This window comes from Terrapene carolina, unplaced genomic scaffold, assembly GCF_002925995.2.
Source record: "Terrapene carolina triunguis isolate 2854851 unplaced genomic scaffold, T_m_triunguis-2.0 Scaffold95, whole genome shotgun sequence".
Lineage (NCBI taxonomy): Eukaryota > Metazoa > Chordata > Testudines > Emydidae > Terrapene > Terrapene triunguis.
Window position 1 is genome coordinate 10,249,080 of NW_020664446.1, and position 144,179 is coordinate 10,393,258.

The following is a 144,179-nucleotide window of genomic DNA, read 5'->3' on the forward strand; positions in this document are numbered from 1 at the left end:
GAACCACGGGGCAGAGGGAATTAGGGCTGGGTCTACACTACAGCGGGGGTCCGACCTAAGATACGCAACTTCAGCTACGTGAATACCGTAGCTGAAGTTGCGTATTTTAGGTCGGCTTACCTGGCGGTGAGGACGCGGGAAAGTCGACCGCTGCCGCGCTGCCGCCGACTCCGCTGCCGCCTCTTGCTGAGGTGGATTTCCGGAGTCGACGGCAGAGCGATCAGGGATCGATTTTACCGCGTCTTCACTAGACGCGGTAAGTCGATCCCCGATAGACCGATTGCTACCCGCCGGATCGGCGGGTAGTGAAGACATGCCCTAGGTCTTTTATGTCTGCAAGTGGCCTTGTTAAAATAGCCTCCAGAAACCCTGGCCCAATCTATAAGCAAACATGGGATTTTACCCTTTAGCTCACTTCACTAATCTGTCTGCATGAGCCTCAAATTCACATTGTTTACCTTTCATAGCCAATCATTTTGGACTTTTTAAAAAAACAATTACATTTGTATCCTCACACTTAAAATGCACAGCCCCTGCACAACAGAACAGAGCCTGAATTATTTATTGCAAGTTTAGGGCCCAAACCAGTGCCAGCTGAAGTCAATAGAAGTTCATTGACCATTGGATCAGTCCCCATGTGATCTCAACTCAACTTCATACAAAGCCATTTCTTGTTTGCATTGGTGTTGTACAAACATATACTGGAGAAAGACAGTCCCTGCCCACAAGACCATACAGTCTAAAGGAGAAGGAAGGAATACAGCATACAAGCAAAGCAAAAGCTATTTATATTTCTAATGACCACCGTAAAGTATGATGCATGATCTCAAAAGAAAGAGCACCAGCACTCAAAAGCCACTTAATAACTCTTCATCATGCATTTATCAGGCCCTGGACAATAAGAGACTGTCTCCATTTGGGATGTTATCAACCTGCTGGAAATCACAAACATTTAAAAATTAGGACGACAGGCGGCTAATGGTTACAGTGTATTAAGAAAAGTAGGTTCTAGAATGAACTAGTGGGATTATGTGGCTTGGAAAACAAGAACACTGATTCTAATCAGCAACGGCTATTGATGAAAGTGCAAAGGTTCGCGTTTACATTTTATACGGGCCGTGATTTGAGAGGACAGCACTATAGATACTGATGGAAGATTGTTTGATAACAGTGAGTAACTGGATTTTAACTGGAGGTATTAAAGAGAGCAGACTAAGGTCTGAGTGTAATACGGAGACTTTACACTTCTATAGCCCAGCATGGGCAAACCCAAACTTTCAAAAAATCATGATTTTTGGAGCCTAACTTATGAGTGGCTTAAAAATCATGAGATTTTTAAAAGAATGCATTTGGAGTCCTGTTTATTTGCCTTCCAGCTTTTGAACCTTTAGGGTTCTTGTTTTCATGCGCAAGGGCTAGAAACTTTTTTTTTAAAGACAAAAATAAAAGCTGAGATTCTGTTGTAGTTACAGGATGCTGAGGCCTACAGGCTACAAGGAAAAACATCAAATTTTGCAAAACTCACAGTAAATTGGTGAGAGTTTGCAACACTGGCTAATAGAGACTTTCACCAAATCATCTCAGAGCATTGCGCATTAACTGGATTAGGCCTTGAGTTACCCCTTCAGCAGCAAGGCCCAATTATTGAAGGACAACTTTGTTTAATCTTGGAATTCAGACCGTTTTGTGAGAGTCTCCTTCAGCACCCAGTGACCAATCCAAGTCCTCAAACAGCAGCACATACTGGTCAGAGGCTCCTGTGAAGGCCCAGTCCAAGCGCCCCCCACACTACTTTGAAACAGGGAGCTCCCAGCTTACATTGTTTACATAGCTAATCACTCACACACACACACACACACACAGAGCAATAAAATATTCAAACAAATTCAGAACTAAGTATCAGCAATATGAACCCACTTCTAAGACTCTCCTCCAGGGGCCTCAGGCGCTCAAAGGTGACATTTTCATACTTGGGTGGCAAAAGTTTGGCATCTAAATCTAGATAGAGGCACTGAAATACATGTGCCCTGGCTGTCAGAGGTGCTAAATAGGCATAGCTCCCACTCAAGTCACCAAGTCTATATCACCATATCCAAGATCGGAGGCTAGCCACCACTGGATAACATATGGGAGTGGGGAAGGTGGCTGTCTCCAGAGTGCCCCCCTTGCAGCAGGGGTGGCCTGCCAGCATCTCTGCATCAGTTTCCCTTTAGTCAGTCTTCAGCCTATTCTTGTTTTAGTAGCAACTTGCTGCCATAGACATGACTTGGCCTTCCTGCCAAGCTGCTAACAAAAGGCCACCCATTCCAGGGTGTCCAAGTCCAAACCAAACCCAGTGCAAAGTCTTCACCCCACTCTCCAACTGGGCCTAACCCCACCTTCCCAAGGGGTCGGTCTTTTCTGTCCTTGGGGCTCAGCTTTCACCCTTCTCAGGCTCCTTTCACCTCTCCCCTCAGTCCTGCCTGGGCTCCTTTGGGTTGCCCCCTGCGCTTTTCTGAACAGCCACTCCTCAGCCTTCCTGCCTGGAATCTTCTACAGGCCTCTGTCTGCCTTGTACTATCCTCTGGCTCCCCAGAGTCTTCTGCACTCCTCTCCAGCCAGCTCCCCCCTACTGGGCTTCCTTCCCCTGAAGTCCGACCCTGTCCAGGCATAGCCAGCAGGGCTAATGGAATAGAGCTGACTGGCCCCAAGGCCTCCTGGCCTTAATGGCGCAGGCTACCCTGTTACAGTGTCCAATGGAACAACGTGCACTGTGGTTTTCTCCTCCCTGCCCACTCAGATCAAAGCAGCACTGTTGTGTGCCCATATTCCCACCAGCAATAGTCCTGCTGCCTGCCTAGATTATACCTGCTAGGAGAACAAAATCTTCAGGAGAGAAAGCATAATTCTCCACCAGGTCCTGGTGTACATCCCCAAAAGCACAGACCAAGCCCAGCTATATTCCACCCCAGAATGTTCCTCCCTCTATTCCCTCATGGGGTTTTCTGGGAGCCTGAATCAGAGCAGACATATCTGTGCCTTGCCCCCCTTTCACATGATCAGCGGCTACAGTAACTCCCTCCTTTTCTATTTCTTATTCTATAGCATGGGTATTTTGGTGGATTAGGATAATGCACAGATTGCATAATGAACTGGGATGTTGTCTTCAACAGCTCTTAAAAATAAATTCAGCTCATAAACTGGGAATATGTGAAAGAGTTCTTGTTTAGACTTGCTGGAAGGTGTATGTTCACATGCGTTAGCCCATGCCCTGTGAAAGGGCTGGGAGCTTAAGTTCCACGTGAGTACTGGTGGTTTTGGCACGAAGCCCTGCGTGTTTGGAAAACCTGACTCTTCAGACACTAAAGAGTAAAGAATATAGGCCAAGACTTTTGAGAGAGAATAGATATTTTGACCAGTTCAATTTTTTGGGTGACCAACTTGAGACATTAAAAAGGGGCTTGAATTTCAGTAAGTGCCGAGCATCTGTGCTCTGAAAGTCAGGTTCCTTTTCACACATCTCAGGTTAGGCACTCACAATCAGTAGTTCCATTTTTGGATCGATACTTTTTTTGCACGTGTAAAACACGTTTCTGAAATAGCTAAGTATATGCTGGTTTCTTTTTTGAAGACCTGGAGCTCTGAATGTTCATTGTCTTCAGCCTTATATCAGATCAAATGCCATGTTTTAAGTCAGTTGGAATGATCAGACACTACAGTAAGGCCAACCTCTGTACTTAAGTACCTTTCCAAAAGAACTAAGCAGCATCAACCACAAAGTTACACTAGTTGGTACATTCGGTTTTTCCATTGGTGTAAACAGGAAAGAACTGTAGATTGGATGCTTTTGCAGTCCCATCTCCCCCACCCCCCAGATGATTCTCATAGTGCTAATTTAGGCCACCAAATACGAGACAAACTATAGGGGCTGTGTTCAGTGGAAAATGTGTCTGTCTAGTGTTTCTATCCTCCACAACTAGTCAAGGATGTGGCCACTTTAAGAAGCGTCCTCTTCCACTAGACTGAAAATTCCCCAGCCCATACACCTGTCTCTGAGCCACTCTGAGTTTTTATTGTGTACCCAGTCTCTGTATTAGAATGGTGGATTTGGCATACAGGCATTTTAAGCAATGGTGACAGCACTTTCATGCACACCACTCTGTAAGCCTTTTAGTTTCTGTTATCGCTACCACAGGTCTTGACCTTTTCGCAGTGTAGAAGAATTTTTAGTGCAAGGGGAGGAAGGAGGGAGAATGGGTCATTTGTGTCGTTCATTACTTTAACTGATTTTCTCAGGTTGGCAGCCAGCACTGGCACCAAACCTATTGCTCCAGTAAGTGCCGAGGGACACTGTCTTTTTTTGGACAGTGTCCCAGTAGCACTGGAATGTTGCCGCAGATATGGCAACATCACTATGTTATGCCATGCGATAGTATGAGACAATCCATCAAGCCTTTCAGAGGGAAATCTGTAGCTGCTGTCTTAGCCCATCTCTGTTCATTATGTTTCAGAAGAGAATGAGGCTGCATTCCCCAACTTCATGCTCTGCAGCAAAAGAGCTGGAGAACAGTGAGATGGCAGTACAGCGCATAAAAGAAAACATTAAAAGCCAGCTCCTTCCCTGGTGTAAATCAATAGTAGCTTCCCTGGCATCTGAGGATCTGGCCCTAAATGTGCCTTTTAAAAAAAATTAATGGCAAACTTACATTGAAACCTTATAGTTTAATGAAATGAAATCACTACCCAATGTGACAAGTTAGTTGAGCTGAGCAAATAATGGATTTTTCAGTTCAGGGACCAAATAAACAAAAAATCCAGTTCCGTTTGAACCAAAACCAAATTTTTCCAATATTTTTCATTGCTTCAAAAAAATTTTTTGAATCAACCAAAATAGTTTCAGTCAACTCAAAATGAGGAGTTGGGGTTTTTTTTTAGTTTTTCATTTCAATTTAGTCCTTTGGGGTGTTTTTCTCCTTTTTTGTGGTTTTTTTTTTTAAGTGCCCAAATTTGGAAATGAAATGTCATTTCAAAATGAAGAGTCAAAATGAAGGATTTCAAAACAAAAAACTCAAAACAAAACATTTCCAAATGGTCCAAACAAAACATTTTGTCTATTTTGAGAAAATATTTTTAGGGTTTTTTTTTTCTTTTTGGCCAAACTTATTTGCAAATATGGGTTGGATTTGACCAATATTTTGGAGTCCCCCAAAATGCATATTTTGACAAAAATTCTATTCGCTGAAAAAAAATATCTCCCAGCTCTACTAGTTAGAACTGAAAGGGTATGTCTACACTGCAACTAAAAACCCATGACTGGCCTGTACCAGCTGACTCGGGCTCGCAGGACTCGGGCTGAGGGACTTTTAATTGTGGTGCAGCCCGGGCCCAACAACCCTGCGAGATGGGAGAATCCCAGAGCTTAGGCTGCAGCCCAAGCCTGAATATCTACACTGCAATTAAACAGCCCCATATCCCAAGCCCGCAAGCCTGAGTCAGCTGGCACGGGTTAGCTGCGGGTGTCCAATTGCAATGTAGACATACCCGGAGAGTCCCAGTGGAAACAAATTCCCAGGCGAAAACTTTGTACGAGAAATTTTAAAAGAATATTCATTTAAATTAGATGATAAAACTGGGTATATACTACAAAAATCACATTCGTGAGCAGTCATTCCAGTTACCAACAGATGTTTACTTCTAGCATGTTCACACCACTTTTAATGGGCCATCATGAACATTCAGGCGAATGACTGGTTGATATAAATGTCTGGGTAATGGTTATTCTTCTCCTGTATTCACACACACCACACATCAGGGAATACCTGCATGAATTAGAGTAAATGCTTTCCATTATCCACCTGTTTAATTAGCTCAGCCATCCAGTCAGGAAACAGAAAGACCATCATGTGCTCAGGGGATCGACCAATCACACACCATGACTAACATTATGAAGAGCTGAAGCACTCAATTCCCAAATACTCCATGGACTGAAATTTATTTACGCTACCTGTTAACTGAACAATCACTGAAAACAAATACATTCAGACAAATCAGGGTTTGTTGCTGGATAATTCACAAGAAAAGAAAAGGTCTAACTTTCTGGGTAAACTAATCGATAATTGTATCAGAGGGGTAGCCATGTTAGTCTGGATCTGTAAAAAGCGACAAAGAGTCCTGTGGCACCTTATAGACTAACAGCGAAGTGGGTATTCACCCACGAAAGCTTGTGCTCCAATATGTCTGTTAGTCTATAAGGTGTCACAGGACTCTTTGTTGCTTTTTAATGGATAATTGGATCATTGCTTTTAGAGGTTAATATACTTTGTACTTATGTAGATCTCCTTTCATTCAAGATCTCAAAGCAACATACAAGTATGAAAATAAGCCTCACAACATCCGTCCAGACTAACTACTCTCCTAAATAAGGACCACTAGGGTGAATAAGGATGGCATGATCAGGCTGCCAGGCCCAGAACCTGCAAGGTATTGGCTCCTACCTCCTGTTGAAATCAATGGAAGTTAGGAGCTTAGATACCTTTGAGAATCTGGGCCTCAGTTTTTAATCAGTCATCTATCTCTTAGGCAAAACTCCATGGAAGTGAATAAGTACTTCAGTATTTGGCCCAATTTTTCTATAATGTGCTTTGAAACACAGTGCTCAAAACAACATCAATATGAAGTGGAGTCTAGAGTTCAGGGTTATAGGCCAGATCTAATTCCCACTGAAATCAGCTAGACCCTTTCCATTGACCCCAGTTAGAGTTAGATTAGGCCCCACAAGATCATTACTTATAGATATGAGCATCCATCAGCTTTATTCTCTTATCCCGTGTAATAAAAATCAGATGTCATAATATTCATCCCATCATAGACTAATTTCCATCATATAACACCCAGACAGTAAATGTTTGCTCAGCTCTCAGTCAAAGGAGGGGACCAAAGCAAAAGAGACAAGCTGCCGTTTTAGGTTAGGTTCACAACAAAGCTTTCCATTTACTCTTTGTTGAGATTTTTACTGATACGTACACTGTTAAAATGTTGCTTAAATTAAGGGGAGAGGCTGGGCAATGAGTCTCAGTGGTGTACTTTGCTATTTAATGAGCTTTCATTTTATTTTTTTAAATTACTCCGAGAAATACAAACCTCCCGCAGGTCTTAACCTTTTATCAGCCCAGGTATCAAATACCGGTTGGCCCAAGTACATTTTGTGCAGTCCTTGTTTCTTATGCAAATACAAACATCTATAGACCAGTCTGCACTGTAGTCGAATTTGTTTCATGGACTTCATTCTGTTTTGTACTTTTCACCTAAAAGGAGTATCAGGTAGCTGGAGGCTTCCCCCTCCCCCATGAGGAGATTGTGGGAGATTTATTTTCTTCCTAAAATTATTGAGATAAATCCATCTGGGTGTAATTCCATTGAAGTCAGTTGGGCTACCTGAGGGGTGAATATTTTTCATCACCCTGCTTCAAAGAAAAAGCACTACTATGTAGGTAATCTTCATGTATTTTAAGTGTTTCTACTAATGCTATAGGATGATCAACCAAAAATATAGGTGCTTCTGTCTTTGTCAGTCAGGGTGTTTGTATTATGCCCATACCTACATAGCTCTTGATCAAATCTCAGTTAAACCCCTTGAGCCAAAATCAGCCCAAATCCAACTCCACTGAAGTCAATGGAGTTGCACTTTGTCTACCACAGGGCTGAATTTGGTTCCTTGAGTCTGAAGTGGGAGGGGCAAACTTGCGAGGACAGGCTTTCTCATGAGTTCCTTCCTCTTGTGTTTGGGCTGCACTTATCCTGTCTCATGATGTTTTGACAGTTATGTTTCCAGTTCCAGGCAAAACTAGGAAGTAAAGAATCACAAAAGCAATGACAACAATAAGCTAACCACTCTCTATCTCAATCTCTCTTTTTTGTTTTGTTTTGTTAAAACACACACACACACACACACACACACACACACAACAAACGTTCCATTTAATTTTGGATCAAGAAATGAGTAGACGTTTGGATTTGGGCTTTATAAAGTGACATATAGATCTGGATTTTCAATATCACTAATTCCAGGATTTCTGGTCTGGGCCCAGGCTCTTGTATAATGGACTATTCTTTAACTCAGTTGCAATGACAGTGGACTAGGGTCGAGTGGCCTGATCTTGCATGTCAATACATGTGTAAGTAATTTCATTTAAATCAATCGATAATGATTTACAGAATTGGGCCCATGAGAGCCAAAGGAACAGCCTATTTAATATACTCTGGTCTAGTCTTGCAATTTTTATGTGACTAAAGGTTGCAGAGTCAGGCTTGTGGCTTATTGTTTGAAATATGGAACAGGGAATCATTAGGTCCAGTATTCCACTATTTTTACTTTAAATATCATGGGCTATATTGTACCTTCACATTGTAATGAAATCATTGGGGAGTTCTGCTTAAAAATTCATAGCCTAAGATGGCCGCAACATTTTTACTATTAAGAAAATAGTGTTTATATTACTATAATTCCACATTAGAGAGACAAGGTGGGTGAAGTAGTATCTTTTATTGGACCAATTTCTGTTGGTGAGAGAGACAATGTTTCGAGGTTACACAGAACTGAAAATTAGGACTCAAACTTGTCTCTCTCACCAACAGAGGTTGAACCAATAAAAGATATTACCTCATCCAACTTGTTCCTCTAATATCCTGGAACCAACACAGCTACAACGCTGCATACTAGAATTCCACGTAACTTATTGCTTATTTTTAGACCCAGTTCCCCTCCAGGACACCCCAAGGACAAACTGTTTGTGATATTTGGGACTAACTCATCTCCTTAGGAATAATAAGGAGAAAAAAATGGCGGGAGTAAAAAGTATTTATCAAAAAGAGAAGAGGGAGTTGCACATCGCATTAGAAATGCTAATACACATTAAAAACTTGCCTAATACTAACTCACCATGTAAGGAATCACTTTAGTTGTATACATCTTATTGGGAAAAATCTAGGCTGTTTTTCTGGGGGCAGTTTTATGAAAAAATTCAAAATGTGGAAGTTGTTTACATTTTGCAGAATTCAAAATAGAGCAATTTTTTTCCATTTTTGCAAAATTGTGAATTGATGTTTTTATTGATACCATTATCAAAACATGTAGCTTTCTGAAAATAAAGTTTTCAGACAGCTTAAATATTTCAATCAATGTTTTGATAGCAGTTTCGCGGTTTCTGATACAAATCTTTGACAAAAATTTGTAATTAAAAAAAGTCAGCAAGAGTTTTGCAAACAAATAAAAGGGATGGGGGGATTTTTTGCATAATTTTCATTTTGAATGAAAGGCTATTTTTTTTTTTAATTTAGCTATTTTGCTTTTGAAAAATTTCAACCAGCTCTAGGAAAATCCTCACTGGACATCTGCACCCTCTGAAGTCCCCAAACACAGTGAAAATGCCAACTTCCTGCTGTGTAGCAGGCTAAGTTCCCTGTAAGCTGCGCGGCCACAGGCTATCAAGAGCCGCACAGGCAGGGAGAGGTGCCACTCCCCCAGCCCAGCCCAGCCCCACTGGAGCTGCTGGGGAGAGGAGCCCCTCCCCCTGGCCCAGCCCAGCCCCACCGGAACTGCCACAGCCCAGGAGAGGCGCCTCTTCACCGAAAGTGTCGCGGCCCAGCCCTGCCCAGCCCCGCCCCGTCGGAGCTGCTGTGTTTGGGGAGAGGCGCCTCTCACCTTGCCCCGAGCTGCTGCAGCGAGAGAAGGCCGGAGGGAGTCCTCTCTCCCTGCCGCAGCCCTGGAGCAGCCTGCACCCCAAACTCCTCATCCCCCCCCCCCCCCCGAGCCCCGCCCCCCCCCCCCCCCCCCACCCATGCCCCAGCCCTGAGCACCCTCCCACACCCCGAACTCTTCATCCCTGGCCCCACCCCAGAGCCTTTGCCCCTAGCTGGAGCCCTCATCCCACCGCATCCCAACCCACTGCCCCAGCCCTGAGCCCCCTCCCACACTCCGAACCCCTCGGCCCCACCCCTACCACACATCACCTCCATATTGGTGCACATAACAAAATTCTTTCCACAGATGGACGTAAGAAATTAGAGGGAACACTGGTAGCAGGGCTAGAGGGCAGGCTCAGCACCTCCTAGTATACAGCCTGGTAAAGGACAGAATGTGGATGAGCTACAGTCATGATCACTGGGTTTCCATATGATCTACTGTCTCAAAACACCGTGTCGTGGGGAAGCCACAGGTTACATGTGTCGCTACCCACATACATTTGCAGCCACAGCTGGCCACAATGTGGGGTGTATATAGGCCTTTTGATCTGGCTCTCCGCACAAGGGTGACTTTTACCCATTATGGACACTTTTCTGGGATTAGATGCAAAAGGCAAGTCCCACCTAAGGGAATATATTCCAGCTTGGATTCATGCTAGCCTCTGTTAAAGGATAATAAAATCTACTGACATATGAAAGAGCCCCAACGCTGGCAGATAATTTATTGAATATTCACTCCTGTGTCTGAGTGACATTAGAGGGTGGGATTTTCAAAAACACCCAAGTGAGCTAGGCCCTAACTCCCATAGATATTCGATAAGAGTTGGGCATGTAGCATCCGTGACCAGGATGTGGGCAGTCAGGCCTAGTGGTCAGAGCAGAGAGGTGCCCAAGCCAAGGATCATGGACAGAGGCAAAGCCCAAACTGAATTTAGCAGCCAGATGCCAGAGCCAAGGGTTAGACCCAAATTTAGAGGTCAGGAATCAGAGCCAAGGGTTAGACCAGGTAACTTGGAGTGAGTTAAGGCAAGAGCAGGGCTGGACCAAGAAGGCACAGGACCTATCATAACTGTGGGCAAATGCTTTGAGCAGCCAGTGATGCTGGTCTGAAGAGCCAGACTGCTGCTCCGTCCAACCAGTCAGGTGATGGAGCGAATCAGGCAGCCTGCTAAAGGTTAACTGCACTTCTTAGATTGCCTGGAGAGTGGGTCTGCTGCAGGCCCTGCTTCCTGACACATTGTTCCCTTGTGCTTGTTTGAAATTCTCACCCAATGGGCATTCAGTGTCTTTTAAGCAAGCAGCTTTCAGCCAGCAGGCAACTGGCTTTCTGCCAATAAATAAAAATCCACAATCTTCCAAGTTAAGATGTAAAACAAATTTGGTGCAACTTTCATACTGGCAGCAGAATTCTGTTTGAAGACCATAATAAATATGTTTAAACCTCATTCAGATAGTGTTAATAATGTCTAATCTAGAGCAGGGGAACTGAACTTTCCATTCAGTTACTTTGTACAATTCTTTTTGACCATCCTACCCTATTGGATACTACTGGTTGATTGAGCTTTAACCAAAGATGGGTCCCTTTCACAAGATGGCCTATATAAAGTGACGATAACGCCAGCTGGATTCATTTGAAAGAAGGACATCTTGGGAAGAGCAGATACACAGCTAACCGAATAAAACAGGGAGAATGAACACCTGAATCCTTTGCCTGTTCTTGTCTTGTAGGTATTATATTCCTTAAACTTCTTATAGGTGCATGTGATTTTGTTAAAGGAATCGTCACTTGGATATCCAGTATAAACATTTTATATATTATTAGAAAAACAGGCTGATTGATTGAAAATGTTTTTGTGTTGAAAATACTAATTCCAAGGAAAAAAGCGTTTCTCTATCTGGACACATTATTGGCTAAATGCTACTTGTTATTTCTGTCTGCGGAGTGATCTGTAAGCTAGAGGAATTACCTAAAAAGTATCTAGTAGGGAAAAATACAAGTATTTGATCCTGCAAGCTGTTCTGTGCTGGGACATGCCTGCATTGGTGCAGAGGAGCTTGCAGGTTTGAGGTCTGTGACTGAACTCTTAATACTATGAATTCATATTGCTATTTTGCAAACCCAGAGGCTAATATTAAAGGAGAAATCACATCATTCACTCAACTGCTTTGCATGAGAGAGTGAGATATATATTGCAGGATAACAACCAGCCGGACTGAATATGGGAATAGTTTCTCTGGTTGGCTAATAAGTAAAGTATGTATTTTTACTCACCTCTACACTTCTTCCTCCTTCCAATTAGCTCTTCTCTCTTTTCTTATTTTCTTGCTTGATTTTGTTTTTCCTGCTTGTCTTTTTTCCTTCATATTCATGGTCTAATTTCGATTCATTCATGTTTGTAGCTCTTTTGTTCTGTGACTTTTATAGGAACAAAAAAAACCACAACAAAACCCTAGCAGTGGTACAGATCCATTACTAGACTCAGATGCTAAAATTCTCAATAATGACGCCAAAGAGGCAGAAGTGCTCAGTAAATATTTCTGAGCGGCAATTGCAATCAAGCTGGATGATGTATCAATATCACAGAATGATTTTTCCAGCAGTGACTAAGGAGTATGTTCAACCACATCTACAATTCTATGATTGCAATTAATGGAAAATGTCAGACATTTTCTCTTTTTTAAAAAAAATCAACATTTAAAAAAAATGTGTTAAGACCCAACAGCATTCTAAAAGGCAAACTCTGCTTTTGTTACCAGTGTATTCTCGGCCCCTTGGAAGAAATGGTGATTGTTGCTCTTTATCTGCTGGACATCTTGGTTCAAGCCTTCGCAGCCCCTTGCAATCCAAATAAAGCAGGTAAAATAACTTCAATTTATTTTTCTAAATAAGATCTTCTCTCACAGGTAAAAGAAGCCAAAGGCTTTCTGGTTAGGTAGCAATGAAATATCTATCTTGAGGGATTTAAATTATAGGCTCTAAAGTTTTTAATTCTGGCACCGTTTTTATTGTTCTGACTTTAGTCTCAGCTAGCACAGAAAACAAACTAAGACCAAACTAAGGAGCAGTCACAGTGTATAAAGTTAAGCATGTGTGCATCTCTGCAGGATCAGGGCCTAAAACTGCCCTGAAAATAGAAATGAGCATAAAGCATTCTAACATATCAAGGGCTACATCCTGCAGCTTGCCACATAAGCAGGCGTTACTTATGTGAGTAGTTCCATTGACTCCAGTTGGACTACTGGTGTGCCTAAGGGTTTGTAGGGCTGGAAACCTAACATATATAACCAGGGTACTGTATTGTGGGGGGGGAGTAACTTTCTGATCCTCCACTGAATTCTGCCTGGGAACCCAATTGATTAAGTGCAGGACTGGGACCTTGGCTTGCAACTTTCAAAAATTAGAGAACATGTATTAGAAATTTATCCAGGAGTCCTTAGAATATGAAGTATCACTTTATCTGCATGTCCACTGCGTGTGTGTCAACAAAATGGATCAGCAGGAATCATTTCCATGAGCTATGGATGAATTTTAACAGATGCTCATGAGTAAGGAGCTTTACTCATGTGAGTAGTCTGACTGAATTCAGTAGGCCTACTAATGTGTGCAAGGTTACTTGTGTGGGTGGGTGCAGGATCAGAACGCAGTTACAGGGAGGATGAGGCTGGGAGTTTTGAAAGTTCATTGATTTAAAAAAAAGTGGAAATTATTAATGTCTCCACAACTACATTCTCAAGTGAGGTTCTTACCCACGAAAGCTTATGCTCCCAATACTTCTGTTAGTCTTAAAGGTGCCAGAGGACCCTCTGTTGGTATTCTCAATCCTGTCTTCCTTGAGCACTCACAACTCAAAGCAAAGCCTGTGGATATGCAGTGAATTCAGGATCAAGCCCTATGTATCCCATAAGCAGCTGTGTTCTTTGGTTTCAATTTTCAGCCCACTAGTGTTTAGGCTTTTACTTTTTATATATGCAAATTCATGCAACCTGATTCCATGTAAATAAGACGCACTATCCCCGCAAGACCAAGTAAGCAACCCTATAGCTGTGATGTGTAATATCTGTACTTCATCTTCATGTTCAAGTTCATGTCTCTGTACTGATCATTATTAAAAAGGTTGGTCTGTTTCATCTTTTGCACACTGCATTTTGGCTTGAAAATTGTGACAATTATGTTTACATTGGCACTGTATCTACAGCGATGGGTATTAATATATGAACTTTTAGTAATAGTATGGCCTGGATCTAAAGCTGCTATGGATAGGTGTAGGTCTACTGAAGACAACAAACACACTTGCCCAGGTTATTTTCAGTGAAGTCAATGGTGATATGCTAATTGACACCAGCTAAGGATCTGGGCCCATAACATTAATATACTCTAATCTGACAAATTTCATTGTAGTACGATTTCACTTCATTTTTCTTTGTTCTTTGATTAGCTGTTCTAATTTCAATAAAATTGACACAAAGGGTGAAATTCTGGCCCCTCTGAAGTCAAAGGCAAAACTCCCCCAGACTCCAATGGGACAGAATTTCACCCAAAGAATTTAGATTATTATGGTTTGCTCTATAGATTTAGGCTAGTGGATTGGATTTTCAAAGAGACTTAAAGGGATTTAGCCAGGCAAATCCCAATAGATATAAATCCAATGGGATTCAAATGCCAAACTCCCATAGGCCTCAAACAGGCTTCCTTTAAAGTTAGTAGATAAACTTCCATTGACATCAGTGGTCCTGGATCAGATCCTTAATCCAGTTTGAGGTAAAGGCAGGTCCAAATGTAAACTCCAGATGTAAACACTACCCACAAAGTTCAGATCTAGATCAGTCTCAGCAGGAAAATGAAACTTAGAATACCTGTATTTTTTCCTTTTAGACATCATTTTGGTGTATTGCTATCCTAAAACCATCATTACAAAAATTCCCGAATGTCCCTATGGATGGGAGGTTAATCAATTGGCTCTTGGAGGCATTTGCTACAATGGGGTTCATGATTCGGGATACTACCAATTCACGATTCCAGATTTATCGCCCAAAAACAAGTCCTACTGTGGAACTCAATCAGAGGTAAGTACATCATGGGCAAAAATTCACTTCCCAAGAGTTGGCAGATACTTTGTACAGCATGGGCCCATTCCAAAGCCCACTGAAGTCAGTGGAAAGATTCCCATGACCATTAATGTTCTTTGGGTCAGGCTATATGTGCTGTAACTGAGGCAGAAAGGATGTAATCTCTGACGATTTGTCAAAGGCTCTAGTGCTTTTCAATATCATGGATCACTGACACTTATGTGAGAAGTCAGATGGTCCTGCATTCCTGGCGCAGCCAAAATGCATATGGGGTTAGGTCCACGTGCAATTCATCTATGTGTGCATGTACTAACATTACAGTTTTCATTACTTGTGTGCCCAGCTCTCGACAAATGGGGCCTCAAGGCTCTACTGTAACACAAATGCATAAAGAATCAGAACAGACTGTTTGCTGATCATTTATGACAAGAGAACTGCCTTTTCCTGTTTCAAACGTCAGGCAGAGGTCCCTGTCTGCATCCAATTTTCACTGCCGGCATTTCTCTCTTTGTCCCCCCGACTACAGTTTAAAAACCCTATCTATCACTTCTACAACTCCATCATCTCCAACGACAGCTCGGTCATTGTGAAGAGCCAGCCTGTGAATTACTCATTCACCTGCACGTACCATGCAAACTACTTGGTCAACCAGGCTGCCTTCGACCAAAGGTAACTCCACCAGGAGGAACGGACTCCCCCGTTTTCAGCATGGGGCTGGCTCCATTATTAATAGCATATGTTTCAGTCATACGACATTTTCTCAATTTTCTAGAGTGGCGACAGTCCATGTGAAGAATGGGAGCTCCGGTTCATTTGAAAGTGAATTATCCCTCAACTTCTACTCTGTAAGTGCTCCTTGTCATCCGGTATTTAGTCTGTCAGAGCCTGCACACTGGGGTGAGTCCACTCACTTCATGGGAGCCGTTCCATATTTCCACCAGCGTCCATGAGAAGGGAATCCAGCCATAAGAGCCATGGGAAAAGGAGCACATATCCTCTGTTTTGTACGGTACTGAGCACACGGTCACTATGTAGCAGATAATTAACATGGGAATTATAGGGGGTCCTTATTTCTAATACATTAATAAGGATCAATCTAGATGGTAGCTCATATACCATTTTTAAAACACGTAATGTCCCTTTGTGGCACAGATTTCGCTGACTAGAGGCGTGTTTCTCTCTTGCATGGTTACAGATTTGATTGGTGTCAGAAGAAACAGCCAAACTTTGCTTCTAGCCTAAACAAAGAACAGTGTGAATCCACAGACACTGCTGCGATCCTCCAGTCTCACTAAATATAGAAGCCCCTTTCATTCCTCCTGAAATTTGCTTAGCTGTTCTCTGATGAGCTGGCTGTTTAGTGTTCCCCTGAGGTCTTTAGTTCACACTGGATTTGATTTCCAATGTTTGCCCCATGCCAGCAAGATTTTCTTTTAAAGTTCTACCACCTTTTCAGGGGTCGGGGGGTGGGGGGGGAGGGCTGTCTGTATTGGCAGAGCAGCAACCAATCCCTGAATCTATTTCCATCAAATCACAGGGTAAGTGGAGGGTAGCCCAGTAGCCTAGATTTTACATGAATAAAACGCAACACTAATGACTAGTAATGATATGGAGCCAGATCCTGGGGCCAGGCTATGGGGAAGCTTTGCATATGAATCTTCTGCAGGGCTTGGATAGATGGAATCTTCCCCTATACGTACTGGATTTAGGGTACCAGTGGAATCTTCCCCATCCCCTCTGGTTTTAGGGAACCAACAACCAAAGGCATTGGTCCCTGCTTATGTTTGTTATTTGTGCTGTGTGACTGATCTGTTAAGTACCACAGAACCACAGTGTTGCTAGTTCCTTGCTGAATGATGGGAGAATGACAAATGATGGAGAATGAACAAGATATTTCCAGTCTGTTCTTTAGCCAAGTTAATTATTTGAACTAAAATTCTCGAGGCTCCAAGGAGGAGTCACAAACAGCCAATAGTCCTCCTTGAGTACTCACAGACCACAAATAATGACCACTATGAATAAGTGTGGAGCTAACTCATGACATGTATTGGCAAAATATAAGTGAATCACTACTTTGTTTGGGCTGCTCAAAATATTCTGAACAAAACATTTTCTCTTTAGAAAATGGGAAAAAGCTCAGTTTTGGTGGAATTTTCCATCAGCCCCAAAATAGCTGCCATGGTGCCTCATGGGAGTTGTAGTTCCGAGTCACTCATGCCCTCATTTGCCCAAGTGGGCCCAGCTTCCAAGCCAGACTCACTCTCTCATGAGACAGTGCCGTTTCTTTTCTCCTCATTGCTGAGCTACTGTCACAACCAGAGTGGTCAGACTTAGTGGTCAGAGCGGGAGTCAGGCCCGGTCGGGTCCCAGAAAGCCAGAGTCCAAGACAGGCCAGAAGGCAAAGCAAGAGACAGGTGTCAGGAGACAGGCAGAGTCAGAAGCCGGAGTCTCAGGTCTCTTACACACAGGGTCTGAAGCAGAGGCAGGCAGGCAGTCTATGTTGTTTCTTAGACAGCTCCCTGTAATGGCTTCCTGGCGTAAGTACTGGTGCCAGTCCAGACAGTCAGTGGGCTGCGAGGAGCTGCCACTCAAGTCCTGCTGGGCGTTACCTCCTACTGAGCCCAGCATCTAGGGTGACCAGACAGCAAATGTGAAAAATTGGGACAGGGAGTGAGGGGTAATAGGAGCCTATATAAGAAAAAGACCCAAAAATCGGGACTGTCCCTATAAAATCGGGACATCTGGTCACTCTACCAGCATCACAGGGTCCTCCTAAGCCTCCTGTGGTGATGCGATAGCATCAGTGACCCAGAACCCCCAGGTTCTAGCATGGCAGGTGCTTACAGCTATTAGAGTGCATCATAGAGCAGGGTTAGACCAGATTGTAGTTTGGGGGGACATACTCTGTATGGCGCATGAGGGCCTATAGGGAAGAATAATGGAATGAGGGACCCAGAGCTACAATCCCCAGGGGGGCACTGCAGCAGTTCATAGATTAACATTGAGCAGAAAGGAAATGGAACATTATGTTTGGATTGAAACAGAAAATTTCAAAAAAAAAATTTTTTTGGAACTTTTCATTCAGTGAAAAGCTTTGATACTTCATTCTCACGCCAAATCAAGATGAAAAGAAAAGGTCAAAATATCAAAATGTCCTGCAGGATGGAAATTGTTTTGCAATCAGCTCCATTCTTTGTACTATTCAAACAGCTCCAGTTTGGGGCAGAATATTGCTTTATCACTAAATGGATCCTCCCACCTCTGCTAATCGTTCTCATGGTGACGCCAAATGACTCGGAATGAAACTAAAAAGCATAAGGGGCTTGAGTTTCAGAACCATTTGCATGCAACTACTTTGATGGCCCTTTGTGCACACAGACTCAGTAACAACAAGCCCACACAAGCATTTTCACCTGCACAATTTGGTACGGGCACCTATGAAAGTCATAGTGAAATAAACAAACCGGGGGAAGAAACTAATAGAAAAATCAATGTCAAGTGGTACAGGTCAGGAAAACCAGCTCCACGAGTTCAGCTCATTGCAGGGTTAGGATTAATGATGCTCAAACCCATTTGTAGCTTCAGCATTACTTAGGCCTGGTCCACACTAACCCCCACTTCGAACTAAGATACACAACTTCAGCTACGTGAATAACGTAGCTGAAGTCGAAGTACCTTAGTTCAAACTTACCGCGGGTCCAGACGCGGCAGGCAGGCTCCCCCGTCGACTCCGCGTACTCCTCTTGCAGAGCAGGAGTACCGGCGTCGACAGCGAGCACTTCTGGGATTGATCCGGGATCGATTTATCGCGTCTTGTCTAGATAAATCGATCCCAGAAGATCGATTGCTTACCGCCGGACCCGGAGGTAAATATAGACGTACCCTTAGAGGTTCCTTCTGTTTCTTGGCAGAGCATGTCATAGTATCTATGCTGGCAACTTAAAACAACATGTTGAGTTAGGTTTGTGGCTGTCTCGGGCCTTCGAATATGTTAATCACCTCAGGCCAAAGATAACAAATACCTTCCCCAGTGTCTTCAGGATGGTTAACATTACCTTGTGTTGTAAAAAAGGCTGTAGAAAATTCTGCTTTCTCCCAGCAGAGGGCAGCATGGAGCCCTACATTTTCCCTTCCAAGTCTTAAACCCCGAGGAATGTGCCAGGGCCCTCCAAATAGAAAGCACCTGCTGTTTTACAAAAAAAAACCAAAAAACCATGTCAGTAGGTTGCTACTGGGACGAGGCCAATGCAGCAGATGTGGTGGAGTGAGTGTACTTGACACGAGGGGCAGGGGTACGCACTTCAGCGGTTCACTGCAGGAGGGATTTTGCCTGACTCAGAATTCTTCCGGCCGCTCCTGGGCAGCTCACACTGGAGTAGGAGTTCCCTCGTCCTTCAAACGGACACTTCTGCCTCCATCTCCTACCAGCACTTTCAAGGGACTAGGTAGCAGCAGGAACTTTGTACCATGATGCGTTTCCTCGGCCACAGAGTCAGGCAGGCAGGATTAATTCCATCCCAGCCATAAGTACGGTGTTCTTATCCTTCGTCCTTCACCTCCTTCTCTTTGCCATCTTTGTGGGTAGTGAGTGTCGTGGCGCCTGTGAGGATTGACACATCCAGTTTCTGCATTCCCCGTCATCCATGCTTCCTTCTGCAACAAGGCTAAGCAATTATAAACCAGTGTAGAGTTCTTAACGTCACGGACCATCCCATGGTTGTTAGCCTAGGAACAGTCTTAGGGTTAAGTTCAATACAGACAGCCTATTGGATAGTTCAAAGCTATAGCTACAAGAGATGGCTGTAATGTCTCTAGGCTTTTTTTGTCCAGAGGAATGTGAGAAAAAAAGTGCTAGAGAATGAGAAAGTTAGGAAACAAAGCGAGGGAAGAAACAGATGAAAGATGGCTCTGTGGAGCTTTGGGGCTGTGTATCTATCTCTCTAACCAGACAGATGGCGCTTTGAACTGTACACCACACTTTTGTTTACACAGTTTCAGTCTCTTACTAGCTTTGTTTTGCTACAGTGCAAGGAGAAGCTGTTAGGCTCAGGGTCCCATGGACGCCAGCATGCAAACCTTGTCAGTTCAGCAAAACACACTCAGACTGTCTTTTGCAGAAGCCTCTTCTTTCTTGCTGGACATAAACATAAGGTAGCCGGCCAGCCCCTTTCCTGACAAAAGGAAGATGGTTTCCTGAGCCCCCCTGCAACTCGACTTGGCAATTTAAGCCTTAATCATGTTAGTGACTGTTGTGATCTGACATTATGGGGGAAATGCTGTTAGCAAAAATGGATGGATATAGTGATATGTAAAGCTAATCGTGTCTGATCCCATATCAGAGCACCCCCGAGCAGGGGTGAAAGTCCAGTGACTTACCGGTACGCTGGGGCCAGCTCTGGCCCCCGGAAGGGGCAGGGCTTAGGGCGGAAGGGGCGTGGCTGAGGGAGTCAGAGCCAGCCCCAGCCTAGCCTGTAAGGTAAGTGCCCCCACCACCACCACCGGGGTAGCAGCAGCAGCCCAGGGCTCTGGGGGCTATTTAAAGGGCCTGCGGCTCCCCTGCTTCTACAACCCCAGCCCTTTAAATAGCTGCGGGAGCCCTGGGGAAGTAGCAGGGCTCCCGCGGCTATTTAAAGGACCAGTGCGGCAGAGACAGCTGGAGCCCTGGCCTTTTAAATAGTCCTTGGAGTCCCCCGCTACCCCTGGGCTCCGGGGGCTATTTAAAGGGCCCGGGGCTCCCCTGCTTCTACCGCCCCGGCCCTGTAAATAGCCGCCGGAGCCCTGGGGAAGTAGCTGGGCTCTGGCAGCTATTTAAGGGACCGGGGCGGTAGAAGCAGCGGGAGCCCCGGATTTTTTAAATAGCCCCCAGAGCCCTGCAGCCCCAGGGCTCCAGCAGCAGGGCTCTGGTGGCAATTTAAAGGGCCTGGGGTGCCAGCCCTTGCTGGGAGCCCCAGGCCCTTTAAATTGCCCCCTGGGGAAGCCGGGCTGCCCCGGTACGGCAAACCAGCTCTTGCCGGTACACCGTACCGGGGCGTACCGGCTTGTTTTCACCTCTGCCCCCGAGCAAGGGAATCCAGACTTCTGAACTCCATTTTTCTGTGCTTGGCTTTATTACATAATCACGTCTTTGCTTTGGCGGTGTTATTAATGCACGCTGCCTCTTTCTCTCAAAGAATGCCAAGTTTTCAAGTAAAAAAGAAGCTCCCTTTGTCGTTGAAACCTCAGAAATTGGTTCAGATGTATTTGCTGGAGTGGAAGCCAAGGGGTTAAGTAACAGGTATGAAACGTATTGATTTACAACGAGGAACTGTCGCTGACAGATAGTTTGTTGCTGATGTCGGCGTATTGGTTGGTTTCCTCTCAGGTTTAAAGTAGTTCTGAACAACTGCTGGGCAACACCTTCATCCGAGTATTTCTACCAAATCCAGTGGCCACTGATCACAAAAGGGTAGGTAGTTGTATGAGTGAGGCCAAACGATGTGTTACTTGGCTGGGTTACGTGAATATGAAGTTGGGTGTTTTTAGGTCATGTTTGTTCTGGTTGGCAAAGCTTGATATTAGGGTCTACAGTCATACAAAGAGTGCACAAGAGGGATTGGTCTTGCGCTTTGAGTAGCAGCCTAGGAGTTATGGTACTGAGGCACATAGTCCAGGACAGATTAGGTAACAAGCTATTACCTATTAGAGGACTGTGTTGTCCCTCCAGTGTTTGTAAAATCATCCAAGGATGCCAAAAGTAAGAAGGTTGCATGAAGAAGCTGTATCACATTCTGCTTTCACTGACACCCAAGCAACCCATGTATTCCCCTACATGTCATAATGGTGCAGCTAAGAGCAGAATGGCTATCAAGATGGGCTCAAGCAGAGCATTATGAATGCCTGTCTCACTCCAGTCTCAGTCAAAGGGAGGATCCTGACACTGCTAATCGGAGAAGGCTAAAGAAAGCAGAGCATCAGAAATCTAGGGCCGATAGGCCTTGCAGCTGTTTCTGTTCTCATGATGCTTTTCAACGTGCAATCTAGGTGCGCGACGGACAACTCTATCTTAGTGCATGAAAATGGGAAAAACAGCCGGGCCACCTTCCAGTTCAATGCTTTCCGGTTCCAAAACATCCCCAAACTGTCCAAAGTCTGGCTGCACTGTGAGACACACGTATGTGACAGTGAAAAGTTTTCCTGCCCTGTGGTAAGTCCTTCTGCTAAGAATTAGAGATGGGCCCAAGCTACAAAATTCAGATCCAGGGTCCTCAGCCCTCAGTCAAGTGTTTGGAATCTGGGGGTCTGGTCTGTTTCTTTGCTCTCAAGAGAAGTTTCTTCATGGTTATGTTCCGTCCACTAGAGGGAGCCAAAGCAATGCACTTGTAAGAGTAGCCGCTGGAGTCAGCACATAACTGTCCCTATATTGAGTAGGCTGATGTCTGCATTTCAAGTTTGATTAAAGGTTTTGGTGCAAATTCAGTTGGGGTTTTTTTTATGGAAAAAGTTCAGTGAAAGATTTTATAGAATTTTTTTCAGGATTTTCCACCATCAGTAGAGCTGAGTGAAAAAAAAACTATCACAATTTTGAAAGAAACAGTAAAAGAAAACAAAAATCACACGTCTTTTTCAAAAAATGTTCACTGTTTTTTCCAACCAGCTCTATGAAACTTTTGTAGCCCTGACCCATGACATGTAACTAAGGCCAGGAAACAGTCTCCTACCAGTCCTGCTGGATGTCCCACTTATCACATGGAGCCAGAAGTGAACAAAATCATTTATGAAAATAAAGCAAACAAAGCTCCCTGAATGGATTCACCAAGGGCAAGTCATGCCTGACTAACTTAATTGCCTTCTATGATGAGATAACTGGCTCTGTGGATGAGGGGAAAGCAGTGGACGTGTTATTCCTTGATTTTAGCAAAGCTTTTGATATGGTCTCCCACAGTATTCTTGCCGGCAAGTTAAAGAAGTATGGGCTGGATGAATGGACTATAAGGTGGATAGAAAGCTGGCTAGATCGTCGGGCTCAACGGGTAGTGATCAATGGCTCCATGTCTAGCTGGCAGCCGGTATCAAGCGGAGTGCCCCAAGGGTCAGTCCTGGGGCTGATTTTGTTCAATATCTTCATTAAATGATCTGGAGGATGGCGTGGATTGCACCCTCAGCAAGTTTGCTGATGACACTAAACTGGGAGGAGTGGTAGATACGCTGGAGGATAGGGGTAGGATACAGAGGGGCCTAGACAAATTAGAGGATTGGGCCAAAAGAAGTCTGATGAGGTTCAAGTGCAGAGTCCTGCACTTAGGATGGAAGAATCCCATGCACTGCTATAGACTAGGGACAGAGTGGCTAGGCAGTTCTGCAGAAAAGGACCTAGTTACAGTGGACAAGAAGCTGGATATGAGTCAACAGTGTACCCTTGTTGCCAAGAAGGCTAATGGCATTTTGGGCTGTATAAGTAAGAGCATTGCCAGCAGATCGAGGGACATGATCATTCCCCTCTATTCGGCATTGGTCAGGCCTCATCTGGAGAACTGTGTCCAGTTTTGGGCCCCACACTACAAGAAGGATGTGGAAAAAATTGGAAAGAGTCCAGCAGAGGGCAACAAAAATAATTAGGGGACTGGAGCACATGAGTTATGAGGAGAGGCTGAGGGAACAGGGGTTGTTTAGTCTGCAGAAGAGAAGAATGGGGGGGGGGGGATTTGATAGCTGCTTTAAACTACCTGAAAGGCGGTTCCAAAGAGGATGGATCTAGACTGTTCTCAGAGGTACCAGATGACAGAACAAGGAGTAATGGTCTCAAGTTGCAGTGGGGGAGGTTTAGGTTGGATATTAGGAAAAACTTTTTCACTAAGAGGGTGGTGAAGCACTGGAATGGGTTACCTAGAGAGGTGGTGGAATCTCCTTCCTTAGAGGTTTTTAAGGTCAGGCTTGACAAAGCCCTGGCTGGGATGATTTAGTTGGGGATTGGTCCTGCTTTGAGCAGGGGGTTGGACTAGATGACCTCCTGAGGTCCCTTCCAACCCTGATATTCTATGATTCTATGAATCCCTGGGCCTGGAATGGAACCTGACAGAGAGCCAAGCTGGTGGTTTCAGTACTTCCAAGTATTCCCATTATCAAGGTTCAGCTGCCACAAATCTTCTGCAGCCGACCTGAGGGTGTAGGATGGGGATTGTTTCATTGGCAGACACACGGAGCTCCAGGAGTCTAACGGCTGGTGAAGCCCATTCTGACCAGGAAGCCCAGCAGCGTGTCTGCTGCAGATAAGCTTGAACCAAGGTGGTGGCTCTGGGGTTACAAGCAATGTATTTTTCTGGAAACCAAAGTTACCATGTGCAGCTTGTGTAAAAATAAACAAGTTATGCGATCTGGAAGGGGCAGGGAACAGGCAAGATGACTCAGGCTGTAGTGCACTGCTTCCAAGACCAATAGTGACAGAAGGCATTATGCTACATATCTGGCAGTCTATGAGGAATGAATTTGGCGGTCCCAAGCCACTCCCCAGTGGACAGGAATCTCAGCTGGCAATAATCATAGCAGTATCCTCAATGATCACCTTATAGAGCAGCCAAGGCTTGAACACATGGGGATCAACCCTGCTTTCCCCCTCTAGAGGGGGTTTCTCTAAGCTATTGTGGAGAGGGCAGGTTGGCCAAGTCTGTGGTTAGATACAAGACATGGGTCTTGATGGCAGCTGTCATTTCAGCACCTTAAAAGTAGCAGCAAATGAATTTGAAGATCATTTTTTAAGGACTGCTGCCTATGGCCCATTTGAATCCACTCCGGGATTCTCAGAAAATATGGAACAGGGATTCTCTTTGAAAAGTGAGTGTTGGTCCTGCTCTGCCCCTCTCAGGAGCGATGCAAGGAGCTAGTAATTGGAGTCCAGGGCAGTCCCTACCCATACGCAAATTACGCAGCTGCATAGGGCACCGGGAAATTTGGGCATAGGGCACCCCTTCCCCAAAACCCCAGCTCCACCCCACCTCTTCCCCAAAGCCCCTGCTCCTGCTCCGCCCCAGCCTCGCCCCCACTCCACCTCTTCCCCAAAGCCCCAACCCCCACTCTGTCCCGCCTCTTCCCACCCCTGCTCCGCCCCAGCCTGCCCCCACTCCACCCCTTCCTCTGAGCTACATCCCGGGGGACTGCAGCAGAGGTCAGGGGGACTGCATGGGGGGGCTGCGTAGGGGGGCACCAAAATGTCTAGGGATGGCCCTGTTGGAGTCTGTCAGGTTTCCTTTTAAAATGCAAAATACAGGGACTGGCCAAGATTTCATTTTCTAACAAAGGAAAACTGCAGGGTTTCTTTTTTAAAATAAATAACTGTCTGTTCTTTTGAGCCATGTGAAAAACGAAAACGACGCACCGAACAAACCGGAGGAGTTCTAGCGGCGGAATTTGCAGTGCACAGTAAGTGTGGATGTTTTCTATTTGGAAAAGAGTTTCTCTCTCTTACAAAGTGTCACATATGGGACCAGTCAGTCATTCTCCGGGCAGGGATGACAGTAAGAGGGAGAGGTACTGCTCTCATATAAATGTGTCCCTAGACAGAGAATGGAGAAGATTAGCAGCAGTTAAATATCAATCTTTAGACTTTGGTGGTTACTTGGATGGGTTGAATTTTGCTACAATTGCTGTAGAAGGACCAATTCCGAAGTCCCTCCATAGATAAAGCAACCATAGATAAAGCAACTATAATCCTGAAATACACGTGCAGCCTGGGTTAAGGGGCTGCATACAGAGATGGTCCACTGTGGTGGTGGTGGAGGGGGGGGGAATTCTCCCCTAAGTTTGCTGTGTGCCAGTGAAGCTGTGCTGTAAGTGTTTCTATGGATAAGCCGCTTTGGCTGGTGGATCTGCACAACTGTGGATCCCAGCAATATCCCCCCTCCCCAACACACACACACGAATGTAGCTCAAACCCATTACGTCTGTCCACCTGTTCCTACTTCTCCATAGAGGAGGGCCCAGAAGTTAGCACTCTTAGGACTGTAGGAGCCAGCCCTCACATGCAAGTCTTTTGGTGTGGATGCTTTGGCCTAATTCTCATTTAAACTAGTGTCCCTTTACCCCAAGGTGGCAATTAAATCAACACCGACTTTACAGCCCCTTTATGCTACCTGAGTGGTATAAAGAAGCCTTTAGTGTAAATGAAAATTCTCCTCTCACTTACCCTGGTGTAACTTCACCGACTTCGGTGCTCTTGTTCCTATATGCACACTTGTATCAATATAAGCAAGAGGAGAATTAGCCCTGGAGACGGGAGGAGGATTAGTCCTGTTCAGCCTGAAGCTCACAGCGGAGATGTTAAAGCCATGAGAGAAAATACTTAGCCACATGTGACATACTTACTGCATGTTAGCTGTTCTGTTCCCCCTCATCACACTGCTGGACTTTGCCTTCCTTTCAACAATGCCATCCAATTGTTCTCTTTTCTAATATTATACAGGCGGAGGTTTATCTGGTCACTACAACTTCTCAGGTAAAGAGCAAAATAAGACACCAAAAATGCAACCATCCATATCGATCCCGTATGCTTTTTTAAAAACTTGTAAATCTACTCAGAGCAAACAGAGTTCCTACAGAAGAAAAAGAGTTTTCAACATCAATTTTTATTTTGCAACATTTATGTGGTTTGTTTCCTTTTTTGGCACTTGAGGTACCTTGGACAGTGAAACTAGACCTGTCAGTTGCCCTTTCTGTCTAGTGTCAGTTTCACTCTTCTTTTCATGCACTAGCTCAGTGGTCGCCAAACTTTTTTGATCGCGCACCCCTATCAGTAACAAATTTTTGAGCACACACCCCCTGCCGCGCCGCAGGGCTGGCTCTACCATTTTTGCCACCCCAAGCAAAAAAAAAAAAAAAAAGACGCCCGAACTGCGGCGCTCCTCCTGCTGCGCACCCTGAAGGATCCTCTTGCGCACACCCTGGGGTGCGCACACCCCGCTTTGGAGACCACTGCACTAGTCCTATGCTGCTGCATTTGGGGATTTCCATCACTGCAGAAGAACGTTCAGATGCAGAAACAAACCCACGTTTCCACTAACTTACAAAAAATGCCACGAAAACATTTCTATTCCTGGTTGGATTTGTAACACACATTTCAAAATCTAAATATTAAGCCTAACACATGGACCGCGTCACTTTAGGGAGCTCAGATGCCAAGGTGATGGGCACAGGATAAGAACCTAAACAGAATTTAATGTGAGACATCTGAAGGTTTCAGCTGAGAACTTACCTTACTCTTTGTGATTTCCTTGCAGCTATTCTCAGTCATCTAATCTTCATGCTTGGAATCTGTGCTGTTTTACTGTGAGACACAGCCCAGCTGCAGTTCTTAACAAATCCCTCCCTCCTCCCCCCAAACACACTTTGTAACTGTACTTTACTACTTAAAACAATGTTTATTTTACTCACGGGGGGCAGGGAAACTGTATTGTTTTACAGGAAAAATAAATAAAACATGGCTTGATTTTTGTTTCTATAATAATGGGAAATAATGACGCTGATCTTTCTTTCCCCAGTCTCTGCAGTTATGTTATAAAAGTGAACGGCAAGGGCTTACACATGCTGTTCACGTCTCCCCTTTGAACTGGTGTGGTGTGAAACGGTGCTTGTTTCTATTATGTAAGAAACACAGGGGCATGGCTAACTCAGCACTTCCCAAAGCGGAGCCCCCTTCAGAAACAAACGAACAAACAAAAAGCCCACCAGTTGTAGCCCCCTTCCAATGGGTTTTGTTAAAGATTTCCCCAGCTCAGTTTAGGACTCCATCCTGCAAGGGGCTGAGCACTCAGCCATGATCCAGTGGAGCACATGAGCTGTCCCACTGAAGTCAATAGGATTATTCATGTGCATAAGTATCAGGATAAGGCCCAAATGCTCAGCACCATACAAACCTCGCACATCTCCTGCACCTCCCCTCCTCTACCTACCCTTTGTGTCCACCAGGGGTCTGAGCACCACACAACGGGAAATGTTGCATTAACTTGCACCTAGAACTATGTTAGCCATAAAAACTGACTCTGTGGAGAAGCAGAACAACATAATCTAGCATGGCTCCATATGTACAGACACCACTGTTGTCGGCAAGGGTCACGTGCATGATCAGCAGCACAAAAGGCACAAATCCTCACCCCTTGAACTAGAGAAGTATTTAAAGTGCAAGCTCCTTGGGGCGGGGACTCTCTCTCACTATGGATAGCCAATCAGAAGGTGTGATGGCAGCACATGTAGGCATACCCAAGTTAGACGTGATCAAGCTAGTTCACTAAAAATAGCAGTGGAGTGGCAGCCTGGGGGCAGCATGGGGCTAGCCACTCCTACATATGGAGGGTTCCAGGCAGACTTGTAACTGGGGGGGCTATACTGCTACGTTGCTTTTGTTGAGCGAGCTAGCGCAAGCAAATCTACCTCCGGTTTGTTCTACGGCTGCCACAAAAGCGCCTCCTGACTGCAGTGTTCAAACAGCACCTCGTACAATGGGGCCCTGATCTCCATTGGGGCCCCAAGATACTATCACAATACAAATTATAATAGTAGCAACAATTCTTAGCTGTCAGTAGGTGGCAGGTATTTATCACCTCTGGGACCTCCCACTAGAGGGAGACATGACCATTTCCCGGGAGTGAGATGTGTTGGGCTGTAGAATAGTGTCTTATGGGAAGTGATGGAAGGTCCATTGGTTGACACATTTGAAACCAGATTGGACAAAACACTTGAAAATGTCCAGAAAGGAACATTCTTCTAGTGGGCCAGGAGATGGATGGATAGGTCTTTCCATCAAACTTTTATGTATCTATGATAAAAGAGACTAAAATGAATACAGTAGGTACAATCAGTGTTTATTTGCCCCCATTAATCCCAGGGCCAGCAGTACACATATCTATACATACAGTACCGAAAATACATAACTAAAACAAGAACTTAAATACCGGACTGGATCAGACTGAGATCCACCTAGTCCAGTATCCTCTCTCCAGCAGTGGCTAGCACCAGATGCTTCACACAAAAGTGCAAAAAGCCCTGTGGTAGAGAGATGGGGTAATCTGCCTCACATGCCAGTTTTATCCTAATCCCTAATCAAGTTTGGTTTAAAGCCTGAGGCATCAGGTTCTATCTCCTTTCCAATGCACATTGTTTGCATTCACTATCCTAATTCTGTCTGTTCTTTGTTAGCTATGTAACAATGCTGTCCCTCTTTGAACCCTGCTAAATTCCTGTAAGAGCTGCATCCTTTTCAAGCTACCATTTTAATGTGCTTGCCTTTTCTCTGATTCATTTACTGGGATCATTGCTACTGATGCTATAATATCCTGTTATGGTTCCTCCATTCTTCCTTCCCACTCCCTCCCAGCTGCACCTGTTTGATACACTTTGTCTGACTCTAGGCTCTTTGGGGAGGGATAGCTCAGTGGTTTGAGCATTGGCCTGCTAAACCCAGGGTTGTGAGTTCAATCCTTGAAGGGGCCACTTAGGGATCTGGGGCAAAATCAGTATGTGGTCCTGCTAGTGAAGGCAGGGGGCTGGACTCGATGACCTTTCAGGGTCCCTTCCAGTTCTATGAGTTAGATACATCTCCATAAAAAAAAAAACAACTTTGTAATCATACACAGCACTACCACAATGAGGCCCATGCCCTGGTTGAGGCCTCTAGGTGCTACCAGAATTATATAATTAATAATAACAATAGTTAATAATTCATTTGACATTGCACATATAGTACTTAACCACTGTAAAAAAAATAACATACAATTTCAGTGTTCACCTATTACATAAACTATGGCAGCACATGAAAGTCAACAACGCTAATGGGGAAGCCCTGAAGTAATTCTAATAAAATACGTTTCAAACTTATTGTCCTCCTTATTCCTTGCTAGAGTATTCAGAGATGATACTGTATGTCCACTATTCTCAAATTCTGCACAGGTTCTCTCTCACTCTGGGCACCATTTGCCTAAATAGGTGGAAGGCATCTAATATAGGTAGTTTAATTTATAAGTAGCTTAAAGCAAGGATTCCTATTAGCTGAAATAAGTGACAAACAGAATCCACCATGATGACCTCTGACATAATAGTATCAGATCAGACTGTATTTAGCCTTTTGAGCCTATCGTGCACACTCTCCAGACAAATTGTTCTAGCTAGGTTGGGTTTCCATTAGGTGGATGGATTTCCTCACTTAGGCCTGTTCATATCATTAAAACTGCCCATGGGAAGACATTTCAATGAGATGTTCCTGCTTTGAGATATTTCCTAGGCCACAGCAGATCCTGTTGAACGTTTTAGAGATTCACAGAGCATCTTGACTCAAAAAAAAGTTTCACGTGGCTTTTTTCCTTCTTTATTTGCTCACCTGCCCTAACACTAGGTTTCAGCAACTCCTCCCAGCTGCTTTCTTGCTTAAAGCTTTCCGCCTGTCCATGCCAGAAGGGATTAATGTGCTCATGTCATGAAATGTGAAGGTTAGACAGTATTGGCTCTGGGTCTACCCTGCGCCTTCACCAAAGGGAGGTTCTTTGGTCTACGTTGGTTATCTATCCCTGTATCGGAGGTCTGGTATCACAACCCTTGCGTAGGATGTCTGAACTGAGCTCCCTTGATAGGTTTATTAATGCTGCTACTGACTACACATTTTGTACCAAGGTGAGTCTCACACCCATGTGTTCCCAGGAGCTGAGTGCATCACAGAATTCCCACAGTCCCTGCCAGTTGCGGAACCAAGCGTCTAAGTGCCAGACCGCCCAGCTGATATTAACCGCTGCCGATCTAGCCCACGCAACCAGCTGCATGTCGTCATAACACAAGCTACGAAGTTTGGATCCTGATCCCAATTTGGATCCCCAACGTTCAGAAGTGATTTGGCTTTGGGCTTGTGACTGGGTACACAGATCCTTAGGAGGTTTCAGCCAAGGCAGTCCCTATCCCAAAGGGGCAACTCAACCAGTCCGGAACAGTGTGTACAGGCTGCAGTGGTGACCCAGCTGCTATTCCCAGGGAATCCAGGAGTGTTCTAACCTACAAGGGAAAGACCTGTAACATTATTTAATGGGGCCTGTAATGCAGAGAAGTGAAAGTGCACTTAACTTTCATTTTGCTCATCTCCATACTGCACATGGTTAATTTCCCCATTTAATTGCTGTTTACGTTACTAGTATCTGAGGGTTCATTCTGGAATGTGGCTGGTGGTGAGAGATTTTTAGCCCATGTTGTTCACAACAATCTATTTCGCTTTTACGAGAGATCACCTTCCAAGACGAGAGAAGACTGGGGTCTGCTGTGGTTGGTGAGGCAGGAAGACATTTGTCTTGAACTCTAGTTCTGAAGGTCTCTGCATTCATCAGTGCAATGTTTGAACTACGATATTAGGCTTCCATTCATTCCATGTTCCAGTCAAATGGCCTCAGTTTATATTGTGTTCAATATCCCCAGCAACGAGTTCCTCCTACTGCAACGAGAAGGTGATGGTCATCCAAAGTGTCAAGAACCACGGGGAGAAGTAGCACAATACGATTCAATTTTCAGTGCAGAGGAGATGAGGACTTCTTTTATATGGGTGACTAACGGTCAGGCCTGATCCAGCATGGAACCCTGCTGCTGACTCAGTTTCCCCTTCTTGGGTTTCTCAAAAACTGCGCCCAGTGAGTCTATTAATACCCCTTCTTGGGGTCTGGGTTTATTAAGACATCACCACAATTATAAAAAAGCAACATGTATAATAGCAGCTAAAACAAGTCTTTCTCCTGTCTCCCCACTCCAGTTCCTTAAGCCCCTCGCTGGGCTTCTTTCCAAAAACCCAGCTCTCCCTGCCTAGTGTTTCCTCAAGCCTCTTCCTTTGACAGCTGTTACATCTCTCGAGGTTTCTGCTCCTGCCGCTAACTGCAGGTTGATCCAGCCAGGCCTTTTCCTCTCGCTGATGAGGGAACAGGGCCGGCTCTAGGATTTTTGCCGCCCCAAGCAAAAACAATTTTGCCCCCCCCCCATTTTTTTAATTACCCCACCCCCGGCCCCACCTCAACTCCTCCCCTTCCCCAAATCCCCAGCCCTGCCTCCTCCCCCCAGGCTCTCAAACCTAGGAGGGAGGGAGGGGGAGAAGCGGCGCCCGTGCCGTGGCCACTCGGAGTCTCCCCCTCCCTCCCAGGTTTGAGAACCTGGGAGGGAGGGGGAGACCCCGGGCTTCCACGGCGCGGGCGCCGCTTCTCCCCCTCCCTCCCAGACTCTCAAGCCTGGGAGGGAGGGGGAGCAGCGGCACGCGAAACGGCCGCTCGGGATCTCCCCCGCCCTCCCAGGTTTGAGAGCCTGGGAGGGAGGGGGAGACCCCAAGCCGCCGCGGCGCGCGAATCAGCTGTTTCGCGCACCGTGGCAGCAGCAGCGGAGGTGAGCTAGGGCGGCCGGGGCACATTTTTAGGGGCGGCATTCTGGCGCCAGCCATGCTGCCCCTAAAAATGTGCCGCCCCAAGCACCAGCTTGTTTTGCTGGTGCCTAGAGCCGGCCCTGTGAGGGAAGCCCTTTTCCTTGGTCTCTCTCCCCAGATCCCTGCAGCCCTCTCCCCAGATTCCCTTATATCAGAGGTTCGGACCTCAGCTCGCTCGCTCTCAGCTCCCCGCATCCCTTTGAGCAGGGCACCTCTGCTAGGTCCCCTCTGGGTTTGTCTGGAGAGCTTTCTCCCAGGTCTGTCCTAGCTCCTGACCTCCCTCTCTCTGAGGGAACAGGCTTTCTCTTATAGGAAGCCCTGCCAACGGGCTACCATCACATGATGCCTGGTCACCTGACCCAACCATTGGCTGAAGCCCAAACTCATCACCAGGGTCCTGATGACAAGGCACAGGTGGGGCTGAGTCCAAATCCCTTAAAGGGCCAGCCCATCTTGTGACAGTGATTTTCTTCCAGAAGGATCCCAAAATGTTTTACAAATGGATTCAAAAACTGTAGCTCCAATTCTGCAGTCCGGGTGTGGGAGTTTTGCTCATTGAAGTTAAGAAAGGTTTGGCCACTTCAGGACTGGGCTCTTAACACGTTGTAAGAATTATTTCACCTCAGTCTGCCCTTGGTTGGAATGTGGCATAACACTGCATAGCCCCCTAGCCTAGGAATTTAGGGTGGTCCTAATTCTTCATTCCCTGAGCTGTCCTCAGCCATCATGGAGATTAACAGCTGCAATGGCTCCCTCATTTCCAGGCTGCCTGTGCTTGGTATAATGGGCCTTACACCAGAAGAGGATTGGGTGTAGCAGGGCTCTGCTTTGCTATGCCTCTTCCTCGCCCCATCTCACCCACATTCTCTCATTCCCCTTACTCTGGATGGGAGGGGAAGGCTGGTGTACACCAGTAGAGAATTATCCTGAACAGGGTGGATTCTCCACTGGCATTCTCTAGTTTTGTGGTCACTTGCAGCCATCGGTGCCACACAAAAAGGCCTTTGCAGACCAGAAAATCTGGCCTTTTGGGTTTTACTTCTCAACCGAAAGGCAAAAATATCTTGGGGGGAAAAAAATGCCAATCTCCAAATTCTTGATGTGCCACAGCACAGCGGTGCAAATGTTTCCTGATCTTTTTGCTTCCTAATTATATAAAGCTTTCGAAATGCATAATATGCTTTTTGTTTCCAGGATGTTTTTGGTGGGCTATGCATATTAATGCATTATCAACTTACAAGTGGTGAAGATGTTTCTCTCACCTCTTAAAGATTACACTGCGTAGCATTGCAACTTACTCTCTGTCTTGTCTTCTAATCAACTAGTAAGGGAACATAAATAGGAAGAGATAGAACTGCATCTGCTTTGAAAGGGCATCTCCTGGGGGTAGATATAGGATTTGCCAAGGTTTTAATGCAACAAGCCAAATAATCCTCATAGGGGAAAGACTGTAGGCCAAATGAATTGCTCATATACACCTTGCTTATGTCATCAGTTTATGACAGAATTGAAATTTACCCAGTGAATACGCTATAACGTGGTGCAAAGACCGGTTTAATTCCCTCTATTTCTTATGTACCAAAGGTCATATCCTACCATTGATTTTTAAGGAGAACTTCCCATTGGCTTTAATGGAGATTTCTTCATGTGCATCTGTGACAACTGCCATTTTGGTCATGACCAGGGATTGAGCCAGGGAGCTCCAAAACCTTTACATCTTGAGTTTAAGTACTGGCTTATAATTGGGAGCTTTAAGAGACTCAGATGCTGTGTGGATTGGCCACACTAATACACTAATACACACTAAACACTTGGTTACACTTCTATGCCAGCATAGATCCCAGGTGGATTGAGTTTCAAGTGAGTATAAGAGTTAATGGGCAAGGAATAACTGGCTGTTTTCAGATTTAACAACCAAAATAGTGTGGCTTGAAAATGTTATTGTAAGTGATAATCCCATCTCATAGCCCAGGAATTGTTATTCACAGTCCTCATGAACCACGACGCCATTACACCGCTGTGCCTCTGTTGAACTCAGACTGTCATGCCGGAACGAGAATATTTGGATAACACACAATAGGGTCAGATCCTGAACAGCGTAATTCCACTGCAGTCAATGGAGCAACACTGATATAAACCACCCGAGGAGTCAAGTTAATGACTCCCAAATCTCCTATATTTCATTAAGGATACGTCTACACTGCATGTTTCCCAGCACAAGCAGACAGGCAAACACTTGCTTTGCTCAAGGTAGCATGCTAAAACTAGCATGTGTGGACAGTATAGCACGGGCTAGCCACCCTAGTATGGACCTAGGGGATCAGGTGGGCTTGTACTCTGGTGTCTAGCCCATGATGTGCTGGTATTCTTAGCTTGCTAGCTCAAGCAGAACTAGTGCATGCCTGTCTACCTGGACTGGGAGGCACGCTCCCAGCTGCAGCACAAACATACCTCCTAAGAGGCAATGCCACGTGGAGTAGCTTCAATAGACCCACATGTTAGATCACTCCTCCAGTCCTTGAACTGTATAACTGCATTATCAGCATACGGATTTAACAACCTTCCCTACAGAAACCTTATCACTGTCTTACCTGCAAAGTTTCCTTCAAACGGCCTCACCATTTGTCACTGAACTCTGGGAGAGCCAAGTGAAGGTCAGCTTTTCCTTTTAACCAAAACGTTCTTTGCTCTCCTTTTCCCTGATAACAGAAAGAAGTGAAAGTGGAGTTGTACAAAGAAATCGGGGAGGGGAGGGGGACCCACATTGATTTTAAGTAGAGTTGGCCCAAACTAGGAATATCTGGATTGTGGGATAATTTGGTATTTCAGAATTTGGTTTTGTTCCAAATTGTTCAAAGTTTCCCCCAAACTGGAAATCTTGGGGAAAGGAGACATCGTCATGTGGCGTTTTCAAAATGAAATGGGCTCCCTGGAACCAGAGCCACCCCTAGATGTGCTGTCACCCAGGACGGAAGACATTTTCGGTGTCTCCCATACTCAAAAGGTGCAATAAAAAAAAAACCCCAAAAACAAAACAAAAATCAAACTAACTCCCTCCCTGCCTCCAGGGATTTGGCACCTCCAAGTGCAATGATCCAGTGCCCCTCAATGTCAGTGCTCAGGGCAGACATCCTGACTTCCCACCTCTAAGACCAGCCCTGCCTGAAACCATGGCTGATATTGACTGAAATTCCTACTGTGCTCATGAAATTGACATGAATGTTGATTTCAGTCAGCAGCTGCCTGGACTCCCAGTGTCTGTAGCTGCGGGGCAAGCCCACCACAGGAACTGCTTTGGGGCAGGAGACCCCAGGCCTTCCAGACTCCCTGACCAGCTGGGTCCTAGGGTTGCCCACTTGGAAGCCCAGGGTCCCTGGCCCCAGCCAGGGACCCTGGAACTCAAACCATTTTTGTCAAACATTTCAGGTTTGAGAAATGGGTATTTTCCAATGAAACTGTTCCATTGGAAAACTTCTGGCAAGCTCTAGCTGTAAGGTCTTTGGAGCAGGAAGCATCTCTTGGTTATACCTTGGTACAGTGGCTAGCATGATGGGGCCATGGTCCCTTACTGGGGCCTCAAGGCACTCCAGCAACATAAGCAATAAAGAATAGTAATATCAACAGAGCATGACAAGGTAGAAACCATGCACAGGATCCAAGGATGTGAGACATGGAAAGGGCTGTGAAAGCACAAAGACTTCACATCATTGAGTCCTGTTTTTCTGGAATGCTTCATTCTAGTTTGCAAAGTACTGTCCTATATTAGGCAGATGGTTATCATATACAAAATGATGGCAGTGTCTGATTTAAGTCACACCATAGTACTGAACACCTCTACATGTTTGTTGTTTTGTTTTTACACTGATGCATTAACATCAGTTCATATCCAGGAAAGCATATGTTCTGCATACATTGTACGTCCTTGAAAATTCCTTCATATGCTGTCGAATATATTAGATCTACCTATTTGGCATGATAGGCTCCCATTCTGCATTCTCAATGTTCATACCTTTACTGTTATGGTCCCTCTTTCTTGCAAGTCATACCCGCCGATGGATTGCAAGGCATTAGCAGTGGTTGTGGAGACATGGATTCGGAGAGCTACAGCAAAATAAATCTATTTATTTATTTTATAAATGTATATGACTGGCTGGCTGGGGAGGATTAACTCGTTAAAGGGGCAGGATCAATCTCTTTAGAACCTAACGTTTAGCTTCCTAAAGGTTGTGTTTCATTTTTGGCCTGAATCTTTCCTCCTGTTCAGAAGGATTTGTAATTAAGATTTAGGCTTTAGTCTGACTCCATTTAAAATGAAGTCACTTGTCAGAAACGGTCTCCAGGGCAAAAGCACGGTGCTTATTATATAAACCTCAAACTTTCTCTTTTCATATTTGGTATTGTAACATCCATGGCTATCTAGGTCTTCGCAATTGTCCCTATGCTGCACAATACGGTCATTCAGAGCTTCATGGCATCAGCGGGAAAGAAATGAGCAAGCAAAGACCTCTCCATGTAACAGCATAGGGTCTATGAGGCACAGTCATGTGTGTCTGAGGGCAGTAACAAACATACAAAACACCATGTTCATTTTTGTTCTTCAAAGACTGAACATCCCAGCTGGTTGTGAAATACGAAACATTGTCACTGTGGATAGCAGTGGACAGAGCAATGAACTGGGACTCAGGAGACCTGGGTTCTAGTCCTGGCTCTGGCACGGGCCAGTTGGGTGACCTTGGGCAAGTCACTTCACCTCTCCATCCCTCACTTTCCCTCACAGTAAAATAAGGATCATGATCCTGACCTCCTTTGTAAAGCGCTCTGAGATCTGCTGATGAAAAGCACCATGTAAGAACTAGTTGTTATTATCTGACAACCAGGGCCGGCGCAACGCATTAGGAGACCTAGGCAGTCACCTAGGGCGCTACAATTTGGGGGGCAGCGACCGCAGCGGTATTTCGGCGGCGGGACCTTCCGCCGCCTCTGTGGGGGGCGGCATTTCGGGGCGGGACCTTCCACCACCTAGGGCGGCAGAAAAGCTGGCGGTGCTCCTGCTGACAACAATGATTTCAGATGTAAGAAACCCTCAGGGTTCATCAAACTGGGTTATCAGAGCACTGCATGGCAAAGGTTTGACACAAAAAATGTCAATTAACAACGGGTTAAGTGTAACACTGCCTCTATTTGTGGTTAAAAAAAATTCCATGCAGGATGACTGCAAACTCGTCGTAAATGGTACCTACGCAAACTGGTACTTTCCATCCTTGAGGCTGTATTGACAGTGTCTCCAAACAGGCAGTACCGTGGCATTGTGATTCCCACCACTCCTGCAACAACAGGTCCTAAAGTACAAAACAAAGCACAAACCATGAAGCTATCAAGACAGAAAGTGTTATGCAAAGCAATTTTGCCCCGCACTGGGACTCCTAACTAGGCACTGGAGAAGCAGTTTAAATGAAAGAGTGTCATAGTCTCCTATCTGGAGCCCAAGCATGGGTATGTGCAACTCCTAAATTTTAATCCCAGCTTTGATGCCAACTTCCATTCTTGATTTGCACAACTCATGGCTTATTGTCTCAGTTTCCGCAACTGCGACCATGGCAACAATCCCTAGCTAATCTGACTGTTGCTGTAAAAACTAATATGTGTACAATCTCTAGCTCTGCCAGGGGCCTGCTGGGTAACCTTGGACAAATCACAATCTCACTACGCATCTGTAAAATGGGGATAATAATACTGACCTCTTTTGTAAGGCTCTTTATGATCAATGGAGGAAAAAGAGCTAGGGATTATTAAAACAGCATAGAAATGCTTAGTTGTGTCATTAGAACCGAGACATGTATGAAGATCAAAATATTTAGACAATTATTTCCCCAACATTTGCAGTTGTCACTGAAACACCCTGAGAAAGGAAATTGTCATAAGAATGGCCCTGCTGGGTCAGACCAAAGGTCCATCTAGCCCAGTATCCTGCCTTCTGTCAGTGGCTAGTGCCAAGTGCCCCAGAGTGAATGAACAGAACAGGTAATCATCAAGTGATCCATCCCCTGTCACTCATTCCCAGCTTCTAGCAAACAGAGGCTAAGGACACCATTCCTGCCCATCCTGGCTAATAGCCATTGATGGACCTATCCTCCATGAATTTATCTAGTTCTTTTTTGAACCCTGTTATGGCCTTGGCCTTCACAACATCCTCTGGCAAGGAGTTCCACAGGTTGACTGTGCGTTGTGTGAAGAAATACTTCCTTTTATTTGTTTTAAACCTGATCCCTATTAATTTCATTTGGTGACCCCTAGTTCTTGTGTTATGAGAAGGAGTAAACAACATTTCCTTATCTACTTTCTGTACACCAGTCATGATTTTATAGACCTCAATCATATCTCCCCTTAGCTATCTCTTTTCCAAGCTGAAAAGTCCCAGTCTTATTAATCTCTCCTCATACGAAAGCCGTTCCATACCCCTAATCATTTTTGTTGCCCTTTTCTGAACCTTTTCTAATTCCAAGATATCTTTTTTGAGATGGGGCGACCACATCTGCATGCAGTATTCAAGATGTGGGCGCACCATGGATTTATATAGCGGCAACATGATATTTTCTGTCTTATTATCTATCCCTTTCTTAATGATTCCCAACATTCTGTTCGCTTTTTTGACTGCCGCTGCACATTGAGTGGATGTTTTCAGAGAACCATCCACAATGACTCCAAGATCTCTTTCTTGAGTGGTAACAGCTAATTTAGACCCCATCATTTTATATGTATAGTTGAGATTATGCTTTCCTGTCATACTAAAGGAGACAAGCGGTCCATCTACAACAACATCCTGACTCCAACAGTACCAGATGCTTCAGAGTAAGTTTCAAAACATTCTATAGCAGCAGGCAGTTGTGTAATAACCTGCCCATAAGGAAGATTTCTTCCTGACCTCTGTCAATTTGAGAACCTAGGCCTCCAACATCCCAGCCCTACATACACTGGGCCAAAAAGTTATAGGGGACGTGGCCTTCTCTTCCATTTTTGCAGATGAAACTATTCGGCAAATTTGTGTCAAATTTTTCGAATAAGTTTCATGTTGTCTGAAACTGCATATTTCGGCAAATAAACTATTCATCTGAAAATTTTTGCCCAGCTGTAGAAATTACAGCTCCAATGGTAGGTAATGTTATAGTTCTAGGCCAGTATTTGTGAGATGACCTTGGATACATGCATTATCTTTTCAGGAAGAGTCCTACCACTGAAATGTACATCTAAATGATCTTGCTGGTATATGCTGCATTGAGTTTCCCCACAAACTCTTCTGTCAGCATAGACTCCAAGCTGTGCCAGCATTGCTTGGATAGGAAATGGAAAGCACCAATTAAGAATGGAGGTGTCATTCTTTAGATGAGTACTAAAGCAGAAGCCCAACGTTACTATAATCATTGTAAAATGTTTGCATAGCACTGTACATTTACACAGTGATTTACAAACACAGGAAAGAGCACTCACTGTTAGTGCTTCTGAATGTCTTATATTAATGTTCTACACCTCGATAGAACCTTTCAACCGTGGATCTCAGAGCACTTAAAAATAGGAACTAATTAATCTCCCCAGCAATCTGTAAGGACACTGAATGTTAATATTGCCAGCCTCCTAATGGGGAGACTGAGGTACAGAGCAGTTATGTAAGTAGTCAACGTCAGACAGCAAGTCATGGCTGAGGTATGAAGAGAATCCAGAATTCCTATCTCTCTGTCTCATGCTGTAACTGCTCAATATGTGCTACAATGAATTAAGGATGAACCCCATACCCAAGGTTAAAACAAACATTTGGCCACCAGTTCTTTACTCAGGCAAAACTCCAAATTAAGGTTGAGGGGAATTTTGGCTGAATTAGGACTGGAGGATGAGCCCCCTTAAAAAATGCTCTCTGGTCTCATCTTAACCTGATGCTTGATTCATCCTGAGGTGAATTACGAATTGATGCAAACATGTGAATTATGTATTTGTGGCTCAACTTATATGGACCGAGAACAAATCTCAGTATCGGAAGCAGGTGAGACTCAGGCTACTTACCTGTGTTAATGCCAATCCGCAGCTTCAGCTTCTCTTCGGGCATGTGCTCTATCTTGAAAGGGATCATTGCACTGAGGAAGTGCAAAGACATTGTAGCAATTTCCTCAACGTGCTTCATTCCATTGCGGATGGGAAGGCCACTGGCAACCATGTAGGCATCTCCGATGGTTTCAACCTGTAGCAAGGAAAACCAAGCACTTAGGCAGCACGTTACGTGTCTGGGGCACAGGGCAAATAGCAGCCCATATTAGAGTTCAGAGGGGCAGCCGTGTTAGTCTGTATCCGCAAAAACAACAAGGAGTCCTTGTGGCACCTTAGAGACTAACACATTTATTTGAGCATAAGCTTTCGTGGGCCTAAAACCCACTTCATCGGATGCATGCAGTGGAAAATACAGTAGGAAGATATATACACACACAGAGGACATGAAAAAATGGGTGTTGCCATACCAACTATAACGAGAGTCATCAATTAAGGTGGGCTATTATCAGCAGGAGAAAAAAAAACTTTTGTAGTGATAATCAGGATGGCCCATTTCCAACAGTTGACAAGAAGCTGTGAGTAACAGTAGGGAAAAAAATTAGCATGGGGAAATAAGTTTTACTTTGTGTAATGACCCATCCACTCCCAGTCTTTATTCAAGCCTAATTTGATGGTTGTCCAGTTTGCAAATTAATTCCAGTTCTGCAGTTTCTCGTTGGAGTCTGGTTTTGAAGTTTTGTTGTTGGAGTATTGCGACTTTGAGGTCTGTAATTGAGTGACCAGGGAGGTTGAAGTGTTCTCCGACTGGTTTTTGAATGTTATAATTCTTGACGTTTGATTTGTGTCCATTTATTCTTTTGCATAGAGACTATCCGGTTTGGCCAATGTACATGGCAGAGGGGCATTGCTGGCACATGATGGCATATATCATATTGGTAGATATGCAGGTGAACGAGCCTCTGATAGTGTGGCTGATGTGATTAGGTGCTATGATGGTGTCCCTGAATAGATATGTGAGACAGTGCAAACTAGTGGACTAAGCTTAAAACCAGGAGTTAAGAACTTCTACATTCTAGTCATGGTTCTGCCACTGACTGCACTCAACCACCAACAATTGGAACTATATCAGGTCAGTGATATTAATGGGTTTTGGATGCAAGTGACTACAGATTGGGGAGCCTGACTGAGTGCTCTCTCGCTCTCCAGGAAACTTTCCTTGACTTTGATAGAAGTTCTGCAAACACACTGCTTGCAGGACTGGGCCCAGCAATTGTGCTGCCTGAGAACCCGGGGAGCAGCGTATCTCACCTTGTATACGTCATATGTTTTAATGATGTTATCGAACAGGCTGTACAGGTCATTCAGGAGATTAACCACTTGCAGGGGATTGCTGAGAGAACACAAATTGGTGAACCCAACAATATCTGAGAAGAAGATGGTCACAGAATCAAAACTCTCAGGCTCCACGGATTTCCCAGCGATGAGCTGCTCTCGGATGAAGCTGGGACAGGAGGAGAAAGTGATCATTTCCTTCATGTCTCTCTCTCTCTCTCTCCCTCCACCTCAGAATAAATCCATTTGGCCTTAACGTCCTGCGTGTTTGGGAAATACACCAAGTGGCCTGTTTAAAGCACTTTTAAGCCTGCCTTAAAAATCCCCAAACCAGATTCAATCTGGATTTACACCAGCTTCCACTTTGGCAAAAGGTCCCCAAATTAAAGCATCTACTGGAGGGAAAGAGGGTGCAACAGAGAAAAGTGGCCACTTGCCAGAGAGGTGTGTGAGGGTGAAGGTCAGTGGAGCACAAGAAGTTGATGGCATTAAATGCATTTTAAAATGATGCTGGCTAGCCTGAATCCAGGCTATACCTACAAAATATTTGACAAGGAGTAAGGGAGCTTAGACCACAATTTATGTTGAACAGTTCAGTCTGATTGTTTCCTACTGCTCCTCATGTCTGGTGTACCCGGCTGTAGTCCTTTGTCTTAGACTGTCAGCTCTTCGGGGGAACAGTCTTTTTGTTCCAGGTTTGTACAGCATCTAGCACAATGGGCCCCTGGTCCCTGACTGGAGCTTCTAGGCACTATCACAATATAATGAATAATAATAATTCATTGCTTAATTACCATTCATTAGTTAGAGCCCGAGGCTGTACTAGCAGTGTTTAAGTGACAATAGTACTTTGCAAAGCATTCTGAGATACACTGAGTATGAAAGGCTCTGTCTTGCCCCAAATTCTATTGTCGACAAACTTATGAACGTACAAAAGTTGTTTGATTACCTGGGCAACATTGCTGACAAAAGTTTATCTGTCTTTTTCTTCTCTGCCACCAACTGGGCTGTCCTTTCTTCCACCACATCCTCCAAGTGATTGGCATACTTTTCCAGTTTGTTTACCATGTTATCCAAGATGCTGATGTGGCTAATGGAATTGCTCAAACAAATATTGTTTTTAATTTACATAATAGCACTAAGTACACCTCTACCCAGATATAACGCTGTCCTCGGGAGCCAAAAAGTCTTACCGCGTTATAGGTGAAACCGTGTTATATTGAACTTGCTTTGATCCGTCCCCCCTCTCCTCCCCAGAGCGCTGCTTTACCGCGTTATATCCGAATTCGTGTTATATCGGGTCGCGTTATATCAGGGTAGAGGTGTAATACAAAATTTTGATGGGAATTGTATTCCACTTCTATTTCCATCAAAGATCCCCTCTAGCATCTAGAGTTCATGGGGGAGAAATGACTTCTGATACTTGGCTACTCCCCACTATGGGCCTGTCATCAGATCTCATAATTTAACTTGGATAAGAAATATCCATGGAGACTATCCATGCTGCAGTTAATGTGAGTACTGACCCAATGCCCCCGCATAGTCTTTGGGAGCACTGTGCTGCCAGAAGTGACAATTTTCAGATGAAACATCAAATCAAAGTCCCTTACAAGACTCAAAGTGGTATCCTGGCATCCCGGCCAAATTCCGTTGTGGATAATTATATGCTAACTACTTAAAGATACCATCAATTTAAATATATTTTTGTCTGATTGGTTTTTTACATATTTATTACTGGTAACACTTAAGATACTGTATGTGAAAAAGATTAGAGCATAAAATGCCTGTTTTTTTTCAGTCTACTTTGACAGTACTCCGCATATCATTAGTTTAATGATTCCTTCTGTATAGCCCACAGTTTCCACCATGTGAGTCTTTCACTCAAGAGAGGAAAGAAAAGCATTTCACCACTAGGAAAAATGTGATTGCAAAAATGCAACCATTGACAGGGAGGAGCTACAGTTCTGGGAAAGAACTTTAAACTCTTTTAAAACCTGACTAGATTTCAAGTTAACTACATCCATTTAACCCCCACCCCACCCCTCAACTGTGGTTTCAGCTGGACATTATTCATACAATGACAGAAATGTAGGACTGGAAGGGCCTTGAGAGGTCATCTAGTCCAGCTCTTTGTGATGAGACACAACCAAGTAATCTAGACCGTTCCTGACAGGTGTTTGTCCAACCTCCAGTGATGGGATTCCACAACCTCTCTTGGAAGTCTAGTCCAGAACTTTACTATCTTTATAGTCAGAAAGGTGAGATATTGGGAAAATCTAACTCTTTATCTTCCTGTTCTAAACTATCCTGCAGTGGTGCTGTGGGCTGTTAAACAGCTGCTACATCCCATCTCTGATGCAGCTGCATTTCAGCGATGTGTGAGTAATCCCTATGTAATGGATGCCATCTATAAAACACTTTGGGAGCCTGCTGGATGAAAAGCACAATGTATATCTGGTATCATTCTCAGACAGATAAGAAAGACTCACCCTTCGGGGCTTGCATCTCTTAACCCTCTCTTCACAGAGGAGAACGTTGGCCTTCTCCCTGGATCTTCATCCCAACACGTTCTAAGCATTGCAATGATCCTTTCACTGCATTTCTCTGTTGACAGGGATGGCCGCAGTGGGACGAGTACAGTTGGGTCCCTGAGTCGGTTTATTATCTCTGTATTTAGCAAATGTGATCAATCAGGATTTGAGTCTATTAATTATTTTAGTGTCCCTAACTTTGGAGCAAATTGTCCTGGTCCTTAATGCAGGCATCTGAGAGGAGGAAAAACAGAGACTGCATGGAGATTCCCTTTCTCTTATGCACCTCACATAAGGGTCAGAGCAAATCACAGTCTTTCACCTGGATGAGTTTAGGGTCTGCTTCTTCTATGCGACCCATACAGCTGGCTAGATTAGAAGAAGGAAGCTGTTCGTACCATCCCACAGGCAGTGTTCACACACCCTGGAGTGCTGAGGAAAATTGTGCCTCCAAATCTGTCTCTATAGATTAATGCTCTCTCCTCTTAGGGTATGTCTACACTACCCACTGATCGGCGGGCAGCAATCGATCCAGCGGGGGTTGATTTATCGCGTCTAATCTAGACGCGATAAATCGACCCCCGAGCACTCTCCCCTCGACTTCTGTATTCCACCACCGCGAGAGGCGCAGGCAAAGTCCACGGGGGGAGCGGCAGCAGTCGACTCTCACTGCGGTGAGTAGGTCTAAGTACGTCGACTTCAGCTACGTTATTTACGTAGCTGAAGTTGCGTAACTTAGATCAATCCCCCCCCCCCCCCCGTAGTGTAGACCAGGCCTCAGATACAGGGATTTCAGAGTGTAGTTGTAGTAACTTGGCACATGCCATAATACTGCAGGCTGTTGAGTAGCTCCAAAGTGTGAATGGTGTGGTGTTTTCATTGGTACTATGTTCAGCTGAGCAATTACTACACTTCACTTTGCTGTGATGCATTTAATTTGCACATAAAGTCAGATAAAAAGGTATATAGAGCCCTATTATCTGAACAGAATAGACAACATGGAATTTATTCAGATCGATAGAAGGTCAAACAAGAGAGATGGGTTTTCCTATGAGTAATGCACCTCAAGGAGATACTATATGTGGACTATAGGAGTTTGTGGGAGAAGACAGCTGCTGCTGTATTTGAATCAAAGCTAAACAAAGCAACTGTGATTTTTTTTCTTATAATGTGGGAAGCAATGAGAAATAGTGACAGGAAATCAATACAAGGTTAGGAAACCAGTATGGAACTCTTGCTCAGATTAAGTTCTAAATTCTTATGCTTTATTAGGCAAAGGTGCAAAATCACTTAAAACATATATACAGTTAAGCCTGTGTGACTCTCCAAAGACCAAAGGTGTCTATCCTTAGCAAGCAGATAGTTACGCAATACAATTATCTGCCTATACTCATTCATAATATTCAGCGTACAAAAAGTCTCTTGCATCCCAAGGGTGCATCTACTCTGCAAATTAAAGGTGTGTTCCTAACTCAGAATAGCTAACCCGCTCTGGCTAATCTGGGTTAAAATAACATTAAAGAGATGGCAGCGCAGGTTAAAACCTATACGGGAGTCTGAGGTTGAATGCTACCTGCTAACCTGAGTTAGCTGTGTCTTCACTGCTATTTTAACCACAGTTAGCTAACACGGGTCACAGCTAATCTGAATTTTAAAACATATTTTATTTGCAGTGAAGACCTACTACATTTAGGGTAACTCCAGGATACAAAAATGTGCTCACAGAGGGAAGACCATCTGGAAATGGAGTACAAAGAGAGGAACAAAGTTCTACCTTCTGCTTCCTTGTTCAGGTCTTGGAACGGGCCATCCTCATTGTTATAAATCAGCTCCCTCATAATTATAGCAAAGCTGTAGACATCCCCCTTTTGGGTCCCATGGAACGGAAATTCCCCCATCCTGAGCAGTTCTGGGGCTGTCCAATAGAGATCTACAAGGCAAAATAGGAAACAGCAAGGAAGTCTGTGCTTCAGCTGGGTCAAACTCATCATCGGCAAAGAACAGGCTAGACAGCCTTTTAAAATTCTGAACACTATTTGGGATAGTTTGTGCTTTTATAGTGTCATCCAACTGAGAATTTCTCTGCCGCTTGCAGGCACTCATTCATCCACACAACACCACTGCCTGGTAGCTAGCTAGAGAGGTGCAGGCAGCAGCAAGGCCACTCCTTCTCTCTCTCCCCCCGCCCCCAGAAATGGCAGCAAGACCCCCTTTGGGAGAATAGGGGTAAAAGCAAAGAATGGGCTCCCAGTAGCTGGGAGGGGAAGGCCCACATGTGGAGTCCTCTGTCAGGGTCAGGGCCAGCTCTAACTTTTTTGCCGCCCCAAACAAACAAAAAAAAGGGCCACCCTGGGCGCTGCACCGCCGAAACACACATACATACACACACACACACACACACACACACCCCGGGTGCTGCGCTGCTGAAACAAAAACAAACAAAAAAACCCCCCAACCCCCCCCCCCCCGAACCAAAAAAAAAAAAAAAGAACCCCGACCGCCCTCCGCCACCCCAAGATTGGCCGCCCCTTACAAGGTGCCGCCCCAAGCATGTGCTTGGTTGGCTGGTGCCTGGAGCTGGCCCTGGTCAGGGTCACAGGGTGGCATAAATGAAGCAGACCTAGCTCCCCTGTGCTAGAACAGGGTCTCCCAGTTCAGCCAATTAGGAGGGGAGAGCAGCACCTGCAGCCATAAAGAGCCAGGCTGTCTGGAAGCGCGGGGGCAGGAGCAGCAGGAAGTTCCCTGGGAAAGGCTGCCAGAGCCCCCCAGGAGGCGGGGCAGTGGGAACCGGCAGGGGAGGGGGGAAGAGCCTCCTGGGTGGTGCTCTGTTAAAAGAGCACAGAAGGATCTTGCAACAGGCCCTGAAGCGGGAGGAGGTGGGTCTGAGTAAGGCAAAGGTGGAAATCCCCTGGGCGTTGTAGCCGAGAGTGGGCTGAGGAACTATTTTGGGATTTGTTTGCCTACATCTGGGAAATAAAACTGTGCCTGGAAAGATACTCTGAGTGTGGTAGTGAGGCCTTTGTGGACTGGGGAGAAGCCAGCACCTTACAGGGTAGTATCGGTATGACTCCTCACAGCTGTGGCCCTTGGAGTAAGCACCCTGTTCAGATGCATGAGGCTGTTAACACGTCTCAGAGCTATTGTTTCAGCCACCTGCAGACTCAGGCAGACTTCACTACATCAGTTGCACTTGAGTCACATTTTCAAGCTTTTCTTTGCAACTATGAATGCTAGAATTGGGGTTTTTTCCCCCCTCTTTTCTTTCTTTGCCTTTATTTATATATAAAAAAAGTGATTCTCCTGTAATCAAATGATTCCAGAACCTGGGGCTTTAGGCACAGGTCTATAAGAACATAAGAATAGCCATACTGGGTCAGACCAAAGATCTATCTAGCCCAGTATCCTGTCGTCTGTCAGTGGTCAATGCCAGTTGCCCCAGAGGGAATGAACAGAACAGGTAATCATCAAGTGATCCATCCCCTGTTGCCCATTCCCAGTTTCAGGCAAACAGAGGCCAGGGACACAATTCCTGCCCATCCTGGCTAATAGCCATCGATGGACCGATTCTCCACGAATTTATCTAGTTCTTTTGTGAACCCTGTTATAGTCTTCGCCTTCACAACATCCTCTGGCAAATAGTTCCACAGGTTGGCTGTGCATTGTGTGAAGAAATACTTCCTTTTATTTGTTTTAAACCTGCTGCCTATTAATTTCATTAATTACCCCTAGTTCTTGTGTTATGAGAAGGAGTAAATAACACTTCCTTATTTACTTTCTCCACACCAGTCATGATTATATAGACCTCAATCATATCCCACCTTAGTCGTCTTTTTTCCCCCCAAGCTGAAAAGTCCCAGTTTTATTAATCTCTCCTTCTAACGGAAGCCGTTCCACACCCCTAATCATTTTTGTTGCCCTTTTCTTAACCTTTTCCAATTCCAATATATCTTTTTTTGAGATGGGGTAACCACATCTGCACGCAGTATTCAAGATGTGGGAATACCATGGATTTATATAGAGGCAATATGATATTTTCTGTCTTATCTATCCCTTTCTTAATGATTCCCAACATTCTGTTAGCTTTTTTGACTGCCGCTGCACATTGAGTGGATGTTTTCAGAGAACTATCCACAGTGTCTCCAAAATCTCTTTCTTGAATCGTAACAGCTAATTTAGACCCCATCATTTGATATGTATAGTTGGGATTATGTTTTCCAGTGTGCATTACTTTGCATTTATCAATATTGATAAATGTCTATAGCATTTATGCCTTAATTCATCCACAGCTACAGACCAAAAATTATTCACCAAAATTATTCAGCAAACATTTTTTAACAACAAATTGTAGAAAATCATAAGCTGCTCAAAGACAATTATTGAGCAAAATAGAGACAAAAACTGATCATATGCATTATTTGCTGCTATTTGCTCATCTATATGCAGCATTACTGGAATTAAAAAAAAAAAACCTCTGTAATTTCCAAAAGCTGTGTTCCAATCACCAATATTCAAAGAGGTGTTGTAGATAAAATGTGTGTGAAGACCAGTATGAAGGAAAGCATCCGCTAGAGGAATCCATCAATCGTTGTTTTGGTGCATCCCTTGTGCTTGTAATTCTTGTATAATCCACTTACCTGCATAGTTGGTGTTTTTCTCAGTAATTACTCGGTATTTCTTTCCATACTTAAACTCCCATAGCCCAAATCCACACAGTTTCACTTGCATGCGACTATCCACCAAACAGTTAGTAGGTTTCAGATTTCCATGGGAGTTCAATGGGCTTCTGTGAAGAAACAACATCCCCTACAAAAACAGGGACAGTGTGACTTTAGAGTGGTGGCTATAGAAGCACCAGCCAGAATAAAATACCCCCAATGAATGGCGGGATGTAGTTTTGGCTGTCAATGCAACAAGCAAGTGTAACCAGCTCTTGGCTCAGCTGGTTCTGGACAGAAACACCAGGGCTTTCGTCCCTAAATCTCATCGTATCTATGCTAGTCTTTTTTCCATTACGTTGTCCAGGCTATTTGTAGCAATGGTCTGCTTTGGTCAAACCCATCCAGAAACCTACTAGTTATGCCCACATTTTGTCTGGATAGCCACATTCTTCTATCACTGCTACTGTTGTCCTCATTCCCTCCACTCACCCAGGGTATCTGGCCTTACGTTAGGCCCCGATCCTGGACATTGTTTTCACAAATCCCTTTGCCCACATGGAATCTCTGACCTCTCTACCTAGATGTCTTGGGTATTTAATATCGTCCCCGTGACAGACTGACAATATCATTCAATACCCTGGATAAACCTGATGGACTGAAGATAAACTTTCCTGAATTAAGCAACAAAGAGTCCTGTGGCACCTTATAGACTCTCAGATGTATTGGAGCATAAGCTTTTGTGGGTGAATACCCATTTCGTCAGACGCATGTAATTCACCCACGAAAGCTTATGCTCCAATACATCTGAGAGTCTATAAGGTGCCTCAGGACTCTTTGTTGCTTAATTCAGATCCAGACTAGCATTGCTACCCCCTGATACTTTCCTGAATTAAGTTAAAACTTATGGAGTTTGGTTTGATATTTTGGGGGCTCATTGTATTAAAAATGCAACTGTGTTATTGTAGAATTGTATGTAACTCTTCTAGGAATACGGGGATGGTAATGTATTTCCTCTGGTTATTGAAACCATCTGGTGGGGTCCACATATATTAGTTCAAACTGAATCCTCCAGGGACCAACAGACAAAGGCCTTGGCTACACTTGGGAATTCACAGCGCTGCCGCGGTGAGTGTAGTCTGCACTCACTGCGCTGGGGGGGAGGCGTTGTCACACCCCTGAGCGCAACAAGTTGCAGCGCTGTACAGCGCCAGTGTAGCCAAGGCCAAAGAAAAGATTTTTGGTTAAATAGCCTGTTTTCAGACAGGCTCGGGGCACTATTTCTGCTCTAAGAAGAGCCCCAATTCTTAGGGAAGGTTTGGAGAAACTTGGCTTGCTGAGGGCCCAGCCCCAAAAGACTGTGTGCTTGTTCTGAGCTGAAGCGGTGATGAACTTGGTACCACAAGGAAACCCCTTGGGCGCATAGGTGCTGGAACTAGGGGTGCTGCCGCACCCCCCGGCAGGAAGTGGTTTCCATCACATACAGGGTTTACAGTTTGGTTCAATGGCTCTCAGCACTTCCCCTATACAAATTGTTCCAGCCCCCCTGCTTGGACAGAGTAGTGAAGGACTGTTCCTACCAGAGCCCATGCTGGGGTAGGGGTGATCTCTGGTAAGCTTGTTAGCATGCGTGTAGGTTCTTCTAATGATTTTAATAGGTTTTCTCTGTAATGCTTTTACCTTGAGACTCAAACAGGCTTGCTTAGAAAGAGCTGTGTAGTAACATAACTGAAGGCAGTCGTACTACTAACCGTCTCTGAAGACAAAGCAAGCAGGCCTGCTTGGGCAGTCTGTCTCTGCTGGGAATAACAGTACAGTCATGGGACTGTGCAGCCTGGAAATACCCCAGTCAGCCGAGAGTGAGACTCACCAAGGGAGGTGACGGGCAAGGGAGCTGGAAACCTGACAGTGCGTACCCTTGCTGGACCACTGCAGAGAAATACAGGCATGGTTGCTCTGAAATGTGACACTCCCCACCATAATAGTATGTGAGCACCTCACATTCTTTATCGTATTTATCCTGACAACACCCTTGTGAGGTAAGGAAGTACTATTATCCCTATATGGATGGGGCACTGAGAAACAGTCTTAGGCCCAGATTTTTACAGGTATTTAGGCATTGTGGCACTCAGCATTGCAATGCCCAGCTGATTTAGGAGCCGGTCTTGTTTTCAAAAGTGATTTAGGAGTTTAGAGCCTAAATACCATTGTAAGACTCTTAAGTGCCTAAATCACTTTTGAAAACAAGAGAGACTCCTAATCAGTTAGATATTGTGACACTGAGCCCCACAACGCCTTTAAAAATCTAGGCCTAGGTGACTTGCCCAAGATCATATAGGAGAGTCTGTGGCAGAGATGGGAAATGAACCTGTCTCTCCTACATCCTAGACTTATGCCCTAATCATTGGACCAAAACTTTAGATTACAAACTCTTCAGGGCAGACACGTATTCCTACTGTGTGTTTGTACAGCACCTAACACAATGGAGCCCCAATCCAGAGAGGCCTTTTTACACTGCTGTCACACAAACAAATCATTTTACTTAGCACTTTTCATTCATTCCTTACTGAAGAATGAAATTCATGACTAGAAAGGTGTGGCCTATTCCTTTGGATGTGGCAGGATGGCCATACTCCTTCCTGCCCGCCTTGGGAGCATGAGCACCTCAGCAAGGGGACAGTCCCTTCACTTCCACAAACCAGACAAAGGAATGTAGCAAAATATTTGCCAGGGCCAGGTGAATAAAGCCAGGTTACAAAAGTGGCTACGGGCCACGCACTACGGGTCTTCAAGTAAATGACCAACAAGTATCAGAAACAGAAGCAACCTCTTGTATCATTTGGTAATCTTTCCCCCTTTCTCCTCACTCCCATCTTGTGTCTTAACAACACACACAAACCAGAATCGGACTTTAACAAGAAAATCGGAATGGAATTCCTTCCCTCCCCCCTATTTAGTAGCATCTATAAATTTTCAAGCAAAAATTTTTGCTTTTGGAAAACAACTCTGTACAAATGAAAAGAGAAACATGTTAAAATAATGGTTTTGTGTATTATTTATTACTGTTGTTCATATTGCAGTACTGTCTAGAAGCCTCAACCAGGTTAGGCTTCCTTTGTGCTCAGTGTTGTATGTAGTAAATACATAAGAACAGCCGTACTGGGTCAGACCAAAGGTCCATTGAGCCCAGTATCCTGTCTTCCGACAGTGGCCAGTGCCAGGTAGGGTGACCAGATCACAACACTAAAATATCGGGACACATTGGGGTGCCGTCAGCCCTGCCCACAGTCCACCCCTGCTCCTCCCAGGCTCTGCCCCCACTCTGCCCCAGGTCCCGCCCCCCCCCCCCTCAGGGCCCCCCCCCCCCACCGCCCCTTCCTCATCCCGTGGCCCCCTGCTGGCTTGCTGCGTCCCTCCTCACCCCCTCCCCGCCTGCCCGCCGATCACTCGCCTCTTCAGCTCCCCTCCCACCACTCACCCCTATGGCGCTGACTTCCTTTCTGCCGGGTGGGTGCTCGCCCACCTCCCGCATCTTCCCACCCAAGCATCCACCTTCGCTCCACCCCCAAGTCCCCACCCCTGCCCTGCCTCTTCTCCACCTCCTCCCCTGAGCGTGCCACGTCCCCGCTCCTCCCTCCTGGAAAGCGCTAAGCGCCACCAAACAGCTGTTAGGCGGTGGGAAGCGCTGGGAGTGGGGGAGGAGCGGGGACATGGCGCACTGGGGGGAGGGGGGAAGAAGGAGGTGAGGAGGGGGGAGCTTGGCTGCAATTTTTCCCCGTGGGTGCTCCAACCCTGGACCACCCACGAAGTCGGCACCTCCCTCCCGCTCGCCTCCTTACCTGAATATCGGGACAAATGACGTCCCAATTGTACATTGATCGGGACGCGGGACAAAGGGTTAAATATTGAGACATCTGGTAAGCCTAATGCCAGGTGCCCCAGAGGGAATGAACACAACAGGTAATCATCAAGTGATCCATTCCATCGCCCATTCCCAGTTGCTGGCAAACAGAGGCTAGGGACACCATCCCTGTCCATCCTAGCCAATAGCCATTGATGAACCTATCCTCCATGAACTTATCTAGTTCTTTTTTGAATGGCCGGTCCAGTCCTGAAGAGCTTACAATGTCAAACAATTGTCTCAAGACTTTAGAACTTTTTACATTTTATTTTTAACTGTCCACCCCCTTTTTTTCCTATGTGTAACAAATGTTTAATTTGGGGTTTGTTTAATGGTGTAAGCATAGGTCACTGCAACAGAACTCCCAAATTAATGAAATAAATACATGCAATAAAATAAGGATAATTTGCAATAACAACTTCCTCAACCCTCTATCAAATGCAAACCCGACACTTCCATCTGGCTCCAACGGGATAGTGTATTACTCTCATTTTTGTCTCTGACATGTTCAAAGTCCAGAGCAATAAGCGTTTCTAGGCTCCATAACTTTTTAAAGAAGGTTTTCTATCAGAAAACAATTCAATGTCATACTCACATTGACTATATCGTAGGCGAGAGAGAGTTTGAATATCCAATCCAATTCAATATCAGAGTTCCTCAAAATGTCCTGAAAAACAAAAATGTTCAGAATGACATTGGACTGAATCTCATCAGACTGAGTTGCAGTGAGCACATGGAACTGAACTCAGCCTATTTGCTCTGTGAACGTTTATTGGAAACGGAAAACTTATTTCCTAATACATGTGTATGGGTCTCCAAATCAGCAGTTGCTGAGAATAGTCTGTATGTATCGCTATTGGGCAAGTGGCAATTACAAACTTGATTCCATATTTACATACAAATTCTGTAGAGCTTTATTACACAATAAGTTACAGAAGCTGGGAATGAGTGACAGGGGATGGATCACTTGATGATTGCCTGTTCTGTTCATTCCCTCTGGGACACCAGGCACTGGCCACTGTCGGAAGACAGGATACTGGGCTAGATGGACCCTTGGTCTGACCCAGTAGGGCCATTCTTATGTTTTATGTAATAAGCTGAGTAAATAAGATGTTTCTTGATAAATAAGATGTCCTAATACTCACTGCCTCTGTGGTGTAATGTCTGTTTTTTTATTGTTGTCCAGGGTACTATTCTGCTTCTCATATCTGGTATTCACAAAATGGTTGCACATAAGAAAGAACTGAACACGAAAGCAATGAAGATGCATAGGAGTAGGAAGGGACATGTGCACTTGAAGTCCTAGCTATTAGAAGCTAGGAAAGTCCTGATATCAACAGAGCAAGAGTAAGCAGCAAAAACAGCTAACAAACAAAAGGGGGGTGAGGAATATCAGTCCTGGCTGACCTGGCTAGAGCTCAGAACAGCTCTTTTGCAAGCTCTCTTACAAGTCAACCCTAAGTTTATTGTTGTAAATGATGCTGGTGTTCTCACCTTTAGGCTTCCTTTCTTGCAGTACTCTGTAATAATACAGATATTGGGAATTTCAGTGCACATACCAAAGAAGGCCACCAGATTCTCATGCCTCAACTCGCGCATCTGAAAGCAAAGAGGCCTCGTTAAACACATTTGTTTACATTACAGCACCCTGAGTTGTTCCTTAGTCATCATTTACTACAAGAATCCTACAAGGTAAAAATGAAAAGGTCATTAGCTCATCCTTGTCCAAACCTGGCTAGTTCAGGAATGCCTCTACAATATAGTTTCTATTCCTGACACTAGTCTTGCTTCAGATGATTCAAGCATTGGAGCTTCCACCATTTCCAGGAGTCTATTCCAGCCCCCAGGAGTCTATTCTAGCCTGATAGATCACCACTATTAGTACAATCCCCATTATTTCAGCTTAATATCTTCTTCACAGCCCCTGAAAATACCCCTTTGGACCATCCTAGACAATTCCTCTCCCTTCTTAATGCTTCTACCTTGAAGATGGAGAAGGCAGTTATTTCCCTGGTTTACCTTCACAGTATAAATATTTAGTCCTTTGGGGCCAGATTCTGACACTCTTACTCACATGGAATAGAACCGTGAACCATGATTAGACCCATTGAAATCAATAGGATTACTTCAGGAGTAAGATTAACACTCAACATGAGAAAAGGTATCACAATCTGGCCCAGGAGCTCTTCTAAAATGTCAGTCCCTCCTGTCACTCAGTTAAGTCCTATTTGTTATTGGTCTTCTCCTCCAGCTTGTCAATACCTTTTTAATATAGAGGTGCCCAAAACCAAAATGCATGACACTGATGAAGCCTAAGTAGAATCTAATCTTCTCCCAAATTCAACACCAACAAAATATTGCAGGCTCTGGATGTCAATTTCAGCTTGCTAAAGATAGATGGGCCAGTTGCCCGATTCGGCAGTACCTACAGTATGTTTGTGACATAATTTGCATTTCATTTCAGTCGGGCATAGGAGGAAGACGTTGAGATTGAACCTTACCATCTGAACTTCATGAAGGACTGACTGTTTCCGACTCCAGGCATCTGTTTGGTTATCTATGTACCTGATTGCAACAAGAGTTCCCTGAAACAAATATTCAGAAAGGTGGAATCCAACAGACAGTACTTTAACACAGAAACTGTTTGGAAGAGATCTGCACAAAAAGGTTATGAAGGCACCTATGAGAAAACATAGCATGTGCTTAGAAGTTTAGAACCACCATATGTTAAAATGGCTAAAAGTATCTTTCCCTGTACAGACACGCAGCCATAAGAGATGACCAATATGAGCTTCACTGTACAAGGTATTGGATTACTAACTTGCCCAGTGACAAAGTTGAAATTGCCTTTTAAATCAATTTTTAAGGGTTCTGAGGGAAAGATGCCAAAATTATATTGGGAAACCAGCTGACTGTAACAAAGCAAGGTAGTCAAATGAAGATCCTACGCTAACAGTCAAATTACCAATGGTTGTCACAGACGATACAGCCCGGAAGTGGTTTTAATTTAGGTTCTCTTGTATAACATTCTGCCCAATGATGTTAATCGATACAGCATATATTTTCAGAACAACTTTCTGCAGATGAAATAATGTACTCCTAGAGGAATTACCAAGAACTGTAATGCTGTCATAGTATATATACTATATTATATAGCCAGTAAGTTAAGACTCATAAGATATGTCATGCTTTTGGAAGGCCAATTATGCTACCCAAAAACTCTGACTCCATCTCTGCGAGAATTTCATATAGGACATTTCTGCAATCTGCCATTTTTGGCAAAGCAGAGCTGGACATTTATCAGCAACCTTAGTAAATTAGTGCCATCAGTTTCACAGTCCTACCTGTGAATCCTGAGAACTACTGTGACTTTTATTCTTTTGGCCATCTTGTGCCCTATTCACCTGTACAGAGCACCCAAAGCCGCACAAAGGAAACCAAAAAGGACACAGTTAACATAACAGAGCAGAAAGTACACCTACTGAAGCTCACCTAATCTCCCTTTGTAGTCGTACCTGGTAAAGACCTATTGCAGTATAAAATACATCTTTCCCCTGCTTGTCCTTCAACCCAGACCGCCAATTGCTTGAAAATATCAAACTGGACCCAACACTTTCTTGTCCTTTAGACACTGGTGTGCTTGTTTGTGATAGCTCAAAATGATCCTTTAGGAGAAAACACAAGAGATGTGATACTGTTAAAACTTCATAAATAACCTAGTTAAATTTTGACAAACCTAAGACTTGCCCATATTGACAAAGACAAACTGATGAGGAAGAAACCCAGTAATGGGTTTTCCTGCAGTGCTTACCATAAATAATAAAGACAAAACATAGGTAATGAAAAGCAAGATGCCATCCAAACCTGATGTAGAAGGAAATCACATACGCTTGGGCTTCACTCCTATACAGAGGACCAGCACAAAGTACATGACCCACAAATAGAAATTGGCAAAAAAAAAATTCATGAGAAATGGTTGGTTTTTTCCCCCCCACACAAAAATACAGATTTGGGTTGACCAAAACAATTCACAAATTCAGATCAATTTTGGCTAATTGTTCCAGTCAAAAAAAAAATTCAGAAACGTCAATGTTTTGACTTTTCGTTTTGGAAAAATATTTTATTTTGGTATTTCCCCTAATTTTACTTTTAATAAAACCATGAAAACATTTTTTTAAATGAATTTTTTTTTGACTTTTTCAGTTCTCTGAAAAAGATGGAGAACAATAATTTCCGACTAACCTGAAATATATTTTTTTAATTTTTCTGTTCAGCCAGTGAACTGAATACATCGGTATTCACAAAGCTCTATATTTAAGTTCTGAGGGTTATGTCCAGAGTTGACATAGGACTAATATGAGCCCTCTCCAAACAATTTTCAACTAAGGTGTAAGTAGAACTGTTGTGCTGAATATGCCTTGTGCTGCTCCTCTGGATAGCAGTGAATTTCACCCATTAGTGAGTAATATGCTGAGAAAATGTTTTAGAAATCATTGGGGAAAAGTGTACCTGACATAACACTACCAGGCAACGCAGATCAGATCGCCACAGTATAAGGACCCAGTCCCATACTGAGCATCTACTGCTGCAAAGTAATCACTCCAGATTCCATCAGTGTAACCCAGGTCATGGTTTGTCCCATTAACTCCTTAGGCCCTGATACTGCAAAGTACTCAAGTGCATGCCTAACTTCGAGCATAAGAGTAGGCCTATTGATTTAAATAAGACTATTTAAGTGCTTAAAGTAAGGACATGCTTATGTACTTTGCTGTAAGTAAATTTATCCAACTTCATAACAAAAGCCTCTGTCAGAGGATGGAGATGGATGGCAGGAGAGAGATCACTTGATCATTGCCTGTTAGGTCCACTCCCTCTGGGGCACCTGGCATTGGCCACTGTCAGTAGACAGGATACTGGGCTAGATGGACCTTTGGTCTGACCCGGTACGGCCTTTCTTATGTTCTTATGTTCTTATTAATTGCTAAAATGATGACAAACTTATGGATCCCTTCTCTCAGAGAATCATTTATAAATAAATAAATTAATGGAGATCTCCTAGAACTGGAAGGGACCTTGAAAGGTCATCAAGTCCAGCCTGCTGCCTTCACTAGTAGGACCAAGTACTAATTTTGCCCCAGATTCCTAAGTGGCCCCCTCAAGGATTGAACTCAGAACCCTGGGTTTAGCAGGCCAATGCTCAAACCACTGAGCTATCCCTGCCCCCTACTATAACTAGTGTGATTCCTGGTATTTCAAGGTCTTGCTTTACCTTATGATCTTTAAGCATAATAATATCATTGTAGTTTATTTTCCACCAGATGTCATCCATTTGCTTTTGCAGCTTCCTTTCCTGGATCTTTAAAAACACCATTATGCTGGCAGCTCCTGAGGCGGTTACCAACAGGACGACAATCAGAACGGTCACTGGCGTACCTGTTAAAGACATGATACAGATCATCCCCAGCTATACGGAGGCAGAGAAAAATCTTGATGGCACAACCAAACAGGTGATTTTTTTCAGGAGTGAGTTGTCACCTTGCTTCATATTGATATCATATGCTTGGTTGATCCCTGGTTCCAATCCAGGGGCTTCGCACCACTCAGGCAGCATAAAACAGCTGGAACACCAATTTAATTGGCTCCTTGTGGAGAATCCAGCGGAATAATGCCCTCCTAACATTTCCTACATAGCTACCCCCCTCCTGACTTTCAGAGACGCGGATTACTCACGGCTCATACTGGCTTCAACTGGAGATGTCAGTGCTCACCACTTGTGAAAATCAGCCCTAAGTGTCACTAGTTGTGAACCCAAAAAATGGGTATCACCAAAGATTAGCTGACACCTTTTCAAATATTAGCCTACATTTTCAAAAAAAAAATCTAAATATGGATGTAGTACTGACACCTAAATAATAGCCTAATTTTCAGAAGTCTGAGCACACAATAGCTCTACTTATTTAAGTGCATAAATATGGATTTAGGTATGTAAATTTAAGTATCCATTTTTTTAAATCTTGGTCCTAAGTCTCAGCCGCTCTTTGCCTCAGTTTCCCTATAAAATGAGGATAGTATACTGTAGACACACTCACAAAGTTTCTCCTTTTCTGAAGTATTGTGAGATTTCATTAATTAATGTTTATAAAAAGCTTCTTTGATCTTTGGATGAAAGATGCTAAATAGCAGCAAAGTATTTCCTTTGTCTCTTTCCCCTGCCCATGTGCCCAAGAGTGCTGATCTCATTAAGTATGACCATACTCACTTATAACTGAAGTTTCACACTGTTCATTATTAAACCCACAGTACGGTCTGTCTTTGGGAGGAAAGTCAGCCAGCCAGCTGATGTAGGCAATTTCTGTGGTTGGGCTATAGATGGAGACAGATAAATGTAAGTGCCCATTTCTATTGCCTGTCCTCCTTTCCTAAAGTTATTTTCCAACAGCGATCACAAAATTGGCATCATTTCTAAAGCTCATAAATACTAGAGCTGATCTGAAAATGTGATTTCCCCGCCCCCATACACACAAATTTCTACCAGAAAAAAAATCCTTTTGAAATGTTTTAATCAAAAATTTCTGATTTTCTGCAGGGGTTTTTGAAATGAAATGGGACACATATTTTGTTATAGAATTATAGAAATGTAGGGCTGGAAGGGACCTCAAGAGATCCTCTAGTCCAGCTCCCTGTGGTGAGGCAGGGTGAAGTATACTTAGACCATCCCTAACAGATGTTTGTCTAGAAATCTCCAATGACAAGGATTTCACAACCTCCCTTGGAAGCCTATTCCAGAGCTTAACTATCCATATATAGTAGTTAGAAAGTTTTTCCTAATATCTAACCTAAAGCTCCCTTGCTGTAGATTAAGCCCCTTACTTCTTGTCCTACCTTCAGTGGACATGGAGAACAATTGATCACAGGCTCCTTTCAGTCTTCTTTTCTCAAGACAAAACATGCCCTGTTTTTTACCTTTCCTTATAGGTCAGGTTTTCTAAAGCTTTTATCACCTTTGTTGCGCTTCTCTGGACTCTCTCCAATTTGTCCACAACCTCCTTAAAGTGGGGCACCCAGAACTGGACACAGTACTCCAGCTGAGGCCTCACCAGTATCAAATAGAGCAGGACAATTACTTCCTGTGTCTTACATACAACACTCCTGTTAATACGCCCCCAGAACAATAATAGCCTTTTCCACAACTGCATCACCGTGTTGACTCTCATTCAATTTGTGATTCACTCTAATCCCCAGACCCGTGTAAGAAGTACTAACACCTAGCTAGTTAGTACTTCCATTTCCATTTTGTAGTTACACGTCTGATTTTTTCTTCCTACGTGTAGTACTTTGCACTTGTCTTTATTGAATTTCATCTTGCTGATTTCAGACCAATTCTCCAATTTGTCAAGGTCGTTTTGAATTTTAATACTGTCGTCCAAAGTGGTAGCAACCCCTTCCAGCTTGGAGTCACCCACACATTATCCACACCATTATCCAAGTCATTAATCAAAATATTGAATAGCACTGGACCCAGAGCAAACCCATGCAGGACCCCACGACGCATGTCCTCCCAGTTTGACAGCAAATTACTGACCACTACTCACTGAGTACAGTCTTTCAACCAGTTTTGCACCAACCTTATAATAATTTACCCAGATCATATTTCCCTAGTTTATAAGAATGTCATGTGGGACTGTGTCAAAATGCTTACTAAAATCAAGGTATATCATGTCTACAGATTCCCCCATCCACTAGGCCAGTAACTGCACCAAAGAAGGAATTAGGTTGGTATGGCATGATTTCTTCTTGACCAATCCATGTTGGCTATTACTTACAACCTTATTATCCTTTAAGTGCTTACAAATTGATTGTTTGATAGTTTATTCCAGTATCTTTTCAGGAATCGAAGTTCATCTGACTGGTCTATAATTCCCTGGGTCCTCTTTTTCCCCTTTTTTAAAGATAGGTACTATGTTTGCTCTTCTCCAGGGCTCAGGGACTTCACCTGTCCTCCTTGGGTTCTGAAGGATAATCACTAAGGGTATGTCTACACTACCCACCGGATCGCGAGTAATGTAGATGTGATAAATCGATCCCCGATCGCTCTCCCGTTGACTGCTGAACTCCAGCTCGGTGAGAGGAGGAAGCAAAGTCGACAGGGGAGCCGCGGCCGTTGATCCCGCGCCGCGAGGACGCGAAGTAAATAATTCTAAGTCGATCTAAGATACGTCGACTTCAGCTATGCTATTCTCGTAGCTGAAGTTGCGTATCTTAGATCGATCCCGCCCCCAGTGTAGACCAGGCCTAAGGGTTTCGAGATTGATTCAGCTAGTTCCTTAAGAACCCTAGGATGAATTTTATCAGGCCCTTCTGACTTGAATACATCTAAACTTATCTAAATATTCTTCAATCTGTTCTTTTCCTATGTTGATTTGCATTCCTTCCTTCTTGTTAATATTAATTGTGTTAAGTATCTGGTCACAATTTACCTTTTTAGTGACGACCGAAGCAAAATAGGCATTAAACACCTTAGCCTTCTTGATGTTGACTATAAATAGAGGACGTACATTTTCCATCATCTTTCTCTTGCTCCTATATATTTATAGAACCTCTTCTTGCCTTTTATGTCCCTTGCTAAGCTCATTTAGCCTTTCTGATTTTGTCCCTACATATTGGTGCTATTCTTTTGTTCTCATCCTTAGCAATGTTTCCACTTACTGTATTATTCCTTTTTGATTTTCAGGTCCTTAAAGAGCTCCTGATGGAGCCATATTGGCCTCTTACGGTTCTTCCCATCTTGCCTTCCTATCAGGATAATTTGCTCTTGCCCTTTTAATGTTGTTTCTTTGAGAAACTGCCAACTCTCCTGAACTCCTTTTCCCCTTAGACGTATGTTTCTTTCAAATCAATATTTAGAAACACAATGAATTTTTTTGCTTCATTTCAAATTCAAACGTATTTCATTTCAGCTTTTTAAAGCTGAAAAATGTCAAGGTTGCTAAATTTGGAGCTATTTCCCCTTTTTTCTTTCCCCCTTTTTTGCCCATTGACAAAAAGGTAGAACATGGAGGGAAGCCTACTTTTGAGACCTTTATACTATTTAAAACCAGTGTAACACATTTGTACAGTCTTAAACAGCAAAACAGTGCTAAAAATGGGATTTTTCACCACTTTCCAACACTTCCTTAATATTTCCCAACTTTTGTCTGTTAGAAAACTGTTAAAGTGTTGAAAATAACACATTCAAAGAGAAAGAAACACTTTCAACACATAACAGTGTCCCCTATACTTTGTTGCTCTATTTCAGCTGCCAGAGGTTGGAAAAAAGTCAGAAAGTGTGTGCATGGGGCGGTGCAACTACCAGTGAAATGAAAATTTTCAAAAAACCAAAATATTTTGTAAAAATCAAACATTTTTATTGAAACCCTGTTTTCCAACAAGAAAGTGTTTCACTGGAAATTATCCACCTGCCTGTAATCAATACTCTTTAAAAAAAAAAAAAACCACAACCACCCTACTAATTATCAACATGCTCCAATCCGGAACCTGCTAATGGACTATCAGATACATTCAGTTAAGGTTGGCAATTAATTTCTTTTCAGCAGAGCCATTACTTTCCGGTGATATTGTCTGCTTGTGTAAGACATTTTCATGTTAACGAAGTTTGCTCTAATAGAAAAGGCAAGTGGAAACAAGGATGCATGTTTCTCAAACTGAGATAACATGCCATATTTGTATACATGTAACTTATGTGTGGTGACCTGCACTACAGAAAAGAGGCCACTTTCATATGAGTTCAATATCAGAGCATATACTGGTCATATACAATAAGACTAAAACACAAAACATATTCTACTTATATAAGGCTATCTCATTTGCTCTAACTAAGCTCTGAGAAGTTATATCTGCAGCAGTTCCAAGGACAGGGGTTCTCAAACTGGGGGACATGACCCCTCAGGGGGTCACAAGGTTATTACATGGGGGGGGTCGTGAGCCTGTCAGCCTCCACTCCCAAACCCCACTTTGCCTCCAGCATTTATAATAATGTTAAATACAAAAAAAGTGTTTTTAATTTATAAGGGGGGGTCGCACTCATAGGTTTGCTGTGTGAAAGGGGTCACCAATACAAAACTTTGAGAAACACTGTCCTAGAATTAGCTCTGTAATGCAGTACTCTCAGAAAATCTTGTGTTCGCATCGGCCATTGGGCAGTCATGTTCACAACCAGTGAATTTCACCCCTGTGCAGAGGCTCTGACAAGGCCTATGTAACACATAAGCCCAATATTGAGGGCTTAAGTACAACTTCAAGACCTTGTGCTTGCTCTCTGAACAGGGGTGACTTATCACCCATAAGCTACTTTCAATATTGAATTTTCACTTAAAAATATTACCCACAGTACCTGATTGTTTTTCTCTCGACATCATAATTAAGAATAGGAACGAACTGTGATGAATTCCCAGCTTTCTGCAGACAATATACAGAGTAATCCATCCACCTCTCACCTGATTCATCGATATACACCAGGCCAGTAACCCCTAGAAAGATAAAAGAGTACATAGCATACTCACTCAACACTGCTGGGCTTTTTTTGGTTCAAGGTTAATTCCATGTTCCTTCTTTAGCACTAGTAGCTAACAGGCTGGTGGTGGTAGGGAGCTGACACCCAGCTAAGTACAAGCCAGGCACCCTCCAAGTGAGCCTGCCTGAACCATAGCATAGACTTAAGAAGGAGGGCTGTGGGGCCCAGGAACCAAAGGGAAGAAGTGTAGGAGTTCAAGAACCTGAGGGCTGGTGGGCCGGAGAAGCCTGCTTGAATTGCAGCATTGGCCCATGAAGGAGGGTTGTGGAACCCTTTAAACCAAGGGGGAAGGAGTTGTCAGTTCAGGAGCGGGGCAGGACTTTTCTCTGGGAAGTCTTTCTGTGAGAAAGCCTTTCCAGAGAAGCCAGGGGCTGCAGTGGGACTGGTAGAGCTGCCCAGCTCAGAGGGAACTGGAGGGGAACCAGGAACCTGATTTGCAACTGGAGTGAACTGGAGCTGAAGTTGTCTGGTGCCCAAGTAAGCTTCAGGGACCCATTTTCAATAGAAGACGACACCCTGCTAACTATGGAGCTGGTCAACATTTTTCAAAGTTAAAAATGTCAAAGCAATTTTGGAAACAAACAATTTATGTAGACAAGAAACAGTTCCAACTAAAGCAGCTCTGGGTATGTAGTGCCCACCTACACCCCTTCCTTACTTTCTTGGTATTTGGTTTTATAAACCCCAGCATAATAATGCTTTGTTACCATTTCTGCAAAAAGGGGAACATGGGAAGTACACCTTGGCCAGCACTAAAACTCTTTTTTTGTTTGTTTGTTTTTAAATGACAGACGTGGGGGTCGCTAAGAGCTGGTGTTTGCTGAGGTATAAAAAGAAAAGAAAAATGAATGGTTACAAGCAAGCCACCATTTTAGCAAAAAAAAAGTAGGATAGTATTTCTAGTTCTCTGGATTGAGTTCCTCTGGATTTACACTCCGATAACTGAGAACAGAATCCAACCTTACATACCTTTGCAAAACTTCTACAATTCATCAGTATTTAAAAATGGTTTTAAAAAAAAAAGGATTAATTTGAACTAAGACGTTACTTTGCACACTGCCCAGAGAAAATCAAGAAAATCTTCCCTCTAAGACAATAAGAAGTGTGCTAACTCATGAGAGGCTTAGTTTCAGTCAGTTGCATGTGATTGACAAAGTCTCCCCATCAGCAGCTTACCATACAAACGAGTTTTGTTGTAGCCTTTCAAAGTGTTGACAAGTGCCCGTCCATCGCTGATATCTTTCCCTTCTTTTAACATTTCCCTTGCGGACAGGGCATAGAGCAGGACTGCATCGTGCAGGTAGGCAGAGTAAGAACTGACCTGAAAAGCGCAAAATGGAAAAGCAATGTTTCAGCTTCAGAGATAAAGGACTTAGACAGAAGGTCCTTCTCCCTAGAGAATGAGTATAGGGTTTGCTTACAAAATTTCCATATAAAGCTTATAGGACTGATACTAAACCTTGGGACAAAGTCAACAGTGAATTTCTGAGCCAAATTCAGCCCTGGAGTAAGCAGGTGCAATTTTCCATTGACTGCAATTGGAGCTGTGTCTACATACATACGAATTTGATCATCTGTATAGGACAGCAACCAGGATCAATGTCCAGATAGGATGGCATGAGAGTGAAGGAAAACCTCTATAGAAATGGTTCAAGTCACCCTTCTACTTAACTGGCAATATCATCACCACTCACTGAAAATCAATAAATGAGTGACCCACATATGTTTCTGATCTCGGGCCACCTCATTCAAGTAAGTACTCCTGGTGGAATCAGCAGAACTACACACACACACACACACACACACACACACACACACAAAGTTGCACAAGAGGGAGATGGCCCTTGGTATGAATTGAACCCAGTGGCCACACGTGCAGCAATTAGAGAGGACCATATCAAACCTCTTCTTCTGAAGAAAGTGAGCTGTAAAATGGCTGTCCCTTCAGTTTTTCATGGACCTGCTTCAGAAAATCTGAATACATAGTGTATCCTCCATAAGGGTTGAGGGAAATCAGAAACACTGGCTGGTAGGCTTCAAGCACACTGCTGTTCTTCTCGCTGCTCAGTGCCTCTTTCAAAAAATTGTCCTGAAAGAGAAAAATGAGTTGAGGGTACAGTAAGTGGCTTAAAGTGATGGTGCTCTTAGTTCAAAGTGCAGTTATTGAGCTTGGGCTTGAACTGTGATCTGCTAGCACAAACTGGGGTGCAGAGTCAGGGCCATCTTTACTGTACGTTGGTTTATAAAGATTTCTTGCTACAACATTTTTAATGTTGCTGGTGACAGGTTCCAAACTGACAAAAACAAGTGCTAATAAACCAACTTGGAGCAATACTCGCCAGGTTGCCACTGACCTGCTGCAAAACGAAGAACACAAATTTCCCATTCACCAGCCCTAGATGTTTGGCCTCCAGCATAATAGACCTGACATCCGAAGAGCTGCAGATTAAAACAATAACTGCAAGAGAAAAAGGTGTGTTTAGTCATTTGCTCCCCATCCATCCACCAAATTAAAAAAAATGGACAAGACAATCAGAGCTGCCAATCAACACTAGGATGATTTTTAAAAAGCTGAGTTAAATTACATGGCTCATGATTACACATTGAACATATTTATTGCTTTAGCCAGCATGGACTGATGTCAAGCGAAAGCTCTTTGTCATGGACTTGTTTAAATGAAACATGCATGGCTCACTGGGGCTTTCAGTGGTAGCTAGAAAATAAGGAACGAGGATCCTACACACTTTACCCACTACTTACTCATGTGAGTAGTCCCATTGAAGTCAATGTGATTTGTCATGGGAGAAAGGGTGACTGGGGTATGAATAAGGGTTGCCAGGGTCGCAGGCTTCTCTCTGCTACACAGTAGAGAGGTAGAAAAATCTGTAGTAATTTACTCCAGAAACAAAATAGCAAATCCGCTGTGTAGCTCAAAACACACTGAGTGGTACATTCCCATCAATAGACACATGGCAGCAACCAAAGACAGCCATGAAACATCTGCAGACGCAAGTGGCAATTTGAGATGGTCAATACATTTCCTCACAAAAAGTGGTTTTGGTTGTTTTGTTTGTTTGTTTGTTTTGTTGTTTTTATTTTTTGTTCTTTGTCAAGGAGGGTTTCAATACAAAAAAAAAATTGTGGAAAAAATTATCAAAGACTTTTTTTATTTGCAATATTTTTAAACAAAAATTCCTGAGAAAAAAGAAAGTGATTTTTTTGTTTTGAAATTCTGGATTCCTGCCTCCCATCACCATCCCCTCCCCCTCTCCCGCCATGACTTTCTGACCTTTAACTAACTTGTCTCAGTTGGAAAAGAGTAACAAAATGTTCTCTCTGGCAGTAAGAGAAAGTAACAATTTCACTTCTAAGTGGTAACTGTAGTAGTGTTACTTTTAAACATGAGACGTTATCCAGCCCCCACTCTGCAACTTTCCCATAATTTCTTACTGTTTCCCAGTTGAGGGGGGGAAAAGGGGGAAACAGGAAGAAAGTGCATATTCGGGGAACCCTTACCCACAAAAATCAGAATTTCCCAAGAGGGAAATTTCAAAAAGATATTGTTCTTGTGTACATATGGGGAGGGGGGGAATCAGTTTTCCAGCCACCTTTAGAAAGGATATGTGTAGAAGTCCAGAACATGGAAATCTGGAAGCAAATGCTACATAAGGAATACTCCCCATGTAAGAATATATACTTTCCAGATGGAGTTATTTGTATCACTGTGGTGCCCAATGGAAACAAACAGGTTGAGGTCACATTATACTAACCCTTGTAGTTCCATTGCATGCAAGCATTCGCTAACGCTGATAGCCATATACAACCCGAGTCCTATATATACACACACAAATCACATCCCACTGTTGTCGGTGGGACTGGGTGTTCTAGAGAAGCTAGAGGGCCTGACCATTCGAGCATCACACGAAGAGTCCTTTTTTCCTGAGTACGTGAAAGTCAGCAGGTTGGGGCATGCGCCCTCCACAGGTTTCCTGTTTCCCTTCACATTGCTGACCCTCATATCAACGAGTTGTCTGACCATGACCCCAATTCCTCCCACTCTTTATGAGGTACACGTTCTCTCTTCCCCCTCTGCACTGATTTGTATTGGCATGGCCCTAAACAGTCAGATGAAGCTCTGTAACGGATCAGAGGAATTCTGCCCCTCTTCTGATCCTTTGCTCTTCAGAATAGTTCCTCCGACTTATGCCACGTATCGCCTATGCAGCTCAAAACGGGGCAGTAGGTTCTAGTCTGCCTTGCATTCTTGTCTTCTGAAGTGCTAACTTTGGTGTCATAGAATGGCATTTGCAGGAGGGATTTATTGTACTGTCAGTTTCACATGTGGATATTTTCTATGTAGTAAGAGCAACATACTAATCTTCAGTAAGTAAAGCAAAATCCTTATGCTGCATCTTGTCATTCTCATCTAGTGACAAAGGGAAAATCAGAACACACTTCCAAGATGCTGTAGGTGCCAAAGAGAAAGTCAGTAGGAACCCTGTCAAAGATCAGCTTCTCATGAGCCTAAGAGTGAATGGAAATCACCCAGCTGGGGTCTGTAGCCAGCATGGCAATTGGGCACAGCAATTATATTCAGCTTCATAGGTTTTCTGATGTAACATGTTTATCTGAGTTAATATCTTTCTTCATTTCTCCTTAAAGAAAATCATCTTGTAGCTGCAAGCAATAAGCAAAACCTGCTGCTTGCTGCAGCGCTAAACCATGTGCTGTTGTGAAATAACTCTCATCTACCCAAGCGTTTGGATACTGACGTTCCAATGAGCACACACGCATTTTGCTTCAGAATTCTGCACTGCCACAGCAAACAGCTTTTAAACCGGATTAGGTTTCTGTATAATAAGGATCAAGACGAACCTTGATCACATACTTACAGTAATATAACAAAGGTCTTCCATGGTTTTAGTGGAAATATTTAAAACCTTCTTTTTTCCCCAAACTTTATTACGTTTTTTAAACCAAAAAAATAAAAAGTTGTGTGAGTTCAAAAACTGTTTTTAGTAAAATTTTGTTTTTGAAAACAAAAAGTTTATCAAAACCCAATATTTTTAATAAAAACCAAATTGTGTTTTGCTTTTTAACAGAAAACGTTGGGGGGTTGTTGTTGCTGTGGGTGTTGAAAATGTAGGAAACGTTGACCAAAATTAAAATTGTTCACAAAAATGGTTGGAAAAAAAAAAGGTTGATGAAATATTTTTGACCAGCTCTAGTTAACAGGTCAATTAATTTGTTTTGGACAGGTTGTCTTCTCCTCTCACCTGTGACCAGATTTGGAAAAGCTGTGTCCATAGGCAGAGTTTTCATGAATCCAGAAAGCTGACCTGTGTAACCGTGCCACCAGGGAATACTGACACACACTGTCAGCAACGTGATGGGAAGGACACGTTGTCCATTGAATGGCAGGGAGAAAGCTTTCTCTATTTCTATGAGCAACTGGAGCTCCTTGCGTGATTCAAGTGTTTTATGTAGTCCTATGGGCAAGTCCCTGCATGTGTGCAGCCCAAACAATCAGGCTGAGCCTTGGGTGGCTCAGGGCTTGTCTACACTACCGCGCGGGGTCGATCTAAGATACGCAACTTCAGCTACGTGAATAGTGTAGCGGAAGTCGACATACTTAGAGCTACTTACCGCGGTGTCTTCACTGCAGTAAGTCAACAGCTGATGCTCCCCCGTCGACTCCACTTGCGCTCCTCGTTCTGGTGGAGTATCGGAGTCGACAGGAGAGCGCTCAGCGGTCGATTTATCGCGTCTATGCTAGATGCGATAAATCGACTCCGGCTGGATTGATTGCTGCTCGCCGATCCAGCGGGTAGCGTAGACAAACCCTTAGTGTGGAGAAGGATGCCCCAATACCATGGAGTGGGAGAGTGTTCTGTGCACAGGGGACAGCATAGAAGAACGTGTGTGTGGAAGATGCAGACAAGCAGGCGAATGGGGTTGCTATCTGTCACAGAGCCACAGGATCTCTGCTAAGGCCCCAGATTTGGGACAGTCTAGAAGGAACTCTTTCAGTAAGCCAGCCTCCCAAGGGATCTCTCACATACTCCAGGGTAAGCGACACGGCTTCACCGCCTCCTTAAACTGGAGCTCTGGGCCTGCAGCACTCCTGCTTCACACCATGAGCTCTGTTCAGTGCGTCCAACTGAAACAGGCCCCCATGGAGACCTGTATATTCTTCGGGGACTAATGCGCCTGTCCAAGCATGTGCCGTGACCCTCACACGGCATTGTCAAAACAGTAGGGTTTATTAGTCATCTGGAACACAGCATAGGAAGTCCCTAGGTTAGCCTAGAGGAATGAAGGTTAAAGCATAGTCCATTCTGGTTAGCCCAGAGCCCAGCCAAGCCATAGAGAAATCCATTGTTCAAGCTCCGTCTCTCCAACCTTCTTCATCAGAACCCCAAGTGTGCCCCCGATTTCCTTTCCCAGCCCACACTTACACCCCACCCAGTCCTTTGTTCTCGAGATGGGGAAATGCCACTCAGCTGCCCTGCTGAGAGGCAGGGAAGTTCATATCCCTCTGGGGCATTGCTTGCTAGATGTCAATGACCAGGCAACTGGCTCTGCCATTGTTTCCTCAAGAGCTCCACTGATATGGAACCTAAGCCCTAGACAATTAGGCACAATTCACACCTGTGTCTTAGTCTGCCCCAAGAGCAAACAGTCTCTTTCCACCCCCCAGGTAACAATGCAACATACAGGGGAAACTGAGGCACAAACAGGACTCAAAAATATTACAAAAAAATTCCCACTTTGTCATACTATCCCTGGTGAAGCAAAGCGGTGGGGGAGGAGAGGGACCCCAGACAATGAGCTAAGAGATTGGCTAAGTAGGGTGGAATTCAGGAAATTCTGATATTTTGCCATTTGTTTTTATTCCAAATTGGGAGCAAAAGTTGAAATCTCAAAACTTTCTGTAGAACAAACACATTCCAAATGAATATTTTGATTTGGAAGTGTCAAAACATTTCAATCAACACTCCTGAATTTAAACATTTCATTTCACTTTGTCATCTTGAAACAAACCCATTACATTTCCATTTGGGTTTACACTAATCTCTACATCCACCTGAGCTGTTGCGGTTCATTATGAGTGCAGTAGCTCTCGATCCCTAATACCCTAGTGATTCCCTGTCCTGGATGCACCACGAGGATATGGCAACAGGGAGGGACCATAATGTGTCATGGCAAATGTCGTCCAGCCAGGCAGCTGGGCCGATAGGGGACAACGGGGGCATGAGAGACCTGGAACTACAACTCCCTTGAGGCACTGGATTGAATTAGGACACAGGTCAATGCTGACCCAGAATAACATATTTCTCTTGTTCATTTAGATGGAAACATTTCATTTCAACAAAACCCCTCTTTCTTATGGGAACACATTTTGTTTCAAATTTTTCAACCAGTTCTAGCCATTTCCTGTTCACAAGCCACGTTTAACCCTTTGATTGGTGGAGAGAGATCTGTAGCTAAATCCTTTAGAAGTCAGTTTTAACTGGGACATACCAGCTGCCAAAGGGCTATTTTAAACAAAGAAGTCGCTAACGCCATTTAACGAACTAACGAGTTTATCGAACAAGTCTAGCTAACCAGACTTGCAAATTGCTGTTGGTCCATTTGTGTGTTATACACGGCTTTTAGATCCCTTTCCCTGCAGTAGTTAGCAGTCACAGCAGTGCAATTCACTTCAAACTGAAATGAGATCAGTATTGCATACTGGGAGTTCTTTTGTTTGCTGCTGTTATGTAGTTATGACTGCATTTATCTGAATTAACAAGGATGCTGAAATAACGAATAAAAGGAAGAGTTCTCCAGTTACATTAAAAACAAGTCAACATCTGGATCACTCTTCAGGGCAGGGAGTGTCTCCTGTTTGTACACTGTGTGGTGCCTAGCACAATGATCTGTGCTAATCACAATGAACCCAGTTAAGTCAGTGTAGCTGGTTTCCAGGTTTCACTCACACTACACAATCTTGCTACTGCCCTCTCACCCAGAGGGGAATATTTCCTATTGATAGTGCCTTGCGTGCCTTACTCCACAGCTAGTGAGAACATATCAACCATCCTCTAAGTCACTCCCAGCTGAGCTTGTGTGTGTGTGTGTATTAGAGAGAGAGAGAAATAATTCTAAAATAATAATGCAGAATATACACCAAGAAGTAGTCAATTCAAGCTTCCTGATAGAGTTTCTTTCCTTAAGCATAAGAATGAATACGCTCCATGCAACACTGTGCATCTCATTTCCTCTGACCTACATATGTGAGACAAGCTAAGGGCAAAATTCTGGTTCAGCCAGGTTGATTTGACAATCACATTCCACTCCCATAGTCTATTCCCATTGACATGTTATTACACAAAGTCAAGATATACTCGGTGGGAGGGGGCACGGGGGGGAAAGGGGTATGAGCATATTTTTGCTGTAAATGGACCAATAATTTAATTGCTTTAATATGGCGGGCCATATTTTGCTCTCCAATTGAAGTCCCCAGGTAACTAAGGGTATGTACACTGCACACTAAGCCTCGGTCTATGGGACCTAGGTTTGTGGCTTTGGTATTTCCAGGCCTGTGCTTGAGCATCCACACTGGATTGTATACCTGGGTTTAAAATGGCTGGAGTCTGGTCTCACAGCCATGCTAATGCATCTATACTGCACTACAAAGACTTTCTGATCTGGGTCTGCAGCCTGACATGCATTCACACTGCAAAATTACTGGACTTAGAGCTAAGTCTCAGGGGGGCTCAGGATCTGAGCCATCCCCATCCTCGGCAGAGTCTTAGGACCTAGGTATTGAGTGCTTGCTAACGCAAGTCAGACTGGTTTGTTTGTGGAAGGAAGGGAGGCTTGGACTCAACCTTGAGTCAGAGCCTGGGCTTAGTATGCAATGTAGACATACCCTAATAGCCAACTATGTTTAATAATATTATACCAGATAAGCTTCCAGATTGATACAAGTGATGTGTTGTAGTAATTTTTCATTCATCTGTATTTGGCAAAGTTCTCCATGTAGTCCCTTTAAAGCCAGCCAGTATAAAACACTTTTAAACTGGAACTTACTTCTGGCAACAGACGATATGTACTTGAGGTTTTCCTGGTGGAGACTTGGATCTTCTGTGCTGTATCTGACTTTAGCAGTGATAGTGATATTGACTTGGAGTTGGTTTTCGACAGACATCCAGAGTTCATCAATTTTCTCCCCAGTGGAAGCATCAGATGAACCTCCAAATAATCCAACATATTTCCAGCCAAAATATTGCAGACTTTTATGCAGAACTTCCCCTATCCTTTGCAGAGGGGAGACAAGTTTGACATAGGTGTCATATAAATCTGCATTGTCCAGCTTTGCACTCTGGCCAACAAATCCAAACCAGGGGATATTCCAATGAGAAGCCAGCAAACCAGTAACCTAGACGGCAACAAAAGTGTTTTTTCAGACATGTTAGTTAATGTCAGTATTTAAAATGCAAAGGTTAGACCAGGGGTAGGCAACCTATGGCACAGGTGCCGAAGGCGGCACGTGAGCTGATTTTCAGTGGCACTCACACTGCCCGGGTCCTGGCCACCAGTCTGGGGGGCTCTGCATTTTAATTTAATTTTAAATGAAGCTTCTTAAACATTTTGAAACCTTATTAACTTTACATACAATAGTTTAGTTATATATTATAGACTTCTAGAAAGAGATCTTCTAAAAACATTAAAATGTATTACTGGCACGCGAAACCTTAAATTAGAGTGAATAAATGAAGACTCGGCACAGCACTTCTGAAAGGTTGCCGACCCCTGGGTTAGACCGATAAGTAGAAGTGAATTGTTTTGCTTAAGAAGGTTTACTGGCATCTTCTTCTCCTCTCACACCGGTTTAACTCAGAAACAGCCCCCATATTGTTACAGAACAATGATGCTATATAGCTGAAGAACTGTGTAAAGCCCAAGAATTGGGGTTTAATATTGTATGAACTAAATTAATCTCTGGTTAACTCCATTGACTTCAACATTCCAAATTCTTCCCTCACCCCTCAAATTAAGTTCTAAGAGCTTGACTCATGCCACAAAATGAGGATTCAAATCAAGATTTCGGACATCCCCCTGTCTGTGGTTGTTCGATACGAAGACTTAGTTTGGTCCATTACAAAGGAAGGAATCATTTTCAAAATTCAGAACAAAAGATCAGTAATGACTATGCAAGTTACACAAATTCACACTGTGCTGGTTACTTACATAAAGCATGTTGCATTGTTTCTGTTCAACACAGGCTATTTGAAATTAGTGCATAGTCAGGATTGAAATTCACTTTTCTTGAGAATTCACAGTACTAAACCTTGAGTACTAGGAAGTTCTTAGAATGAAAACATGAAAGTATCAGAAACATGGTCAAATCAAAGTTCACTTTCAAATTCAAATGAGGACAGAAATATTTCATGCTGCAGGCTCTATTCTGTGGAAAGAGAAAGTTCAGTGGTGCCAATTTGACATTTCATTAATGAAGTCTATTAAAGGGGTCCCGATGATATAGGGATCACTGTAAAAGTCCAGGTAGGTTTCTCTATTGCTCAGGTAACCCATACCATTGCTAATCAGGGATCATGGGGGATAATACTTTCTCCAGTGAGCATCTCATGTGATTCTGGCTGCCAGCAGAAGTCAGTCTGAAAGTTTTTCTGCTCTTCTCTCTGCCCACAAAGTCAAAAGCAGCTAACAACAAATAACACAAACACACATCCACAAGTGTAGCCTCCTTGTAGGCTTTATGAGTCACTTCTCAAACAGCGTTCCAGCACCACCTCATTGCTGAGCTGCTACTGTGGGTCCATGATTAAAATTATTGGGCAACTGAAATTGCACATATGCTCCAGCGGGGTTGGGATTCACTGCTATTATATTTGATTTGGTTACACGGGATGAAATTCACCCGTGAACAGAGGAGAAGAAAAAGACCACTGTGCCATGTAAGTCCCACAGCACAGGCTTTCCATTGGCCCTCTGCAAAAAAGCACAACTTTATTCAGTAGTTTACATTGAGTCATATGCGGTACCTTTACTGAGCAGTGCTTATTTCCCATATCTTATCCCATGCTTTCATGGCCATGTATCTCTTTAAATATTTTCCCCAGTGACAAAGGGAATTTAAATATTTGAAAGAGTTGGGCATCACATAGAGCTGAGCACAATAAAAGGGAGACTTTTTTTTTCTCCCAATGCTCCTCCCAGGCCCCAATTCTCCAGCTTCGGCTCCCTCCCTGCTGTATTATTATTCGTTATTACAGGGGTGCCTAAGGATGCCTGTCCAGGATCAGATCCACTTGTTGTACAGTCAGTCCATGAGGAGACCCGTCTCTGCCCAGAGGACGTTAAGGTGGGTTGCAGGGGATTGATGAGAGAGTGGGGGAAGGAGGAGCTGAGAGACAAGCAAGCAAGTTTTTGTATATTAAGCATAGATCTCTGCTCACCATCCACCTAGCCAGCTCCTCATTTCCCTCTCCACCTGCTTCTTTCCCATGGCTCTTGGTAGGGGCCACCTGCTTGCTGACTCCCCCTAACTGTGTGGGCCCTTTGCCCTGCACAAACCTGTGCCCTCCAATTGTCTCTACAGCTCTCTCTGGGAGACCCACCTCTCCTTTACACCTCCCAGCTCCTTCCCCGTGGTGCGGCTCCCCCAGCCCTCCAGCTCCCCTCCCACTGCACAGGAGCAAAACCCACCCCACTCGCAGTTCCCCATACACTCCCTCTCCCCCCATATCCAGTCCTGATTATTTGAAATATTTTGCAATGAGGGAATTGATATGGTCTGAAAATCACTTTCCCATGTAAACAAGCCCTAGATTTGTCACAGGAATAGGCTTGAGAACAGGAAGCAGAAAAGGAAGGGTCAGGAAGGAAGGGATGCAGGGTCAGGAAGGATCAGGGAATCAGGATCAGAAGGGAAGGGGTGAGATCAGGGATTGGGAATGGGTGGCTGGGTAGGGACTAGCAAGGTCAGGGAAAACTCCGATATGACCCTGGATCCAACTTCAATACAAACATGCTCCAAGCAGTTGGTGGCCCCTTAGAAACTGGCTGCTCCCACAGTGGCCTCTAAGGTAGCTGGTCCTAGAAGCATCTTTCTGAGACACGTGGCTGCTGTCTCAAAGTCTGATCTCCAACCACTGCTTATGTAGCTGAGCCTCGGAGACAACAGGGGATCTCCCAGGTCAAGAGACATGAAGTTAACTGGTGTGAATGGGGAACTGGGGATAGGGAGTTGAAGAAGAGAAAAGAAAACAGGAAAGAGAGAGAAACTACAGAATAAAGTAGATATGCCCTGGTACAGATGCTAGCGGAGCATGAGGGGCAAAGGGGGTCAATTACCTATCTATCACCAGCACAGGGAAATTACACTGTTACACTGATGTATAGTCCCAAGGAGAGTAGCAGAAACACCATCAGTTGATATATTTAAACTAGAAGGGACAATGCACTAAATGGACAGAACTAGGGAACAATCCTGCAGCAATGGCATAGAAAGTTGAACAAGACAGACTTTTCCAAGCCCACTTCTATAATTAGAAGCAGAAATCGTGGGGGGGGGGGTGTTAATCCCACAGTATAATGGATCCTGTTTATTGTGAACTTTGATATGGCAAAGCTCTATTTGTAGTCAAAGTCCTAAATTGTTTCATTGCCATGCAGTGTACGAACTGTAGCTCTGATTACAGTGCAAACAAACCTGCACTTACCCAGGAGGTAATGCACATCTCAAAAAAACCTAGTTCTGATGGGATTGGCAGGCCAAAGAGATTCAGATGAACGCTTGACCGTTTGGATTCCAATCCAAATAGAACAAAAACTCTGGGCCTTTTGCCTATCACTGCTTACAAGTCAGCTTTAACATTCCTACTAAAAGGTCTTCAGTTGTTCCCAGCAAATTTTAAAAGAACAATTTTCACAACAACAAAAATCAATCCTGTTTACTGTCACTGAGGTTTGGCTTTCGACACGTGAAACTTACTGGTGTAAAACAAGAAGATTTGTTTTACAGAAAGAATTCTATTAACTAGCCAATTATATTTAAGTGGCTTCGTAAGCAGAACAGCTGAGATTGTCAAAGCTGCCCATAGAAACTGGCAAACAACCCCGGTAGGCAACTTTCAAAATAGCCTATGGGAATAATTTAATATGGGCACTTTAACAATAGACAGTAACGTATCATTCTTCTATCCTGAGATAAGTTGGTGGGGGGGCGGGGGAAACTGTGTATAATAGCCTGGATATATCTGATAGACACAATGTCCTAGATTTAGTGCTATTTGTTAGGAAGTATCACTTTTATCCTTTCCATGATTTTCATTAACTTTCAGAACTGATGGTTTCCCCCACCCCCAAGGAGCAAATATCTTAATTTTATTTGTTCCCTTGATTTGTACTCTGTGCCCTAAGATCTAAGCACACATGCAAACCAAAATACATCTGAGACTTTTAGACTGACAGCACAACTAAAATGCTCCCTGCCCATCAGAACTAATCACATTCTCCCCCTCAACACATCCCTCCACAAAAGCCTGTGAAAGCCCTGCAGAATGCTCTGAAAGCCAGCAATCTCAGGCTGTATCAGACCAAGGACGAAGAAAGCAAGTTCCAGAGTTGAGAAGAATTCAGGGGCAACATCTTCCCAGCTGCCACTTTCCACAAGCAGTTGTTAACTCAAGCACCAGCACTGAATTCACACCTTTAAGATAGCCCATTAAGAGATTTATAGGTCAAACACAACTCCCTGAATTAATCAACTCATAATGAAAGCAGAAATACATACAGTACACAGAGCAGCAGGGCCGGGAGAGAGAAAGTGGTGGGAAGTCATACGCTACCTCAGCTGCTTCTGAGCAGACAGGTCCAAACAGGGCCGAAACGTTCTCCTTCTGAACCTGATTGATGAAAGCATTGACGGACTTCTTGGCATCACAGCCGCAATCAGCATAAACAAAATCCAAGGTGTAGTTACCCAGGTAAGATGGGTCTGAATTGACTTTATCAATGGCAATCTGGATAGCTGAGCCCAGCTTTTGGGCACTAAGTGGGTGGGAGGCATTCCAAGGCGCTTGAAATGCCACAATAAGCTTAGACATTTCCAGTCCACGATCTAAAGCATTAGCAAAGACCACAGCAATAAGTGTTATTATGGTAGCGTAGTGGATAGGAATCAAATTCAGAATGAGCCTCAGTATATAACAAGGACCCATTCTGAGATCCATGCTGTCCCTTAACTAGCAGCACATCAGCAATTTGGAAGATTTCACTTTCCTCCTGCTCTTAGTGCTACTTATACTATTGGCTCTAATCACAGCACCAGCTCCTTTGCCTGTGACATGATTTTAATTAAACAATGCTAATTAACTGAACCCTTACTCTCCAGAGCATTTTGCAATCTATCCTTTCAGTAGGATCTTTACTTTGGACTTAGTGCTACAAGTCAAGTCTGTTCAAATATTTGACAGCTTTCCGTTCATTGCATTTAAGAACATAACATAAAAACCGCCATCCTGGGTCAGACCAATGGTCCATCTAGCCCAGTAACCTGTCTTCCAGTGCCAGGTGCTTCAGAGGGAATGAACAGAATAGGCAATCATTGAGTGATCCATCCCATCTTACTTTCCAAGCTTCTGGCAAACAGAGGCTAAGGACATTCAGAGCATGGGATTGCATCCCTGACCATCCTGGCAAGTAGCCAGTGATGGGCCTATCCTCCGTGAACTTATCTAGCTCTTTTTTGAATCTGTTATAGTTTTGGCCTTCACAATATCCCCTAACAATGAGTTCCACAGGTTGACTGTGCATTGTGTGAAGTACCTCCTTATGTCAAGTATCGGGGGTAGCCGTGTTAGTCTGTATCCACAAAAACAACAAGGAGTCTGGTGGCACCTTAAAGACTAACAGATTTATTTGGGCATAAACTTTCATGGGTAAAACACCACTTGTCTTCTTCAGATGCACTCCTTGCATGTTTTAAAAGGGACAGCATGGATCTCAGACTCAGTCCTCGTTATATACTTAGGCTCATTCTGAATTTGATTCCTATCCACAACACTACAGTAAAAACACTTATTGCTTTCTTTCGCACTCTGGCCTAGTTAGAAAGAAAACAAATGTGTATGCCTCACATAATATAATACTATATGTGAAAGAGAGTGGGACAGTACATAACACTATCATCAAGGTGTATACACACTTACTGAGTAACTGCGCATTGTTACCCTTGTTCTTCATCACCCTAGTTTGTTGTGACAGCTGTTGTGTCATGTCAAAGGCAGATTGTACCTTCTTTGAGCAGGAACTCTCTCTTTGGTTTGTGGAACACATACCACATCTTTGGGCACTCAATAAGTAATGAAGAATTTTACAAGCAAATTGAGTTGGCTGGGGGCAAAAATGGGGGAGGAGGGGAAATTCTCACAAATTTCGCTCCCTGCCTTCATTTTTTGGTCAAAATTTCAACATACATAGACTTTTTCAAGCCGCTCTAGGAATGAATGAACATGCACCATTGGAGAAACCATTTATACCTAAAATGGAAGAGTTTCCATACAACACAGGTGAAACACCCGTGTAATTTGGGCACCCTGGTTTGCTAACAAGAAAACACTGTGTGTGTGTGTGTATTCTGTGCTAAGAGAGGATGGCAACCGATTTGATAAGTCTGAAGAGTAAAGTTCTCGACCTGGAACAGCTCAGGTGGTTGGGAAGCGCAAACTTCCCCACCTGCCCCAGAAGTGAACTAGAGGGCCCATTTCCAAGCATGAAAGGCTCCGTCAGATGAAGCGGTAGACAGCACCTTTTCTTCTCTATGCCCAACACAGTGTGAGGGGGCATTGTGCTGCTGGAGGTTACATTTTTAGGAGGAGATACAAAATTAACATCCCCAAGGTCCAGTGGCAATTTTGCCATTCAGCCCTGTCTCTGCAATTTGACCATGAAAACTTGAAGTGATCAAGAGCCCATGGATACTCAGATATTATGCTGACATGGCTCACACAAATACCTAGACAGAATGAGTTGCTGCATTCTGCCTTCCCTGCTCTCTCACATTCTGCATTTCCTTGGCTTTTAACTTGGAGTTCTCTCCACTGCAGTCACAAACTCTGGAATGGATATTTAGGTCACTGGACTGGAGTCGCGTTATAGCTTTACATGCTTCAGTGCATGAGACACACTTTTCATGAAGCAGCAGATCCTTGTGTCGCAACTCAAGTGGTCATATATGCTTGCACATACTAAGGCTCTCCTTTGCTTGGTTGAGCAACTGATACTATATGGAGACCCAAAACAGATTAAAACTGAAAAAGGAAATCTCTTATTCCAGTACAGGTTCACATAGAAAACTCAGCAGGCTCAATCTTGGGAAAACTTCCTCACATAATCCACAATGCCCTGCAGCAAACTCAGTACAGCCTGGGGGCTCCTAACAGTAAATCACTATTCTCACATTGGCCACCAGATGGCAATAAGCAGAACAAAAAAACCTACATCATTACAATAACAAACTACAGATATCTGTTCTAGATGTGGCCATAAAACTTCTGAGGAAATAGACAAGGTTGGTTTTGAACCTTGCTAATCCCATTTAAAACCACTCCATTTATTCACTACCCTTTTCCCCCTCCCACTCTATTGTTTTGAACATTGTCCCTTGCATTGCACAAATTTGTCAGCCATACAGTTTGCAGTTATGGGCTTTACCCACTGCTGTTAGAAAAAGATAAGCAGATGAGTTCCATTCAAAACTACAAGGTACAACACAGCAAGGATTCTTTTAACAGGTGTATCAGCAAGAGTAAAGCAATATGTTTCTGTCTTTTTATCCCTTTGCTAATAAAATCTATCTGGCTTCCCAAAAATCATTGCTCTTGTAAGAACAACACATTCTCCTTCGGTCAAACTCCAAAAAGGGACCAGTTTCATCCATGCAATCAACGGAGTTACACCAGCCGTGAATTTGGGCCCAACGTCTATTCTTCGGTTGGTGGCAACTAGATTAATGGGAACCCAGCTTGAAGAAACAGAAATTGCAGAACTTCCAGGGTATTTGGAAAGTCTTTGAAAGCTATTTTGGTGGCAACAATTGCATCACTACAGAGTATCATCTTGCACATAAGAAGTTCAGAAATCTCAGATTTTTCTCCTAATGAATCAGGCAGGTGGGAATTGTTTAAATCATGTTCGCTGGAATAACTGTCATTTCAAATACTTTATAAAATCAACTCCTAATAAACATGACTTATAGGTTACCAACCATGGGAAACATTAATTCCTTGAGTTAGAAATCAATCAATCAATCTCCTTTTTCTTGTCATATGCTTCCCTAGACTGCAGCATATGCCTAGTATAGCTGAATTCTTGGATAGAAAAATCTGTAAATTGTTTCTTTAAAGAAAGCCAGGTAATTTCATCCCGGGAAGCCTTATTTGACTGCTCCTTTGCTTCACAACCAGTGAACGTGAACAAATTCTGAATTCATGACTCTTAATGAAATAATTTTAAGGCATCTAAGTCTGGGGCTTAGGTCCCTTAAGTATCTTTGTAAATCCCTCCCTATGTGCCTAAAGATAAGCTTCTAAATCCACATTTAGGCTATGTCTACACTACAGAATTAGGTCGGATTTATAGAAGCCGGTTTTATAGAAACCGGTTGTATGCAGCCGATTGTGTGTGTCCCCACCTAAAATGCTCTAAGTGCATGAAGTCGGCGGACTGCGTCCACAGTACCGAGGCTAGCGTCGACTTCCGGCGCATTGCACTATGGTACCTATCCCACAGTTCCCGGAGCCTCCGGCGCCCATTGGAATTATGGGTTGAGATCGCAATGCCCGGATGATGCAAAGCAGTGCCGCGAGGGGTTCTGGGTACATTGCGTCAGGCCCCTCCCCCGCCGTCACAGCAACGGCAGACAATAGATTCGCGCCTTTTTACCTGGGTTACCTGTGCAGACAACATACCACGCCAAGCATTGAGCCCGCTCAGCTCAGCTCACCGTCACCATATCTCTTCCGGGTGCCGGCAAACGTGGGACTGCATTGCTAAACAGCAGCAGCAGCTTACTGCCTTTTGGCGGTAGACGGTGCAGCATGACTGGTAGCCTTCATTGGCGATCTGGGTGCTGGCAGCTGTGGGGCTGGCAGCCGTAGGGCTGCATTGCACCAGCCCCTTGCCTTTTGGTAGAAGATGGTATATTACGACTGGTAACCGTCGTCATCGTACTGCAGTGGCTGTCGATCATGGGCACCCGGGCAGACAATGATGGTTATCAGTCGTAGTATGCTATTTTCTGCCAAGTGCCCAATATTGTCTGCTAAGCACCCAGAAGAGGCCGAGGGCTATCTGGGTGCTGGCAGACATGGGGCTGGCAGCCGTGGGGCTGCATTGCACCAGCCCCCTTGCCTTGATGATGATGGTTATCAGACGTAGTATGCGCAGGATGGGGCAACATTGCTACACAGCAGCAACCCCTTGCCTTTTGGGCAGTAGATAGTATATTACGACTGGTATCCATCGTTGTCATACTGGGTATCAGATCGTGCAATAGACCTGAAGGCTAACTGCCAAGCGCCCAGTATTTGCTGCCAAGCACCCAGAAAATGCCAAGGGCTATCAGTCATGCTGCACCGTCGTCTTAAGATGTAAAAAATAGATTTATTCTGTATTCATTTGCTTCCCCCCCTTCCTCCTGCTAAACCCAGGCTTTTGAGTTCAATCTTTGGGGGGGGGGGGGGCATTCTGTGTGACAGTTGTTTGTGTTTCTCCCTGATGCAAAGCCACCTTTCTTGATTTTAATTCCCTGTACCTGTATGCCATGTCGTCACTCGCCCCTCCCTCCCTCCCTCTCTCCCTCCCTCCCTTCTTCCCCTGGTCCGTCAGATACTACTTTCGCGCCTTTTTTCAGACCAGACGCCATAGCCAGCACTGGGATCATGGAGCCCGCTCAGATCACCGCGGCAATTATGAGCACTATGAACACCACGCGCATTGTCCTGGAAAACATGCAGAGCCTCCTGGACATGCCAAAGCCAAACCAGGACCAGCTGAGGAGGAGGCGATTGCAGCGCGGCGACGATAGTGATGAGGAAATTGACATGGACCTCTCACAAGGCACAGGCCCCAGCAATGTGGAAATCCTGGTGTTACTGGGGCAGGTTCATGCCGTGGACCGCCGATTCTGGGCCCGGGAAACAAGCACAGAGTGGTGGGACCGCATCGTGTTGCAGGTCTGGGACGATGCCCAGTGGCTGCGAAACTTTCGCATGCGTAAGGGCACTTTCATGGAACTTTGTGACTTGCTTTCCCCTGCCCTGAAGCGCCAGAATACCAGGATGAGAGCAGCCCTCACAGTGGAGAAGCGAGTGGCGATAGCCCTGTGGAAGCTTGCAACGCCAGACAGCTACCGGTCAGTCGGGAATCAATTTGGAGTGGGCAAATCTACTGTGGGGGCTGCTGTGATCCAAGTTGCCAGGGCAATGAGAGACCTGGTGATATCAAGGGTAGTGACTCTGGGAAACGTGCAGACCATAGTGGATGGCTTTGCTGCAATGGGATTCCCAAACTGTGGTGGGGCGATAGACGGAACCCATATCCCTATCTTGGCACCGGCGCACCAAGCCACCGACTACATAAACCGCAAGGGGTACTTTTCAATGCTGCTGCAAGCCCTGGTGGATCACAAGGGACGTTTCACCGACATCAACGTGGGCTGGCCGGGAAGAGTACATGATGCTCGCGTCTTCAGGCAGTCTCTTCTGTTTCGAAAGCTGGAGGAAGGGACTTTCTTCCCAGACCAGAAAATAACCGTTGGGGATGTTGAAATGCCTATCGTGATCCTTGGGGACCCAGCCTACCCCTTAATGCCATGGCTCATGAAGCCATACACAGGCAGCCTGGACAGCAGTCAGGACCTGTTCAACTACAGGCTGAGCAAGTGCCGAATGGTGGTGGAATGTGCATTTGGCCGTTTAAAAGCGCGCTGGCGCAGCTTACTGACTCGCTCAGACCTTAACGAAAAGAATCTCCCCATTGTTATTGCTACTTGCTGTGCGCTCCACAATATATGTGAAAGTAAGGGGGAGACATTTATGGCGGGGTGGGAGGTTGAGGCAAATCGCCTGGCCGCTGATTACGCGCAGCCAGACACCAGGGCGGTTAGAGGAGCACAGCAGGGCGCGGTGCGCATCAGAGAAGCGTTGAAAACCAGTTTTGTGACTGGCCAGGCTACGGAGTGAAACTTCTGTTTGTTGCTCCTTGATGAACCCTCTGCCCCTCCCCCACCACCCTGTTAACTCTACTTCCCTGCAAACCAACCACCCCACCCTCCCCTACTACCCTCCCCCCTTCGAGCACCACTTGCAGAGGCAATAAAGTCATTGTTACTTCACATTCATGCATTCTTTATTAATTCAGCACACAACTAGGGGGATAATTGGAAAGGTAGCCCGGGATGGGTGGGGGAGGAGGGAAGGAAAAGGACACACTCCAATTTAAAACTTTAAAACTTATTGCTATGGAAATCATCTAGGGTGGAGTGAGTGGGTGGCCGAAGGCCCCCCCACCGTGTTCTTGGGCGTCTGGGTGAGGAGGCAATGGGACTTGAGGAGGATGGCTGCTGGTTACAGAGGGGCTGTAGCGGCGGTCTCTGCTCCTGCTGCCTTTCCTCAGCTCAACCATACGCAGGAGCATATCACTTTGATGCTCCAGCAGCCGGAGCATCGACTCTTGCTTTCTGATTACAAGTTGACGCCACCTCTCCTCTTCAGCCCGCGTTTCAGCACGCAACTTCTCATCTTCAGCACGCCACCTCTCCTCTCGCTCATATTGGGCTTTTTTAAAATCAGTCATTGACTGCCTCCACGCATTCAGCTGTGCTCTGTCAGCGTGGGAGGCAGTCTGAAGTTCAGTAAACATTTCGTCACGCGTCCTTCACTTCCTTCTTCGAATATTCACTAGCCTCTGCGAAGGAGTAAGATTTGCAGCTGGTGGAGAAGGGAGAGGTTGTTAAAAAAGATACATTTTAGAGAACAATGGGTAGACTCTTTCACGTTAGATTTTGCTGTTCACAACATCACACAGCACATGTGCTTTCGTTACAAGGTCGCATTTTTCCTCTTATATTGAGAGTCTCCTGGTTTGGTGTGAGAGATCACTCACGCAGTGCCAGGACACAGATTTCAGCTGCAGGCAGCCATGGTAAGACATATAGTCTTTGGGCTTTTTTAACCTTCTTAACATGTGGGGATGGTTTCAAACAGTTCTGCCCTCATTTCCCATACCAAGCACCCGTGCCATTTAAAATGGGTTTGCAATGTAAAAGGAGGGGCTGCGATTTCAGGTTTAACATGCAGCACAAACCCAACTAACTCCCCTCCCCCTCACACCCAATTCTCTGGGATGGTCACTTCACCCCTCCCCCCCACCGCGTGGTTAACAGCGGGGAATATTTCTGTTCAGCAGACCAGGAAGGGGCACCTCTGAATGTCCCCTTAATAAAATTGCCCCATTTTAACCAGGTGACCGTGAATGATATCACTCTCCTGAGGATAACAAAGAGCGATAAGGAATGGATGTTGTCTGCATGCCAGCAAACACCAGGACCATACGCTGCCATGCTTTGTTATGCAATGATTCCCGACTACGTGCTACTGGCCTGGCGTGGTAAAGTGTCCTACCATGGCGGACGGGATAAGGCAGCCCTCCCCAGAAACCTTTTGCAAAGGCTTTGGGATTACATGAAGGAGAGCTTTCTGGAGATGTCCCTGGAGGATTTCCGCTCCATCCCCATACACGTTAACAGACTTTTCCAGTAGCTGTACTGGCCGCGATTGCCAGGGCAAATTAATCATTAATCATTAAACACGCTTGTTTTTAAACCATGTGTAATTTTTGCAAAGGTACACTCACCAGAGGTCCCCCCCCTGTGTGCCCTCAGGGTCTTGGGTCAGTTCGGGGGTTACTGTTTCCAGGTCCAGGGTGACAAACATATCCTGGCTGTTGGGGTAACTGGTTTCTCCGCTTCCTTGCTGCTGTGAGCTATCTATGTTCTCTCCATCCTCATCTTCCTCGTCCGCCGAACCCGCTTCCCCGTTTGCAGAGAGGGACTCATAGAACACGCTTGGGCTAGTGGTGGCTGCACCCCCTAGAATGGCATGCAGCTCCGCGTAGTAGCGGCATGTTTGCGGCTCTGCCCCGGACCTTCCGTTTGCGTCTCTGACTTTGTGGTAGGCTTGCCTTAGCTCCTTAATTTTCACGCGGCACTGCCGCGCGTCCCTGTTATGGCCTCTGTCCTTCATGGCCTTGGAGATCTTTTCTAATGTTTTGCCGTTTCTTTTACTGTTTCGGAGTTCGGCGAGCACTGCTTCATCTCCCCAGATGGCGATCAGATCCTGTACCTCCCGTTCGGTCCAGGCTGGAGCTCTTCTGCGATCCTGGGACTGGGACTGGGACTCCATCATGGTTACCTGTGCTGATGAGCTCTGCATGGTCACCTGTGCTCTCCACGCTGAGCAAACAGGAAATGAAATTCAAACGTTCGCGGGGCTTTTCCTGTCTACCTGGCCAGTGCATCTGAGATGAGAGTGCTGTCCAGAGCGGTCACAATGAAGCACTGTGGGATAGCTCCCGGAGGCCAGTAATGTCGAATTCCGTCCACACTAACCCAATTCCGACCCCCTAAGGTCGATTTTATCGCTAATCCCCTTGTCGAGGTGGTGTTAGGAAACCGGTTTAAAGGGCCCTTTAAGTCGACAGAAAGGGCTTCGTAGTGTAAACGTGTCCAGGCTTAAGTCGATTTAACGCGGCTAAAGTCGACCTAAACTCGTAGTGTAGACCAGGCCTTAGGCACCTAAGTACAAGTGACATCAGTGAGATTTGCTGACTTTTCCAAGGCTCTCTGAAATCAGTGGGCTCTGAATAAGGTCCCTGGAACTAAATCCCAAGAAGTGCTGGGCACCTGCAACTCTCATTAGGCCATATCTTGAACTTCACAGATTCTACCCAGTCGTTACCCAGGCAAAATCCTGAATGATTCAGTATCAAGAGTTTAGCCTACATAAAAAGAAAAGATTACTTCAGTGGCAGTTATAAGCACGTCTCAGGTTTCGGATTCTGGCGAATACTGTAAATACCCTCTGTGTTTATAATTGTCGAGGAAAAATGTATACAATTTTGGGTAGTTATGGCAGGTTTCTCTGCTCAATCACTTTTACCATGTTGTGATTTTACTGACATCAGTGGAGCTATTTACCCAGTCCTTAAATCAGAGATGGACCCAAACCAAAGTCTCAGAAGTTTGGATCTTAACTTCAAGACTAGGCTTGCTTTAGATGGGCCAAGCCTTGATGTCGATGTGTATTACAATGGAGTTTGTTGCAGGTTACTTGGACATTTGTGCAAAAGTTAATGTCCTACACAATTTACAGTGCTAAGACTTAGAAACATTCCAAATGGTCTTTAATCTCTCCTCATCGAAATATTACACGTCAGATATTGCTCTCTTTGAACGCTAGCTTTTTTTTTTATCAGTGAATAGTCCCAAAGTCCAAAGCCACCCCTTGCTTCTACTTTAATTTTCAGTTGAGTGGTCAATAACCAAAGTCCCTTTCAAAAATTGTTGTGCCTGCCCATGCTGGCCATGACAGATTTCTTTCACATGCTTTATGCTTACAGCGGGGAAAGTTAAATATGCTAAAATATCCAGAACAGTATGGGGCCAAATTCTAAGTGGCACCTAACACTTAGGTGCTCAGCACCTTTTAGGATTTGGTACCTGATCAGTGAGAGTCAAAAGAGTCAAGGCAACACGATCAAGCCACATGTGAACACTCATCAAAAAGTAGAGATCAGTTCGCTTCAGAGGAATGGCTGAGACTTCTCGGGTAAGCAGTGTTCATTCTCATTTGGAAGCTGGGCACACTGCAATCTTTACTAACTGCTATAAAACAAGACCTGAGCACAGCTTTTTGGGGCAGCTTTGCCTATTCACTTTCACCAGCCTCCATTGCAGCATTAAGCTCTCCAGGAGGAGATGCCCACACGGTGTTTCTTTGCAATGAACATCCGTGGCTCAAACAGCATCAGGTTTACTGGACTCCAGAGTGCACAGTCTGCATGGTAGCACTGCTGTTTTCACGGGTCACCTGGAACACTGGAACCCATGTTACATTGGCTAGTCTTGTGGTGTGGCCTACATTCATTTGATGGAGATTAAGCAGAGTCACCAAAACCTTTCGCTACCGGGAGTCCCATCAGGGCCACAGAGACAACACAATACATTTTTCCTTGGGGAAAAAACTAGACAAAGTCTGATCTTGGTTATACCAGGATAAGTCCAGGGAAACACCATCTATTTCCTGACTGAAATCAATGGAGTTACTCTGTCACAGTGGTGTAACTAATGCTACGTCTATGCTACAAGCCAAGAGCGTGATTGCCATCTCCAATCGTATACACTAGCATTGCTAGTCGACAGCCAGATCAGAGCAGCACATCGAGGAAGCATACAAAGTGACTGTAAATATTCAAACATGTGTGCAGTCTAAACGACCTGGGCCGTTTAATGATATGTCTATCTTTTTATGAGACAGCTCTGATGTAGCAACAATATTACTGGTTATAAACTATTGGCACTGAATTAATGTTACTATCAATCAGGCAATTATCGCTTATTTAAGTTGATTAGGGATTAGTCTTTTATTGTTTAATAGCCAATTGCATTTTAACAGATTTCACAAGACTAATAAAGAAAAGACTAAAGCAATGTGCTTTCTTGCCTATTAAACATACATAGAGGAGCGAGGGATTAAACTTCACCCCTATGCACCAAGTAGAATCTAAAGGTCATTACATCCTACCATCTTGGGCTGATTGCACAAGCTCATCAATACAGCTGGTCAGGAATTTGAACAAACATGTTTTTTCATCAAAATATGCTGTTTCATCAAAGCCAAAACATTTTACGGAGACCTAATGATTGCAACACCATTTGCAATGAGAAGGTTTCTGTGGTCCAGGGTGGACTCTTCCATAACTTCCAGAGACACAGACACAAGCCTGTCTTTCTGATCTGACAACAGTCATTCCACACAATTCCATTTTGCAAAATATTTTCAAAGATTTTGTTTTCATTCCAATGTGGAAGTAAAAGTCAAAACCAGAGGAGTTGTCTGGCAGACAGTTAGAATCATAGAATATCAGGGTTGGAAGGGACCTCAGGAGGTCATCTAGTCCAACCCACTGCTCAAAGCAGGACCAATTCCCAGATAGATTTTTGCTCCAGATCCCTAAATGGCTCCCTCAAGGATTGAACTCACAACCCTGGATTTAGCAGGCCAATGCTCAAACCACTGAGCTATCCCACCCCCTACTCAGCAAGGATGGGACTGGGTCTGGAAGTACTTTCTTTCATAATACACATTTACAGTGAGAGCTCTACAAGATGCATACATAGCCCATCATCTGTACTACAGCTGGATGAATGCTGGAGGACATTCAGTTGGCTTTTTAGATGCAGTTTCCTCAGTAGTCCTCTGGCCCCTAGATTCATGCTCCTCTGTCAAACAAGCTATCAAATTTTACAGGCAGAAATTTTACAGAGGGCAAGTTTCAAAGTTGCTTCCACAAGTCTTGGACAAATTTTGGATTCTTATGCTTATTTAAATATTCAAGGTGGAATTGGTTCCAATCAGGAAACATAAATAAACCATGTGATTTATATCACCAATCAGAACTAGACAAAGGACAAACATGCAATATTGAATACGTGCAAAGAACTATGTGCAATCAACCCAGAAAGTTACAACGAAATGGCAAAAAAACCTAATAATTTTGAAGAAATAACCTTTCAAAAATCATTTTCTGCTCAGAGTTATTTCACAAAGAGAAATGAAGGGCAAAGCCACTGTGTAAATTATAGGTTACAAGTCATCTGATCAGCTCTAATCAATTGAGTTCAATTCCTCATGGTTCCTACCACTTCAACTTTATTTCATAGTTCAGTGCTCTTAGGGGAGAGGCACTCATATTAAGATAAATTCAGTATTAAATGGCACTTCTCCACCTAAACCTGTGACAGGAACTGGATACTCATACATTAGAGCACAGCTCACAAAATACTATCCCCCAACAGTTTTATTTAAATGTATGACCTAGGGAAATGGTTTCCAAAGGGCCTGATTGGCTTAGAAGCTTAAGTCCCTCTTTTTAAAATGACTTGGGCACATCATAAGTCCCATTGACTTTCAGAGAGACATGGACTCAAAGGCACCTGTCTGTCTCTTTAGGTGCACAAGTCCAGTGCTCAGCTGCCATAGGCTAAGTCCCCTAGGCAACAACGTTACCAATGGTCAGCATTCACAAAGCTGCCTAAACCCTCACCTCTTCCCACAGCTAAAAGCAGCTCAGAGCCCTAGCTCAGCCTAATGCCAGAGGCCTTGAGAGATTCTCAAACTAGGCAGGGGAACACGGCAGGACCTGATCCTGTAAATATGCTCTGAGTGCACCTAAGACCTTGCATGTGTCAGACCCTGCAGCAAGAGGGTCAGATGAGGCCATCGACAGATGTGGTGGCTGCCCAACACTGGCACAGAAGGCAGTTGAGAGAAACATAGAACAGGTGTAAGAAAGGTATCAGGTGCAAACAAGAGACAGAAAGATGGTTTCAGCTACTAGTGCACAGGCTAGCTAAGCTCTGACCTGGCTTAGGTACCTAACTCCAGAAGAGGGTTTGCATCTGAGAATCCAGAGCAGAGGGAGGCTCCCATGTCCCTCTCCTTTCCCTGCCATTTCACTCCTGGGTTGAATTAAAGAATTTTGAGGCCCTCTGTACTATGGCAATTGAGGGCCCTCCTACCTTCCCTGCCCTTGGGGTTGGGATCAGATCCTGCCCCACGGGGCTGGGAGACCCCAGGGAGATTGGGTCATAGAGCAGGTCCTCAAGGAATCAATTTTGAAGCACTTAGAGGAGGGGAAAGTGATCAGGAACAGTCAGCATGGATTCACCAAGGGCAAGTCATGCCTGACTAACCTAATTGCTTTCTATGACGAGATAACTGGCTCTGTGGATGAGGGGAAAGCAGTGGGTGTGTTATTCCTTGACTTTAGCAAAGCTTTTGATACGTCTCCCACAGTATTCTTGCTGGCAAGTTAAAGAAGTATGGGCTGAATGAATGGACTATAAGGTGGATAGAAAGCTGGCTAGATCGTCGGGCTCAACAGGTAGTGATCAATGGCTCCATGTCTAGTTGGCAGCCAGTATCAAGCAGAGTGCCCCAAGGGTCGGTCCTGGGGCCAGTTTTGTTCAATATCTTCATTAATGATCTGGAGAATGGCGTGGATTGCACCCTCAGCAAATTTGCAGATGACACTAAACTGGGAGGAGTGGTAGATACGCTGGAGGGTAGGGATAGGATACAGATGGACTTAGACAAATTAGAGGATTGGGCCAAAAGCAATCTGAGGAGGTTCAAAAAGGACAAGTGCAGAATCCTGCACTTAGGACGGAAGTATCCCATGCACTGCTACAGACTAGGGACTGAGTGGCTAGGCAGCAGTTCTGCAGAAAAGGACCTAGGGGTTACAGTGGATGAGAAGCTGGATAGGAGTCGACAGTGTGCCCTTGTTGCCAAGAAGGCTAACGGCATTTTGGGTTGTATAAGTAGGAGCATTGCCAGCAGATCGAGGGATGTGATCATTCCCCTCTATTCGGCATTGGTGAGGCCTCATCTGGAGTACTGTGTCCAGTTTTGGGCCCTGCACTACAAGGATGTGGAAAAATTGGAAAGAGTCCAGCGGAGAGCAACAAAAATGATTAGGGGGCTGGAGCACATGACTTATGAGGAGAGGCTCAGGGAACTGGGATTGTTTAGTCTGCAGAAGAGGAGAATGAGGGGGGATTTGATAGCTGATTTCAACTACCTGAAGGACGGTTCCAAAGAGGATGGATCAGTGGTACCAGATGACAGAACAAGGAGTAATGGTCTCAAGTTGCAGTGGGGGAGGTTTAGGTTGGATATTAGGAAAAACTATTTCACTAGGAGGGTGGTGAAGCACTGGAATGGGTTACCTAGGGAGGTGGTGGAATCTCCTTCCTTAGAGGTTTTTAAGGTCAGGCTTGACAAAGCTCTGGCTGGGATGATTTAGTTGGGGATTGGTCCTGCTTTGAGCAGGGGGTTGGACTAGATGACCTCCTGAGGTCCCTTCCAACCCTGATATTCTATGATTACCTTAGGGGGGGTGGGAAGCACTGGGTGGTCCGATCCCCACGGGATTGGGTCCTGCCTGTAACATTGGGAGGCCTGGAGGGGGCGGGTGATGGAGAGTGAGCCCACGCCACACGCAACTAACAGCAGCTCCTGTCCTGCGTGGCTGATCCAGTTCCCTGTTCTGGCCCTTTGGTTCTCCCTGCAGCATGCAGGTGGGGCCCTGGCTCTGTGACATCCTCACCCCCGCTTCTTGGCCTCTGGCTTTCCCCCACCCCAGTCATTGGGGGTCCCCCTGAGATGGGGGCCCTGTGCAAGTGCACATTGGTTAATCCAGGCGTGCCTGCCTTTCCTCTCAGCTTGCTGGTTTTTGAGGGTCCCTTCCTTAGGTATCTGTCTGTCCCAATGCATTGTATGGGGAGCCTGGGTGCTTAACTTGGGGCTGAGGATTCCCCTAGGGCATAGGCATTGCAATGCTGACTGGAGTAATGCCTAAATACCTTTGAGGATCGGGGCCTAAGTGCTTAGGTCACATTTAAAAATGGGACTTAGAAACCTTGGGCACTTCTGAAAATGTTAGCTTAGTGTGTCTTAGGTCACTTGTTGAGTGCTTTAGAGGTCAGCTGTTGACCTGAGGACACAAACACGAGCTGTAAGGCAACATTCAATCAGGAGCAATGACGCCTAGGTACAATACACTTAACTCTGCTCTGCAGAGTCTCAACATAGAAGCATTTCAGTGTTTGCAAATATGTCTGTTTAATGCTGCATTCAAAACGGAAACCGGTTAGATAATTGATAACTGTTGAGTTAGTAATTCAACAAAACACTTGCTCCACTCAAGGCCCAACCTGTGTGATTAAGGGATGACAAATCCACAGTTCAGAAATGCTTAGACTTCCTGGGCCATGTTAGCAGTGAACTTATCAATGGTGTGGGTTGATCATAAAACAAGTCTCAGTGGGTGTAAGGTCATAGTAAAGGAACGTAACTTGCATTGATTTGGCCTTCAATGGATGTACAAAGGCCAAAGGAAAAAGGGTGCTGAAGGAAAAGTAATTATCAAGAAAGTGTAAGATCGTGTGTGTGTATATATATCTATAGATATAGACATATAGGAGGGGCATGGGCAGACTACTTTATCTTACATCTTTTTGTTAGTACTTTTTCTTCTATGCTTTTCCGTACACCTCACACCTCATATCTATTCTGGGGACACCATCATAGCACCTAATCACATCAGCCACACTATCAGAGGCTCGGTCACCTGCACATCTACCAATGTGATATATGCCATCATGTGCCAGCAATGCCCCTCTGCCATGTACATTGGCCAAACCGGACAGTCTCTATGCAAAAGAATAAACAGACACAAATCAGATGTCAAGAATTATAATATTCAAAAACCATTCGGAGAACACTTCAACCTCCCAGGTCACTCAATTACAGATCTCAAAGTCACAATACTCCAACAACAAAACTTCAAAAACAGACTCCAATGAGAAACTGCGGAATTGGAATTAATCTGCAAACTGGACATCATTAAATTAGGCTTGAATAAAGACTGGGAGTGGATGGGTCATTACACAAAGTAAAAACTATTTCCCCATGCTAATTTTTTTCCCCTACTGTTACTCACACCTTCTTGTCAACTGTTGGAGATGGGCCATCCTGATTATCACTACAAAAGTTTTTTTTCCTCCTGCTGATAATAGCTCACCTTAATTTATTACTCTCGTTACAGTTGGTAGGGCAACACCCATTTTTTCATGTTCTCTGTGTGTATATCTATATCTATATTTTCCACTGCATGCATCCGATGAAGTGGGCTGTAGCCCACGAAAGCTTATGCTCAAATAAATGTGTTAGTCTCTAAGGGGCCACAAGGACTCCTGTTCTTTTTACCTCCAAGTAAGATACTCTCAGTCCAGGTCCTCAGCTGGTGTAAATCAGTATACAGCAGCTCTAACGAAGTTGGTGGAGCTACACCAACTTACACTGGCTGAAGATCCAACCAGCTAATTGCTGCACACACCCATGAAATACCGTATTACTCTGTCAGTTGCACATGAGGCGATAAGAGGCAAAGTAGCGTTAAGTTACGCTATTATGCCACCACTGAATTTGGCCATAGACTGACAAGATGAACAGACTACAGTGAGTGCAATTACATGAGAGAACTACCCATGTTGGGCAACAGTCGCTCAACTTTTAGGAGAAGCCTCTCTAAAGTCTATCGTGGTGTTTTGGATTAAGGCTACCCAAGGCCTTAACGAAAAGGGTCAATATTGGTTCACTGATTCACATTTAAATAAATAAATAAATAAAAGACAGACAGACGCACAAGACTGCAGCCAGGCCTGAATCAATATGCAAACTGTACTATTGTAATTTGTAACCCTTCAAAACACTCTGCTACAGTAATGGCTTAACACCTTACACACAACATTGTTGTTTCTGGAGCCAGCCCCAAAATCACTGACTGAGTGGGACCTCTGCTTAAGTAAGGACTCGGGATTTGGCCCTTAGTGTTTCAGACTATTAGAGGTAAATCCTGAACTCACTTCTTGGCTCAAGTAACCAAACCGGGCTCTGACAAATGCACGGACATGGTGGTAGGCCCATTCCCCAGGCTCTGAAGCAGTTACACCGAGGATCTATCTATCTAAAGTATGTAATGACCACCCATCACCATAATATCTGAGCACCTTCCCATCTTTAATATATGTATCCTCACAGCACCCCTGGGAGGTAGGGCAGTGCTATTATCCCATTTTACAGGGAATCTATGGTAAACCAGGGAATTGAACTCAGGTGTCACTGGACCAGGCTAGCACCCTAACCATTGAACTGTGCTTCCTATCTACAATCCAGTGACTGATGTGACCCACTTACAGAGCACCCCATGCTGGTGGGGAGAGATAAGGATCTCCACAAATCAGTAAGTTCTTGGACCCTACCATGGCACTTCTATTCCTTGTGAACTGCTGCATTAGGAGTCCCTAGGGACTGAACTCCCTGCCAAAGAAGTGCACTACTCCATTGATTAGCAAAACTGTACAGGTTCCACGGCAAAGGGAATCTACACCTCTGCTCAGGCAGGGGCAGGATTTGCCCCTCCCCGTAATGTCTTAGAAAGGCTCTTCTCTAATGAGGTTGTAAAGGGGTAGGGTATTATAATCTGGTTGCTCATCACAAGCACATAAGAGGCTCCCATTCTGAATCAAGCCACTCTTACTACATATCCCAAGCACTCAAAACAAATGAAAGCCCTATTAAAGCACGAAGCACTTAGCCTTCTCTGGGCTGGTGTTAGCTTTTCAAGGCGTGCTCTTCCTTTGTAAAGCCATTGGTTAAGAATTGTATGTTTAGCCTTTTGTTTAAATTGACATTTCTAACTGGCTGAAATTACTGCTCATATTTAATCAGGGACAATTACTGCCTTTGAACCTGTTGCAATGCCGGTTCAAAGGTTACCGAAGAGCGCTGTCACCTGTTTATTAAAGCAGCGCTGTTGATGATTTCAGATACAATCCTGCCACAGGAACAGTCTGTGAAAACAACAAGCCTTATGCATTCACTTGGAGCTGTACTGCAACCTGAGTGGGACATAAACCTTGCACAAGATATCGTGTCCCTCTCTTAGGAAAAAAGGTAAGCTCTGTAACATTCTTTCTCCTGGTCGGAAAATGGTGCTTTTAAATTCCTTTATGGAAGAATTTTAAAGGGATATTAAAATAGTAACAGCCCCCCATTCTCCCATGCAAACGCAAAGCTCCCATAACAACCCGCAATATATGTTGTTAAAGGCAAGAGATGAGTGATTACTGGGGTGTTTAGATTTCTGAGGGTTTATGAGATGAGTAGTGCTGAGGTCAGAAGAAGCATACAAGCCAATCACAGTAATACTACATGCCGGAGGGAGAGCTATCAAATAAGCTTCCTCTTACTGGGTTCCTAGGTGCTATAATAGAAATAAATAATCATCCCTCATTAAAATTTTTTGAGAGAATATAATGCACTGTAGGGTGCCTTTTCAAACTGACAGGAAGCTGTGTTTCTGCACCATGATATTGCAGGAAGCTGTGTTTCTGTACCAAATACTTAGCTTTTGTAGAGCACTGTGTCAAACTCTTTGAGATCTTCCTATTCAAAGTATCATTCCCCCTCTGCTCACTGGGGATAAACTGAGGGACAAAAATGACACGTTTTGCCAAAAATCAACTAGCAAATGAGAGGCAGGGGTGGAAAGAACTTGGGTCTCCTGACTCCTAGCCCACTGCATCACACTGCCAGCTTTGAGCAACGGAATTATTGATTTCAATAGCAAAACAAAGTCCTTGTGCCTGGCTGTTTGTATACATATACTGCAGTGACAAGGGTCATATGCGAGACCCATTGTGATCTATTTTTTTAAATAGACACAAGAATGGATTTACACAACATGTGGTTTTTCCCACCACATTGGGAATGCAAACGATTGGCGGGGGAGGGGAATTATTTAAGCTTTTTATTTCCGAGAGATGAGACAGGGCTAAATCAACCTCTTCTCTCACACACCTCAGAACATCAGCACACTCACTAAAACTTAGGAAAGTCCTACTCCAGATCTGGAATCACCTCCAAACACTGGTGTGGCAACGGTACAGAGTGAACTGTGGACTAAGCGAGTATTTCTTTTTGGTTTATTTGCACACTTTGCTATTTGCTTTAGCTAAATAGGTAACTTTGCCACCTTTGGACAATTGCCCTGTTTCCTTGTGTAAAAGCTCATCCTAACCGCTCCTCCATCACATAAACACTTCCATTGAGGGAATGCAGTCAATTACACAGCTGTTCTCAGAACATATACAATCTGTGCCACTGATTTGAATTACTTACCCGTGGGTGTAAGTACAGATGGTATTTTTTCCATTTTAAGCCCATTAAGAAGGCAAGAGACTGAGATTTGTGTGCTTGTGCTTCTGGTCCACTTTGTTCCTTTGAAAAAAAAAATTGTTAACTGGAGTCAGTAAAACTTGTTCCTCCTTTTCGGAGAGCTGGATTTGGCACAAACCATGTTTGTTTTTTAAGCTGGAAGGTCATCATGTAAAAATTAACAACGTTCATGTCACTTTCTTACTCATTTGCTTTTAATAAACACTCCATTTTCTGAACATAAATGCACCTGAAGTGGCATCCAGGCAACTCCTAACGTAGGCCTGCTTTTCCCATTTGAGCATATATACCTGTGCACTAACTGAATTCGGGGGAGCAGCTAGTGCTAGGCAAAGCTGAACACGGCCAAGTTTCATACACAAAACAACAAACTACATTTCTGAGATATGCAACTATTCTTCTACTAGAAATAGGGAAACAGAAGTTAAATTACTTGCCCAGTCACACAGCAAGTCCATGAGAGAGCCAATTCCCTGTTATGTGCTTTAATCACAAAACCTCACCTTCCCCCTCCCAGGAACAGAAAAGATTAATAATGGCCCACATCTGCACTGGTTTATATCTAGGATAGCCCCATTGAAGTCAATGAGTTTGTAGGAGATACATTTGGGGACAGAATATGTACAAAGCTTGTGTATTAAGACAGTACTCATAATAGTGATTTCTTTAAAGTACCTTGAGCCAAATTCACAGCTGGTGAAAATCTACAGCACTGAGTCCAGGATCTGATCTCTGGGCTCAAAGAAAGAATGCTGAGTGAAGTATAGCCACCAACAGCTGTTCTGTTCCTTTACCTTTGGGAGGGGAAGGAGTGTAAGAGGGGTCTATAGACCTTTAAGAAAAGGGACACAACCCCAAGGATTTCTCACATGCAGAAAGTCACTTTGATGGGAAGAAACTCAGCTTCACTATTTAAAATTGTAGGGTCTGATTAGCTACTACCTTATACCTTACAAAGTTATTTATAGTTGTGGGGAACAGGTAGAAACTATCACCAGAGGAGCATATTAGCACCCTACACAGGTATAAACAACTATAAAAACCCTCTATGGCAATAAGAAAAAATAATAGCCCAGGACAAAGGATATTCCAGTAGAAATGATTTTATTTTTTAACCTCACAAACAGTAGAGCAACACTATCATATCAGCTTACAACAGTAAATATTCTTTAAATACAGAAAACTACTAATACTGAAAATACAACAGGGTTTTTGTTAGCAAAAAACAATCTCAAAGTCACAACTATAGCAAATGCTCAAGATTTGACCTTTAAAGGCTTTCTTATCTTTTATCTGGTCCTTCAGAAATGTACAAGCTCAATCTCTCCCCTATCATTACCTAGGAACCATTATGTTCCCTAGCCTAGGGTCACTCTTTTATAAGATCCTTTCCCAGCATGCTCTTCTGATTACTGGTTATTTAAACCTGGCAGAGACAACCAGTAGTTAATCCTGAGGTGTCTATTGTAGTGCTCTATAGGTGAGTGTAACAAGTAGCAGTGCTTTTCTTCTAGAGGTAAGTTTTCTTTTGTTTTCCTACTTTTATTTCTTGAGGGATTAGTACTTTTTTTTTTCATTAGCTGTATTTTCTTTGTATCTATATTAAAGGGTTTAATTGATAAGTAAAGTAAATATAACTTTACTTCCTTTACTATCAAAGGTTTAACTTTTACTTGTGGATGTGTAACTGTAAAGGTGTACTTGGCTCTAAAGAGCTACTACCTCCACTGATAAACTTAATGGTGCTAAAAAATCAATAGATACTGCATCCTGGCAAATGTACAGGATAGGTAAAAAGACCTTAGTAACTCATGAGTCTGAATAACTGATCATTACTACTGCTCTGCATTTCTTGTGTAACTATAAGCAAGATGTCTAACCACTCTAACATCCCTTAGTCTTTAAGGTGCTATAGGACTCCTTGTTGCTTTTTACAGATCCAGACTAATGCAGCTACCTCTCTGATACTTGACATTCTAAACTTGGTTTCCCCACTAATAACACTTCCTTGCTTTCTTCCTCCTTCCATTTAAGGATTGTAAATAAAAGGATAAGTCACTAGTACATAAAAGGCCCTTTCATCTATTAGAGTACTAAATATTAACTACCTTAAAAAGCTTGACTATCTAAAACTAGCTCCACAAGGTCTCACTAGTATATAGGTGTCAACCATGAAAGATAGTAAACTCCTTCTGACTGGAACCTTAAAGGAAGATAAACTATATTAGTGATTACAGCACAAGACTGATAATCAGAAGACCTAGGTTTTGTTCCTGACTTGTTTATATAATCTCAAGCAAAACATATCTGTCTAGCCCCTCAGGTTTCTAAGTCTGCATTATAACCATGTTAGTAAAGCACTTTGCATTGGCATAACACTGAGCCAAAAAGCTTTAGGACATCAGATTAAAAGGACCCTTCACCTGTATTTGGTGAGCAACATTGCTTGGCATTGTTCCAATTAGCCAAGGCCCAGAAATTACTGCTATCTAAAAGGAACAGCATTGTTCACCAACTTCAGAACAGGGAATGCTTTCCTGAGGCTTTCTCCTTTGCCGTAGAGGAGACCAATGAATGAGCTTCAAAGAACACACGAGTTGTAGTGAAGAGCTGGCTACAAGGAGGGAGTGTTGTACCAAACTCTCCATTTTGAGAGTAAAATGCCATGTCTGAGAATAACTCCTGGATTTCTGAATGCCTTAAAGGTTTCTTTCCCTGTTTTGTAACTGAGCTTACTAAACTGCTAGACAGGATCCTGAGGAAAGCAATTCATGTTAAACATGAGGATTCATTCCCCTGCATCTTCCCCCGCTACTCTTATGCTAGTGCAACTCCAAAAAAGTCAGCTGTATTCTTCCTGATTTTCATCTGTGTGAGGAGAATTGGGCCCCTCTTATCCTTGGGAAATATTTAATACTTATGTTGTATTTCATGTGTCCAAAATATCTAATCTTCATATCCTCTCTAGGAGGATGACTGTATTTACCCTATTTCACAGTTGGGGGAAAACTGAGTCAATAGGCAAAATAACCTGCCTGTGATAGCAGATGCAGCTAGCAATTGTTCAATCACAGCCTTGTATTCCTCCAAACCAAGCCACTCTGCTTCCTGCTTGTAGATTTCCTCTCTTCTATGTGACTGGCTGGATATTGAAAACCTAATAGACCCTGTGATTCAGCAGCTGAAGGAAAGATTCTAATTTCCTGCTGCAGGAGCAGGACTGAGCCCTAAAAGGGATTAAGGAAATCAAAGGTAATTTGCAAATGAATTTACTCTGGAATGAGCCCTACTGCACCATTTGTGGGAGCAAATAACTGATGGGCACTCATGTAGGTGCTAATAGGACTACAATCCTTCTGTTCACCCTTATCTCAGAAGAACCACAGAAGTGTCAAATGGCCACGGTGAGTAAAACTGTATGGTGATAGAATCCTAGAACTGGAAGGGACCTTGAGAGGTCATCTAGTCCAGTTCCCTGCACTCATGGCAGGACTAATTATCTAGACCATTCCTGACAGGTGTTTATCTAACCTGATCTTAAGTCTCCAATGATGGCGATTCCACAACCTCCTAGGCAATTTATTCCAGTGCTTAACCACCCTGACAGTTAAGATTTTCCTAATGTCCAACCTACACCTCCCTTGCTGCAATCCCCCGCCCCCCACTGCTTCTTGTCCTATCTTCAGAGGTTAAGAACAATTTTTCTTCCTTCTCCTTGTAACAACCTTTTATGTGCCTGAAAACTGTTATCATGTTCCCTCTGTCTTCTCTTTTCCAGACTAAACAAACCCATTTTTTTCAATCTTCCCTCATAGGTCATGTTTTCTAGACCTTTAATCATTTTTGTTGCTCTTTGTTGGACTCTCTCCAATTTGTCCACATCTTTCCAGAACTGGACACAATACCCAGTTGGGGCCTGAGTAGAGCGGAAGAATTACTACTTGTGTCTTGCTTACAACACTCCTGCTAATACAGCCCAGAATAATGTCTGGTGTGTGTGTGTGGTGGTTTTTTTTTTTTTTTTTTGTTTTTTTTTTTTTTTATTTTTGCAACAGTGTTGCACTGTTGACTCCTATTTAGCTTGTGGTCCACTATGACCCCCCAAATCCCTTTCTGCAGTACTCCTTCCTAGGCAGTCATTTCCTATTTTGTAGTTTGCAACTGATTGTTCCTTTTTAAGTGGAGTACTTTGCATTTGTCCTTATTTAATTTCATCCTATTTACATCAGACCATTTCTCCAGTTTGGCCAGATCATTTTGAATTTTAATCCTATCCTTCAAAGCACTTGCAACCCCTCCCAGCTTGTTATATCCCACAAACTGTGTACTCTCTGCTATTAAACTCATTGATGAAGGTATTGAACAGAAACAGACCCAGAACTGATCCCTGCGGGACCCCATTCATTGTGCTCTTCCAGCATAACTCTAAACCACTGATAACTACTCTCTGGGAACAGTTTTCCAACCAGTTTTGTACCCACCTTATAGTAGCTCCATCTAGGTTGCATTTCCCTAGTTTGTTTATGAGAAGGTCATGCGGGACAGTATCAAAAGCTTTACTAAAATCAAGATATACCACATCTACCACTTCCCCCATATCCACAAGGCTTGTTACCCTGTCAAAGCAAGCTATCAGGTTGGTTTGATACTTTTTTTTTTTTTGACAAATCCATGCTGACTGTTACTTGCCACCTTATTATCTAGATGTTTGCAAATTGATTGCAGCAACATCTCACTTTGCAAATGATCAGCAACATCTCACTGATTATGTGCCTATGACTTCAGTCCTAGTCTCTCTCTTCCAAGTGAAGAGAACATAAGAGGTTGTCCGCTATACTGTATTGCATCACCATTCCCTGATGTGGTGTTGATTCCTGTGGTGTAGGCACATCTGTAGACCACTCCTCTGATCTTGTAGGCCATAGGTTTCACAGATTAACCCTTACCTCTACATGGCTAAAGATGATTCTGACCACCTGCATTACCCTCTGCATTAGATTTCCCACCCCTTAGTGTTTTTCTCCTAATAGGATAAATCAACACTAAGTCAAACTTTCAAATCCACAGCTCATGAGTGGAAGCATACAGCTTTATTCCCTCTAACTTTCAGCCTTTGTGGAAATCCTTTAAAAAGGAGTAAGGTATAATAAAAACAGTAACCTACAGCCTTGAGTACAGCAGTGCAACTGATACCTTTTATCAGAACAGTTTTATCACAGTGGTAAGCCTTTGTACTCTGATTCTGGTGCATGTTATCCCTGACCATTGATCAGGCTCGACAGTCATGAGCGTACTTTAGTGGTCTATCACTATTACACAAGACAACTACCTGTAGACCAAATTGAGGGCTACTGGCAATGCCAATTAAAGTGGAATTTGAGCAGCTGAGGCCAATGAGTTGCAGGTGCTCAAGAATGTCTCAGGCTGTGACCCTGCAGTCATGACCTTCTGTTGATACACATGATGTATCGACTCACCTGGCCTTTTCTCTCTTGTGGGAGAACTGCCTCTGCTTGACTGTAGGCTCACTGCCAAGTAGAGGACTTGATTTCAATGCTATGTATTCCTGGTTGTCTTGGTGTTTATGGCCCAGACTTGACCCTTGATACTCCATGGTCCAGATTCTGGCTGGAGCTGGGCAGCTCCTCTCACTTAATCATCTGCAGATATGAAGCATAATCTGTAAGGAGAACAGCCACCTTATGGTGAGGGAATCAGGGCAGCCACATAACCCTGTTGTGCCACTGGGACAGATGCCTTGTTTAGGCACTGGGGATGACATCTGAGTCTCTGAACATTAGCAGTGTTGTCAAGAGTGACCGACAGATGGACAAGGGAACTCTAAAGAGGCCACATACCCCTAAATTGTGCTTCCTGGGGAGACTAGTCAGTTGGCTTGAAGAGTCTTCCCCTTCTCCCCCCCAACCATCCTGTGAATCAATCATCCCAGTGACTCATTCATTAGGTGTGCTTCAAGGGATTTACAGCTTTCTGCTTCTGTATAACACCACCTAATCATGTTTCTTCAAAAATCAAGATTATCTGGGGGGAGGTTGGGCAGGGCATCATTTCACTCCTTCTCTAACTATGCTGGACAAAGACCAGAGATGAACCTGGCTCTGCCTTGGACTGTTAGTGAAGGTGAGTAATCAGTTGCTCAGTGAATCCATTCTTTTTGTTTCCTGTTTGCATAGTAAATGACAGTTGACTCGGTTAGAGTGCACTGACTAACCTAGGTGTTAGCTCTCCAAGTGACTTAGACTCTAAATAATGGAACTGCATGTGCTTGGCAATCTCAAGGCAGTGCTGAGATTGAGATCTTTGGTGATAAACCTGCTAAAGGTCAGTTTTCAAATGAACTTTAGCACACTTTTCAGCATGGTGACTAGCTGATGACAATAGTAAGTGGGTGACTGTTGGGAGGAGGATCATGAAGGCAGTGAGCAGATGGTCTTGCTAGCTTCCCAGCCAGATGAAAATCTCTTGAATAGCCACATTGGTCAGTACATGCTAAAGCGCAGAACTCCACAACCGGGCCTGAAGAGTTGGCTTGCCCCTTCCCTATCAAGGGGCTGCTAGGGATTGATTTAATCCCTTGTACTAGCTAGATAAGCCCTTGCTTCTATGCTCTCGAGTCCCCTGGAGCAAGTTGGGGAGCAGGAAGGTGCTAATCAGGCTCCAGTTGCCCCTGGAATGCCCCTGTGTCTGAAAACTAGGCTCAGAATGTGGATTGCATATCTAAAATGACTGGGCTGCAACAATTAGCTACTATTAATAGCTATGTTAAAGTATTAACTTGTAACATTTCCTGATACTTCCTTAAAATACTGCCAAACTTAGTCTTAGAATAGGAACTGAAAACAAACTATTTGGGCTGAAGTCTTCCATACCAGATGTCTGCCTGAAGCTGATAGTTTTTGGAAACTATCAGCTAAAACAGTTCTACTTTCCTCAAGGACAAGTCTAGAGGAAAGGTGGTCCATACAAAACTCAACTCTTCTTCTGTGGGGGAAATTAGAACTTTCCACATGCTCTGGAGCAGGGACTTGTCATTTAGCAGGAGGGTGGCCTTAACAGTGGGGACAGGAAGAGGCCTAGCCCCATAAAATGATCAAATTTGACCAAGTTGTGAACCTTTGGAGAAATTGCAGTTTACACATGCTCAGATGCCACAGTTCAGGCTCTGAACAGTCTGTACAGAGCATGCTCCAGCTTGGGGTTGTGCAGGATTTTCCTGGCTATTGCACTTGCAGGCTGCTTCAGGTCATGTTGGCTCTAGGCACTGGAATTGAGATTGTCTACATTATGGAGGTTATACCAATATATCAGCATCTATAGTGTAGACACAACCTACACCAACAAAAGGGGTTTTTCTGCCAATGTACACACCACCTCCCCAAGTGACCACAGCTGTGTCCGCATAGCTGCATCTATGCTGGGGAGGGTACATTGTAATCTCAATGTTAGGGATGTAGCTGTTTTCCACACAATCCTCAGCTAGGTGTAGACAAACCTCAGAGCAGGGGGCCTGTCTCTGCTTTCATTCATTGCCTCTTCCTCCCCATCCCTGAGGAGGCTTCAGGCAGCAAGGAGGAAGAAGCTGCCTAAATTGAAAGCCAAGGGATAAGAACTGAACCCAGAAGCAAAAGCATGGGATTAAATTGGGGAAAGGAGCCTGTGGGAAGGGGAAGATTTTGACTAGAGGCTGGGAAAGGATCCTGGGATTGCAAAGAACTGGGCTGAGGTGGGGCAGAGAGATCTGACCAGAACTAGGCTGGAGGGGGAAGAATGGGAACTGGCACTGTCTGGGAAAAGCCTGGGACAAGGTGCCAAAGAGAAGCAGGACTGGGATGTGAGTATGGGAATACTTGGGTGAGGGTGCAAGAGATGGAACTGTGAGAGGGAACTTGGACTAGTGGGGCTAAGGGACAGTGGTGAGAAGCTTGACTAGAAAGTGGGGGCTCCCTGGATGAGAATAAGGCTGGGGCAAGGAGCTATGGGTGGAAAAGACAGGACTGGGACAGGGCAGAAGGGGTCAAGTTTAGGGGAATGGACAGCATCTGTTCCCACTAGACACTCTCCACAGCCTGGAATGAAACTAGCGTGTGTGGTTTTCTATTTGTGTGTTCACCATTCCTCTGATTTCAGCAAATGTCTGTAAAACCCACTGGCAAAGTGTCATCCCCATCTAGTGCAGTCTAGAAGATGACTGCCTACCAGTGCTACTATGCAGTATTCGGTTAGCTCCGCAGAGGTCTGTGCAGTGACACTAAAGGTTCTAACCCTGCTGATGGCCCATATGGGTGTCAATGTGATGTCACAATGGAGTTTGACTTAGTGGTCGTCTTTTTTTTAAGAACATGACTAAAGTTGCAAACTCCAATATCTGAAGGCTAAAATGCCAGAATTAAGGTTGTCCATAATGTACAGTGATGCAACTAAAGACTGTAGCATAAGCACAAAGGGACTGAATTAAGGTGTTGCTGGCAATCTTAATGCTGGAATTTACTCAATGCTTACAATCTAGGTGAGCAATAGGGTAACATTGACGGCCTCAGGACTTGTCCCTGAATAAATACTGATGTGGGAGTCCACTGGTCTGTTACCTCAATCACTTGCCACTTCACCTTGGTGCTCTTTGCAATCCTGCAGTCTCCTGCCTCTAGTCCAGTTGCCTTAGTGGTTAAATCCTGCTCTGTTAAAATTCATGTAAATCCACTGGCTTCAATAGGGTTACATAGGCATAATCAAGAGCAGAAGTTGTGTTACAACAAGCATAAAACCCAAAGTGCCCTAGCTGAAGTGAAGGTGTCTGAGACTGAACTGCCAAAAGGATTCAAAAGCTGTAAACTCCTCCCTTTCCCTAAATAGGGAACCAAATCCGTTCCTCTGGGCCAAATTTTTGCTCTGATTTACAAATCCTGCAGGGGACACCACTCCTGGATGAGCACAGAATTTACTACTGTAAGGTGAAACTTTCAAAGGTGACCAGAGGTGCAGAGTAATCTGCTTACAAGGCATTGAACCTGGCTCCTCAAAGTGCTGAGCACTGACCACTAACTGAAACCAGTAGCAGCACAGGTTTTTTGGCATAAGGTATCTAAAATGGCATGTGGCATTTCTGCTGCACATCTCGAGTGGCTAGTAATTCAACCTGGTGTGAATGAAGAGAAGCTGGCTTCATGATATCTCAGAACTGTATCTTAAATACATGGTTCAAAGGACCAGTCAATATGAATTATTTGTCCTAGGTCAGACTTGGTACTGGGAGTGTTCTGTTTCAAATATGCCAAGAGGATCCCCTACTTCCTGTCTGGAAAACCAGTGCAATGGAGATAAAATAAATGTATAGTTTGGACTATGAAATGTAAAGTGGCTAGGGATAGCAAATGTAAGCTGTCAGACTTCAGGTTGTTTGACGCAAAATAAAGCATGGATTCCTGTTATCTGCCATGTGCTTGTTTCAGAATAACTTTAACAATCAACAGAACTGACTTAACCATTTAGTTAAGGAAAGACTGGGGCTGTAGGCTCCTTCTAATTAGCCTTTGTGTTCACTGCTGAATAAGTCTGTACATGCAGGAGAATTAACACATCAATTAGATGTGAAAAAGGACACCATGTTGTCCAGGCTGTAGAAATAAGAATGAGCCAAATGTTATGCCTCGTGTGATCCAACTAACCTCCTTGGTTTAATGCCCAGGATGAGTTTCAACTACAGTAAAACCTCAGTTACGAACAACCTCCATTCCTGAAGTGTTTGTAACTCTGAACAAAACACTATGGTGGTTCTTTCAAAAGGTTACAACTGAACATTGACTTAATATAGCTTTGAAACTACTATGCAGAAGGAAAGTTCTGCTTTCCCTTTGTTTATTTTTAATGGTTTAACTGAGTAGTGACTTTGCTTTTTTGTCTCTGCTGCTGCCAAATGAAGGGGGTGGTTGACTGGCCAGTTTGTAACTCTAGTTTTTGTAACTCTGAAGTTCTACTGTACAATTTTAAGATGACAGTTGCTTGTTTTCAAAGTCTTAACTCTGCAAAAAGGAGTAACTCCTAAGCAGAGCTAGTCTGAAAACAAACTTCCATCTTGTGGGTAAACTGTCTCAAATAGGACAAAGTCAAAACACCACCTTACAAAACCAAATCCAACACATTATCCCGATGCTATCAAATTACTCCAATAAGGCTGCTGTGCTCCTGTCAAGTTTTTTACTGAAATATCAAATTGGACAAAACTGCATTTTCTGACAACTGGTCTGTCAATTTTTTTGACCAGGTCTGTCAGACAAAATATTTGTATTTCATAGTGACTAGCAGCCCGAATCCTGGACCAGGGCTATAGAAATACAGAACAAAAAGGTGATCCCTGCCCCCAAAAGCTTACAATTGGAGTATAAAATGGCATATGTGGATACAGGCAGACTGCCTTGGGAGTACAAGGAAACAATGGGACAATATTACTCTGCATGATCAGCTGTGGTCTGAGCATCCCTGTAGCCTAACTGTTAAGTATGAATATAACATTGGCTTTAATTTCAAAGCCCTTGTTCTGTCCTAATTGTCACTCCATTAATCTCCAATAGTCCATGTAGAATCTGACCCCCCCACACACAAAGTGGGAGAAGGGTGCTATTTTGTGGCCTTGTCCTCCCCATTTTCTTTCAGAAGCCTGCCCTTCCTCCTCCACTAGAGACATTTGAAAGCAGGTGGGCAAAAAAGCACAAAAAAGTGGACTTGGTGCAAACTTGCACATTGTGTGTACATTGCTTGTACTCTTTGCAAAGAATGCAACATTATTTTAAATAAGTTGTTTTGGGGGGGTTGAAGCATGCTTCAGCAAATCCAAAAACTGATAATTGTACAACTGTGGCACATATAGCCTGCTCATCCTTTACTAGTCCCACACGCAACTTGGCTAAAAGATACTAGTTCAGTTTCTAACTAACATAGAGTGAAGAAAATACATTTGGGGAAAGGGAACAAGTCTGCCCACAATCAGAAAAAATTAGCCACATAAGATAAGAATTAATATCTACTTGTCAGCAAAAAGCATGGCATCACCACTATTTAAAGCTACCAGGAAAGCAGCATTCTGCTCTGGCACTATACAAAGACAAACATGGAAACTCAGAACCAGATCTAACATCCCAGTGATCAGTTGTGCTAAAATCCATGGTGATAGGCAGCAAAGTCAGATGTGGATCTGGACTCTGAACTCTGGGTATTCAGGTTTACTTGCTGTGAAACTAGATCTGGATTCTGACTTCAAACACCTCCTAAACTTGATGGGAACTGTGATAAGGGGTCTGGTTCAAGCTCATGTCCAAAATACTGGAGTAAAATGGCTAGTTCCAGGCAGATGTTGTCTAAACAACCTGACCAACTTGAAGTTAAAGGCAGAATCAAGAACTGGATCTAAATTCCTTATTCCCATTCCAGAGCCTTGCCCCAGGTCCATCCTTCTCAAGAGCTGTGGCTGCACATTCTAAATCACCTACAGAAAGCTATTGAGACATAGGGTATGTCTCTACTACTGTAGAATCAATGCTCCAGGGGTTGATTTAGCAGGTCTACTGAAGACCTGCTAAATTAACAGCCGAGTGCTTTCAGTCTACATGGTACTCCACTGGAACAAGAGGCTCATGGTGTAGACACAACAGTAAGTCAACCTAAGCTACGTCGACTCCAGCTACATTATTCACGTAGCTGGCATTGTGTAACTTAGGTTGACTTACCACCATAGTGTAGACCTAGTCATAATCTACATCAGATGCATTTTGTAACAGACTCCAAGATGAGTACCTAGCCTACAAATCTCCAAAGGGCTGAAAAACTATCCTTATCTCTGCATCCTATACTTCAAAATAGAAGAGAGCTGCTCCTATTTTACCTCTTCAATATACTATTTAGGGCAGTTTCACCTTCAGAAATGGTACCTGGGGGACAGAACTGAAACAAATCCTAATATGGCAGAGTTCTTGTGGTGGTTCCCCAAAGCTTCCTGCTTCACTGATACGTTTTCACAGAATTTCTATGCTCTACAATGTGGGCATCATTCACTACTTGTGTATGAAACAGGTGGCCAGATCCTGGTTACATGGGAGATCAAGATGTAGCTCAGGCATAATTTGCTCTTTGGCATTCCAGAAGTGTACTACTTTACTAAACAAATATACCACTGTAATAATTCTTGTGGTCTTCAGGACAAGATTCTATCAACACAAACTACCAGTCTTGGCATTTTTTCTGTAGAGGGAATAGATACTAGCTGGACAGCTATTAAATTATATTTCCTTTTTTAATGCAAAGATGAAATCAGCAAGGCAGAGCAGTGACAATTTTAAGCTAAAGTAGGATGATGTGGGTGGGGGGGTAGAAAGGGCTAAAACTTCTCAATCCATATAGCTGCTCTGCTCAAGACTTCTCTGAGAACCTGCCCTTCCAATTCAAAAGACATTATTTTTTATTTTTTTCCCCCTCAGTGACAGGGGAAAAGAGACTTCATCTATTCTCTGCCTCAACCTTCCCCCACTCCTAGCCACTTCTTTCCTAGCAGCTGCCTTTTCTTCTAGTTACTTAACATGCAAGCATTCTCTAGCAACCAGCATCAAAGAAAAACCTACCCTTGACTTCTTCTTCCACTCTTGTAAAAGGACTAAGGATAGATGGGAGTCACCACTGAACTCCTTTGACAAGCAGCTTCCAGCTCTTGCCTTTCTTCCCCTCTCATTGTTCAGTCTGGAGCTTCTACTAACTGGCTTCTACTAACTCACTGCATTACTGAACCTGTCTGGGGCAAGATCTAGCTAAACTTCATGGCCTCTAGCCCCTCCAATTCTTTCCACTTCTTTCAATAGTGGTAATCACCCAGTCCTAATGAAACCACTTCTTCATCTCAACCTCCTAGCTTCCCCCATTTAACATTCTTTATCTTAGTTCCTGAGGTGAGGAGTCTATTGGTGTTCACAGTGGATGGAGTAGGCTTACTGGATGGGTGACTTGAGAACTTGTGGACCTACAGCATTGCATGGTGTCAATTACATACTGAAAGAGGATGTCTTCAAAGGCAACCCACTTAACTGATTCATGCTACTTGGCACCAATTGCACCTGTCTAAACATCTTGCATCTTATTTTGTTCTTAAAATAGCTATTCACATTAATCATGGAAGCCATAACACTCTGCTAAACCTTTTGTTTCTCTGTTCAGGTCCAACACACTGGTGGTGCTGATCCAGCACCATGATTTGGATACTTCATTTCTTGTTTTCACCACTCCCAACACCAGCATTGATTGGCCTTATTACTCTTGGAGCTACAATTTTCTTATGGGTGATAACCAGACCAAAGACCATTTCACCTCCTATTGACTTGAACAACCAGTCAATAGGAATTCAGGTAATGCTCATTTTGCTTAATAAGTAAAATGCTTAATTCTTTTTGACTTTCAAGGGGATCTAGGCACAACTAAAAACTTTGCCTTAGGTAAAAGTTAATTTAAAAAAAAACTGCCTTGTATTTTTTTGTGTGGTGGGTTTTTTATGGGAGCTATAATAAAAGTGACTTAAACTAGGGGAATTTCTTTCAGTCCTCCAATCTGAGATCTGGCCTAAAATTATGGGGAGTAGGAGCATGAAATACCTTGGGTAAATCTCAAAACTCTTAATTCACTGTTACTTTAATATTATGCCCATAATAAGGGGTGGGCCATTATTAGCTGTGACAAAACAAGCAACATCTAGATCACTTGAGTGGTACTAGTGGCAACTACTCAATGTATTGATGAGTTCATTGAAATACCTATCTGATAACCTGTCAGCTCTGAGGCTAAAATAAGTGCAATATTTCAGAATCTACCAGTTGTGTAAACACCCTGGCTGTCTGATTATAAAGGAGGATGAAGTAAATTTACCTAAACTTAAGGTGGCTTTCTAGTCTTGGAGAGTACAGTGGATGGATTCATCCCCACTGAGCAAGCAGACAGAACTCTAGGAGGAAGTTAAATCCTCCTAATTGATTGTAGGCTTGTGTGGTAAAGCTCCCCCTCAAAGGGTTTTGGGGGGAGGGTTGGAGGAGGAAGTAGCTGCCTGTCACATACCTGACCTTCAGTTCACTGCTCTGTAACAACACTTACAAACATGTGCTCTGACCCTAGGGAGGTGCCCGAAGAAGTACTTTCTTGCCAGAGAACAAGCTGCTTGCTTATTACTATGAGGATGCCAAAACTATGTATGAGGCCTTCCAAAGAGGACTCCATGTGTCTGGTAAGTAGGATATTGTTCTTGAAGTTGCTTTTAAGTACTTCATGTGGGTCATAAGAAGTAAATGTTTGTTCCAGCTACATAGACTTAAAGCCAGAAGAGATGTTACTGTCTAGTCTAGGTCCAACTAAACTGTCGCTTTTGGACATTCTCTAGGAGACGGTTCCGAATGTGTGCATTGATCAAATTAAATCGAAGGGGCTAAGCCACATACCTCAATGAGAGCAAGACCATGGTTTAAATACAGCAAACCAGACCTAAAAAGCCTGGGATAGTAACTCCTTAAATAAAGGAATAATCAGCCTTTCAGATTCACAAGTATCCAAATAAACAGTACTGCCATCTTTCATACCCCTTCAAAGTGCTCTCAGGATGCCAACACCTCTCAGTAAACTTGTTAGATCAGACAGTCTCAGATCTTTTAATAGCCTGCCAATGTAAGAATGCCTTCAATAGACTGGACAAAACTTTTTGTCCAGTCTAATTCCACAGTCCAAAGCAATGAAGCTTCCATCACTACTGTTGGAAACATTTGGCTATGGCATAAGAGATGAATCAAGGTTTTTCTGATTCAGCACAAAATTTGGTGTCTGTGCCTTCAGGACACTTGACCACTACTGGGGAGGGGGGAAGATGTGAATTTTTTTTAGTGTTAATGCAGCCTATGGCTCATGTATAAAGCCTTGGGAGAATACTATGCTAGGAAAGAATTCTTTTCATTGCTGAACAAACTAGTCCACTACAAAAGCAGTGTAAACTCTTCATATGCAACTGAATTCTGAAGAAAAGCACTTCCAGTCACTTACTGGTTTTTTTTTTTTTTTAAGCATCTTGTGCATCTAGTTGAGTGGGAAAGGTGTAGTGCAAAGTTATGGGTAATGGTGTTCATTGTGGCTCAGTGCACAAGCCTACAGTTTCACATTAACCAACATGAGTGGGTGGGAACTACTAGTAGTGGTGTATGTTTGTAGCTAAGTATGTACAATCAAAAAGCCCTCTTTGTTTGAAGGTGACATTCAGGTTTTCTAACTGAAGATCAGATCATAAGCTTAAATTTAAGTGTCTCTACATCCTAGTATAAAGGAAAGAACCTGAACTCTAATACATAGAGGATGCCATTACTGTGTCCAGATATCTGATTGAAACTCAATTGGAAGAGTGCACTGTAGCTAGGTAGCACTCATCTTTCCAGGTAAGATGACTGAGCTAGAGACTGCATGGCCAATTACATGTTGACAGTTATTTGATTTAGCCAATTTTATCTGCAGTCCTGAACTGACCCTGACTTTGGACAACATGTGCAATGGCCATAAGTGTCAGTCAGTCTTTTAAAATAGTCTTGTGAATGGCCAGCAGAATTGGATGGTATTGCAGCTCCCTGACTGGGTGAATGAAAGTTCTTAACAAATAGTTCTTAAAAAATAGTGAATAGGCGGCAAATGCTAAATTAATGCATTTATTATAGGGGTCAGCATGCAGGGTGTAGTTAACAGGTGTTTAACTACAAGAAATCCCCAAAAAATTGCAAATATCAAAGGGTACAAAAGACAATCACAGCCAGAAGCCATTCAGAACTCTAATCAATAGTTGAACACTCTTGATCTGTCCTGAAGATCAATTTGCCAGAGATGTTACAAAAACTTCCACTAAAACTCCATTTTTTCCTCAAGTCTCTGGTACTTCTCTATTTCTGGAGTTGGAGTACCTCAATTCTGGCTAATTGCTACCCAACTCTCTTGCTCTCTAGACAAATGACTTTCCAAGAAACCACCTTTTTATGGGGCACACACATTACTCTCCTCCTAGTTACCTTTTACACATTCTTGTAGTTCTCCCTGATTGCTTGGAAGATTGACCTCTTGTGCAGTCTCTTGTTGGGATTAAAGATTCTAGCAAAACACTTAACTACATGAGTGACTACATAAGATTGATCTGGAGATTGATCCAACAAGGCACTTTCCATCTTTTAGATCACCCAATAAATGAAGATCAGTTTGAATATAAAACTTGTATGTAAATTTTCATAACAAACTTCCCAACTTTTTGTAGAAAATGGACCATGTTTGGGGTACAGAAAACCAAAACAGCCATATCAGTGGTTGACTTACAAACAGGTTAGTTCCGCTTATTTTGTATACCGTCCAAAGAATGGATCAGCACATTGTAGCAGTCTCCAGTGGTAATGAGCCAAAACTACTTCCTCTATTCCTGCAGGTGTTGGACAGAGCTGAATACCTGGGATCAGGGCTCTTGTTCAAAGGATGTAAACCCTCACCAGACCAATTTATTGGCATCTTTGCTCAAAATAGACCAGAAGTAAGTGACAAGCAGAACTCTAGCAATGGGCAACTGTCCAGCACTCATGGGGGTCTAAATTCAGTGGAGTGGCCCCCAATTTATTTAAGTAGGGATTGGATTGGGCTCCAAGTGACAATCTGAGAACAGTTAAAGCCTGAACCCATAGAAGAACTGATTATCTGTCTTCCTTCCAATCACCTTTTTGTATCTGCTAATCCTAGTCCAGGTGGCTATTTAGGACTAACCATGAAGATCTGGGTTCTGGCTGCCATAACATGCGGTTCATATACAAATCAATACTAGATGTATGTGTGAGGGGCTACTCTACAGGTTACTAAACTTGCTCTGGCAAAAGCATTTGAACTACCATACATATCGGGTAACAAACTCAGGGTAGTTGCTTCTCTAACAGTGCTATTTCTTGTTTTGTGCAGTGGATCATTTCAGAATATGCCTGCTACACTTACTCAATGGTTGCTGTTCCACTCTATGACACTCTGGGGCCAGATGCCATTGTATTTATTATTAACAAAGGTAAAAACCTTATGTACTCTTCACAATAAATAACTCTTCCTTTCCACTTTAACTGACCTAACAATGCTCCTCTTCTGCTTCAGGTTTCATAGTAGTTAGACCTACACTAGCTAACAAACCTAGACCTCTTCACTTCTAGCTCTGCAACTCCACCCTAAACTGTCAGCACATCACCTATAGCTAGCACTACTTTCTCAATGCCCATCCTGTAAGATGACATGATCTGAGCAATAGGTCTACCACCGCATTTCTTGGCAGAATTCTTGTAATAAGATTTGGTGACTGTCCACTAGATTCTAAGGACTGAGTCTACCTGGGAAGAACTGGGTCATCTGTATCTCACTTATTAATGAGACCCCCTACAAAACTTTCTCCAACTAGGAAAAGCAAACTAGTGCAGTATCCTCATAGTTTGAGGTGAGACTCTAAATTGAAACACAGGATAATACAAAGGCCCAATCCTGCCAACACTTAAGTATGCCGGAGATCCTATGGGACTAATTGAATACAAAACTGTCAACGTGATTACAGCCAAAGTTAGTAAAATGAGCGAACGCTCTCTTGTCTATTTCAAGTCTTTCTTTTCCTTAGGTGACTGATTCTTCCACTGGTCTTTATCTTGCTTATTTCCTTGTCAGAACTGTCTCTCTGTTCAAATAAATCAAATGCAGGATTGCCGAACAGAATAAGACCATCAGTCAACTTGTAAAATCACTACAAATTAAATTACAAGCCAAGCTAACCTTAGCAACAGGTTCTGTCTCCTGGGACAACAGAGCAGTAATCTAATTAGGTTCATTTGCGTCTGAACATGTTGCTTGCTCATTAGTGTTCCATTGCTGTCTTACATGTGGTTTTAGTAATTGCATGTTGTGGTAAAAGGCTTCTGTAAATTCCAAGTATTTGAGGCCAATACTCTTCAAGATACATGGCTAAAATGTAACTTCTAAACAGGGGATAAAGTTTTAATGCCAATCAACTTTCTTTCCTTAAGTCCAAGGCTGGAATTGGTCATTGAGTGACTTTGAAAATCCCACTGTAAATACTTATTGCTGATTTTTTTTCTCTCCAGCTACCAAGACCCACTTCTACATGTACAACTAAAATGTACAGTCCATTGGGGGGGGGGGGGGGTGTGACACTTGTACATAAGTCAAAATTCAGCCCTGGTATGACTCCATTAGTATAGGCCCAGACTTGTAACCATAGTAACTGAGAGCAGAGCATTTGTTAATTTCAACTACTGGCTTTGGCTGCAACCTTTCAAATAAAAACTCAACATGCTGAAGGACAGAACCTGAATTTCCCTTAACCTCTAATCAATCATGGCTAATAAATCTCACTACGGGTCAGATCAAGGCTCCTATAATTTCAGCAAGAGGTGGATTAGGCTTCTGAAGTGTGGGCTCTTCCTTTTTCTGTAGCTGACATCTCCATGGTGATCTGTGACAAACCTGAAAAGGCACAAGTCCTGCTTGAAAACTGTGAGCAAGGGAAGATCCCAGGTCTGAAGACCATCATTCTGATGGATCTCTTTGATGATGAGCTCAAGGATAAAGGTGCCAAAGAAGGAGTTGAGATCCTGTCTCTTCAGGAAGCTGAGGTATGTGAACCCCTCACTTACAGCCTATCTGGTGACTGTTCAGGGAAAGGTCAATACAGCTACTTGGTAAGAGAAGGATTTTAACACTATGAGCAGTCAATGATTTGAAGCCAGAGTCACATTTCACTGCTTGCTTGAGAGCTTCAGACTGAACGTTGAGATCGCTAGTTCATGCCACTGAAGAAACAGCAATGTATTGACTAGTGCAATGCAGACACTGGGAACATGTTTACTACACTGGCAACTGGAGTTTTCCTAGAGTGGCTCAGTCATGTACCACCTATTAAGGAGATACAACACTCCTAAGTTGCATCTAAAGATATCTAACATTACAAAGGTCTCTTTATATGCATTTAAGCTGGCATACTGACTTGGTATTCAGATGTCTAGTTTTTTAATACAATAGCAATGTTGGGGGTTAATCTGTGCTCCTTAAATGACAACATACAGACTTTTTTTGAATAAGAAATTCAGTCCAAATCAAACTGGTAAGCCTTGCAGAAACTGTTCAAATGGACAGACTTTCTGCAGCTCTTGATCAATAGCCACCTAAGGTACATGGTCTGTACCACCTCTTGAGTTTCCCTCATGCTCTCCAGAAATTAATTGAAATTAAAGCTAGCTCTGGAGATCTCAAACGCAAGATTCCGGAGCTGTAACTTGTAAAATGCATGGGCTGTAAAACTTGCAGTACAGGGGTCCAACACAAGCTTGCTGGGCCTCTGTGGATGGGAATACTAAGAACATAAGAGTGGCCATATCTGGTAAAACCAATGATCCATCTAGCCCGGTAGCCTGCCTTCCAACAGTGGCCATTGTCCGATGCTTCAGAGGAAATAAATAGAACAGGATAACTATCAAGTGGTCCATTCCCCCACATCTGGCAGTCAAAAGCTTAGGAAAATACAGAGCATGGGATGTTATCCCTGACCATTTTGGCAATAGCTAGCAATGGCTATATCCTCCATGAGCATATCTAATCTCTTTTGTACCCAGTTATACTCTTTTTGCCTTCACAACATCCCCTGGCAACAAGTTCTACAGATTGACTGACTGCATCTTGAATTTTTTTTTTTAAATCTGCTTAACTTCATTGAGTGACCCCAGTTCTTATGAGAAGGGATAAATAATACTTCCACTCATTCATGATTTTTATAGACCTCTATACTATCCCTCTGTCTCTTCCAAACTGAATAGTCCCAGTCTTAATTTCTCTTCATATAGAAGCTGTTCCATACCCTTACATTTTGTTTCTGTTCTCTGTACTTTTCCAATTCTAATCTCTTTTTAATGGGAAAACCAGAACCCCACACACCCACATCTTGTGTACTGTATCATGGATTTATATAGTGACATATTTTCCATGGTATATCTTTTTCCTTTCCTAGTGGTTCCGAACATTGTTAGCTTTTTTTGACTGCTGTTCTACATCTGGGCAGATGTCTTTAAAGAACAATCCACAATGACTCCAAGATCTTTGAGTGGTAACAGCTAATTTAGACCCCATTTTTGTATGTGCAGTTGGAAGAATTTTTTCTGCTATGGACTAACATAGAATTTCATCTGCCATGCTGTCACCAGTTTAGTGAGATCCATTGAAATGCTTCACAGCCAGCTTTGTACTTAATTGTCTTGAGTATGTTGAAGAGGGCTCTGCAGTAACTGCTGTGGAAGTGCAGGGAAAGCCCAGTACCTGTCAAGGTGTAAACTCATTGACACAAGCAAAACACATGCTGGCTAAACAATCACATGCCCCATCTGGCCTGTTTCACCTGCTTGCATTGCATTTACATTCTGATATTACAATAAGTGTTAAAAGATGTCTTTTTTTTAATCTATCTTGACACAGGAGCTGGGCAGGAACAACTTAAGAGAACCTGTTGTAAGTTACTGAAACTTAATACTCTTTGAAAGTACTGCAAAACCTGCCTCTTTGAAGAGGCCTCTCCATCATAAGTCCACCAATGATCCCCCTCCTTTCTACCTCAAACTCTTACAAAATAAAACTGAACCCAAGCAGAGCCTTGCTGGAAAAGGGAGAAATACCAGGGATTTGGCTACTGGCTTCTTACCTGGAAGGTGCTTGGACACTACAGTAGTGGGGCAAAGGATTTAAAAAAAAAACACCCTTTGGATTATGAAATTAACACTGCTTCTTTTGTCATCTCTTTAGCCTCCTAAACCTGAGGATCTTAGCATTGTCTGTTTCACCAGTGGAACAACAGGTAAGTAACAAGTAGAATTTGGACACTAAAAAGTGTCTTGTTTCTCTAAATTTTCTTGCCTTGGATCAGGGAGACTATTGTGATGGAGAGGGGATACTGGAAATGTCTCAAGACCTGAAATGCAGAAAACATAATTTCCTTCTGTGATAAACAAGCTGCTTGATGGTACTTGCAGTCAAATGAGAGCCTCTCCTGCTTTGTCATCCTATAGTGAATAATTGCAGGAGGCTTCATTCACTACACTACACTACACCTATAAAAATGGAAGCCATTGTAGAGGGATAGCAGACATGAGCCAAAAATCTCCTTTTGTTACATCCATTCAACTCCACTCAAGTGAATAGTTCCACCAGTCTAAGAAGCTGGCCCTCCATCTTGGGCATGTTATCCCTTAAACCTGCAGCTCTCACTTCCACTTAAAACATGCCTAGCTGGAGACACTCCTAGACTGCACCTCAGGATTCTATAGGCCATGTTCTGGGTACACTTGCATTAGATGTAATGTTTATGTAGTGATGGTTTTTATCTCTGATCCAAAAGCTCTGTCTCAAGACTACATAGGGAAAAAACACCCTCCCTGAGCACTGCAAGTTTCAGTGCTGTAAAGTGGTGGTGTAGACCGAGCACCAGCACTGGGAGCTACTCCCATTGTGGGGGTGTGGTGCCATGACTACACAGCTGCATTAAAGCAGTGCCATGGCAACACTTTAACGTTGCTAGTGAAGACTTACTAGTTACATATGGAAACACGACTTGAGTCCAATACCACAAATGAATCCCCTGAGGGCTTGCAAATGTACGTGTGACTGAGCCAAATGTAAACTACAAAACGTGCCCGATCCATAGTGGTTCCAGCTGCCATGAGCTTGTTCTTCCCCATGATCTTTGGCAGGCAACCCAAAAGGAGCCATGCTCACACATGAAAACGTTGTTGCAAATGCTGCTGCTTTCCTTAAAAGTACTGAGGTAAGTTGCTGCTTTCATGTTTGCAGACTAACTTGGTGTTTATTCCTTTGGAGGCTTGTTATCCTGTCTAAGCCACCCAGCTTCACAAAACTATTCAGGTCCTCCTGAGTTGCCACAGTCCACTTAACAATCCGCCTACACTGTGTGCAGGACTTTGAAATGGACAAGTCTCCCCTGCAGACCAGGCCAAGACAACTAACCTCACTCCTGTCCAAAGCCAGAACACGAATTTTACAGAAATGAGAAGTTGGTCCTAGGAATGGATCTGAGCCAGACCACAAGATCTGAAATATCTAAATCCTGGCTGCTCAGATTGGATCTGAATGGCCCAAGATGGGAAATTCAGATCCATTCTTAGGGCTTGTCTATACAAGGACACTCAGGAAAGTTAGACATCTTCCTAGAAGGAAGACGAAACTCTTCTTTTTTTTTTTTTTTTTTTCTCTCCCTCTCTCGCCCCCCCCCCCCCCAAATCCCACTCTTTCAAGAGTGCCTGACTTGGCTCCAAACCAAGCTGAGGAAATCTACTAGACAGGGACTTCAGGAATTGCAGATGGCCACCATCCTCCCTCTGTCCCCCATGCTAACTTCAGTGGTCTCTAACAGATCACGAGGGGCGGGAGGGGCAAATACCAAAGTTCTGACTTCTCAAACCTCTGAGTAGGCTGGAGCAGGTGTAAAATTACTTGCCACTTCAATATAGCAGTTAAACCTAGATCTGTTGAATTCTGTTCTATGCTGTGGCATAACTATCATCTCCCACCTCAATGCTGTTCTGTTTCACTGTAGACTACATTTGACTGCAAGACTTCAGACATCTCAGTGTCCTATCTTCCTCTGGCTCACATGTTTGAGAGAGTAGTACAGGTAAGAGTAAACCAAGCCCTTAATTTGTTTCCTTATGTTCTATACCAAGGTCCTTCCTGTAATGATCTAGTAGAAGTTCTGTCCATGCAACCAGTCCTACAATGGCACAGTTAGCTACTGACTTGTGACTGGCCGATACCAGATTGTCCATAGGGCAACCTTCAAAACCTTTATTTAGTGATATTAATAGTCATGCTCCAGGGCATATACCAACCACTAAACAAATGTAACTATATGACTAATCAGAACATTCATATACGTTCTTTTAAACTTGCCAAAGGTTTGACCTAAATACTTTTGGCAACTAGTTCTGCAGGCTACATTACACATTATCTAAACTTTTTCTTTCATCTGCTAACGTGATGCCTTTAGATATAAAGGCATCTGTCCAACTTCAGAGTGGCTTTTCTTACACTCTTCTGAGAAAGTAAATAGCCTGCCCAATTCACCTTCTCGACATCTCTTGTAGTCTGTGTCCTAACTTGTCTGCTTTCTAAAATTGTGCACTGGTCAGACAATCTGTCAGACAAACAAGTTAGTTTACATTAGCAGAAGATAATGCTGCCTGCTTCTTGTTTACAATGTCACCTGAAAGTGAGAACAGGCATTTGCATGGCAGTGTTGTAGCCAGTGTCACAAAATATTTACATGCCAGATGTGATAGATTCATATGTCCCTTGATACTTCAACCACCATTCCAGAGGACATGCATTCTGCTCAATAACGATCCAAAGCAGTGCAGACCAACCCATGTTCATTTTCATTATCTGAGTCAGATGCCACCAGCAGAAGTTTGGGTTTTTGTTTTTCCCTGTTTTGGTGGTTCTGTAGCTTCCGCATCAGAGTGTGCTCCTAAGACTTCTAAAAGCATGCTCCACTCCTCCTTCTCAGATTTTTGGAAAGCACTTCAGATTCTCAAATCTTGGGTCAAGTGCTGTAGCTATCTTTAGAAATCTCACATTGGTATCTTTTGTCACTGTAAATTTGACAAAATGCAGTATTCTTAAAATGTGCTGGGTCATCTGAGTCTGCTATAACATGAAATATATGGCAGAATGCAGGTAAAACAGCAGGAAACCTACAATTCTCCCCCAAGGAGTTCAGTCACAAATTTAATTAACACATTATATTTTAACAAGTGTTTTCAGCAAGTCCTCTGGAAAGATGGCCAAAGCATGAAGAGGCATGTGAATCTTTAGCATATCTGGCATATAAATATCTTGCAATGCCTGCTACAACAGTGCCATGTGAATGCCTGGTCTCATTTTCAGGTGACAATGCTGCCTGCTTCTTCACAATATCTCCAGTAAACGTAAACAAACTTGCTTCTCTTAGCAATTGGCTGAACAAGAAGTAAGACTGAGTGGACTTGTAGGCTCTGAAGTTTGTACATTGTTTTGTCTGAGTGCAGTTATGTAACAACCTACATTTGTCAGTTGTGCAATCTCATCATAGAAGCACTACAGTACTTAGTATTTTTCAATTCAGCTCATACATCTGACCATTTTTACAGTGCAGATATCTGTAATCAAATCTAAAGTGAGCACTGTACACTTCCAATTCTGTAATTGAAATCCATATATTTGAAAATGTAGAAAATCCAAAAATATTTATCCATTGGTATTCTGTTTAACAGTGCAATTAATTTTTGAGTGAATCACATTAGTTAACTGCAATTGACAGCCCTAATCTAAATACATATGTGGGTAGACAAAGTGGTGCATCACTCAAACAGGTACTATAAACCCTCTGTGGATGTGTGAACACATTGCAGCACAGGTCAGGAGACTGACTTAGCAGGGTATGATCCAGATTAATGTCACCTCTGTCCTGCAACCTTGGGTGCCTTACAATGCCTTGCCACAGTGCGCAATCCATGTGGGAGCTAGTCTTTCAGTTTGCAAGTGTCTGCATAGTACAGTCTGCTAGCCCCACTTGGGTTACATTTTTGCTAGCTTAAATGACTAGATTAAAAGCATGTGGTGAGATGCTTTGCTTGAGCCATCTTACTGACAAAACCCTGTAGGTCAGGACCCCTCTCCCCAGAGTCCAATGAATGCAGTGTATGGGATGGGCAGGGAGAGAGAAGGAGTGCCTTGAGATGTTTGTCCCTCCTTTTTTATAGCTTCAGTCCCTCACCAGAAAAATTTCTAGCTGGGCACTAGGAGAGAACCAGCAGGGAACATCCTTCCACATACACTTGCTCATCTGTTTGAGCTTCCTTGGTTTCCCTTCCTGTTTGACTTTTGTTTTTATTGCTTAAATGCAAATTAAGCACAGCACACATTCCTTTGTTTTAAGACAGACCTGTTTGCCAACATCTGTTTGGACAGAGCCATGGAGTTTGGAACATGTTGAAATACATATGGCAAAGATTCCCCTGTATGATGTATCAGCAAATTGAGTTTTCAAATGACCTTACTAGGTGTAATTTGGACAAAATATATTACAACAGTATGTAAGTGTGAACAGGATTCTAGATTCTCACTGACTCTCTAGCATTCACCTGCAACACCTTAATATCCCCAAAATAACAGGCCTTGAGCCAGAGCCCTTTGTATCAAGGGCCTGAACCAATAGGGGTTGAATGTGAGCAAGATAAAGAAAGGGGTCACAGGAGGAACTGAGGGCTCTTCTATTCCTAAGGCATGATCTCAGGCCAGTCCTGATCCCACAGAACTTGATGCCAAAGATCTTATTGATCCCACTGAGAAATGGATTCACTCTCGTTAATTTTCACATTTCAATCAATTTGAATGAAGTAAATAACCTTTGTCAGAATTACATCTGACAAACATAGCCCTGCTTGGTATCTGCTACCTCTGAAGGGATTGATGGTGGGTATTTCCCACCTTAAAGCAACACTGTCACACCATTGCAAAGTGTAGGGCAGAGGACACTAAGAAAACACCTAAACAAATGACATTGCTAAAACATTCCTTAACTCTAATAGCCCTTCAGAAGCAATAAATCCTCCCACAGCAGGTCCAGAAACCCAAATCCACATTACATGTGGACCATATTGTAATAACCTTTCACAAAGTACACTCTCTACCCAACCTCACCTTCTGTTTAATCCTGATTCCTGAACTACTTCAATGGCCTTGAGTAAGTCACTTGGCCCCTTTGCCTCCACTTCCCTATCTGTAAAATGGAAATGGTAAGCCTTAAATGTCAGGGATACTGAATCTTAATACTTCTAAAGAACACTGAATACAGAAAGCCCTTAGCGCTCAGAAAATAGCAATGAGTGTAATAGTGGTTTTTAAAAATCTTAATATCACAATTCACGGTTTCTTCACTTGTTCCACTACAGTCTGGGATCTCATGATAGAAACTAGACCTACAAGAGGGATGTCATTTGGTTAACAGGTACAAGTAACTTGCCCATCCTTAAAATGGGGATATGTTGAAGATTAAGTGATTTCATCCTTTGCTCCCAGGGGGTGCATGAGCACAAAGGATAACTGTTTCCTTGGAGGAGTGAAGCTGTATGCTGAGGATACATGACACACCTGCATAGCCTTAAACTCATTAATTGTTCTGAGACTCCTAGTCCTATGAGGCTGGGAATTCTTACCCCAAGCAAGGACTTGCAGAACTAGGTTCATTCTCTGTATATTTACTTTCTAGACTATAATGTACTCCAGTGGAGCAAGAGTGGGTTTCTTCCAAGGAGACATTAGACTACTAACAGATGACATGAAAACCTTGAAGCCGACTATGTTTCCAACAGTACCAAGACTGCTCAACAGGATCTATGACAAGGTACTAAAAGCTGCTGCTTTCCCAGATGAATTTACATGAAGGGGGATGTGCACTTAAATCTGCTTCCAACATGCAAATTCACACAACTTAGCACTCACTGGAAACTTGGCTTTAAATTAAATGTACTGAATACCCACACGTTGGGGGCAGAGGTCCTGATTAGAGGAGTGAGCATTGTCTTTATAACCCCTAGCACAATGCGGGGGCTTGGGGGTCATGATTGTAGCTCCTAGATGCAAATACCTCACATACTTCCAATGAAAATCAAATTAAATGTGGATTTTCAACTGTTAACACTCATGGCAGGAATGTCTGCTTTTATTTAAAGCAAACACAAACCCTGTTGGCAGTCTTTACTGTCATGGCATTCTTTGCAGAGTCTGCATGGCCCAATCTACCACAAAGGCAGTCCCTCAAGGTCATGGCTGAGGTGATCACTACACCAAGTGGCACCATTATATTCCCCAATGTCCATGCTGTTTCTAAATGGAGGAAGATGGCACTGGACACTGAATCTAGCACCCTTCAATTTTTTTTTAAAAAGTAATGTTTTCTTTATCAGGAGGGAAAATATCCTGGTGAGTTCATGAATAAACTCACTTAAACAGCTTTTTACCTGCAGATACAAAGTGGTGCACAGAATCCATTGAAACGGGTTCTGTTCAACTTTGCATTAGCCAGAAAACTGGACGAAGTGAAGAAGGGCATTCTCCGAAATGACAGCATCTGGGACAAAATGATCTTTAAGAAAGTCCAGGTATGTCTCAAAGCTGCATATAATTTGCGTAACAGAACATATTCACAGTAACCGCTCCAGGCCCAAATAAGGTGATAGATGAGCTGCTGGAGATGAGCAGAAGCTAGAACAGCATGGTAAGCCAAAAAACCATACTATATCCACTGTAATGCTGTTTACCTTGGATCAGAGCTGAAAGCAGGAGTCTGACATGAGCTGAAGAACCAGGCTGTATTGTTGCAGACTTGGAACATCTGTAGATCAGGCCCAGAATGGGAAATGTGTAACACAGAGGTGAATTACACACAAGGACGTGTCAAAACACTACACTGTGTTTTATAGCAATTGTTCAAACCAACGCAGTAAAACTATTAGACTTGCAGTGATTAACTTCATTGTACACACATGCATGAATGCAACTTTGAGTTGCTGTGTTCCAGTTGGACAGAAGTGTCTGGGGAAAATATACTCTGCCCCTGAGTTTAGTCTGAAGGCAGAGTTGAGCTGAAACTGAACTTTCTGGAAGATGGGACTGCTTCTTTAAAATCTAGAAGTGTCCAATCCTTGGTGACTGCTCCTTATGGTAGTATTAGCGTAAGGTGTAATACACCAGATACTTGTCTGGCATCTAAGAGGAGAATAGCCTAGTTCTTTGTTCAGAGTGAGCAGCCACTGGATCAACAACCAAATTGGGGCAATAGCAGCATGGATAGGGGAGGGAATGAGATCTGGAAGCTAAAGTAGGAGATGAAGGTAGAGATCTAATCCTTGAGTGATCGCTGGCTGGCCATGTAAAATGGATAAATGACAAGCATTCCACCTTCACTTTGGATGTTACATGTAGCTACCTCACTTGAGATATTGTAATTCTTGGCACTTTAAAAAGCACCCTGAGACCCTTGCCAAATTAGCTGGGGGTGGGGAGAGGAATGCTGATCTGACTTGACTTGGCTGCCTTGAAGTAATTCCAAAAAGTAGCTACCATGTTCTAGAGCCAAGTGGGACAGAATACAGTAATGTCTCAACTTTTCCCTTTGAGCAGCTTGGTGCTTGCACCACTGATGCCTGTTAGATAGGAAGACCTGTTGGCATGTCTTGTGATCCTCTCTCTTCCATGAATGGCAACTAAGCCTTAGTCCTCCATTAGCAGGAGCAGTACTCAATTCTGCTCAAGAAGTGGTATGCTGCTTTTGGAGGGCTTGTGTGGCTTGGACAATGACTTGCTAGCTGCTTGTGGCAATGGTTGCTGTTAAGGAGAGGGGGAGGAAGAAATCAAGAAAACAGGCATACCTTGAATGAAGTCATAGGTTCCTGTACACAGCTTTAAAATGAGATGCTGCTAACATGCAGATGAGTAACAAACTCTTGACTCCTATAGATGGATGAGGCTCTGCTTTTTGACTACTCTAATCATTTCTTGCAGGAGACCATGGGTGGGCAAGTGCGTATAATGGTAACAGCAGCTGCCCCCATATCTCCCTCTGTCCTGACACTTCTCAGAGGAGCATTGGGATGTCAGGTGAGCCATGTTTGCCATCTTATTCCATGGTGCAGACTCTTCTCTGAGACTATGGCTAACTTCTCAGACTTGATTTGACAGAACACTTTAGATGGCACTTTCACTGACAAGTGATACTGGCCCAGACTGAGTAGTGGGGGATTATTTTTGTATGCAGTATGGACTTCTCAGTGTGCAGCTATGACAAATGCCATAGCATTCCACATTGCAGAAAATAGTTTGGCACTAAAAGACCTCCCTTCTAGACAGACTCTACATCATTGACTCTTGATCACACTAAAACTCTTCTCCCCATCTATGTACTTGCACTTTTCTAGCTGGATCCAACATCCTACAATCTTTAGAGTTAGTGCTATGTAGAATAAGGGCTTCTTCCTGAATGAGTGGAGGAGGAGGTTGCTTGGAAGGTTGACACTGTCAGGCATTTCATATAGCCAAATCTGAAGACTCCCTGCTATGAAAAGTTTACTCCAAATAGAAAGCAAAGGGTGGAGAGGAGCAGTAAAGCAGATGACTGAATTTAAACCCTCTTGTAGTGCCACAATCCTATTAGGACTTGTTCTTTTGCACATGTTCCTCTCTGCAAATTAAGTTTGCAATCCCCATGCTGTAGCATTAGTATCGCAAGGGCAGAACACAAACTTTTTGTGGTATGTTGTGAGTAGTTCTGCAATACAGCAGTCAATGTGCAGGGGAGTGTAATGGGGTGCCAGGAGTTTTTTAGCAATGTGCCCTGTTTGCAAGTGTTGGCAAGTCAGCCACTTTATGCAGGGTTCTCTGTGGCAGGAGTGTACCACTAGCTCTGTGCAGGGTGTGGGTGGTGGGAATGGCTCTGGAGGGAACTGGGAAAGGAGTCTGGACAGCTAAGCTCAGGAAACAGATTTAACTTTTTCTTGCCAATAGGAAGCGTTTAGATGGGATCTCTCTGCTCAAATCTGCACTTGAGCTGTTAACAGAGGCCTGCACTAGGAATTCTGCGTTTATATGAAGGAACTGGATGTAGGCTCAGCCTTCTCAGTGGTAAAATTCTGATCATACCAAAACAGTGGGCTATTGGATCTGGATTTTTTTACAATAGCTGTACACAATTATTCTTTTCTATATGCGTCTATTGCATACAAAGGCTGGATATGCCAGAAGTGGCAAAATACTTCATATGGTCATGTAAAGTGCATCTTGACACTCTACAGATGGGCACAACGCTTATGTTACAGCAGGGACCACACCAGGACTCCAACCCTAAAAGGAGATTTGTTTCCATCTTATCCAGATTTTTGAAGCCTATGGTCAGACAGAATGCGCGGCTGGCTGCACCTTCACCGTGCCTGGAGATTGCACAACAGGTATGGTTGAGATTGAAAGCCTTCCCTGAAGCTGCTAAAGGCAGATGCCTCCCTGCCACGGAAGGTGTTGGGCAACTAAATTGTCCTAGGAGCCTTTGAAAAGATCACCCTGATTCCCACCTGGTAGACCGAATTTAAATACTCTTTCAGTTGATTGTTGCCCTGTTGTGCACACAACTTCTCAAACACCCATTAGCACCAGTTAACCTTGCTTTGCCTTTTCTATGAGGGAGGGCTTGCTAGCCTGAATAGCATCTCTTCTGTTAAGCACGAACTTACTGACCTGGTGGCTTAATGGTATAGTTCTGTTGGGGGCCGAAGAATAGAAATGTGTTCTTTGGGCATAAAAGGCTGTAAAGGACCAAAGCGCACATGCATATCTTCCTTGGTCATGCTTCACCCAGAATCTCCAATCTCTCTTCTAAAACCCAATAAGGGCTTACCAAATTCACAGCCATGAAAAAGGTGCCCCCATACCATGAAATCTCGTATCCTTCTGCAAAATCTGGTCTTTTGTGTGCTTTTACCCTCCTTATAAAGATTTCACAGGGGAGACCAGTGTTTCCCAAATTGGGGGTCCTGACCCAAAAGGGAGTTGTAGGGGGGTTGCAAGGTTATTTTAGAGGGTCACAATATTCCCACCCTGACTGCTGCCTTCAGATCTAGGTGACCAGAGCTGCAGCTGTTGGCCAGGTGCCCACCTATGAGGGTGGTACGTGGCCAGCAGCAGCACAGAAGTAATGGTGGCAATACTATACTATGCCATCCTTACTTCTGCACTGCTGCTGGCAGTGGCTCTGCCATCAGAGCTGGGTTCCCAGCCAGCAGCCACCATTCTCCAGCTGCCCAGCACTGAAAGCAATGCACCAGCAGCAGCGCAGAAGTAAGGGTAGCAATACTGCAACCCTCTACAATAATCTTGCAACCCCTCCACAACTCCTTTTTGGGTCAGGACCCCTACAATTGCAACACTGAAATTTCAGATTTAAATAGCTGAAATCATGGAATTTACAATTTTTAAAATCATATGACCATGAATTTGGTAGGGACCTAAACATCATCCAGGGGAGGCACTGTTATGTGGTTAGGTGTTTCTGCACAACATGGAATATAAAATGGATTTTGATTCAGTATCTTCCTGGAGGAATACAGAGCTGTTTTTATTGTTGCTCATAATAAAACAACCTAATTATTGGGTAACTAAGCCTCAATACAACCATTATTCAGGAAACTGCTAGATCCAACTTGGATCACTTGAATCACTATGAATCGAAACTACTAGGCAGAAATCCATTTACCAGCACACAGTAGCTGAGACTTAGGACAGGGTAAAATTTCAAATACAATTGGAAAAGATGAGCAGGGGGGATCTTAGGCAGAAATTATTACCCAAATTAGAAAACTGCCAGGACATGAGATGGAGGGAGCAAACTAACTTACACATGTCCTAAGATTTTAAACAATCAGTGGTAAGGACCAATGACTTCTATCTCAATAGATGTAGGAGATTCTATAGTTTCAGCATAAAGAATAACCTGGCAGCTAAAATGTTCTTCACCTTTAATCAAGATCTGTTGGGTTTGTTTTCCTGCAGCAGTGAAGAAAATCCCTGATCCAACCATTACTTTCCTACCTTGTATAGTACACAGTTTAGAAACTCCAAAACAATATATGGGGGGCCTGAAAGAATCTCAAGGGTTTGAATTCCAGTCTCTCTAAAGTTGAAACTGACTTTAAATTGACTCCCTCAAAATACCTTGAGGGTGTGAGGAAGTCACCCATGGATTCTGCAAAAGGTTAGATCTTGCAAATAAAATCTGCCTAAACTTCTCATGCAGGCCATGTTGGAGCCCCTCTACCCTGCAATATCCTAAAACTAGAAGATGTGGCTGACATGAACTATTTCTCTTCCAATAATGAAGGAGAGGTAGGCAAACCTGTCTTTGGAGTGATGCTGTGAGGATTGCTGCAATGCTACATGGAATGACAAATCTCTTGTTTGCATGCTGTAGGTCTGCATTAAAGGACCAAATGTCTTCAAAGGTTACTTAAAGGATCCTGAGAAAACAGCTGAAGCTATTGATACAGACGGCTGGCTTCACACTGGAGACATTGGGAAATGGATGCCAGTAAGTTTTCACTGGTTTAATACCTGCTATAGGAGGAACATTTCCCTAGCTGGCTGAGGAATCTTGGGGAAGTGATGATCACTACTAAACTTGTAGTGAAGGTAAAAAGTATTGGACTGTTGTAGGGTACATAATACTAGTATCTTCCCAAACTGTTAAAGATAGGCCTAAGCATCTTTCTTTTGGGTATATACTCCAGATAACTCTAACAAGTTAAATGCGGGGGCTTTCTTTGGCATACTACAAAGATAATATAGACCTAGAATTGGAGTGTTGATCAAAACTTAGATGTCAGTGTAGAGTCCATCTAAGGACCCCTTCTCACCACTATGATTGGTACAATATGTGGTTAAACAAAGATGCCAGTAACTTAAAGTTTCTTGCATGAGGGCGGAGTGCCCAAGACCAATTAGCTCAGACAAGGGAGGCTTCAAATAACACCTGTCAGGCCAGTAATTTAACTCCAGAACATGCCATTGCTTTCACAATGATCAGGCAAGGTGAGATCTTCTTCTCTTAATAAAGAGAAAATAAAGGTGCTGCCTAATCATGTTCTGAGATAATTAGAAGAATAACTGAGGAGTTGGGGCTTAAGTTAATCAGTTTCTCTGAACCAATTAGTACCTCTCAACTTCTCTGTGGGGTTGTGAAGATGCATGGAATCATGTGGCTTGTCTCAAACAGCTGCAACAAAAATGAAATCTTTTGCAAAAGGGAGTAGGTCAGCTTTTTAGAAGCAAGCTTTAATTTGTGGGGGAAGGAATGACTCTAAATATTAGGAAATACCTTAACATTAAAACATTACCATAGAATGGAACTCTGAAGATCATTGACAGAAAGAAGAACATCTTTAAGCTAGCACAAGGAGAGTACATTGCACCAGAGAAGATTGAAAATGTCTACATCAGAAGTGCTCCTGTAGCACAAGTTTTTGTTCATGGGGAGAGTTTAAAGGTAAACTGCTTCTTTCTTGAGTGCTTTACTCCCTAAATAAGAAATGAGTGCTAAGAATTGGGCCTTCTGAAGCATTACCTTGAGTACTTCAGACCCGTAAATTGCTCTGAAGCTCGTTCTGTGTACAAGCTGCAGCTTCCCCTCCAGAGCCTCTGTGGGGTATAGCTGGCCTGTGATATACAAGAGGTCAGACTACTAGTGGACTCTAGGCTTTAAACTCTGCCTGCTAACCAGGCTGTCGCTTGCTAGCCTTCCCATTAGAGGGCAGGAATCTTCTCTTCAGCAGTGTTTGTCAGGATGCTATCCCACAATTTTTATGATCTCTAAGTAGGCTAGGAGGTGATGAGAACTAACTTGGGGGTAATTCAATATCTGTGTGGGTTTCAAGTGATCAGAAGTTGCCTAAGTGATATCACTGCAGTTGATAAAAATTCCCATGTACTTCAATGGGAGCATTTAGACCAATGCTGAAAAGTCTTAAACCAGAGGGTGATCATCACTCTTAAGAAATGGGTGCCCAGAGCATAAGCTGGGTGGCTAGACTCTGATTTGGAGAAGCCATTAAACTGTAGCTCACACTTTGAGCTGATTTAAATTATGCAAAACTCTAACGGTAAGTAGTTTAGTGTATGTAACACTCACCCTATCCAGAGGACTCAGGCAATTGTATTAGACTCTTAGACTTTAAGGCCAGAAGGGGCTATCATGGTCCTCTAGTCCAGTGATTCTCAAACTTTTGTACTGGTAACCTCTTTCATATAGCAAGCCTGAGTGTGAGCCCCCCTTATAGATTAAAAACACTTTAATATATTTAACACCATTATAAATGCTGGATGCAGAGCGGGGTCTGGGGTGGGGGCTGACAGCTTGCAACCCCCATGTAATAACCTCACAACCTCCTGAGGGTTCCCAACCCCCAGTTTGAGAACCCAGATCTAGTCTAACCTCCTGCACATCACAGGCCACAATCTCACCCACTCACTTCTGCAATAAGGCCATAACCCAGGCTGACTTACTGAAGTTTCCAAATTGTGATTAAAGATTTCAAGTTACAGAGAATACCATTTACTCTAGTTAAAACCAGCCCATGACCAGTGCCCCATGCTGTTAGAGGAAGGCAAAAAAACCAAGTGTTCTGCTAATCTGACCTCAAAAGTCCTTCCTGATACCAAACAGGGTGATTGGTTATGCCTTGAGCATGTGGGCAAGATTTGCTAGCCAGACACCTGGAAAAGAATTTTCTGCGATGATTGCCACTGTTTTTTAAAAAAATTGATCCATGATGCATGTATTCTGTCCATATCAGTGGTGGCAAAGTGAGAACCCTATCGTTCTGCAAAGCCTCTTTGGGTTGAGATTCTAGGTCTGACTCCTGTACTGAGTCCAACAGTTAAATGTTGAACAGGATTGCATTAAACTTTTTGACACTTTCACATCATACATCTTGTTCCAAACGTGACTCTTTCCACAGTCCTCTCTAGTGGGTGTAGTGGTTCCTGACCCTGAGGTACTTCCAAAATTTGCAGCAAAACTTGGAATAAAAGGTTCATCTGAAGAAATTCACAAAAATTCAGTAAGTGCCTTTTTATCTTAAGATTGTATCTTCTGGGTGCATTATACTTGTGCTGCAGAGAATAATAGTCCTGCAGAAACTGCCTTAATGTGGATTTAGGATATTTCTTTAGTGTCTTTAGAGGTTTTTAAATTTTAAGCTTCCATTTAAAATACTAGTTGCTAGTCCTTAGTCACAACTGTTTTGAGTATGTCCTGGAGCAAGCACTGGGTTGACATGGCCAGGCCTGAGTTCCAATCTTGGCTCTGCCATTGCCACAGGGGGTTAGGAAGACTAAGGCAGTGTAATGATTTCCAATCTGGCAAATGAGGATAATGCTTTACTGGCCTTCATGGGGATGTGGCTAATGTTTATAGGGCTCTGAACACAGTACTGAGTGGTAAGTATCCAACACCTCTAAGCAGAACTTCACAATGGGACCACTACCCCACCATGGATTTAGAAAGGGAGGTAGTTTTAAACTTCTGCTTGCTGTGTTACATGGTGTCTGTTTTTCAACTTGTTCTATATTAGGTATTGAAAAAAGCTATTTTAGAAGACATGGTGAAAGTAGGAAGAGAAGCTGGCCTTAAGTCCTTTGAACAAGTGAGTATTTGGGGTGGGGAGGGATAGCTCAGTGGTTTGAGCATTGGCCTGCTAAACCCAGGGTTGTGAGTTGAGTACTTGAGGGGGCCATTTAGGGATCTGGGGGGGAGGGAAATAGTTGGGGATTGGTCCTGCTTTGAGCAGGGGGTTGGACTAGATGACCTCCTGAGGTCCCTTCCAACCCTGATATTCTATTTAGGATTATGAACTTTCTGTAACAGACATTAGCACAGGCAAAGAGTGGCTGCTAAAGGCCTGGGAAGTATGCATTGCTGTAGCTTAAACTAGTCCTGAACCGCATTAGTAAAGAACTATCCATATGGAAATTCAGTGGCTTTTCAGTTTATCATGGTGCTGATACACTTTCTAGCACATCACTGACAGCTAGTTTAAATGTCTGTCTTTCTACACTCAGGTTAAAGACATCTACATTCATCCAGAGATGTTCACTATTGAACAGGGACTCCTGACTCCAACCCTGAAGGCAAAAAGAGCAGAACTCTCTAAATACTTTCAGACCCAACTTGAAGCCCTCTATGCAAATATACAGGAATAATTGGGTGGCATTCTAAACACCCATTGAGATTTATGTGGAATACCAAAGCACTCCTCAGGACAGTAAGTCACCTACTGAGAACAAGATTGAATAGAGGAGCAAGAGGGATCTTAACAGGAAGATGATACATTTATACTTGCCAATTTTATGCCTTGGCTTGGACTTCATCACAATGATGACCATAAGCTATTGTGTTCCAGTTGCCTAATCTCTGGAATAGGCACAAGATTCCAAGTAACATGGAAGCTCTTGCTTTCAGACTGAAGCACACTGATGTCTAAAATAAGTGCTTAGGAAGCAAATGGGCAGGTTCTACAAAGCTTCATCCTTCATCAAAAAGTGGTGGTCCCTCTCCATGCCCTCCACTTATTAAACTATGAAATTGTCATTGGCTGGAAGACTGACCATTCATTCATAGTGCCTCCAGCACTTTCTTAAGCCTGAAACTATTTGTATTGTGCTTCAGTTGCCTTCTGGTAACCACTGCTATGTGAAGCAATAAATTTTATTTGCACATTCAAAAAACCTATCCTGTAGGAGTGATCATTTCTGCACAGTGTCCTTGGCAAAATTCAGTCACTCAGAATGTCTTCACAGAATACTTCGTTAAGCAGAGAACTTAGCTCAAATTATAGCTGATCTACTGGCTTCCTGCATGCATACCACTAAGCTACAGGGCAAACATGGGGTGATTAAAAATTGAGACTTCTATCCATCTGATAAGTTGAGTGAAGCTGGTTTTTTGTCCGTTGTCCTTGCCTATGGAATACCGAGTCAGTCCAGTGTTAGTGCTGGAGGTTCCAGCAGCAAGCCCTATCCTTCCACTAAGGCCACCAGAAGTGTCCTTTCAAAGCTCTCCAGCAACTTACAACTTCATCATAACAGTTGTCTTATTAGCTCATGTCTAAATCTCCCTGTCAAATTGTCTCCTAATATTCCAGGATAGGTTAAATAGGAAGAGAAGTGTTCAACCTGAGAATTTTTTTTCTAGTAGCTATCAGGTGAGAAGTGCCTCATGCTGTTGCACATGTCTCTTCCATTATCATTAATGGGAAGTAGCAAGCAGCTGACAACAAGGCAAGGAGGGGGGGGGAAGAGAAGGCTAAGCAGAGATTTAATTAAAATAAAATAATATACAGGAATGAAAGTCCCTCCCCACATAAAGCAAAAGCTTTGTAAAACAAGGAATTATTGGGGCACCAATCCAGTAGCTCTTTCCTTCCACAGAAGAATGGAAACTTCATTTGTAAATCTTCCTGAGATGAGGCTTAGGCCAGGTCTACACTGGTATAACTACATTGCTCAAGGGTGTGAAATGTCTATACCTCTGACAGTTACCCCAACCTAAGCCCCAGTATAGACAGTGCTATGTCAACATAGCTACTGCCTCTTGTGGAGGCAGATTAGCTACACCTATGGGAAAGCTCTTCTATCCACATTGTATCACTTTAGTGAAGACGCTACTGTAGTGCAGCTGTGTTGGTGAAGTGCTTAAGTGTAGACCAGCCCTTATACTTTCCCAATGCCCCAAGGGATTTGTGAATGGTTTCCTAGATGCCTAGCACACCAACACTGGCAAGATTAATATTTTTGTCTGTAGCAAGCTTGATACCAAGGCCTTGGATCTTTGGATGTATCGACATGAACTGGATGCAACTGGGATGTGTAATCCATATGTAAGATCTCCTTTAGATTGCTAGGCATACTTGTTCATGCCACAACCTTCCAAAGGGGGTGCTAATGGTTAAACCAACAAAAGGATGGGACAACTATTTCCTGGGAATTGTGGAACAGCTACTGGAATAATCTCCTCACTCCCACAGCTTCTCCCACTAGAAGAGACCCCTCTCTAAATGTTCTTTCAAAGGTAATAGTGACTACAGTCTACATTGCAGGTGGTGTGGTTTTTTGCAGCCCTGAGTCTCAGAACCCAGGTCAACTGACTCAGGCTTGTGTTATGGGACTAAAAGTAGCAGTGTGGACAATCCAGGCTTGGGCTGGAGCCTCGCCTCTGAGACTTGCCCCCTCACTGGACTTAAAGGGGGGGAGGTGCTCCCTCCCAAGCCAAAATGTCTACACAGCTACTTTTAGCCCCATAGCATAATCCCTAGTTAGTTGATCCAAGTTCTGAGCTGCACTACCATGTGGCTTTTTGATAGGTGTACCCTGGAAGTCAAGCCAGTTTTGTCAATCACTGATTAACCTAGACCCCTGATGATCAGGTGGTGAGTCTGATATGCCTGCTTAAAGGATACCACTAGGGTTGCCACTCTTCTGCAGTGCTTGGTTCTCACTGTCCCAGAGAAGCTCTAGTGTAGCTGAGATCCACAGGACTTTGTGGTGTTGGGTTGTATTACAGTAGCATCTAAAGATGGGCACACTAGTATTGTGTAGTGGACAACAAAGTAGTCCCTGCCCCAACACTTGATTTTTCTCCACCCCAGAAACATAATTTGATCAGATCCATGAACTTCTAGGTAAGATCTACCTGGATACCAGAATGCATTAGAGGCTAATAAGAAAATCCATCATGGCTGTACTTAGCCTGGTTGCTAAGGGTAGGTGTTCCAGGTCTGGATGAGAGTTCTGGTGGCTTCTGGGCCAGAAGAGGGTTGCCACACTTTATATTAAAAAAGAAAGATGGGCTAATTTGTTGCCCAGGATTCTATTTCTGTTGCCATGGAGAAGATTTGACCTCTACTTCTCCCTTCCCAAGCAGGGAGTGACACTCATGCCTAGCTCCTTACCAAATTTGGTCCATTTCATGGTCATAAGATTTTAATCAAACTTCATGATTTCAGCTATTTAAATCTGAAATTTTAGTGGTGTTGGGGTTCTGAACCAAAAAGGGGGGTGGGGGAGGCAGGGCTTGTAAGGTGGTTACAGCAAGGATTGCAGTACTGCTACCCTTACTTCTGTGGTGCTGCTTCTGGAGACCGTGTTGCCTTCAGAGCTGGGCAGCTGGAAAGCAGCAACTGGTGGCCAGTAGCCCAGTCTGAAGGCAGAGCCACTGCTACTAGCCATGTAGAAGTAAGGATGGTATGGTATTGCCACCTTTAGGCAGTAGGGCAGAAGTAAAGAGCTGGGCTCTGTCAGTTGCCACCACTCTCTGGCTGTCCAGCTCTGCAGGCACCTGTGGAGAAGTGAGGGTGGCATGGTATGGTATTGCCACCTTTCTTTTTGCACTGTTGCTTGCTGGCAATAATGCAACTCTCAATATAACCTTGTGACCTGTCCCTATAACTCCCTCTGGGTCAGGATCCCCAATTTGAGGAAACACTGGTCTCCCCCCATTAAATCTGTACAGTATACAGATTTCAGTCCAGGATGTCTTTCATAGCTGTAAATTTGGTAGGGCCCTACTCATGCCTTAGTCACAAGCCTTATTTACCTGGAGGTAGACTTTCCTAGAACATAATTGCTTGCTATGTTGCTTTCTGTCCCTTTGAAGTAGCCAGTATTGGCCACTGCCAGACAGGATACTAGACTCCATAGACCACTGGTCCCATCCCATTGAGCCATGTTTGGGGTGTGGGCTCTTTTGCTCAGACACCACTGAGAGCTGTTGAAGTTAACAAAAACATTGGATTTTTTGGAACCATTTTGTCTTCAAAATATGCTTCCTTCTGTTTGAGCCTCCCTTCCAGCATGAACATGCAAGGGGCTAGAATAAAAACTGCTTTGGCTTGTAGCATGTTAGTACTGACTGCCCAAAAAGGGATATTGAGATCTCAGAATTACTTAACTTTGCATTCCATCAGGTGCATGGTTCCATCTTCTCAGAAGGAACAGCTTGAGAAACCCACTCAGGAGCAGAAGCAGTGAGGGTTAGCTGGCTCTGAACAGACAGTCTGTAACTCTAACCCTGCAGAGCATGTAAATGCTGCCTCACAGAAGGGATAGCACTTAAATTTAGCCAGCTCTTAAGTGGGCATGAGAAGGAGTGCTGGGTGGAAGCAACCGTCATGCTACTAGCTACCTTGTGTTTTTGAGGGGGAGGAGGGAAGAGAGAGGGAAAAACACATCACTAACTACAGCACAGCATTTAGAATGTTATAAATGATCAGTGGAAATGGAAGTGCTAACTTCTTCTGCAGACAATCTGGTGACCTGAGTGGGATGGTGGAGCTTAGTCCTCCACCACCGGTGAAAGGCATTAACCCAATTAGTGAAGAGAGATGCTGTATAGAAGAAACTAATTTTTGCTGGAAGAGGATAAGCTCATACTATAATGTAAAACACAACTGCATTTGTAACTTTAACAGAACTTTGAGGATTTATTTTAAACTGTTCACAATCTCCTGATTGCTCTTTGCAGTTCTAATTCTCAAGGTCTACACTATCTTTATTATAATAAGTGAGGGAAGGTGGGTATTAACTCACATGTGGCTTTAAAGATGCTTGACAAACACTGTACCAAAACTAACTTATTCAGCCATCATGTACTCTGCAGGAATGCTAATGGGAGTTTAGTGTACTGCAGCAAGTTACTGCCATCTTAAAACAAACTTTATCTAAGCAGGAAAAAAACAAACACCTTGTTCCTACTCAGTGTAAGGTCAAATTCTCTTCCACCCCTTTGAAATTCTTAAGCTTAGAGTAACTTAAGTGAGGTACCACTGTGAGATAAAGTTATGACCTGACTCTCTAGGAGTAGGTCAATTGTAGCAAAACTACTCCAGTACATAGTTGTAGTTACCACTTAATTTCCCTTAAGTAAAGGAATTCATACTGTAAAACAAAGCATGTTTTATTAGGATTTAGATGATCTTCAATAGACAGGTGCTATGCATGCCATAGTTTCTCTTACTTAATCTTGGTACCTGCTCAGTTTTCACCTAAACAAATTCCTAGCCCTCATAGTTGTAGAGACCTTCATATGATGAACTTTGAGTAAACTTAAGGAACTATCTCCATAGGTAGAGATTTGAACAGCCTATTCAGCTGACAGGTTCATAGCCTCCACTGATATACCTCCATAATGTTTTTGATGCAACTAGACACTTTGGCCAACACCTGCTGCTGCCTCCACAGAGGAAGTAATGGCATACTTCCTACATTATTCCATGGAATCTTGTTTTTAGCTAGAAACTAGGGCAGCTAGGAATGCAGACAGGCTGAATGGTCTACTTGGAGAAACAGACATTCAAGTGAGTCACTGCAACCAGCTACAACTGTCAATTCTCTACTAAACATGAAGTCATCACCAAGCTAGGGTGCTTGGCTAACACTGCAGGAATTAAGGCCCATTAAGCAGTTAGGCTAATACCACTACACACCCTTGTGTATAGTGTCATTAGAACCCTCAAATGGTTGAAATCATTAAAGTAAAACCTAGTCAGGGGTGGGGTGGGTATGTCACAGCAGTAGACAAGTGTAAGAGTGCTCTTAAATTTGTTTCTATTGGACAGTGGCCTGGCTCTCTACACATAGCTTTGACTCAGTGCTTCCTAACAGATGACTATTAGGGATGATCCCAGCAGGAGAAGATAGAAGCAGTTAGGACCAGTTTGAACTACTTAAGGGACTGTCAAGGGGTTCTAATGACACTATCTCAGCTCTCATCCCCCTGCAACTAATTTGACCAACAGCTCCCAGCCTCTAGGAGAACAAAAAACACTTGCTGGCTTTAAAAGGATTCTCACTGGGTACAAAGGAGAACTCAGACAGTGGAACTTAGAGGTGTGTGAAGTAGCTAAGCCTACCTTGGCTATCATTATGGAATGTTAACACTTTAAAACATGCATCCTGCTTAGAGGGAAAAAAAAAAACCAAACAACAAATGATTTACACTAAGTGCTAAATAAAATCAGTTTGGAGAAAGAAGGATGTTAATAGCTATCACCAATCACAGGATCCCAAAACCTGTTGCCCTGCAGGCTGATAAACAGTTGGTCTATACAGGGCAGCCTAGGAGTGAAGGAATTATGAAATTCCACCTTGAGACAAGTAAGATCACGAGGCCCAGCCCCTGTAGTGGGTGCTTGGAACAGAGGTGCTGCTAACTCTGCAACTGTGCCATTAATTAGGTGGACTTTGCTCCCTTACCAGAGTATACAGAGGACATTGATTACAGTTAGGAAGATCAAGAATTGAAACATTACTACTATCTCTAAAAGTTCCATCACTGCAAGCTCCTTTCAGATCCAGATCTTTTCCCATTTCTGCACCTGTAAATTGACCAGTGTGACATTTTAAACATTTAAATGCACAGTCATAATACACATATACAGAATACACATTGTTTATTTGCGATTGACAAAAGTTTACACATTATTAAAAGTCACAGGTAGCAAATCATACTTGCATTTGAATTCCAAGTTTACTCTATAGTTTTCAAGGGGGCACTTGGGACACACGGCCAAGTAATATACAAAGGAAAAGCAGCATGCATTAGCCACAGATACCGTTGTGGAAAAATTTAGAAATAAAGGTCCCTCAGTTTGCAATTAAAAAAATCCTTCATTTAAAACAGTAAAGAAAACACAATCAAATCTGTCCTAAGGTGGAAAAACCTTTGTATCTCAAAGGCATCTATGTGGAATGGCTTCTTCAGTTATAAAAACATTAATAAAAATATATGCAAACCATGGCACTAGGGTACCCTTTAATTGTGAGAAAAAGAAGTCACTTTCACACCATATTTCCTGCATAAGTCTAAATATACAGAAGGTTTCAAGTAAAGGACTGTGGTCTGAAAGGAACATTTCCATTTATTCGTAAAGACAATGAGACGGCTATCTATTTTTCTTCTCTCCATCCAATGGTTGATCCATTTCAGAGTCATACAGGCATTTTTCCACACATTTCCTTGGGAACCAGCCTCTGACTCTCATTCCAGCTGGTGGTAAGAGAAGATACATTAATTAGTTATAATATAGCATTTACCAGGGATCCTCCTGTGTATTCATTCTAATGGATAAACATCATGTAACCCTCAAAATGCAGGACTTGACATTACTCACTCTGATGACTGGCTTAGGATCAGTGTTTACTGAAGTTAACTGCCAAGGCACATTTAGCCCTAGGCAGTCTCAGACCTTCCAAGAAAGGCACACACATCATCATAACTTATCCTCATCTTTCCTTGTTTCCAGGCTGATTCGGAGCAGCCAAAATTTGGAACTTAGAAATATCTATTCTGAAGCTGGTATTCCAAGCTGCTTTTCCACTATAAAGTATTAATTCCTAACTGTTTGAGATAGAAGCTGCTAAAAAAAGTCATTGGAATTTAAGTACAGACGGGCAGGGCCGGCGGGTGGGGGGGTGGGGGGGGGAGAGGGGAGGGGTGGAAGCCGGTACAAATTACCGGGGCCTGGCGGTCCGGAAGGGAGCCCGGGGCCCGGCTTCCCCCACCTCTCGTCGGCCCTGTTTAGCCGGTCCGCTCTTGCTGTGGGGCCCGAACCCACTCTTGGCAGCCCTGCAGATGGGGTTAGATATGGCAAGATGACAGTCAGAACTACTTGACTCTAAAATCTGATACATCTTGTTAGAAATTAATTTTCTGTAGAATTAGACCGAGAACTTACATACTGTTTATAGTTATGATGGTTCATAAGACATGGATTTAGAATCAGTCTTGATTCAGGGACACTAACAAGCTCCAGATGTTGGAGCAGTCTATTTTGCATTAAATATATTTTTTTAACTAAACTATTTATTTAACAGGTTCACAAATCATTGCCCTCTAAATACCAGAAATAAAATTATAATCATGACAACAGTGAGGGGTTTTTTGTTCGGAGAAACATGCAGTGATATATTCATCAAATCTCTGTTTAATGGGGTTTTACCAAATTACAGAATGAGCCTCTTAATACCATCCAGGATATGTTTCTGTAGAATTTATTAAACTGAGTGAAACTACAGCCTTTATAAAACCTGGAGTATCCATCAAATGTTAATATTCAAAAAAGTTGGATCAGTTTGCTGGGTGTTTTTTGCAGCTGAATGTATGTCAATTCTATATTCTGAAGATTAACATTTACTATTTACCATATTTTAGTTAATGGAGTTATCTAATTAATGGTTTTTACATTTGCACAGTGTACCAACCTAGACTATACTGCTAAAACTATAACACGGATTTGCTTCTTGAAGAATAATTAAAAGTAATTGCTTTGTACCGTCAGTAGTTGAGTCAAGAACTTTGTCTCCATACATCCAGTGTCTGAAAAAGGTGCAAAGATATTCATTAGATAGTAGGGCTAAATCACACAAACTTCTCTCAATCAAGTTTAAAGGTATAAAGCCACTAACTTTAAGCCTCTAGTGGCCAAAAGCAGATCCCCTTTACACAATGCAATTCTCGGTTCTTCAGTGCATGGGGTTGTGAAGAATGTTTTAACACCTTTAGTCACAGGGCAGCAGGCACCACTGTAATCTTCTATTGCTCGGTACCGCACCTGCCAATTTAAAGAGATCACAGACATGTTGTAGTGCAAGAAGTCACTCCTTTTCTGTCAGTCTCACTTTTCCATTAGCCTTAATTTCATACTAAAATCAATTCAAGCATACTGAGAATCTGATGTGTAATGACAACTACTGTCACAGCCACTCTAAAGTCTGTTAAAAGTTTAAAAAAAAAAAAAAAAAAAGATTGGAGTCATTCTTATCTTGTATTGTCATGGATGCACTTGTGTGCCTTGGGTATATAGTACTGGACTCTCCTGCTTATCAAATATAATCTAGAGAGGAAGAATTTAGTGTAAAATAAGATCAATATCTGAATTAAATAGGATTGCAGCTCTCTGTTTGTGAGAAATCAAAATTTGTATTTCCAAAGTGTTAAACTGGATGGGTAGTATTAAAGCTCCATTTTACCGAGAACTAGTATATCAGTAATAACTTACATTTATTGACACAGGAAACATATTAGACTCCAAGCAACACAGAAATACTTACACTTCTTACTCGCTTGTCTGCTTTTTGTTTCAATTGCTCTATCTGCAAAAGATTATAAACAGGAGTTTAAGGCAGCATTTAGTATGAGAACACTTACCAATTTTAAATACAAACTAAATAGTACCCTGAAATCTATTTCCTCCCGTTTAAAGTCTATTTATGGACACTCTGCCTTAAAAGCTTTATCTGTGGGGTAAAGCTGGAGTTATTAAGAGCTGAGACCTTCATGGAGTTTCCTTTTCTCTCTTTATCACTATTGTTTCTAAGGGCCTGCTCCCATTCCCACTGAAATGAACAACATAAAATCTCGTTGACTTCAGTGATGCCAGGTCACCAAATTGAACACCTCCTTTAGTTAGCACTATTGACATTTGGCCATCAGTTAACCCATCCATTAGCTAACAGATTATAATAAATGCACACAAGAACTACAAGAGTCTGATCCCAAACCCATTTTCATTCAGAATGCAGAAGACGATTTTACCTCTCCGAAAGGAAGCATGCTTACTGGACAATCAAGAAGACTGGCCTTGGCTTTAGTTTTAGTGTGTACAAGGAATATAAGAACGGCCATACTAGGTCAGACCAAAGGTCCTTCTAGCCCAGTATCCTGTCTTCCGACAATGGCCAATTGCCAGGTGCCCCGAAGGAAATGAACAGAATAGGTTATCATCAAGTGATCCGTCCCCTGTCGCTCATTCCCAGCTTCTGGCAAACAGTGGCTAGGGACACCATCCCTGCCTGTCCTGGCTAATAGCCATGGATGGACCTATCCTCCATGAATTTATCTAGTTCCTTTTTGAACCCTGTTATAGTCTTGGCCTTCACAACATCCTCTGGCAAAGAGTTCCACAGGTTGACTGTGCGTTGTGTGAAGAAAGACTTCCTTTTGTTTGTTTTAAACCTGCTGCCTATTAATTTCATTAATTACCCTAGTTCTTGTGATATAAGGAGTAAATAACACTTCCTTATTTACTTTCTCCACACCAGTCATGATTTTATAGACCTCAATCCTATCCCACCTTAGTCGTCTTTTTCTTTTTCTCAAGCTGAAAAGTCCCAGTCTTACTAATCTCTCCTCGTATGGCAGCCGTTCCATACCCCTAATAATTTTTGTTGCCCTTTTCCAATTCCAATATATCTTTTTTGAGATGGGGCAACCACATCTGCACACAGCATTCAAGATGTGGGCAGAGCATGAATTTATATAGAGGCCATCTGATATTTTCTGTCTTATTATCTATCCCTTTCTTAATGATTCCCAACATTCTGTTCACTTTTTTTTTGACTGCCGCTGCACATTGAGTGGATGTTTTCAGAGAACTATCCACAATGATTCCAAGATCTCTTTCTTGAGTGGTAACAGCTAATTTAGACCCCATCATTTTATATGTATAATTGGGATTACGCTTTCCAATGTGCATTACTTTACATTTATCAACACTGAATTTCATCTGCCATTTTGTTGCCCAGTACCCAGTTTTGAGAGATCATTTTGTAGCTCTTCGCAGTCTGCCTGGAACTTAACTGTCTTGAGTAGTTATGTATCATCTGCAAATGTTGCCACTACACTGTTTTCCCCTTTTTCCAGATTCTTTATGAATATGTTGAATAGGACTGGTCCAAGTACAGACCCCTGGGGGACAACTCTATTTACCTCTCTCCATTCTAAAAACTGATAATTTATTCCTACCCTTTGTTTCCTTTTAACCAGTTACCAATCCATGAGAGGACCTTCCCTTCTATCCCATGACAGATTACTTTGCTTCAGAGCCTTTGGTGAGGGACCTTGTCAAAAGCTTTCTGAAAATCTAAGTACACTATATCCGCTGGATCCCCTTTGTTCACATGCTTGTTGACCCCCTCAAAGAGGCATGATTTCCCTTATAAAAACCATGTGGACTCTTCTGCAACAAATTATGTTCATCTGTGTGTCTGACAATTCTGTTCTTTACTATAGTTTCAACCAGTTTGTCCGGTACTGAAGTCAGGCCTGTAATTGCCAGGATCACCTCTGGAGCCCTTTTTAAAAATTGGCGTCACATTAGCTATCCTCCAGTCATTTGGTACGGAAGCTGATTTAAATGATAGGTTACAGACTACAGTGAGTAGTTCTGCAATTTTACATTTGAGTTCCTTCAGAACTCTTGGGTGAATACCATCTGGTCCTGGTGACTTATTACTGTTTAGTTTATCAATTTGTTCCAAAAAGTCCTCTAATGACACCTCAATCTGAGACAGTTCCTCAGATTTGTCACCTAAAAAGAACGGCTCAGGTTTGAGAATCTCCCTCACATCCTCAGCCATGAAAACCGATACAAAGAATTTATTTAGTTTCTCTGCAATGGCCTTATCATCCTTGAGTGCTCCTTTAGCATCTCGATTGTCCATTGGCCCCACTGGTTGTTTAGCAGGGTTCCTGCTTCTGATGTACTTTAAAAAAAAATTGCTATTACTTTTTGAGTCTTTGGCTAGATGTTTCAAATTCTTTTTTGGCCTTCCTAATTATATTTTTACACTACATTTGACAGAGTTTATGCTTCTTTCTATTTTCCTCACTAGGATTTACTTCCACTTTTTAAAAGGAGTTTCTATTTTATATAAGTTCTTATACCACACACATCCCCACAGCATCTGAATATTTCCAGATTCTCACAATTAGATTACCAAAGGGATCCTTTGGATTGCATGCCTGCTTTATTTAATGGACTCATTTTAAGCACCCTTTCCCCCCCCCCCGCCATCTCAAAAACTGATCCAGAGTGGGACATACTATTTTGGAATTATAAGTACCACTTGCTTTACCTACACCTGTTCTAAGTAAATACTGGAGAGGTTAGCTTTTATTGTCAGTGTAGAGGCAAAGAAAGTGTTTAATATCAAATAATAAAACCAGAATAGATCCTCAGGTAATTGTCACTTTTGATGGCTGTCTTAGCAGACACCAAGAACTTAAACTTCCTCCTAGAAGTCCCTTCACGGTAGAGGCA

The 144,179-nt window shown here is 43.4% G+C and overlaps 4 protein-coding genes across 4 annotated transcripts in view; 2 read left to right on the forward strand and 2 right to left on the reverse strand.

The window, feature by feature from the left end:
* The first annotated feature begins 12,501 nt into the window (after nucleotides 1-12,501).
* On the forward strand, nucleotides 12,502-27,205 carry TECTB (tectorin beta). Its single transcript, XM_024193480.1, has 10 exons — nucleotides 12,502-12,577; nucleotides 14,594-14,784; nucleotides 15,314-15,456; nucleotides 15,560-15,632; nucleotides 20,958-21,061; nucleotides 21,149-21,232; nucleotides 21,808-21,970; nucleotides 25,110-25,179; nucleotides 26,219-26,251; nucleotides 27,033-27,205. Exons 1-10 carry the CDS (start codon nucleotides 12,502-12,504, stop codon nucleotides 27,083-27,085), a joined length of 990 nt encoding a protein of 329 aa, XP_024049248.1. The 3' UTR covers nucleotides 27,086-27,205.
* Nucleotides 27,206-34,797: 7,592 nt separating this feature from the next.
* Nucleotides 34,798-77,451, reverse strand: LOC112102308 (guanylate cyclase 2G-like). The gene is made up of 21 exons (XM_029911365.1): nucleotides 77,068-77,451; nucleotides 72,284-72,632; nucleotides 65,561-65,663; nucleotides 65,109-65,301; nucleotides 64,382-64,526; nucleotides 63,026-63,161; nucleotides 58,895-58,998; nucleotides 57,905-58,068; nucleotides 56,151-56,300; nucleotides 55,137-55,220; nucleotides 54,130-54,234; nucleotides 53,231-53,302; nucleotides 48,714-48,882; nucleotides 45,854-46,009; nucleotides 44,038-44,215; nucleotides 42,498-42,638; nucleotides 41,525-41,717; nucleotides 40,235-40,409; nucleotides 37,423-37,521; nucleotides 36,192-36,283; nucleotides 34,798-34,881 (listed from the first exon to the last, which is right to left on the reverse strand). Exons 1-21 carry the CDS (start codon nucleotides 77,449-77,451, stop codon nucleotides 34,798-34,800), a joined length of 3,276 nt encoding a protein of 1,091 aa, XP_029767225.1.
* Nucleotides 77,452-94,918: 17,467 nt separating this feature from the next.
* ACSL5 (acyl-CoA synthetase long chain family member 5) lies at nucleotides 94,919-132,802 on the forward strand. Its single transcript, XM_024193522.1, has 21 exons — nucleotides 94,919-95,082; nucleotides 109,579-109,766; nucleotides 110,524-110,632; nucleotides 112,679-112,743; nucleotides 112,844-112,945; nucleotides 113,362-113,461; nucleotides 114,886-115,064; nucleotides 116,914-116,946; nucleotides 117,238-117,289; nucleotides 118,182-118,255; nucleotides 119,045-119,122; nucleotides 122,756-122,890; nucleotides 123,513-123,647; nucleotides 125,050-125,145; nucleotides 126,416-126,488; nucleotides 128,327-128,415; nucleotides 128,501-128,617; nucleotides 129,428-129,571; nucleotides 131,043-131,144; nucleotides 131,658-131,729; nucleotides 132,145-132,802. Exons 2-21 carry the CDS (start codon nucleotides 109,611-109,613, stop codon nucleotides 132,283-132,285), a joined length of 2,052 nt encoding a protein of 683 aa, XP_024049290.1. The 5' UTR covers nucleotides 94,919-95,082; nucleotides 109,579-109,610; the 3' UTR covers nucleotides 132,286-132,802.
* Nucleotides 132,803-138,538: 5,736 nt separating this feature from the next.
* ZDHHC6 (zinc finger DHHC-type containing 6) overlaps nucleotides 138,539-144,179 on the reverse strand; it is an 18,512-nt gene continuing 12,871 nt past the window's right edge. Inside the window, exons 7-10 of the mRNA XM_029911403.1 lie at nucleotides 141,190-141,231; nucleotides 140,545-140,690; nucleotides 140,412-140,455; nucleotides 138,539-139,126 (exon numbers count right to left, since the gene is read on the reverse strand). Of these exons, the coding sequence (XP_029767263.1) occupies nucleotides 139,023-139,126; nucleotides 140,412-140,455; nucleotides 140,545-140,690; nucleotides 141,190-141,231 (336 nt within the window). The 3' untranslated portion in view covers nucleotides 138,539-139,022. The remainder of the gene's footprint in view (nucleotides 139,127-140,411; nucleotides 140,456-140,544; nucleotides 140,691-141,189; nucleotides 141,232-144,179) is intronic.

What these genes read in the sequence shown, in the direction of transcription:
- TECTB (XM_024193480.1), top strand. Translation starts at nt 12,502, where the DNA reads ATGGTGATTGTTGCTCTTTATCTGCTGGACATCTTGGTTCAAGCCTTC. An exon ending in TATCCCTCAACTTCTACTCT is followed by an intron (nt 15,633 to 20,957) that starts GTAAGTGCTCCT and finishes TTTCTCTCAAAG; the next exon opens with AATGCCAAGTTTTCAAGTAA. An exon ending in TGGTCACTACAACTTCTCAG is followed by an intron (nt 26,252 to 27,032) that starts GTAAAGAGCAAA and finishes ATTTCCTTGCAG; the next exon opens with CTATTCTCAGTCATCTAATC.
- ACSL5 (XM_024193522.1), top strand. Translation starts at nt 109,611, where the DNA reads ATGATTTGGATACTTCATTTCTTGTTTTCACCACTCCCAACACCAGCA. An exon ending in TTGCTCAAAATAGACCAGAA is followed by an intron (nt 112,946 to 113,361) that starts GTAAGTGACAAG and finishes TGTTTTGTGCAG; the next exon opens with TGGATCATTTCAGAATATGC. An exon ending in TTCATGGGGAGAGTTTAAAG is followed by an intron (nt 129,572 to 131,042) that starts GTAAACTGCTTC and finishes CTCTTTCCACAG; the next exon opens with TCCTCTCTAGTGGGTGTAGT.
- LOC112102308 (XM_029911365.1), bottom strand. Translation starts at nt 77,451, where the DNA reads ATGGATCTCAGAATGGGTCCTTGTTATATACTGAGGCTCATTCTGAAT. An exon ending in CCTGAACAAGGAAGCAGAAG is followed by an intron (nt 44,216 to 45,853) that starts GTAGAACTTTGT and finishes TGCTAAATACAG; the next exon opens with AGATAATAAACCGACTCAGG. An exon ending in GCGGATTGGCATTAACACAG is followed by an intron (nt 37,522 to 40,234) that starts GTAAGTAGCCTG and finishes TTTGTACTTTAG; the next exon opens with GACCTGTTGTTGCAGGAGTG.